Source organism: Dermacentor andersoni, chromosome 1 (genome assembly GCF_023375885.2).
Source record: "Dermacentor andersoni chromosome 1, qqDerAnde1_hic_scaffold, whole genome shotgun sequence".
In the NCBI taxonomy this organism is placed as follows: Eukaryota; Metazoa; Arthropoda; class Arachnida; order Ixodida; family Ixodidae; genus Dermacentor; species Dermacentor andersoni.
The window spans coordinates 129,547,670-129,691,848 of NC_092814.1; the positions used below are offsets into that span (position 1 = coordinate 129,547,670).

The following is a 144,179-nucleotide window of genomic DNA, read 5'->3' on the forward strand; positions in this document are numbered from 1 at the left end:
TAGCTTTCGATTGATGCCTATCTCGACTCTCCACACATGGCGCAACACTGTTCCCAAAAGCGTTTTTTGTAACACTGTCGTGAAAATTCACGTGGTATCTATAAAAACATGAGCGTACCACTGGGCGAAGCCTCGGAAGCCGTGGCCGAGTGGTAGAAGCGCGAGCACCTTTCGTATCCCGTCGCGGTTGCCGTGGTTCGATTCCCGCTTCGCACTTTTTTTTAAGCCGCATAGGGCCTAGTTTTGTAGTCTCTCACTAGATGGCAGAATCGCAAAACCCAAGATTTGCTTTCGGTTTTGGTTTTTCCGCAGCGCATTTTTTTAAAGCCGCACAGGACTTAGTTTTATAATCTCCTATCAAATGGCAGAAACAAAAAATTCAAGATTTGCTTTCGGTTCTGGTTTTCCAGTGGTGCTGTTGAAATATTATGCTTTCTATTTTTCCTTCATAAAACGTAGCAGTATCGTGTTCATTAAGTCCCCGGTTTTATGAAGATTTTATTCATTGGACATCTTAACTACAAGCTTGCGCATGGCTTTGTGTTATGAAAAAAAAAACTTTCGTGCTTTGTAGCGTGGAACGTGGGAGAACAAAATGGCTATTCTTATTGCGTTCTTCTGGAAGGTCCGTTTTCTTCGACTTTCGGCTGTCCTTAATGGCACACACGCCGAGTGAATCACGTCCACCTGTGCCCCAATGCCACCCGGTGGCCCGTGCCAGTCCTATGCAACATTCGTGTGGAACAAAGGGTCTGCTAGGCTGAGTCGCTGCCCGAACGTTAATTATTTCTAAAGATTCATCGAAATAAGAAATTCACCAACTAGGAGAAGATGTGCAGCGTCTGGATTAATAGCTACTGTTAATGTGTTCCCTACAGCCAAGTGGTATCAATCCGTAGGTGTGGCCGTAAAAACCCATTTGAATAAATGTCCCGTGCTGTGTCTGCCCCGCTCTCTCTACAGAGAAGCTAGCTTGGCTAGCCGTCAGCATTTAGGATCAACATATGGTGTCCTTCGTTCGGTGCATTTGCTTTTAATGCGCAGCATTCTTTGGCGAGTACCCCAGCAATTTGGTAGCAAAATCGTGCAAAATCGTGTCTGTAACGCCAAAAGCTTGACGCATTTCCCATATAAATATATATAAAAAAAGGGTTGGGGTGGCCAACTTGAAATTGGAAGTGGCATCAGCATAAATTTGGGCGTGATACAGAGATGGGCCAAGCTGAATTTGGTAGTGATCTGGGAGTGGCCCTACCTAAATTTGAGGTGAAATGTTAGTGAGCCAAGCTGAATTTGAGGCTGATATGGGGGTGGCTCCACCTAAATTTGAGGTGATATAGGGGTGGGTGAGCCTAAGTTTGGGGGAATATTGGTGGTGGGCCAGCCTGGATTTGGGGATGATATGGGAGTGGGAGAACCTAAATTTGGGGGTGATATGGGGGGTGGGCCACCCTAACCATGGGCGTGATATGGGGCTGGACCAAGCTGAATCGGGGGGGGGGGGGGGGGGTAGGGGGGCTAACCTAAATTTGGGAGTGATTTGCGGTGTGCCATCCTAAATTTGAGGTGATAGAGGGGGGGGCCAGGCTAAGTTTGGGGCTGATGTGGGGTTGGGCCAACCTGGATTTGGGGGTGATATGGGGGTGGGCCAACCTAAAGTTGGAGGTAACATGGGGACGGGCTAACCTAACCATGGGGGTGATGTTTGTCTGGGCCAAGCTGAATAGGGGGGGGGGGGGGTGATGGGTGGACTAACCTATATTGGGGGATGATTTGCAGTGGGCCATCCTAAATTTGAGGTGATCGAGGGGTGGGCCAGCGTTAGTTTGGGGCTGATAAGGGGGTGGGTCAACCTCGATTTGCAGGTGGTATTGGAGTGGTCCAATATAAATTTGGTGGTGTTGTGGAGGCGGGCCAATCTGTATTTGGGGGCGATATGGGGGTGGGCCAACCTAAATTTTGGGGTGCGTCGAGTGGAAATTTGGGGGACGATTTATGGAAATTCGTGGGTGGACCAACTTGAAAATTAGGGGTGGCCCAATTGAAATTGGGGAATGGGCCAACTCCAAGTTTAAGGCTGGGAGAAAAGAAAATCGGGCGTGGCCAACTTTAAATTTGGGGGTGGGCCAATTTAAATTTGAGGGTGTGCCAACTTGAAATTTAGGGGCGGGCCTATTTAATGTTTGGGGGTGGGCCAATTGAAATTTGGGGGCCCGTTTACGAATAGTTAGACAACACCAGTAGTGTTTCTGCATCTTTTTCATTATCGCAAAAGTACGTACATTAATAATTGTTACTTAATACTCCTCAAGGTGAGCTACCACTCGAGCCTTCCCAGCCCACTGGGCTAATAATGTCACAGAAGTACTCTCACCGTGACAACTGCGACGTTCAATGTGGAGATCACAAGAACAAATCGCAGACCGAGCTGACCGTTTTCACACCAATGTCATCGCTAACACTACTCGCTCGTGCTAGAGGCAACACAAGCTTACAACGATCATAATTCAACTTTCACTCGCACGCTAGTCGACACGCTCTCAGTGCACAATTTCGCCCATCATTGGATAGAACCTTGCTGGATGTTTTACTGTCATGTTGCGTCGTTTTTCACGTATTCTCCCGAAAAGAGAATACATTTTTGAGATTGACGAGGCAAGCTTGTATATAACTCATACGAAGCGAATGTATAAACGGTTATAGTGATTTTTCAAAAATGAATATAAGTAAATAAGATTTCAGATGGCATTATTTCGACCAGGCATGACAACGAGTTTTTCCCACCTGTCACAGTGATTTGACCGAAAACCTAATCATATTGCTCAAACGTGTTGCCCCAATACTGCATGTGCTAAATGTACAAAAGTGCGGTGCGTGGTCACAGCTTCAAAGCCAGTCTATTTTGTGTAGGGTTGTTGATATTGTAGTAATGTGGAGTTTTCTTCTTTATAAGAGCACAAAAAGAAAAATATAACAGATGGTAGCTAAGCGTAAAGTACATTGGAAGATCTGAAACCAGCAATTATTTTAATTTGTGGGTTGGTCCTCTCCACCGGTAGATCGCTGTCCGATCACTTCAAAGAATTTTGTTTGTGTGCAACTGCAGCAAAAACGAAGATACTGCTATTTCATTGCCAGGACCTTTATGCCCTCCACACACACAAGGAGGACACCAGATAATTGGCAATATCAGTTTACAAACTGACATTGTTTTGCTAATTTCAGTGTAGCGTGGTGCCGGCGGACGGAGTATTTTCTTAGTATCAGTCCAGTGTTAGCAGTGAGAAGCAGTTCGGTCTACCATTCCCATGAGGGCATACTTGCCATTGTAGCGCTTTACTGTAGGACACGTTAAGTGCTAAAAACTTGGTGTGCCTTGTCCTTTCCGCAGATCGTCCATCCATTCTGTTATGGTGACGATCAACGTTGTGTCCGTCAGGCCTCCTCCTCATTTTTAGCTTCACCATCGCGAGAGTGGACAGAGAAAGGAAGCTTTCTTCACAATCAGCCCCAGCGGGATTCCACCACTCGCAACTGCTGCAATTCGCATTCAGTGGCTGGGCATGCTAACCACATCCTTAGTTTCACAATGACTAGAGTACGCAGAAAAAGTAGAGCTTTGGTCGCTATCACTACCACGAACCTATGTGAATGCAGATATAAGTACGTGCAGGGGCTGGGTATGCTAACTTCTCCGCTACCACCTGCTTCCACCACCTTAGATTTTCCAGGCACACCTGCTTCTTGTTTTGATCGCAGACGCATGCAGGATAAACACGGATAACTAAAAAAGCTCAGTGCCCTTCCACCCTGTGAAGAAACATCACCTGCAAAGCTGTGTATGTGGGCCCCTTAATGGCGAATTGCACCTCCACCGTATGTCAGCCCCGCATTGCGCTGTCTTCGGGATCGGCGCACGTATGGGGAGTGCTTAACGCCTGCTTCATCTCCGCCGCGGGTCTCCCCGGCATGGCGTTACATTCGGGATCAGCCTACGTATGGGGAGCGCTGAACGCATGCTTCACCACCGCTGCGGGTCGGGCCGGTATTACGCTATCTTCGGGATTTGGCTCTACACGCGGACGCGATAGTGGGGAAAGTAGCCCTTAAGAGGAAGCTTTAGCTCTCGTGGTCTTATCTAAATCAATGTAAAAGTTGAATTCGTTTTTCTCGACAGCCACTGCATCTAATATGACAAGGTTTGTTGCATTTAAAACAAAAACTTAAAATTTAGTGTCTGTTGGTTTCGAATTCTTGATTTAGGTCATCATTTGTTTATTCAATATTGTCAAAAATCGCAAATTTTAAGATAACCAAACCATCAAGTTTACAACTCTCTTTCGGCAATGAAAACTGATGTCACAATTATGTACATTGTATCTAACAGCACATCTAAAGCAGACAAAATTGATATATTACGCATGAATCTCAAAAAATTTAATGATATGGAAATACAGTTTTTCCACAACCCTTGTTCACAACGTGACGACTTCACGTAAGATATAAATCGGCATATTGGATTTGTCCACTTTGAATTGTATAATGGATGCTGTTTACAGAACCGCGATATCAGTTCTTGATGCGGAGTTAATAATTTGTAAACTTCGTGCTTGTGTACTTTTCGCACTTTCGAATTTTTGAATATCTTTTACAAAAATTCAAGCCCTAAAAAGAAATTCCGCTTCCAATAGTCAGTAGAATTTACCTTTCTGTCCCGAATCCAACAAATTTCATTAAAATCGGTCCAGGGGTTATCTAAGAAAAGCGTTTCGGCGTTTTACATCTATTTGAATAGGCCGAGTCGGAGTAGGGCCCGTGTTAAAGCTTCCTCTTAACGACTTCGCTGTAAAAAAAAGAATAAAAAAAAAAAAAAACCCGCTGCAGCCATCAATATCGCCGCCTCAGATTTCGTCATGATGGCACCGTCACCATCGGCACGGCTCCGTGAGCAGCTACCAAGCTGTTTACTTTCGTTATCTTCCATCCCTTGGCGGCCGCGCATTGTCTTGATGCCAGCGACGCGCTAAATCTGCACCATCATTGCGTCATGCATCGCTTCTGCGACCAAGCAAGCTTTCGGCGGCACACGTACACTGCCGCATTGACACCAAAACTTTAAAATGCTTGCCTTCGAGAAAGCAGCATGAATAAAAATGGAATGCGACTATGTGGCCACGGGGAACATGTTCACGGGGCCATACTATTGATAACAGCATCACAAAAGGCTAGATGTGGTCCGGTTGACTTTACAGGTTTGGAAGCAATGACTAACGGGCTAGTTGCTACATTATCACATAAAGAACAGCGCCTAAAGTTAGCGCAGTTTGTGTGTGTTTCCTCCATTGTGTCCCGTCGTGAACTGCTGTTCTTTCTGTGGCTTTACAGATGTTCTTTTCCTGCGTCAGTTACGCCTTCCAAGAGTGTTTACTTGGAAAAATTTTTTCGCATGGCTCTTACAGAAGCGTTTAGTCGAAAGTTTTTCGCTTGGCTGCATAATCTCGAGGACGGGCTCCAAACTGCTCATTTTCTTTAGCCACATAAGAACCATTACTAAAAATTTAATTAACGTAGCTTTGTTAATTACGCAAACAACTTCTCAACTTACACCGCCCATCTAGAGATTACCAATCTGAATACTCGAATGATAAAATGATGTTAACATTGTTTGTATCGTTTCAGTAGTTTTGTTTCGTGCAGTTAAAAGCAGCCGGCATATTGATGGTGCTGTAGACTTCTCATAAAGTAAGTGTGAAAGCTTGGACAGGTTATCTTGGCACAAATCAACTTCATGAGCTTAAGCACATGGCCCAACCTTGCACGTCTGTCTTTACAACCGATTCTCATACATTATACAAGAAGCACCTCAGCGCTACGGCACATCCCACAAGGTGTGTGAGAACATTGTGCGCGCTCCCGATTAGGTTTCTGAGCGTTGGTGGCATCAGGCTCGGTTTCCTGGCATCATAAGGAATAAAAACAGCTTCCTGGAGGAAAGCATTGGGTGCATTTTCAGTACTTTGTAACGTATGGATAAGCACGGATATGTACGTTAGAACGAAAAGTACTGAAATATTAAGGTGAGGGTTTCGCTGGATGTATTTTAGCTGTCTAATGATAAGATCTAAAGAAAAAAATACTGTGATTTTGTGACAGTTAAGGCTGACATGAAACATGAGCTCCGACACAGTACCCTGGTGGAACTGGCCCCTGGACTACAGGGCTACATTGAACCACGATATGCTGGTTGGATAAATACCAGTAATTGGAAAGTGGTTCGCTCTTGAATTTCCTGTATGTCGGCGTCGCTGTGCAGTGTTGGGGGCCCTTTTTAAACCACAAGCATTATGTTTCAGCTAATATTGAAAGCAACTGTACTCTTTTTTTTCAAGGAAGGGGGGGCTTTTTTTAGCGTCTAACCACACTTCCAAAGTTATCAGTTAGTTCAAGATGCGCCTGCATGTGTTTCTAATATCCAGTATGTTGTCACGGATTCAATAGCGAAAGAGCGTTATCGTATCAGATTGCGCGCGTGAAGCGAATACCGGCGTACATTCTCCATCACATTTGACGACCCGAGATTGCGCTGCAATGTACGAGCCTTCCAATCTGACGAACCGACGCCTTGATCCGTAGATCGGAATCAGAGGAAGCACTTTGCGCGCAGCCATCGTTATGTTTGAGTGTTATTTTCTTTTCCAGCGCAAGCTCATCTTATAATGAGTAACATTCGTGACTGACTCTTTCGGAAGTGTTTTGTTCTTGACATTACTACAACGTGAGAGTATAGAGGTGCTCCATCTTCATTGAGTGAATACTGGGAAACGGACTATAGCCTTTTCTTGCGTCTGCGTTTGCACATTTACCGGACCAATTTATTTTTCATAAGTTACTTTTTTAATTTGGGGGGCTGTAAAGCACAGCAACCTTTTATTAACACGATGTTTTAATAACACAGAAAATTTATAGGCTTATTAGTCGGCTTTCACCTCATGATAACGAATTTATATAAAGACATACTTATGATAATTAAAAGCATATACGTTTGACAACGTTTCATCTGAGTTCCCCTTTGCAAGGTCATACAGACTTGCAGGTGGTTCGTATCGGGGACCCTCGACATATGTCCAACCTCCAAACAAAGGGTTATCCCGAATTTTTCATTTCAGGAAGGCGTGTTACCCTCCTGTCTTTCATTCCCGTTCGCAAACACACATAAGACGAAAGTGCTGCGTGAAGAGCGTCGTTAGTCCAGGCCAACGAGCTACCGTAACTCACCTCGCCTATATCGCTGTCATTTAGGCTTAGATAAGAAATATATATGTTTCAAATCGACGCATCACGAATACAAAAAGAGCTGCCCGCGACCAGCCCAGCTAGGTTTCTTTCATTTCGTACTTCGTCGTAGCAGCTAATAGTAGCTCACGAAGCAGAGCACTGAGTGTGGATATGGCAGAGAAGGTGTTCTATATACTGTCTCGTAACCCGCCTAAAATTGCCCGCCGTGCTACTGCCCATTCCTAGAAAATTGTATATGTGACGCCCAGGCATTTGAAACACAGAAACTGATTTGCGATGGGAGAGTCCTGGTGAGGGACAGGGTGGTTAAGGAGATAAAGACACGCTATTTTCTGCAGTAACTTAGGAATGCATGAATGAATGCCTTCATTTATTGAGAAAAAGGAGGAGCAAGCATCAGTGGAAGCACGTCTTAGCGGATTGGGAAAGAAGCGGGGGACAAGGGGAAAAGCTGACGCCCGGGTTGCAGGCGAAGTAGCAGCTTAGGGGCGAGAGAATATAAGCAAGAGTTGGTGAAACCAGTTGAATTCCAGTGTAAATGTGTGATGTGCCGAGTAAATGATTGGAGTCACCGCCCAGCATCCGTCCTTTGCGGCAGTATAAGCTCCCGCTGTTCTTGGTAACAAACCTTTACTGAAAACCAATCTTCGCAATTACTTATTCATCAGCCATGCCTAGCCACGTATTCCTTAGTGGCAGGGCCTGTGGATTACAACTACGCTGTCCCGACAAGTTACGACTATAACATGACGCTTGCGGTTACGGATGCCATACTCGTGACTCTTACTATACTACTACTATACTGCGCGAATACTGTAAACATGGGTTTACTGCACAAGTTAGTGAACAGACATTTTAGAACCGCGTTTTTCGCCTTACATACGCTCAACGCAAGCACCACTGCAGCAAGTTAGGGTGCGCGTCTCTTCAAGACAGAGACGCGAACGCAAACATAAGAACGCGTTTGAAGACAGGGTCTTGGGCGTCGTGCCAGACATATCCAAGCCAACAATATGTTAACAATCATGCCGTCGTTTCTATGCAAAGAGGTTATCTATTTAAACTTCTGGAGTAACAGTCCAATCCGCCACCTACGGGAGCGCGTGAAGCCGCCGGGGGCCACATTGTTAGAGAAAAAGGAGCGCGGCCACATTACGTGGCTGTGGTATACGCGCGACGCAACCTGCGCTTGCGGTTCTGCGATGGAAAAATAAAATGAAACCCCTTAAGGAAGCATATCAGTGCCCCACTGTGTGTCGCTGTTGTCAAAAATAAAATGCCATGGTGGTGGGTGCCTTGTGTTCTGTGTACAATATGTTGCGAAAACTGAAACACAGTCGTTTCCTGTTTTCTTCATTCAGTAACCTGCCGCGTGCATCGGCACTGTAATGCGCTTTCGTCGATACGTGGTGCGGGCCCGTATTGACACAACGAAATGACCTCGAAATATAGTATCATTGTGTCATTTCTATAAAAAATCACTGTTTGTGTAAATGAGAGTTTTTGGTTTAAACCTAGAAAACAAGAAAAAAATATTCAACGGTAGGTCTCATCTTTGTCCGGCATTTCAGTTCTAGCTGAAAAGAGCCGGTGAAAGCAAATTTACAATAAAGCTAAGGCGACCCACAATCTGCACGCATCCGCAAGCCTACATGCGCTCCAATGAGAATAACCTGTCAAAGTTAAGGTCATGTGTCAGCTGGCGGATCAAGCAATCTTTACTTTTTTTTCGTTCTGCATCCGTTCTGCCTGCGTCTAAGGCAAAAACGTGAAGTGGGAAGGCAGATAAACAGAAATTGGTGGAGGCAGGTGGTAGTGTAATGGTTAGCGTGCCCATCTCCCAAATGCAAGATGGTGCATTTGGGAGATGGGCTCGAATCCTGGTGGTTTGTTTGTGAAGACAGCTTTCTGTGCTCTCTGGTGACTGCGAAGCTCAGAATGAGGCGGCAGCCTGACGACAACGGTCGCTGTCAACGTAACAGAATAAGCGTGCGTGCAAGGTCACACCTAAAGCCGAAAGCACATTCAGAGGAAATACACTATGCTCTCGCCGACAAAAAGAAACGTGACGAGTAACGAGCGGTGTTGATGAGCGAGGCTGTAGACGGATAATGTCACCACAGACAGGACCACGCTCCAATCCCGGTGCTCAGCGGAAATATACATAGACAGCGTGTCAATTAGCGTGTAAGTGATGCTCCATTAAGGTCGCTGCGTGTTTGTGTTGTGTCTAGCAGGAGCGAGTAGTGTAAGAGATGACACTGGGAGAGACGGCGGTGAGCGAAGTCTGCGAAAAGTAATTGAGGATAGCCATATTGAACGTCGACGCCATGTTGAATAAAGCCTGCGACTTCATTTGCTCAGCCGCCAGAAAGGCTTGAGTGGTAGCATACCACTGGGCGTATTTGGTACCCACAGCGATAAACACACACTTTGCGGAAGTAAACAGAGGAAAGGGACGTAGTGACTTGGCCGCCCTTTTCGATCTCTGCCATAGTTTTAAAAATGAATGTGGCGAAGTGTGACGCACAAAATAGTTTATGTCAGCCCAAATGAATCAGCGTGGTCATACTTGCGCGACACGCCATGGTGGCCTCCCACCAGGACATCATGAAGTTGCAGCGATGAGAGTTTTCATTGGGCACTTGAGAATAAAACCGAGCTCATCAGATACATCCGAGGGACATTTCTAGGGTACAAGAGCACATCGCCCCCCCCCCCCCCCCAAAAAAAAAAAAATATAAATCGCGAATATAAGCTTACGAATAGGCACATCATAAGATCGAGCACTACGGCGCTTGTTGATCTTGTTTAGGATGACGTCAGCATTTCATTCAGCGTTTATTTCTGAAAAAATGAGTTGAAGTTCCGTTTATTTGCATCACAATTGCAGGCGTAATCAGGCAAACATTGACAGCATTTCATTAGAGAGTGCCTGTCTAGTCTGTGGAGATTACGTATGACAATGACAACAAACACAGAAAGCTTTCCTTACATCGATTCGCACATACATGGGATCCACACAATTTTTTGACTGTCAATTTAAATGCTTAAGAATGGCGCTCATTAACGCAATATTTCCATTCACAGTGAGCAAAAGCGGCTGTCGTATCCACAGTAGAATTTATTTAAATGGCTTTAATCCCATGCACATTATATCATTGCCAACTTCCGTGGGCTTGGAGGCGTGAAAATGGGATACACTTGACAGGGAAATGGAAATCAGGAGGTTGATGAACGTCAAGAAGTCAGAAGCTTGCACAAGACCTCAGGGATATATAATGACTTTTTGAGCAGCTTGGTCAGGGGGCCATGCAATGGTTTCCACGTCTATTAAGTATCCTCAAAAAATGCGGGCATTTTGGGAAAGGTGAAACCGCTGCATATTTCATCACAGCATTAGCCTAAATATAAAAGATGACTTAAATATAAGAAACCATAACGTTGACAGGGTGGCCAAATTTTGGCACAAATAAATTGGCTGTTGAAGCAGTTCAGCTGAAACGCAATGGTGCGAAATAAGGCGAGAATGTCGGCAAGTGTTGAACAAAGGTCAAGTAGGTCCTGTGGCCGACGCCAGCGCTCGGCAGCTGTCAAGCGACTGCACGTATTAGCGAGATGCCTAGTCGTCAGTATAGTTACAGTATGATTCGAGTCTGAAATATAGGATGCGGACTCCATCACATTGAACACAGTGCATTCTATGGTGTCATTCTTCGACAGATGGTACCGATTCTCGCGCAATGAGGGTGGGAACAAATTGCCTCACGTGCCGGCTGTCACCTTCCTCCTACTGCCAACATTCCTTCCCCTCCGTAGTTGCTTAGCTTTTATTGGGTTCGGCTGCTAATCACGAGATCTCGGGATCAAATCCCAACCACGGCAGCCGTATTTAAATGGGTGTGAAATGCGAAAACCCGCGTACATAGGGTTAGGCGCACGTTAAAAAATCCCAAGTGGTCTAAATTATTCCCGAATCCTCCACTACGGCGTGCCTGCCTCAAAACGAAATCGTGGTTTTGGCAAGTAAAACCTCATAATGTGTTATGTCACATTCGTTAAGGATGTCCTGGACAGACGCACAACTCTTGAATATAATTAAGTGTCAGGAGCTGTGCGCGAGGTCTTTGAGTATGTGGATAGCCTTTATGGCGTTCGATAGCTGCTAGTCTACATTGCGGCTATATAATAAAGGCGGAACGGCAACATGGTAGAGAATGTGAAGAATATACAAATCCCGCATATATTACTGCACAATAACTTTAAATAGCGTTCTTGCTTCACGCACGTGGATAACCGCCATAGGAGACGACTTTGGAAACTAACTGCAAGTACTGTATATGTCGTACCCAAGGGTGTACCTTGCCTGGTGGCCAGTAAATGTGATGTAATATTGCGAGCAGCTTCGGCCATAGCATGCTAACGGACGACGACACAGACTGAAGTGACTAGCGCAAGAGGCAGGGGACACTAAAGACGCTACAAGGACAAGCGCCCAGTTGGAAGTTTGCGCTTATCCTTGTCGCCTCTTTAGTGTCCTGTGTCCACTATTGCGCTAGTCACTTTAGCATGGAATACCAACTAGCCCGGTCTCACACCCTGCCACGACACGGGGACAGTTTGCTCAACTCTTGTGCCGTGACTTTTGTGTCAAGGTAAAAACCAACATATCCATGCATATGTCTTAATACTTAAGCACATCTAGATTTGCAGCTGCGGCGGTAGCCCATGAGTGCGCATTGAAAAGTCGTTAGTGAAATAATTGTGTGCGCCTGAACGAATTCGATAGGGCAAAATCAAAATCCGTCCACCGCGACGTCTCTAGTAGATGCTGTGCGATGTTCGGACGTTAACAATGTGTGCCGACAGAAGAAAGGCTGTCCCGAAGTGCTTCTGACGGTTAGGCTAGCTTCTTTACTCCGTAGAATGAAAAAAAGAAAAAGAAAAGGAAAATAAAAAAAATAAAAAAAAAGAACCGCATCAAAAGCCCAGAATCAACCATTGCTCGTCGCGACTAAACGCTCTTAGGATGACGAGTAATTTCCAGGCGACGAGCGAATACACTTTATCAAGAACACTGATAACACCGGCGGGACAAGCATTGTGGCGAAGTTCAACGCGCAGGGATAGGTTTTTTTTTTTTGTTTGGTTGACGTCATCACGCGTCACCGCGGGAAGTTTGAAAAGTTGAAGGTCAGTACGCCACGTGGTGGCACTCACGCGAACTAAACCCTTGTGTCCAGAAGAGCTGGATACGAACATTGCAGCATTCGCTTTGAACTACTGGAACATTAGATTGGATTAACTGAATGTGTGTCCTTTTAGTACCGTTAATATTGATGCAAAATTTACGGGGATTAGAACGGAGTAGCAAAGAAACCGTTTAATCAAAGAATTCCTTCTTGGCTTTTGAAAGCGCAGTACAGAATTCTCTCTCAAATTTTTGATAGCAAGACCAGTGGTCTATTTCGGCTCTGAATTTTGCGTGTTGAAATATCCGCTTCTTTTTGTTGCGCATGCGCTTTAACGTGTTATTAAACCATGGAGAGCGAGTACTTCATGAAACTTTCCTTTTAAGTACAAAACAATCAATAAGAGACAAGAGTTTGTTTTTATAAAGCAAACCGCTGTTCCTCAACCCATCACGGCTGAAAACCGGCGAAAAACCGATCAGCAAAGACCTGAAATTCCCTATTCATTTCAGTTGCGTCTGCTTTACCGTAGTCTTGGATGAACCTAGTTTTTTTCTTGTTGGAAATCTTTGCCCGTAGAGTGAAGTGAATTATAGAGTGATCGCTAATTCCCGGTGACTTAGTTATGCCGGAAGCTAGGTCTGGTGCAGTGGTAAGTATTAGGTCTAGAATATTAGCGAAAGTGGGAGTCATGCTAGTGGGAAGGTGAACGAGCTGAGTTAAGTTGAAGTCCTGACAAAAAGTTAACAATTCTTTGCTTTCAGCTGACTTGTGTTTTAAGGAAACCGAGTCTCGTTCCCACCTGATGTCAGGAAAATTGACGTTGCCAAGTAAGAAGAGGGGCGATTTTCGGTATCCAACGAACAGCTGATTGACAACATCGTGCAGTTCATTACAGTTCATTAACTACATTCTTTTACTCACACTTATCATATCAGAGGAGTAGCTGAAGTAATGTGCAAGAAATAACATCCCCTTTTAATACAGTAAATACAGAAAAAAAAACGTGTTGGTATGCGCTTGTGTACACACATTTACCCGTGAAAATGTAGTTGCCACTAAGCTTTCACGAGTGAATTTCGTTCTTTCTCACAATCGAGGACCCTCAATTCTCGTTTTTCCTCATTGAGATTTTTTTACAGTGAAGCTGTATGTAGCCACCCCGGCAAATTTTCTGCGTCCGTGCGTGTACACCGTCGCGTCGACAAAGAAAAAATTATGTCTGCTAGTGTGAAAGAGTCTATCTAGTCTTGCAGGTTCATTAGCATAAATGGCAAAACCTATGATAGATGGCCCACTGTTCATCCTAGTGCGCTCGTCGCAAGTGTCAAGTCGAATGATTGATCACCCATTGCTCTAGGCGCGGCGCTCGTTCACCGCCGTTAGGGGACGCGCCGCTTTAGCAACCGTGTCCCTGTAAAGGCCGTAATGAACGTACACGTATGTATCGTCCGATGTGTGTTCGTCTATAGAGTGACGTCAGTGTCGCCTCGCGACCTTATCGGAAGTTGTTCTTGAGCGGTTCCATGGGACGAACGCTTATCGTGCGCACGAAAGAGGAGCAACGTGTCCTTCTAGAACGACGACGCGGGAGCGACAGCGAGAATGGGCGCGCCGGCGGCGGGAAGCCGCTAAGGCCGATCGTGCGTCCATCGATGAGCCTGGCCCGTCTCTTGTGCCGACCGACAAGGACCCGCAGCGCGCCCGCCAAGAACGATGGCGTGAGCAGAACCGGGAATGTCAGCGCCGGCGACAGGCCGCCGCTAAGGCCGCTAAGGCCCGTGGTAGCAATCCCCAACCGGGCGACGATCCTCAGCGTGCCCGTGACGAGCGCGCACGCGAACAGAACCGGGAACGTGGGCGCCGGTGGCGTCAAAGCAGCGCTGGCGAGACGCGGGCTTTGATTGCATATATATAGTCATACATATATATAAAATTCATCGACCCTTCCACTCTGTGAAGGGGGACGACCAGCTTCGTTGGTCGTCCCCCTTCAAAGAGTGGAACGGTCGATGAATCTTTTAGAGATAGAACCATTCGGAAATATATTGAATTAAGTGTGCAAAAACCTATACTCGTCGCTGTCGAGCGTCAGCGGAGGAGGAAAAACGCATGCGCAGAGCGCCGAAGAAGAGAGAGTGGCAGCAGACCGGAGTGCCCGAGGCTATTCGAGTACAAATCAGGATGGTAGACAGACGTGTGCTGACAACGTGGTCGCTAATGGAAGTGCGTGCTGTTATCTGGTATGAATAGGCACGTGGGGACTAGTGTGTCCGTCATCTGTGACGCGTCCACACCGCGTAGGGTGAAAAGGTCATGCATCAGGCCTTGCATCGCTGGGCACCAAGTTTTACCAGAGTGGTTTCTTAAAACTGATTGCATGGGGCTACGAGAAATGTCTCAATGTCGGTGGCGACTATGTGCAAAAATAGTGCAAGGTGTATAGTTCATGATGCCATGGTGTATTTCTTTTTGGAAATAAAGCTTTCGTGCGAAAATAAATGACGAAACGTACTTTCGGAACGCCCCTCGTACTTCTGAATTATTCTGAAGAGCTTGTTAATGTTTCCAAGCATGTTCAGAATTCCTCTCAAACGTGCCAGTGGCATGGAATGAATGCCAATGGGAAAAGCTCAAGATAAACGGTGTGCCAACGAGTAAGCCAGTTCATTGGAGACGCTTGTCGAACTTGCAAAGTCTCTGTGAGTCGAGACGTCTTAGCATGTCTGGCAGATTCCATCCTATACCCAGTTCGTATACAACTTGCATTGTTTATACAGCACTGCCGAAAATAAGATAAAAAAGACAACCGCAGAAGTTAATGCTTGCTGCGCAATGCCAGGCGGTCTATAAATGTCGGAGCAATTTCCGTTCGCCGCCAGTCACACCAGACGAAATTGACTTGCCTGCGCTTGGCGAGTCCCGCTGTTTATAGTAAATAACATTTCCCACCTCTGGTCCGTTCGTCTCCTGCCCCTATTATTTGATGTTTTTTTTTTATGTGTCATCTGTCCAACGCAGTGACATATGCCAGTTAAGCATATATCACTGCATTAGATGCCGCGGGCTATTACTGCGTCTGTGATTAGGCAAGAGGCACAGAAAAATTGCTCCGCAGGGCTGCGGCCCGATCAAAGGGGGATTTGCTTTTAGCGCAGCCAAAGCATAGCACTTCACTCGTGCTTGCCGGTGGGATTCTAAGGTCTTCAAGATTTTTTACACAACTGTTGACATTGTTTTTCTTCCAGTCCCGACAAGAGAGAGACAGCAGAAAGTGGAAAGGCAGGGAGGTTAATCAGAGTGGAAGATCCAAAGTTTTGCCAGACAGCTAGAGCTCCACAAACAAGATATTATTGTGTGCTTTGTTACCGTGTTACCTACACACCTAACGTCTGGACCTGAGGAAATTTCTTCTTGTAAGCTTCGGCAGAGTCGAACTTACGCAAATGTGAGCTCCTCCTTGCGCCTTGCGTACGTTTTACTCGTCCAGCACATGCACAGTTTCTTTTTCTTTTTTCCAAGGTATTGGCAACCTGAATCAGGAAAAACAAGCAGGACCTTCAAGGTGACGGGCTATTCCGTTAAGAGGTCTATGTGCTTTAGAGATACCTGTAATGCTACGTTATACGTGCAGGTTATATATACGTATATATATATACACGCAGGAAAGCGGCGACGAACTTTTTGGAAGTAAGACGTGCTTACCTGACGTTTTCGGCAGGTGGACCAGACTTCGTCAGAGCACGATATACAAGTTGTCCCACATAACTTGTGCCAAAGTTTTAAAAATGAAAGGCACTGCGGACTCAAGTTGAACTGAATGCATAGTGTTGGCACTGGCCTAGCGTTACTCAGGCATTTTTTCATTTTCCTCTTAACTTATGGATTAGTTATGTTTAATCATTTTTTAAGTATTCGTTGCAGACCCCAAGTGTGATACGCAAAGTTCTAGAGCACCTTGAAAAACCTCTGAATAAATTGGTTCCAACACGATATATCTCACGTGGTCCTTTTTTTTGCGCGTTTCAAACAAAAGCCCGCGAAATATGAAAAAAAAAGTACCACGTGACGGAGCACTTGCGCACGGTTATTCTGTCGCTCTCAAGCGAGACTGGCCCGCGACAGGGCGTTATGCCTGGTGTAGGTATCTGGGCATGCGGCTCTTATCGCATGACGGTGCAAATGCATGCTGCTGGCCGAGTGTTGCCGAAGCGATAAAGCGCCAAGGCCACGAAAAAGAAAACATGAAAGCAGCCTTTTGATTCTGCTTGAAAGAAGGAAAGGGCGAAGCGCGTGGGAACGATGAAAGGCGATGACGGCTGCTGCAATTTTGCCTTTGTACACAAACGAGCTTCTAGTAATTTTTGAATTGAACAATGATGCTACAACTTCAAACCTTAGGGCTCGAATAAGATCGCATAAATCACGTGGGGACAAAACTAACTAACTAATGGTAAAAAAAAAAACCTTGGATATATTCAAGGAAGATTACGCATGTCTTCTTGAGATAACGACGTTTTTCTCACTGGCCCCGTCTGCTCTCCTTCTCACACTTACTGTCTACGAGACGTTCTTTTTTGATCTCGCACCCCACGCGTGCGCATCGCTTCGTGGTCGCAGTATCGGGTGGCCGCATCTGGCTTCGCACTTGTGCACCGCGACTGGCGCGACAGTTCCTGAGAAAGTGTGCCCCCAGGTTGTTCCACTTTACCGGATGTAGATTATACCTTACGTACCTGGTTTGAACCAATCCCAGCGAACCCAGCACTATATCCAGTGCTCCTCAGGCGCCCGTATCCCCGCGTGTTCTCCAGAGCAACGCTATTTGGCTGTGACCAACGTTGAGCAGCAGATATGGCTTACTCCAATCCAATCACCATGATGGTGCTCCCGCGCACGGCAGCAGCAAAGCTTGCAAATGGATGCATGAAGTATTCCCGCCGCAGTCGATTGGGCGGCATGGGCCCATTGCTTGGCCGGCACGCTCGCCAGATTTAACTCCCCTCGATTTTTTTTTCTCTGGGGCTACGTCAAGGATCGGATGAATGAAGTATTCCCGCCGCAGTCGATTGGGCGGCATGGGCCCATTGCTTGGCCGGCACGCTCGCCAGATTTAACTCCCCTCGATTTTTGTCTCTGGGGCTACGTCAAGGATCAAGTATACCGGACACCAACCACAACATCAGAAACTAAAATAAAAAAGTCGGCAACTCCATCCCTGATACCATGATCAAGAACGCTTGGAAAATGTGCCTATGAGATGCCAAATGTAAATTGCAACAGATGGGGACCTCTTCGAACACGCATTACAATCAAAGGGCGCTTTTTGGATTGAAGGTCACCGGAAAATCATTGCCCCCCCCCCCCCCCCTATAACGCCGCCTCCCCACCCAACCTCATCACACTCCGTCGGCAGGCAGCCAGCTCTTGTCCATTTCAAGCATAAAAAAATAAAGCTATGTTCTTGTTCTCTTTCGTCTCTTAGACACTTTCTAGCTTCGGCATTTGCGTCGTCATGCGATAAAAGCCGCATGCCCAGATACCTACTGTGGTATCAGTTATCAGTTCCGCACATGCCTATGACGTAGGTCGTCAATGCTATAAAAGCAGAGGCACTCTCGAATAAGGCACATTCGTTCCTGCCCTGGCTTCCTGCGTCGACGTCTTTCCTTGCCAACGACAGAACAACTGGCGACGAAGCTGGGATGACGCTACGATTCTGAACCAATCACCGGCGCAGCTGTTGCAGCGGGGCGAACGGCCGGGCCACCGTTAGAAGGCAAGCGTTTCAAAATGGCAATCTCTGTAGCTTCGCAACGTTTCGGAAGCCTGCCAGAGTTTAACCCAAGAAGAGACGATATGAAGTCTTATTTCGAGAGGTTTGAAAATTTTGTGGCAGTTAACGAGGTTCCGGAGACAAAGGATTTGAGGTTGTTCTTGAACGTAGTAGGCAGCACAGTGTACAGGGAGCTGAAGAACATTTTAGTTCCTGACAGCCCTACTGAGAACAGCTTCTCAGAAATAAGGAAGGTACTAGAACAACACTTCAGCCCGGAGTATTCAGTAATAGTTGAGTATTGCAAGTTCAACAAGCGCACGCAGCAGGAAGGAGAATGCGTCAAAGACTTCATGACGGAGCTTAAACATCTGGCGCGTAATTGCGAGTTCAAGGCGTTTCTGAATGATGCCTGAAGGGATCGACTAGTGGCATGATTACGCGACCAAGATACTCAAAGGATTTTATTCGCAACGGAAGACTTAACCTTTGAAAAGGCGTGCAAGATTGCGCTCGAAAAAAGAGCTTGCTACAAGGGAGCTGCATTGCCAGGCTGAACGCTCGACCGACGTAAATGTGGTTCGAGGGAAAGTGGAAACGACAGCCAGGCCGTCGGGGAATAAAAAAAGAAAAGGGGCACAAGCAGACCGTTTGTTATCGCGGCGGAAAAGGGCACGATTCAGACAGGTGCTGGTACCGCAATGCGAAGTGCCGCTTGTGTGCGAAGACTGGGCACCTACAAACGATGTGCCGAGAGCGAAAAAGCCGTCCAGTGAACTATGCTGAAGCAACGGACGAAGAAGCGAAGGATTCCGAGACATTTCATGTCGTACTATATATGCGCAAGAGATGGAAAGCGAGGCTACGAAGTTTCCGTGCAGATTGAAGGGAAGCCAGTTTCTATGCTTTTGGATACGGGTGCAGCTGTCACGCTGATGTCTGAAAGTGTTTTCAAACAATGGTTTCCTCGGACTGAATACAAGCCAACAAGGTCAGTTTTGAAAACGTATACAGGTGAGCCTGTAATGCTGCGAGGAAAGGTGACCATAACCATTGAGCATAACGGCTGCAGAGCTGAGCTTCCATTGCATATAGTAGAGGACCAGGGTAAGGCTGTGCCTACACTTCTAGGCCGGGAAAGTTTTACGCACAACACCGGGAGTAGTTTGTAACTTCGAAGCCAAAATTGCCATAGAACCAAATTGTACGCCTGAGTGTTGCAAAGCCAGGTCTATGCCTTTCGCTACTAAAGAAGCAGTCGGCGAGTGTGAGTGAGTGAAAAACTTTATCAGCTCTAGATTCGCTGGTCTTCTGCGGCGAAGCAGTCAGCAGTCGGCGAAGAACTTCGGAAGCTGGAAGGTCAGGGCATCTTAAGAAAAGTTACCACCAGCAAGTGGGCATCTCCCATCGTACCGGTTCCAAAGCGAGGTGGCGGTATCGGAATTTGTGGTGACTACAAAGTAACAATCAATCAAGTGCTAAAGACCGATTGTTACCCGCTCCCGCTTCCTGAGGAGTTATACTCGATGCTAGCCGGTGGTAAGGTATTGCTACGGAACAATATGTGCGATCACGAAAAGGCGAGCAGTGCGAAGACGACGACGACGATGAGAAGCTAGCGCGGGCTGTTGCCTTTTGGCCAAGCGCAGGGTATTTTCTTGTAAATATACTTGTACATAGCTTTTCCTCTGCGTCTTCCTACGTGACAGTATATTGTGTGCTGGACTTTTCCTCTTCGTACCAGCAAGTGCCTCTCAGTGAAGCTTCTAAGGTACTGCTCACGATAAATACACATCAAGGCTTGTACGCATTTCAAAGGCTTCCATATGGAATTCCGAGCGCACCAGCTATATTTCAGGTCATGATGGATAAAGTTCTACAAGGAATTCCCAACGTCGGGTGTTTCATAGACGACGTCATCATCATGGTCAACAGTGCAGAAGAATGATACACAACTACCTAGTGTTCCGAAGAGACTTAGCGAGCCCAACATAACACTAAAAGAGGACAAATGCAAGTTTTTTTCGTGATTCAGCAGTCTACCTAGTCCACAAGGTTTCGAAAGAGGGCATCTATCCCACCGCTGAAAAGATAAAAGCGGTACGAGATGCCCCGGAGCCCAGCAACATCACAGAACTGAGGGCTTACTTGGGTCTTCTAAACTTCTATGGCAAGTTTCCGCGGAATTTGGCAACTGTGGTAGCCCCTCTTTATGAGCGTCTTCAAAAGGATCACAAGTGGAAATGGACGCAGCAGTGCAAGAAGGCTTTCGAAACAACAAAGGAAATGATTTTGAACAGTAAAGTATTAGCCTTCTAGATGCATGGCTAACGCAAGTGTCTCCTAATCTTTTGATGTGGAATCCCTCGATTATTTCCCGTGTGGTTTGGCATTTGTGTCTGGAAAGAATTTTTGTGTCTTCAAAGAAAGGTTTACAACCACAATTGAAACAATGTGACGCTAAATGTGATGCATTAGGGTTGTTTAGTTAATGTTTGTGTTCTTTTAGTCTAATATTAATGCACCTGCCGCTCTCTCCAATGTAAGTTTTCCCGCACTGAGTGGAATCTGATAAACTATGCCGGTGTTACAAGGCACTAAAGGGGACACATGTCTAACGCCGCAATCATCCTTTCTTTTTTTGCCGCCCTGTTCAAGTTTCCTATTTATCATAGGGCACATGTTAGACAACTTGCGGGGGGCCGAGACAACTGTATTGACGTCATACCTATTGGCCAAGTTCCGTAAACGCTCGTCCTGTCTGCTCCTTTCTGTGTCCGTGTCCACTTCGCGCTACAATCCAAGATCAAGAAGATGGAAGTCGCTGACGCATTGTCACGGCTACCGCTCTCGACAGCTTCAGGCAACAACGAGCCGGAGTGTTTGGCTGTTTTTTACGCAACCCCGCTAACAGCTAAGGAAGTCACTCGAGAATCGAAGCGAGACCGGGTCTAACTGCACAGCAGAGCAGGAGCCTACCCTTACAGGCAACCAGACATCACCAGTTGTATGGCGACGAAGCACCCGTGTGCGAAACCCTCCCGAGAGATACACTACAGAAGACTGCAGGAAGAAGAGCGAGTGTTAATTAAAATGACTTTTTCTTCACTAAGAAGGGAAGAATGTGGTATCAGTTATCAGTTCAGCACATGCCTATGACGTAGGACCGTCAATGCTACAAAAGCCGGCGCTCTCGCATAAAGCACATTCGTTCCTGCCCTGGCTTCCTGCGTCGTCGTCTTTCCTAGGCTACGACAGAACACCTACGCCCTTTCTCTATGCCTACACCACGCATAACGCCCTGTCGCGGGCCAGTATCACCGCAGCCGACCTTGTTCATTCATCGCACGCTTGAGAGCAGCCCAAAAACAGTGCGCAATCGCCCCGTCACTTGTTTTTCTTTTTTTTTTTTTTTCATATTTCACGGGCTTTCTTTGGAACGCGGAAGAAAGGACCACGTGAGATATATTGTGTTAGAAACTATTTATTGAGAGGTTTCTCAAGGTGCTCTACAACTCTGCGTGTCACACTTGGGGTCTGCAGCCAATACTTAAAAAGTTCATTAATTAAACATAACTAATGCCTTAGTTAAGGGGAAAAGAAAAAAATAGACTAGTACCCCTGTCACACTGGGCGTTTTAATGTCATTCGAATCAAATGGCATTAGCATCGAATGACATTATTCGGCTGCTACACAGCGATATTTAATGTCATTAGCACCGAATGACTTCCGCAATCGAATGAGTTCTACAAACTCATTCGGCTTCGCACTCGGTGTGAATGTGTACTCTCAGTCCCGGAAACAAAGCAAAACAGGACAGAGTGTGTTTGCGAATTGAAAGCCGCACTCGTAAAGAAATAATAACCATTACGTGTTTTAATGGACTTGCTACTTTAGAGAGACGAAATCTGTACGGCCGGCTGTCGTAAAATGTTACTTTCCAGCTCAGCAGCGTCTGGCCGCTTCCCATGCCGCCGCGCCACTGCCACTCCGCTCGTCGGCCATATCGTAAACACTCGGGCGCCTGGTTGCACGTTTTGGTTAATCGGGCATCGGAAAGCACTTTATGTGAATGTATGCACTTATGCAAGCACTTTATACCTACCTTGTTCTACATTAGTCGCCACGTTTTTTCGGAATGATCGCCGTTGACATCGCCACCGAATGACATTAATTTTTCGAGTGTAGCACCTCCGCGGGCGAATGACATTCGTTGCACCGAATGCCATTCGATTTGAATGACATTAAAACGCCCAGTGAGAAAGGGGTATAATTTTAGGCCCGTGCCAACATTATGCATATTGTCCTCAATTTCAAGCGCAAAGACAATCTTTGTCCAACACATTGAGAAAATTAGATGATCGTCCTCTGAGTGAACAGACAATTCTAGAGCACCGTCCCGACCGATCATCAGCTCAGAAGGCAGTGAAGGCACTTTTGTGTTTTCTCAGAACTTCTGGTTTGCGCGAGCGGCTTTAACTCAAGTGCTCTCCGTACACGTATCTACACCTTCTCTCTCCCTTCTCTCTCTTCCCCTTTCCCTTTCCCCAGCGTAGGGTAGCCAACCAGACTATTGACTGGTAAACAGCCTTCCTGTATCTCTCTCTCTCTCTCTCTCTCTCTCTCGGTTCAACTCGCGTCCGCAGTGCCTCTTTCATCTTTAAAACTATGGCTCAAGTTATGTGGGACTAATATATATATATATATATATATATATATATATATACCCACACACTTTCACCTAGAGCGTTCACATACTACACGATACCTGTGGTAGATTGGATGTTGTACATCCACAGCCGTGAGCGGTGGCGCTGGCTAACACTCCGAGGATTAGTTCTAGTACAGTGAACTAGAATACATTATAGTGACATGACCGGAATGGCGCGCCTGCTTTTCCGGCGGCCCGTTAGGCTCCGGAAAGTCGCTAGAGGCGCTGCCGCTCTCTTTCATATTGCGGCGCGGACGGCTGGACTTGCGTGGGGCACGGATAGGCATTCGTCAGCCTGCCTCTCCTGCGTTTGGCAAGACTGTTGAGAGTGGTGTGCATCCGGTTGGCCTTGTGTTTCGTGCGAAAGGCCTTCTCGTGCGGACCGTGTGCCCTGTGCGTCTTCGCCGCGTGCAGCCCGCGGCATGGCGAAGAGGCGGACAGATTCACACTGCTTCGCTCCGGGCTGCCGCGCGGGCTACCCAAGCGGACCCAAAGCGTCGTTGTTCGCGGCACCGAAAGACGACGAACTCCGCAAGAAGTGGGAGCCCAACCTTCACAGGAAGGATAAAGCTCTCACCGTTTCTTCGGCGGTATGCGAGCATCATTTTGAACCACACTTAGTTCTGCGCGACTATGTGCACGTGGTAAACGGCAACGAAGTGCGGATTCCGCGAGGGAAGCCGTCGCTTGTTCCGGACGCGGTACCAACACTGCTTCCAGGCTGCCCAACGTATCTTTCCACTGCAACACCGCGACGAAGGCCAGAAAGGAAGAGGAAAGTTTTACGAACTACTGAAGCGAAGCAGAAAGAACGTGCCAACGAAGCAGGAGCCAGTCCTGCAGCGGCGAGGATGATGCTGGAGCGCCAGAGCATGAATATTCTCTTGCAGCCGACCGTGCTTCATTATCTGTAGACTCTCTCCGGACCATGGAAGCTCCGTCCAAGGATTGGTGCCGAATTGAGTTGGAGAGTCTCGAGGCCGTAATATTTGTAACATCTGTCCAAATAGAGAAAAGTCTACAGATGTGGCATGAAAAAGCTGTGTGTTTTACAACGTCAGGAGGAGAATTTACTGCGAAGATGTACATTCAAGGTGTGCTATGTGCTGAAAAAGTGGTGACTTTTGTCTGATGCAAGCAATATTTTGAAAGATGCACATGCAAGCTATGCTTGCAAAGGAGCCATGAACATTGAGGATTTGTCATATTTCCCACTCTCTGATGACAAAGCTGCGAGCTGCAACAGCCAGCACGGCACATGGTGCCTCCAGCGTACAGTGCCTCGCAATAGTATCCACAGAGGGTATTTCCCTTTTAATACCAGTTGTTTCAGCTAAGGTGAACTAGACTATTTAAAGTTAACTTTTTAAGATACCGAGCTAGCTTCTGCGGCGTTGTAATGGCAGTGTTGGCGGGCATCAGTAAACAGATGAATCGTGGTAACTAGTAAGCTGGTTAACTAATTTCTAATAGTTAACTTTGTGACTGTTCACCTATTTTATTAGTTCACTTTCGCTGAAACAAATGGCTTATGTTTGTGGTATTTGTGTACAGTGGCACCATCTTTGCTGGCATACTTGCTAACTTGTGTGCTTGTCGTTTTCTTAACTTTCAGGACAGATCTGCACCGAATGCAAGACTCTCCGAAAATCCTTGCTGACTAGAAAATCATGTGTAAATGCCGCTGTGCGCCTGTCTACTGGAAGAACCCTTGCTCATCGACTCAAGTTGCTTAAGCGGAAGACAGCACGCCTTAGAAGCAATACCAACTCTCTGAAGACGCAGTTAGATGAAATGATGATAAAAAACAAAGCTATTGCAGAGGAGGAACTGACTGAAAAGATGGCAGCCCTTTCTCCAAAGCAGCGTGAGACAGCTCATCATATCTTTAAAGCCTCATCACGTAAAAACACCAGAGGAATAAAGTTTTCAAATGAGTGGGTGCTTGAATGCCTAATTATGAAGATGAAGAGTGCATGGTTGTATGAACATTTAAGGAAGGAAAAAGTCCTAGTGCTGCCAAGCAAGTCCACATTTCGCAAATACCTGAAGCTGTACAGGACTGTATTCGGATTCAGTGAGAAAATTTTTGAAGTGCTAAGCAATACAGCTTCCCCAATGAATAACTTTTCGCGCCACGGTGGCCTCATAGTGGACGAGATGAAACTCTCAGAACACCTTTCCGTCACAACAGCAGGTCATGTGGATGGATTCGTTGACCTTGGCCCCTTTACTTCAGCAGAAGACAAGCACGCTGTCTGTGACCAAGGCATGGTCATCATTTTTGTACCTTTTGTTGGCAAATGGACCCAAATTCTGGGGGCATTTGCCACACGTGGAAACGTAGAAGGCAGTCTTCTGGCCAAGATCATGATTGAAGCCGTGATTCTAGCAGAAAATGCCGGACTGCGAGTTGACTTCATTACTTCAGATGGAGCAACATGGAATAAAAAAATGTGGACCAAAATGGGCATTGCTGCATCATTGACCGGTGCCAAGTGCAGTGCTGTGCATCCTGTGGACCCTGATCGTCAACTATACTTCATCTCAGATTTCCCACATTTGATCAAATGCCTGCGCAATGGACTGCTCAAGTCTGACTATCAAGTGCCCGAAGGAAAAGTAAGTTTGTGCAGCTAAACGGCACACTGTACTTTTATGCAGGGTTACTTTTCGCCAAATGGCCATATATTCAGTGACTATCACATCGCATTTATTTCAGGTTTCCATGCAGGTGGTTCGGAAGGCTCTCAGAGTGGACAGCACCCGGAGTTGTCACTTTGTAGGCAATGCATGGGATCACAAACAGTCACACAAACCCCAACAGTTTTGAAAGAATGCGTGTTTCGTTAGCATTTCAGCGTTTTGGAAAAAAAGTCATTGATGGGCTGGAGCTCTACAAGACCACGATCGAGGCGCATTGTGGTGACATCACAGCAACAGTGAACATTTTCAAGTAATTTCTGCACATTTGCTCTGTTGTAGTGCCTTTTTGTTTCTGCTTAGTAGCCCTTTCTACTATTACTGCAATATACATGTTGTGTTACTGGCAATAAACAGAGTGTAACCTTCTCTCCTTCCCTTTTGCAGACTCATTCACGACCTCATCGAGATCCTGACATCACGCTTTCCTGCCGAGGCTCTGCGGCCAAACTCTTCTGTTGTACAGAAACTTAATTCATTCTTAAAGTTTCTGAGGAGCTGGGAAAATCACACAAAGAGGCAACAAGGCTCCCTTAGTAAGTCTACAGCAACAGGACTACGAGTGACAGTAGCAAGTGTACTCGCACTTTTGAAGTACCTATGTGACGACCTCGGCTTTAGGTACCTCATGACGTCTAGAGTAAGTCAAGACCCTGTTGAGCGCCTTTTTGGAATCGTACGCCAATCTTCTGGCTGCAACTCTCACCCAACACCCCAGCAATTTATTATCACAATTAACTGTCTGAGTTTCAGCAACCTAGCACACTCAGTATCCAGAGGAAATTGTGAGGCAGGCGTTCTCAGCGCTCTTCTGCCTGCAGACGCTGGTCTCCAAGCAAGTCTAAGCACTAAGCAACAACTTGTTGACAAACTGCTTGACTCGGGAAACTTGAGTGCAGCAGAAGACCTGCTTATGGACAATGGCCCAGACCATTCATCCTGTGTTGTTGCTTCCAGTGACAACAGGCTTATGTTCTATATTGCCGGGTATGTTGCCCAAAAGTGCATCGTGAAATCACGGTGTGAGGCATGCCTCACTCGTCTCTTGATGACTAAAGAGGCTGCAGAATGCTTGAACTTGGCTTCATTCACACGAATGAGAGATAATGGCGGCCTCCTCTACCCGTCAAGTGTGCTTTATACGTTTCTTGTAAATTTGGAGAATGCCTTTACTGAATGCTTTAGCCTTTTGGAATTACATTCTGACAGTGTACTTGATGTTCTGTACCACATCAAGCGAAAGCAGAAGATTCAGCTTGAATGCCAAGATCATTGTGAGCAAGTTGCAGCTGAGGTTACAGCATTTTATATCACAAAACGCCTACATTTTTTCACAAAGAGCCTAAACCAGGCTAGCATCAAAAGGCGTGAAGGTGCAAAGCACCTTAAATTGAGCAGGTGCTAAACATTACTCAGTGCTCTTTGAATAAATCATACTTCAGCCCTGCCTTTATCGCTTTGATTTCTTCAGCAAGCAGCTGCCTGCCACGTGTAGAGCGTTGCGTTTATACTGAACTGCATGCGAAAAAATTACTGGACGATCAAGAATTTATCTGGAATGTGAAGGTGGGCGTAAGTGAGTCGAGGGTGGGCAGCCCCCTAGCTAGGGTCTCCGGACCACCCTTGGAGCAGCTCAACAATCTTAATGAATTTGCGTGTCATTAAGAGTGTTGAGAATCTGCCCATCAAGAATGTTTGCTGCTTTTCGCTACGACGTTGTTACAAGGACGAAGGTGTAAGTTTCGCAAAACCGATTATGCATTGCCCGATCATGTCTGTGGACAGCTTGTACTAGTTCAGCACAGTGTAATTAAGTGTCCAATTCGCACTGATGTGGAAAGGCGATCGAATGAAAATTTTTCTACCCGCAGCCGGCGATTGCCTTGTACTCGGTTGAAAATGCGGAACGCGATGTTCGGGCTTAAATTATTTATCGGCATTTCACTACCTGAAATGTGCAAATAATAAGTAATCTCTCGTGTAAGATGAGTGTGTTTAGGTAACAGCACCGATCATTTCGAAATCTGCAATTATTGCGTGCGGAAAAGCCCCAGAAACCATAGGCCGCCGCGCCAAAGCAGTAGGAAAAGTTGAAGTGGCGCCATGTCATGGCAGCAATGCGAAAACAGGCCACCTGCGCGGAGCCGTTCGTGCCACTAGAACATATTGTAGTTCACTGTAGTTCTAGTAAACAGAAATACCCCACAAAGTGGATGGGAAAACGGCGACGCGGTAGCTCAGTTGGTGAGACGTGGGTTCGCATCCCACCTGCGGCCACTTTCACTTCCATGAAATTATCATTTCTTTATTTCACTTAAGAACTACAAATAATTTCTCCCAGGCTCTGCTTCGTGTCATTGTTAGATTCTTATGATTTAACTAATAAAAATCGGGCCCCTCGGTTTCGTTTCTGCTCGCTGAATACATATACATCACGAAACCCTGGTAGACTAGGCAAAGAAAAGTTCGCTTAAAGAACTCTAGAAAGAAACGAGCGCCATCCCAAGCGTCAGCGTTAAACAAAAAGCAGTCTTTTGGACAAGCTTATAACGCTTGCATCTTCTGCACGTGTTCTGAGACCGCGCTGAGCGGACGATCTTATCGCCGGAGCAAGCGTCACCGCTCTTCCGGCCACCGATGAGTGACGTCTGAAAAGTGAGAACTAGAACCGCGACAGCGGTGCTTTCCTCGCCGGCTGCAGCGACGTTGCACGGCGGATGCGAGGTGTTCCCACCATGTACGCAAACTCCCTTCGGGCGCACAGCGGAAGCCAGGACGCGCTTAAGCGCGGGTCCCGACGCCGAGTTGCATCATCGTCAGAAACTACAGCTGATTGAAAAGCAAGAGTAAAAGATATGCAACCCGCGCGTGGCCCGAGAAACTTAACGGACCCAACTGAGTGAAAGGAGATTAGGAAAACCAGGGAAGGCTAGCTCTAAACGTCCTCCCACGCCCTGTCAACTTCTCGCCGACGTTCCAGATCTTCCACAAAGCGTAGTGCTCTTTGTTGTAAATTTATATCCACACCTTTCATTTTCCCGTGGGTTTTCCGGCCGCGAATGTTGCCGAGAACTTCCAGAATTTATCATAGGCTCTGCACGAAACTCGTGCTGAGGCAATGCCTAAGCACCTATACATAAGCGCGCCAACTCTTGAACGAAATAGGATTCCGCTTCCCTGCCCTTTGCTGTTGCACTGAACGACCTCGATACTTGCCATGGCTCATGCTGATACTTTCGCCCTGCTAGTCACGCCGGCAGATAAGCACTTAACACGTTTGAAAATACCACGAAACTGATTCGTACAATTTGTAGGGAATTTCTTTAATCGTGTCGTTCACGCTTTACTTTTCTCTTATTTCAGCTCTTGTGTTAGCCAACGCTCAAGTAAGTCGTTTCTCAAGATCGGAAAATGCCATTGACTGGAAGAACAGTTTCAGCAGGGAGAGAGGTAAATGTCCGCTATAAGGCGGTGCGAGCATCTACGAAATACATATTACAGCTTAAATATACGCATGATTAAACATCCTATCCTTGCTCGTATACACGCCAAGTACCGCGATATGTTAGTTAACTTGAGCAAATATTAGTCATACTACGTACCAAAACTTGTTACGAGGTCGCGGGATCGAATCCCGGCCACGGCGGCCGCATTTCGATGGGGGCGAAATGCGAAAACACCCGTGTACTTAGATTTAGGTGCACGTTAAAGAACCCCAGGTGGTCGAAATTTCCGGAGTCCTCCACTACGGCGTGCCTCATAATCAGAAAGTGGCTTTGGTACGTAAAACCCCACAATTTAATTTTAAAACTTGTTCGATCATCAAATGGGGTCTTTTCTCTTGAAAAAATAAATTTGGGGGTTTTACGTCTCAAAACGATATGATCATGAGGCACGCCATAGGAGGGGACTCCGCATTTTTACTCCCTGAGGTTCTTTAACGTGCACCCAATGGATGGCACATGGGAGTTTTTGCATTCCCCCTCGGCCGCGACCGCCGCCGCCGGAATTCAATTCCGCGCCTTCTCTTTTAGCCGAGAACAACAGAGCTTACTTGGGATGGGTATAAGGAGTTGGTAGAGCTTCCAATGCTTGCGTTGTAATAATTTTGACAAGCGTCTTCTCCGTTGCTCGCATTTAAATTAAAGGACCTAATTTTTGTTTTATTTCCTCAGTTACAGAGGAGGCCATTCAAAGAGTAATACCCCTGCTATACCCCTGTTACACGGGCAACCTTAACTGTGGTTAACGTAACAGCGGTTATTGCTTAACGTGGTTAGAGCGGTTACACGGCAGGCGAAACTGCGGTTAAGCCACTAACCGTGGTTGGCCGCCAACCTAGCTTGGCAACCTCGGTTTAGTGTAACCAACGTTTCGGAAATGGGCGAAATGGCGGACGGTACTTCTCCCGAGTGCAGCGCTGGCGCTTCCGAGATATCTTCCAAAAAGCGTATCATTTGGCCTGACGCGACAACTGAGGCACTGATAAGCATTTGGGAAGATAATCTAGCCGCTCTGCGCTCAAGTAGTCGAATCGCGCGCCTCTACACAGAGATGACGGCTACGCACAAATTTCAAATTTTGAGAATAGCTAGCGCAAGCAAACTGGACAAGTGATACACACACAAACGCTGTAGGTTTGTGTGCGTCTCACTTTCTTGTCCAATTTGATAGCGCTGCTTTTAAACTGATAACTTCACCCTTTTCAAACTTTTACCCTTTCGTTCAGTGGACTTAATTTTATTTTATATTTACCCATTTGTGACCCTTAATTCTGACTTTTCATATAGTTGTATGCCCACCACGCATGCTCACAACTGAGAGCAGGAGTGTAGAAAATAATTAACTTACACGTGCAAAACGCAGTCTTACACGTTAAAACTAAAATATATGACGATTATTTTGCTGAAAAATAACATATTTACACCACTGTAATCAAATGTCGAAGAAAAATTATTCAATAGGAAGCCTGTACGCAAGAGACCACGTGACGCGTCATCAGACCATTAACCGTGATCGGTATAGCCCGAGTAACTCTGGCGGACTACGAATCGCGTTAACCACGGTTGAGCGAATTAACCAAGATTAAGTTTAACCGCGGTTAAGCTGCCCGTGTAACTGGTGTATAAGGGTCTGAGCCGAGGCTGCACCTCCCACTTGTACAAGATATGCCCTTCCGCGATTCCTTCTGATTTACTCAGCGGTTTCTTTAAAGTAACGGTGACAAAAATGTACGGAGACGTCAGTGTAAAAACGCTGCTTCGGTGTACTTTGCTTATTTCTTTCTTGTCAATAACGTTAATGCTAGTATCAGGACAACACTCTACCTTAAAGAAATATATTTTTCTTTTTTTAGCCACAAAACTAAACTGGCGCGAATACTAGAGATTGGCAGCTTCGTCACTTTACGACAATCATTCGCGATAGAAGGCGCTTTTTTTTTACTTATCTCATTAACCATGGCAAGCTCCTTAGGTTTTCAGCCGGTGAAAAGAGCAAGCTGTGCGCTGGCACCGGAGTAGGTATAACTAGTTTCGTCACAATCCTCTCATATATATATATATATATATATATATATATATATATATATATATATGTGTGTGTGTGTGTGTGTGTGTGTGTGTGTGTGTGTGTGTGGTTTTCTTTAATGATGTCGTAGCTGTGACTACACTTTTACAATATAGCAGTTATGAAAACTAAGAAATTAGGAGAAGGATAAGACGAAAAATAAGAATGGTTAAAATGTACTTAAAATAATTATTCGTATTCTGGGGTTTGGCATCGCTAAGACGAAACGGAAGCGGGACGCTGTATTGGAGGCGCTCTGGAATAATTTTAACCCCCGGTCGTTCTTTAACTTAGACCTAAATCTAACTGCACAAGCGTTTTTGCAATTCGCCGCCATCAAAATGCAGCCACCGCGACCGAGAACCGGACCCGCGACCTCGTGCTCAGCAGCAAGAAAACCTTTCAGTTGCCATTTCATGTGTTCGTTTCGTTTCATTTCATTTCATGTGTTCATTTTGCCACTCACCTTGCTTCGCAGCAAATGATGATAGGCGCTGATGCAGGCCCAGACCAGTGTGCATGCTTATTTGCACTCTTAACCACGGTGCTTAAGAGGAAGCTTTAGCTCGGGTCCAACTCCAACGCGGCCTATTCAAATACATGTAAAACGCAAAAACACGGACGGACGGAAAAAACTTTAATGGAAAAAGGACCTGCGAGGTTGCCAGCCCGGGCTCAGGCCACCCGGGCATTGTGTGCGGTGAGGCATAGCCTTTCCACCGCTGCCCGGGCCCGCTGGATAGCCCATAATTGGTCGTTTAGTTCTGAGCTAGTCAGAGCGCTTAGCCATCGCTCCTCGAGAAGGTCCGGTTCTATGTTGTCCTCTACGTATACTGAACTGATCTGTGTGCACTTCCACAAGATGTGTGCCATGTCTGCGTGTTCGTGTTTGCAGAGCTTGCAGCTAGCGTCTGGATATTGTGTTGAATTTATTCTGTTTAAGTGTACTGGGTTTCGGAACGTTCTGGTTTGCAATCTTCTCCAATCTGTTTTTTGAGACCTGTCGAGTTGTTTGTGGGGTTGTGGGTATGCTTCTCTTTGTTTCGTGTAGTGTGTCAGTATGTCGTGGTACGTGACCAGTCTGTCCCTGTCGTCTTTTATCGCTTCTTCGTCGTCGTCGCCTCCTCCGTCTTCTCCATCGCCTCCGCCGCAGTCCTTCCCCCTTCCCCGGGGGTTGCGGGGTGTTGGGCCGTCACTGGCCGTGCCGCGGTGGGTTAGTTTTCGCGCGACTCGGTGGGCCTTCTCGTTGAGGTTGGGAGGGGCACTCATGGTAACTTCTCCCATATGTGCCGGGATCCATTTGAGGTATTTGGGTGTAATTGTGCCGTTCCTAAAGTCTTCTGCTCTGTGGTTCAGGATTTTGGCCGCCTCGGTGGAGACCCAGCCCTTTGTGAAATTCCTAATAGCCGTCTTGGAGTCGCTGATTATTGTTCTGTATTGTTGCCGACCGCTGATTATAGCCAATGCGATTGCCGTTTCTTCCGCTGCCTCCGACGATCTAGTCCTTACGGAGCCCGCAGTCACGGTCTTTCCTTTCGTGCATACGACCGCCATTGCGAAGAGGGAGTTACCTTTGTCAGCGCCGACACCACCATTGTCGTCCCTGTTTCGGGGGTACCGCGCGGCGTCTACGAAGAGCACCCCCTCCCGCGCGCCGTGGTTTTTGAGAATCGTTTTCGTGCGGCATTTCCTTCTCTCGACATTGTGCACGGGGTGCATGTTCTGCGGGATATTTTCCGTGTTAATTGCGGCTCGGACGTCTGGGTGAATCTACATCTTGGGGCCGTTCATTCCGTGGTAGTTTATGCCGATCTTTTCCATGATTTCTCTGCCCGCCTTGGTTCCGGAGAGTCTTTCGAGTTGCGCTATTCTCTGTGCTTCTGCGATCTCCTCCAGCGTGTTATGCACCCCGAGTTGTAGTAACCTTTCGTTTCTTGTGTATTGGGGGAGACCCAGAGCTGTTCTGTACGCTTTTCTAATGAGCGCGTCGATCCTGTCTTTCTCGGCCTTGTTCCAGTGGACGAATGCCGCCACGTACGCGACGTGGCTGATCGCGAAGGCCTGAACGAGCCGTACGACGTTTCTTTCTTTAATGCCCCTCCTGTTGTTGGAGACTCTCTGTATTAGCCGAATGGCCGCCGTGACTTTCTTTTCCAGGCGTGTTATAGTTTCCGTGTTTGTTCCCCTGGCTTCGATCCAGAGACCCAGGACTCTAATCTTTTGGACCATGGGTATCTCCGTGCCTTTCCTCGTGGTTAATCTGATTCCCCTTTTGTGTAGTTCCGCTACGTCTCTGGGCGGTTTGCCGAACCTCCTGGGGCGGTAGAGCAGCAATTCCGATTTTTCCGGCGAGCATTCAAGTCCGGTGCCCTCTAGATGATTTTCGATTGCCTCCACCGCCCCTTGAAGCCTGTTCTCCATATCGCCCTCACTTGCGTCTTTCGTGGTCCAAATCGTAATGTCGTCTGCATAAACGGTGTGATTAATGCCTTCTATTCGGTCCAATTTTTCCGATAGTCCGATCATGACGAGGTTGAAGAGCATCGGTGACACGACGGACCCTTGCGGCGTGCCAGCGCTGCCCATGTCCACCTGGATACTCTCCTCCTCGTCCAGTCTGATTCTGGCTGTTCTTCCCGTAAGGAAATTTCGGATAAAATTATACGTTCGTTCGCCTAGGCCGAGTTGCACGATTCTGTCGAGTATGGCCGTGTGCTTGACCCTGTCGAAGGCCTTCTTTAGATCAAGTCCAAGTATTGCCCTCAAGCCCCGCCCCGTGGTATCTATGACTTGCTCCTTTAGTTGTATCATGGCGTCTTGTGTAGAGAGCCCTCTTCTGAAGCCAATCGTGTTGCTGTGGTACAGGTCGTTTGACTCCAGGTAGCCGTTAACTCTACTCAGGCAAGCGTGCTCCATCACTTTACCAACGCAGGAAGTGAGAGAGATCGGCCGCATGTTCTGTATTCGCAAAAACAATTTCCTGAAATAACCCCTGGACCGATTTTAATGAAACTTGTTGTATCTGAGAGAGAATGTTAAGTTCTAGTGACTGTTGGAAGCGAAATTTCGATTTAGGCCCTGAAGTTTATTTAAAATAATCGAATGTCTGAAAAAAATAGACGCACGAAGTTTATAAATTAATAGCTCTGCATGAAAAACATATATCCCGGTTCTGTAAACGGCATCCATTAGATCATTCAAAGCGGGGAAATTCGATATGTCAATTTATATATTATTTGAATTTGTTATATTGTGTACAAGGGTTCTGCAAAAGCTGTATTTACATAACACTCAATTTTTTTTAGATTAATCTGTAACATATCAATTTTGACCGCTTCAGATGTACTATCAGATGCAATTCACAGAATTATAATATCATTTTCGCTTGCTCAGATAGAGAGTCGTAAACTTGAGAGTTTCGTTTACTGAACATTTTCGATTTTTGCAAACTTCTAATAAAGAATTAACGATCTAAATGAAAAATTGGAGATCATAAGTCACTAAAGTTTAAGTTTTTGTTTTGAATGCAACAAACCTCGTCAAATTTGGTGCAGTGGTTGCCGAGAAAAACGAATTCTCCTTTTATATGTATTTAGATAGGAGCACCCGAGCTAAAGCTTCCTCTTAAGCATTCGGCTTCTGCTCAGTAATGTACACAAGCCACTTTCGTGTTTCGTATCTGGCCCGTCGGGCTGAATACAGGAAGGTGTCGACGTGCTGCAGTCGTGGGCTTATGACTTTTCAGAATGTACGGCTTGCCTGTCTGCTGATACTAGGTGTGGCGGCCAGTGGACCACGTGGGCTTCAGCGCCTGTTATGCCGCAAAATAAATAAGGTTACCAAACTTGAAATTTTCGATACTGTATGAGAAATTACCAAACAAACAAAGCTACTTCTGCACCAAATCCCTTTGTGAGGTTTGGAGCAGTAGGCGTCTTTCTTTTTTATTTTTGCCATAATATAAAACAATGCACTGTCAACGAAAATCAAAACCTTCAAGATGACGCCTAATTAACCAGAAGGCTACTTCTACACAAGCGGCGAAATTGAAACTGAATGTATGTTATCCTGAAGCAGGGGTGCATGTAGCTGTGCTTCCTATGTGTGTCCAAACGCTACGTTCTAGCACCAAACCACGTCGCCAGAGAGCTGACGCCAACGGTAGCCCGCAGCGCTTCGTTGTGCCGGTCACAATCATTCTGTGAGGGATCATAAGATTTCGAGTGGACCCCATGCCCCAGTTCTCCACACGAGCCAGAAGTGGTTATTCTATAATGAACTATTTGATAGTAGTCAGAGGTCAAATTCACAAGTATGTTTGCTCCCAAGAACCATTTGTTATGGGCCCTCCACCCCCTTCACCATATTATATTTCCTACTTTGGTTTCCTACTTATTTCGTACTTTGGAACGCTATCGTACAAAGCGTTTTTGAGCACGGGTCCATGAATCCCACAGTATTATTCGCTGTGGGAGTACTGTGCGATGTGTTGCATAGAGCAAATAAAGTATTTTTATCAAAATATTTCTTCGCCCACACTCCGTGTTGAAACATTTCCTAATGAAGTCACACAGTTCCATGTGCCTTCTGCATACCATTCGTATCATATCTTCTAGATTTTGTTTCATTTCCGTATAATTTATGCGTAACTATACTACAAAAAGTGCATGAAAGACTGGTACTGCGTGCGGAACGTTTCAATGAAGTTGATAGCCCTTGATTCTGTTGGCGCTTTATTCTCTCTTCTGTGAAGCAGTGTCTCTGTTGGATAAGTCTCGCACTGAAAAAAAAAAAAACGTAAGTACATAGTTTAGCTGCAGCCATATAGTTGAGACTTTGATGGCCAATGTGCACGCAGAGCACGACAGCTATAACAGGACAGCTTAGAAGTATCGGATTCTCGGTTCTGTATCCTGCCGGACTCGAGCTTGTTTTTCAGCGTCTCAAGTCGCTGCTTTCATTTACATGTGGACACCCGTGTACTCCGTTGTCGGGATCGATAATGGCACGCTGCGACAGATGCGAAGGTGGTTCACGGTGGTCACGTCTCCTGATTTCGTCATAGGACCCCGCCGGAGGCTTCGAGTCCTGCTGGCGACGCTGCACCGGCTGTGGGCGAGGCTGTGCTGGCGCTCGTCTCCCGGCTCCAGCGAACGCACGCAGAAGCACAGGAAGCGCCTGAAGTACCGCTTGAACCTGCGAATCATGATGCTTAGATATATAGCGGCCGTTGTTGGGGCCTGAGGGCGTATTACTCCCGCTCTCTGCGCAGCAAGGGGCTCTAAATGCTCGTGTGTTCATAACCGTAAAGTGAATCAAAAACAATTGTCAGGTGTAAACATCAGGCTTAATCAATTTATTACACCTAACGTTTCGAAACACGTTATTTACTTTTTTAATTAACGGAAGCCGGCAGGCGATTCTGGAAAAATGTTTGGATTCCAGTGTTATGTGTACGCTGAGGCAAACTCGGAAATCAGATTTGGGATATACCCAGCGAAGGGTGTCAAAGGTAGAAAATGCAACCCTACGATGTTGGGAGCCCGTATTTGCGTCTAGGTATGTTGTTCCTGGTCCGTAGGTTCGCTAGAGTTCATTACTTCTTAATTTTCATCATGACTCGCACAAGCCACCCGTATTGGTTGAATAATAATGTCAAGCCGTCTACACATTCAAGCTCACATTAATCCTTTCCCTTCCAAAGATCATGCAGTGTGTTTCACTTGAGCCAAACTTTCAAAGCATGCAAATGCCACGGGACTGGACAGAAACAAGATAGTGTTATTTGCCGTCGCTTGGAGAAACTCAGAGTAGCTTTCCATTCCGCTTAATTACAAGATTAGTCTTAGGTAATTAATCAACTTCTCAATTATTAGGATTAGATGAAAACGGCCAATGAGAAAATTGTACAGCAACATGAAAATCTCCCGATACAGCTTTCTGTTGCTCAATACGTGCTGCATAAAAGTGTTTTTCCGAGCGTGAAAGAAGCTCCGAATATATGCGAAATTGCCGCGCGACTGGCCGCTCGGGACACAATTGCCTATATTCGCGGGCTTCTTTCACACTCGGGAAAACATTTATGTAGCACTTATTGAGAAACAGAAAGCTGTATCGGGCGTTTTTCATGCCGCCGTACATTTTTCTCATGGAGACTTTTCATCTAATTATAATATTTAAGAAGGTGATTGTTTAATTAAGACTAATTATCTAATTAGGCCCAATAAAAAAGGTAGTTTGCGTGTTTCCAAGCGAGGGCAAACAACATTACCTTTGTTTTGTCCAGCTAAGTGGAATTTGCATATTTTAAAACTCTGGCTTAAGTTAGCTGGGACACCCTGTAGAGATGGTTAAAAGCCACTTGCTGCATGCAGAATGAATACACTTGCACGTGATCAATTTTGTCACGATATTGTTTCTTCTTAGAAGAGTTGCAAGGGAACCTAACACGAAAGATCTGTAACTTCGCAATGTGGCAGTTTTTTTTTCACACTGTTATAGAAACAATAGTACCGAGCTAAATTTTAGACGCTCAGCAGGCAACTACATGAAATCATATTTTTTAGCCTGCCCTGATGATTGTATATTTATGCAGCAGTGGAAAGTGTTTTATTCTCATGTCCGCGCCATTGCGAGCTTTAGCACCCGCGAAGATATGATCGCACCCCTACCACTGCGACTATCTTTTTCCAAGCAGCTACGGAACGTCAGCATTAATAGCTTGCGACTCAGACACTTGAACTGGGGAGAGGCTCTATCTCCTTTCATGCAGTACTGACCTCTGGTTCATGCAATAGTACACGATGGGGTTGTATGTGGTATGCGCCATGGCAAGCCAGTACATGGCTAGGTAGACGTGCTGGATGCAGTCCGCGTAGGCGGCACTCGGGTGGTGGAACAAGTAGATGAAGTAGGCGTGGTACGGCAGCCATGAGACCGTAAACAAGATGACCACAGTCATCAACATCTTCACCACCTGCGCACGCACGCAACGTTACACGTGTAGGTTCAGCCCTTATAACGGCACATAGAAGCACCTAGCTAAGACAGGACAAACGGTTATATGCAGGTTCACGTGACGTGCGCTCTTCCGTAATTTCGTATGTCCACTCGTTCACTCCTCCATTTACGCTCAAGTGTCCGCATATCAGAGCAGAGAGAGAGAGAGAGAAGTAGAAAAAGAATGGTAGGCAGGTTGAACAGGTTGCTCCTGGTTTGCTTTCCTACACAGGGAGAGGGTAGAAAAGAATAAAAAGGAAAGTTTGAAGAATAACAAGTGATGCGCGTGCACACACAACAGCGTGCACCACGCAAATCAAAGGCACTCGCAGAGTTCACACAACTTTAAAAAGAGAAACAGTGCTCTTGTGGCCCAGTGCGCAGATGACGGTCGAGTTCATGGTATTTTTCCTCTTTTTCGTTTATCCTGTTTTCTTTGTTTTTTCCAAAATACTTTTTTTATCTGTGAACGCTCTGTTCTGAAAGCGGCACGCAATATTTGTCTCTCATTACCAAGAGAATGGCAATAGATGAGTATATGGTCTCGGTAACAGTCACAAGCGCTGCACGAGGCAGTGTCCATCATGAAAATACGGAAAGAGTATAGGCCTTCAGAAAAGCGACACCCATCCACAAGGGAGACAGTGAAGTTGCGTAGCATCGAGATGGACCAGTCAGTAATCGAAGATGCAATAAACACGATTAAAAGCGGTCTTACAAAGTGCATACTGAACTTGAAGGTAGTACAGATCATTGAAGTTACAGTCTGTGCTTCAGCCATTCAAGTCCGAGAATTTCGGGCTTCAACAACAGCGTCTACAGCGAGCTGAAAAGAAGCACGGTTTCTATGGGAATGAGTTGCTTACACAATTACTAATCCCACAAGCAACAAACCGGTGAACAATTATCGAACAAGGGATGTGTCTCTGATGCCAATAGGACTTGTCTTTGTCAGGGCCGGAGGTTCCTGAAAGAAATGGTCTCTACACACAAAGTAGCATGCTAAGCAGAAATGATGGTTCTTATTTTTCCGGCTTACTAATAAATATCGCATCAGTGAGCTCGACAGGTAGGATGCTGATGAAGGCTCTTATCTTTTCCGCGCAGATCCTATCGCCGCCTTGCTTCAAGTGAAGCCTGTTCTCACGCATGCGCTGTGACTCGTCTGCCGGCTGACGGAGCCGACCGCTCTGGAATCGAAGCATTAGCACGAAAGGACCTTTGATCAAGAAAATATTGCTTCCCTCGTTCACAGTTTTGACACATGCGCAAACACTGGTATAACTTCAGCTACGTCGCCCCTCGCCGATCTTTCAAAGGGCTCTAAAGAAGCTGTTGCCATATGCAATGCTTTAAGCAGCACAGCATTCGCAGTATAATGCAGTTCACTTCCCTAATTATTTTTCAAGCGAAGCTTGTTTTGCCTCGCTCGTGTGGGCGTCGGTGTTGGTGTTGCTCTAGGAAAAAACCCAAGCTGCGCGAAAATAAGAATTGCCTGTCGGGCGGCGGATTCGAAGCACCGGCATCCGAGTTGCGAGACCACCACGCTAGCCGATGCAGCCACTGTCGGCTCATAATACGTGACCTCTAAAGCGGGGCTTTATATGCCTGAAAAAGTAGACGCAGCACAAGGCGCCAGCCAATCACAGGCATCCCCTCCCTCCGGAGGAGGAAAACGGTGTGATCGCGTGTTCGCTCGCCTCGCGCCCACCGTATCCCGCCAGTTCAGGCACTGCATTCAGATGGGGAGGTCGCGGTTGGTTCGTCCTGCCGAACAGCAGGCCGCGTTGAAGTAACAGCAGCGGGAGCGGGTCACGCGCCGTGCGTTCGGCCCAATAACAGGCGGCGTTTGATGAACGCCGCCGGGAACTAGCTCGAGAAAGAGCTCGTCGTCGGCGTGCCGTAGTCGACGTGATGGAGCGCGAAGCCGAGGCGGTACAACAACGAAGAGCCGCGGATGCCGAGTTGACCGAGTCAAAGGTACTCGGACCGTGGCCACACCCGTCACTGGCACGAAAAGCGATTCGTGCACTAGTACGATACTTGAAGCGCACCGGCTTAAGAGACCGTATAATGTCCCTGTTTATAGTGTCCCTATGCATAGTGTCCCACCCACACGCACTCAGTGCTTACTCTCTCCCCTTTTCCCTCTTTCCACCCCCAGTGTAGGGTAGCAAACCGGGTGCTCTTCTGGTTGACCTTCCTGCCTTTCCTGTCCTTGCTTTCTCTCTCTACTCCTTCCTTTCCTTTAACTATTATAGATTGTAATAATCCTTCTAATGATGTTGTAATGCAACATTCCCTCTTATTGTCTAAAAAGCAAATAAGTTCATTTTAGAATATTTATTTGTGTTGAACTGCGTGATTCATGTATCGATGAAAATTTATATTCCGCGCATTCTCGGCCCGTTACGATCCTGTATGGATTCAGTATTTACGAATAAATAGGTACAGTACAATGAAAGTATGGCAACTAATGAAAACAGTACGGATATGGACGCATTCCTGGGTAGAAAAGAGCAGTTGCAGAGATGGTATTTAACTTCAAAGACTCAAGGCTTTCAGCTCACTACAACAGCACGTATGGAAACAAGAATTCCTTCTAGACTTCCTGCGCGCGCATGCGTTCTTTACAAAAGGCCCCAGCCAACTAAGCTTGTCTGTGAGCCCTTTTGAAAGGAAAAACAATTTGATTTCTTTGATTCATTGCAAGTGCGAATGGCGTCGTGCGCGCATCAAGAAAAAAGGTGAAAAATGCTTCCTTAGTAAAGTCTTGTTTGTTCCTTTGTTTTCATTGTATTCTGTTATGTTTTCGCACTACAACGCCCCGACTGCCCCATTAGTCTATGCCGCTAACCAGATTTCGCTGATAAAAGATCTCCACAGAGCCGCTGACTGCGTCTAGCGAACCTCCATAACCGTACGCATGCTATATTGCGGTCGTCGGGTGACTGGCATGCACGCAAGCAAAAACAAAATGATTGACGGCACTGAATTCCCAGACGCAAGGAATACGTTACACGGCGGTTATAATACAGTAGCAAACGTGAAAAAAAAAAAACCCGTCGTGGTTTCTCAGTGGCTGTGGTGTTGTGCTGCTGAGCACGAGGTCGCGGGATCGAATCGCGGCCATTACGGCCGCATTTCGATGGGGGCGAAAACACCCGTGTACTTACATTTAGGTGCGCGTTAAAGAACCCCAGCTGGTATAAATTATAATGGAATCTCCCACTACTGTGTGCCTCATAACTAGATCGTGTTTTGGTACGTAAAACCCCATAATTAAATTTAACGTGAAGAAAACTGATTGCGCAGGCTTGACCACATAGAAAATTACATTTTTCTACAGATATCATAAAACCACATCATTATGAAACTATATAGACTTATCGACACAAACAAGGAGAGTACGTCAATGGTGAGAAATAGAATAAACCTGCTATAACTTTACACAGCTGCTTGTTGATACATTTATGCATGGGAAGTATACTTCAGAAGCCCTCTGAAATGGTATGGCGCGAACCACTGTCTGTGGAATCCCATCTCTCATGACCACGCTCATTTCCCGATTTTCTCCACAGAGTGATGTTATGAACGCTTATTACGACGTAGTTCGAATTCCTTCAGTTTGTCTGGTATGAATTCTTGTGGAACCCACAAAACTGTCCGCATCTTTGCACATTGCTGTAACTAGTTTTCGCAGTATCAATATATTCGCTATTGTATGTAAACCAACAAGGCAGCTTTTACAAACATGTTACAATGCTACATAACGGATGTTTTATTTATTACCCAGTACTGCATAACTAGGCAATCTTGCAGCCATGTACTCTTCAGCAAACATTTCCTAAATATTCTCGAGGGGGATGTAATTACCGCAGCAGCGGCGATGGTCGCGCTGCAGGCGTACCATTACCAACGTCTTATTGCGTATTTGCTAACGTAAGTCATTTGCAGATGCATGGAAGCTAAATTAGTCCCTTTTTCGTCCGTAGTCTGTTATGCTGTGTATTGGCAGTATTAGTTCACTATGATAGATTGACATTCGTGTGCTTCATATAGTAGCGCACATACGTGCTGCTGACAGTTCATTGTCTATTTACGACTATATTTACATATTATGCCCTTGTTACACGGTTGGTGGTACGATGCGTTATTTTTTACCTTTCGTTTCAGTCTGTGCTATGTTGTCACCTGCGATTTAATGTTTCTATGTGATCACAACCCACTGTTAATTGATTGTCTATTAAATGTTACGTGAAAATGTGGTTCTCGGTTATTGTTCTTTGCGTTCTTTTTCATAATACAAGCAGCCAAATTAAGGTGATGACAGCCGCACCTATATACCAGACAGGCCCCCCTATATCTATGACCGTAATGTTACTTAATCACAGCGACTCACGGGCAAAAATGGCAATCTTTTGCCTACTTGCACTACGGTGGAAAGATATAGAAGAAAAAAAAAAGCTTGAGCCGTCTTGTTTCATCGAATGATTTGATGCCCGTTCCCGAGTATATGGTGCATGCGGACACGCTTACTTCGGTTTCAGGGTGCCTTTACCCAGCAACTGTTACCGAGCTGCGCGGTTTCCCTAATGCTATCTTTTATATACTATAAGCGCAAGACGTGATTGGCATGGTTCCGTATCTTCCAATGAGCGTCGAATTCCCGTGAACGCAGGCGTTCGCCTAGCTGTGCGGACGACGCGGTTGCGTGAATCGTCGGCCCAAGGCGGGGTTTTGTCATCCGGGCTGCGCACATTGTGGGGCCCTGTACGTTGTGCCGTTGGTTGGCATCCAGCAGAGGGTGGTCGGCGAACACCATTCATGCGCTAGAGACGACACCGCAGCTACAACTTTATTTTTTTTAAATTATCGTCGTTAGAGATACATCACTTGGACTGAATACGCCAATGGACCTGACAGAACTCTACGGAAGGAGCGTGTCCACTATAGCGCTATACATCACATCTGCTCGGACCAGTTGGCATGCGAGGAATAGGCTGACCTCTTGAAACACGACGCTCGTGGCCATAAGTGAAGCAGATCAGCTAAATGCAAACATATTGCTTTCAAAGATTATGTTCGCAAGTAGTTTACGATGCGACTGTTATTATTTTGCTAATACGAATAATCAGTGGCATTGTCGCTAGCGCTATTTGCCATATTGAAGATTATGCATAAATGTATCAATAATATGTATTATGCGGCCTGCTTCATTGTTCTTGGGCACCGCGAAGCGATATTCAGGTTCGGTGATTCGCTCCCTGGACAGGAGCTCCGCTATTCTGCTTTGCACAAGATTGCTGTAGTCTGAAGTTATGTTATAGTCCAGTTTTCTGTAATAGGTGTGGCTGCTCAATTGTTTGGAGGCCTCATTTTTGTGCTTTTCTATAGGCCATATTACGATACTACCGCCTTTGTCTGCTGGTTTTATGACAGTATCATTTCTTTCCGTGAGTGCTTTAAGAATTTTGCGCTGAGCGGGGGACAAATTATTGCGTTTGCGGCAATGCCGCGTTGATTCTAGAATTTCCTTTGAGAATAAATTTATGCATAAATCAAGGTCTGGGCACTGTTCGGCTTCCGGGTTCCACGTGCTAGGTGGTCTAATAGAGCTTCTATCCTGTTTTCCTACGTCTGGCCTATCGAAAAAGAATCCCTTGATGCGCATGCGCCTTGAAAACTCTGTTATGTCTGTGGCGTTCGTACTCATTTACTGCGTTGTTCGTGGGACAAAACGTTAGACCAAGTTTCAGGAGAGCAACTTGATCTAGACTTAAACTGTGCCATATGTCGACTATATTGCTGCAGCGCTCTGGATGCTCGCTCGTAGCACTATCCGTGGAGCTATGTTCAGTAGGGGTCATATTAGTTTTCTTGGGTGGATCTGCAGCTCTAATACCTTTGTGCTGGCATTTATCTAGTAGGTTTACCTCCCTAATTGTAAAAGTTCTCTTTTTTTCGGTTCAGTTAAATTTATCCTGTAGAGCTTATCAGTAATTATCGTAAGTTGTTCCTGGCAGTGTTCTTCCAGAATATCAAGTAAGGAGAGATGTCCCAGAAAATGCATCCCTCTTTTGAACTGATATTCTCTAAGAACATTTCCAGGAACAACTTGCGATAAATATGTTAATATTGCGTATTGTGAACGCTTCTACAAAGTAGACCACTACAACGAATTTGCCTGTACAACGAAGGAATTTAGGCGGCCCCTCAAGCTTGTTTATTGCTTTACAACGAACACCACGTACCTGTGTCATCACTGCTCTCCGCAAACGCCACTGAGCTCAATCTGCCCTAGCGCTAGCAACAGCGCTATAACTCATTTGAAGAGCCTGTCGAAATCGCTCAACTCCTATGCTGCTTGTCGCAACACAGCAGCCTGTTGCGAAGGCTAAAAATTCGTCGCAGTTGTTGACTACGTGATGGTATATCGACGCTGACGAGCGACGTCTTCAAAGCCATCTAGGGAAGAAAAGACGCGAATGTCAACGAACGTGACAGTGATGAATATATTCTAAACGAACCAAGAATTTTGACGGCCAGGAAGGCGATAGCGGGATTTGACGATGTGCAGTTTTACCTGGCATCGTTCCCGCGTTCCACCGGGTCGCATGCCGCGCATCTCGGCGCAGTAAGGTCCGCTGCAGCCGCCCATTACGTCAGGTGAAGTGTGCACAAAGAATTAGCCGGTTATTTCTAGAGGTGAACCAATATCGGCATTTTCAAATATGAATCGAATATGAATAGTAAATATTGAATAGGGAATTGAATATCGAATAGTCAAACGCAGACGCATGTATTTACCGCAGGTATATTTATTTCGGTATACTTAATTACCACGCCTGTGCTTATTGTGCAAGAAAGACAGATAAATATCAGGGGCAATTGATTGATCAGGGGCAACTAACGGTCACTAAACACGCTGCACGGATAGCCTCTCAGCAACTTTACATTCTCATTGTCAACAAGCCTTTCAAGAAAGAATGGCTGATGTCCGACTAGAGGTGCTATAATGTAATGCCATTCCAAACTTTTTTTATTCCATTTCTGCAATCAGCCCTCCACAATTTGTCGAACATTTTTCGGGCTACCCCCATTTCGCCTTTCTGTCACGCGATGTCACGAAACCGGCGCGAACGTGTTCACGCTGAGTATGCATGATTAGACCGAACAAATAAAAAATAAGTATTTTTGATTCCACGCATTTTCGCCATTACCCACCGCTATTCGTCAAAAGTTTTCTGGCTGCACCGACTTCGTTTTTATGCCACTCGACGTCACAAACCACGGAAAATTAACCCCGTCAAAGTGACGTGTACACATTAAGGATGCATCAAGGGCCCTATAACGTAAAACTATTCCAATATGTTTCTATTCCAATCTCCTGACGTCAAATTTGCGTAACCATCAACGCAAGCACAGGGCGGTCACCCGCAGGGTTGTCTGAGCAGACCTATCAAACGCTCTCCTCGTTCATAGGAGGTCACTTGTTTGCTTGAAAAACGAATAACATTGCCTACACTGAGCGGCTGGTCGTATCTAATTGGCTGACAAGAGGCGAAGAGAACGCTCAAGTGGAGAGGGATTCGATGGGGCCGAGCCACTGCACTGAAAGTCGATAACCGGATGAAGAGGGTGGTGCCGGCGTCTACGATTGGTCGGCTTTCCCTTACTTAGCTTGCGGTGGCTGGTCGAAAATCGCGGCTGCATGCAACGGAAGCTCAAGAATGACACTAAAACGGACCCTCAGCAAAGAAGAGTTGGCAGAATGAGGGGGTAAACGTGCCGAAAGTGCTCGAAAACGTTACACGGCCACGCAAGAAGTTTTATTATACGCAAATACACCCATGCTCTCCGGCAGGTGCGAGTAGCCAGCGTCTGAGCGATCGGCGGCAGCCATCTTCTATTCCTTTCGGAACGGGGCAGCCTGCGGCTATTCCGAAGAAAATTCAGTTTTATTCGGCATATTAATGCATCTTTATCGCGTACACGTCACTTTGACGCGGTGAGTTCTTGCGGTTTTGTGACATCGCGTGACAGGCAGGTGAAGTGGGTGCAGCCCGAAAACTTTTTACCAATAGCCGAGGGCTAATGGCGAAAAGGGGTCAAATCAGAAATAACTGTTTTTCTTTTTTCTGTCAAATCATGCATAATCAGTGTGTACACATCATATCAGATGGGGAGGTATCGCGGTTTTCGTGACGTCGCGTGACAGACAGGTGAAGTGGGGGTGGTCGAAAAAAGTTTTTGACCAATCGTGGAGGGCTGATAGGAGAATTGGAATAGAAAAGTTTGGAATAGTTTTACGTTATAGCGCCCCAAGATGCCGAACAAAACTGAACTTTTATCCGAATAGCTGGGGGCTTCCCCGTTCCAAAAGGAATAGAAGACACCTGGGGCGTTATAATGTAAAGCTATTCCAAGCTTTTCTATTCCAATTCTGCAATCAGCCCTCCGCGATTGGTCAAAAACTTTTTTGGACCACCCGCACTTCACGGGTCTGTCACGCGACGTCACGAAAACCGCGATAGCTCCCCATCTCATATGACCTGACACACTGATTATGCATTATTTGACTGAACAAAAGAAAAATAGTTATTTCTGATTCGACGCCTTTTGGCCATTAGCCCTCGGCTATTGGTCAAAAGTTTTCGGGCTGCACCCACTTCACCTGCCTGTCACGCGACGTCACAAAACCGCAAGAACTCATCGTGTCATAGTGACGTGTACACGTTAAAGATCAGAATCAGAATCAGATTCAGTTTTATTTTCCTCAAGGAAAAATGGACCCCAGACAAAAAGCTGCTCATTGAGCAGCTTGACGAGGCCTGAGGCCCTACAGGCAGTGGCAACAGCGGCAAAGCAGCAGTGTATGTCGTACACCCATACTAGAAGAGGGAAAAAAAAAAACACACACACACACAGCAACTCCCGACAAACGAAAAACTAATAATAAAAAAAGAAAGTAAGAAACTGTTCGCACCAAGCTGTGAAGAACGAGAAAAAAGAATATTTACGTATACATACACCAATAACAAAGCAATATTGTACACTGACATGTTATATTCACACGTACACAAGCAAACACCCGTAGAAGTGGCGCGCATACGCCCCTATATATACATATATGTACACCTACATATACATTTGCATATACACGCGTACATGGCATATATACACACAGCATTCAAGTGCAAACATGTATAAAGTTAAATATTTTATGAAGAATGAACTGTCAAAAGCGGAGAGCGAGGAAAGGAAAAGTGAAATTAGACAATGCCTGCAAAATCATTCCACACTAATCCACACAAAAGAGCGCACAACGCCGAATGTAAACTGTATGATATAAATCTGTTGCCGATTAAGCTATACTGTTTAAAAATTATTCAATTAAAGCACGTTTATTTATTGCGGGGCCATCAATTAAGGTTGTATTATTGTTCAGGGTGTAAGGTATTATAGACTTTAACATTTGTTGACCGTAATTCGTTCGAGTTTTGGGAAGACACCACTTTTCTAATTGTCGAGTGTTGGCTGTTGGTACACGTTCCTTGAGCGCTGATATTCTGATAAGGAAGTTAGTACGAAACGTGGTTTTAGTGGTGAATAAAGAAACAATAATGTGTGGTAGCATAACACTGATGGGCAGAATTTTTAACCGAATAAAAAGCGGTTTGGAGTGTGCGCAGTACTTTTCGTCGGCAATGACACGGATCGCTTTCTTTTGCAGGCTCACAATTCTATTCATGTTAGTCGGTGATGCCGTGCCCCAAACAAGATGACAATATGCAATGTGTGATTGAAATAATGAAACATATATCTGTTTTTTAATGTGCACTGGAAGAATTCCACGACACCGGGAAAGTGCTCCAACAGCTTTAGATAAACTTAGGGATACGTAATTAATGTGCTCAGTCCGTCGAAGGTGCTCATCAAATACAACACCTAGTGTTTTATGGTGGCTAACGACCTCAATAATATAATTGCCTAGGTTAATGGTTAAGTTAGTCCCTATGTGACGATTTATTTCGCGGAAAATAACAGCTTTTGACTTAGTTGTGTTTATTTTGCGATTGTTTAATTTAGACCAATTTAAAAGGCTGTTTAGGGCATTGTTTGCTTTTGAAATTATTTCTGTAGCCGAAAGACCAGAGATAAATAGGGAAGCGTCGTCGGCATAAATTACAAAATCAGCTTCTGTCGAAATTGTTATCACGTCGTTTACATAGAAATTGAAAAGAAAAGGTCCTAATATGCTGCCCTGAGGAACGCCACATTGCAGATAACGTTTGGATGAACAAAAACCATCTATGTTCACTATTTGTTCACAGTTTTTAAGATATGAACTAAAAATTTGAAGTGCCCTTCGCCTAACGCCGTACTTGTTTAACTTATCTAAGAGAATATTATGGTCGAGACAATCGAAGGCCTTACTGAAATTCACAAAGATTCCTAGTGATAAGAGTTTGTTTTCAGTATTCTGTAAAATAATTTCCTTTTGGACTAATAAAGCTGATTCTGTAGAAAAACCTTTACGGAAGCCGAATTGAGAGTGTGATATTAACTGATTAGCATCAAAGAAGTTCTGCAAACGTTCGAGCAGAATTTTTTCTAGCACTTTCGAAAAAAGAGGTACAATAGAGATGGGGCGATAATTACTCATGACGTTTTTCGAGCCTGACTTGAAAATGACTGTAACCTTGGCCAGTTTCATTCTTGCAGGGAAAACACATGATTCTAGTGAAAGGTTAATAATATGACACAGAGGTAGTGCAAGAAAGTCAGCAACAAACTTTACTGGTTTAATTGTGAGGCCTTCTACATCAGAGCTGGAATTATTTTTTAAGGACATGAGAACGGTAAATACCTCTGATGGATCTGTTGGGCTAAGAAATATTGAGCTGGTTGTTTTATTTGAAATTACAGAACACGCATCTGCGTTATATTTAGCTGTTGCTTGCTCGGTGAAGAAATTGTTAAAGCAATCGGCTAATAGTATGCCTGATTTTGGTGACCCATCGATAATCAATTCGTCAATGTCATTCGATACATTTCTATGGTTAATTGCCTCATTTATTGTACGCCAAATTAGCTTTGAATTATTCTTACTTCCAGCGAAAATTACCGAGTAATAGTCGCGCTTGGCTTTGCGCAAGTCATTATTTAATTTATTCCTAAACTGCTTAAACACAACGTAATCATTAGGATTTCTGGTTACCAAAAAACTGTGGTACAGGAGATCTTTTTTTTAAATCATATTGAAAAGGCTAGGTGAAACCCATGGTTTCTTAATTTTTTTGGATGATTGTCTCGTTTTTAATGGAAAACTTAAGTCATAAAGCACTTTAAATTTATCAATGAACGCATTATAAGCCTCATCCACTGAACGATAGTTGAGACATTGTGTCCATGGTGTCTCACTTATTAGTCGCCTGAATGATTGTAGTTTGTTATCAGTAATTGCCCGAAAGGTTACCGGTCTGCTTCGAACAGGTGCAGGTTGATGCTTTTCTATTGTTATAAAAATAGGACAATGATCGCTTAGATCACAAGACAGTGTACCCGAAGATTTTACCATGATATCTATACTAACAATAAACAAGTCAATAATGCTTGACGAAGAGACCATGATTCTCGTTGGAGATGTGATGGTGTTGGTGAACCCATTGGATTCAATGGCCGTAAGAAATTCTACTGAATCAGCGTTCACTTCGTTTATATTAATATTAAAGTCGCCGCCGAGCAATAGGGTGTAATTATTTTGTGAACAGTAATTAAGAAGAGCATTCAAAAATTTCAAAAAGGTGTTACGGTTTCCACCAGGGGGCCTGTAAATTACAGAAAGAATGTAAGTGTTGTGTTGTAGCACGAGAGCTTCATAGTCATTGGTTATAACGGTAAATTGTGGAATGATGCTACACTTCAAAGAAGACCTAACATAAATAGCTACTCCTCCTCTGCGGGAAGGCCTATTTAGGAAAAAGGTGGCGTACGATGTTAATGTGAGTAGGTCTGCTTCATGCTCGCACCACGTTTCGGTGAATAACAAACAATCAAACGTCAATGCAAGGTTACCTACAAAACTTTCAATCTGATCGTGCTTATTTTTCATTGAACGAATATTAAAATGCACCGCGGAAAAGGAATTGTTGGCGTTCGCACTGTTGCTGATGTCGCATGGCATAACCCGATCGTAATAATTTACAGCAGCCATGACGAAAAGAACAGACACAGCACTGGGAGTGGCAGAGAAGTAATAATTTGTAGACAAAGGGCAAGGGAACACGCAAGTGCTTCACATGTAAAACTGACATGGATTAACGTGATGGCTTCGTAACTGGGGGTGTATATGGCTTACCAAAATACAAGTACACACTCTCGGTTGCGCAAACAAGAACAGACCAGAGCGGCCGCAGTTAGGTTCACGTCACATAATGATAAGAATGGTAAAAAACAGCCCTCAAGGTACATTATCTTAAGCATGCGCCGACATTCTGGCAAGATCCTCGCTTCGTAGAATCTTAATGCAAGGTGCATTATCAGAGTGCCGGGCAAGATCTTTCCATTGCGCACCCACACATACTTCCAGTTTACTTCGCGCTTACGAGCAGCTGCTTGGCCTAACAGGCGTTTCAAAGATGCACACAAATGCTCATTGATGAAGACCGGAGCTTGTGAATCAAAACCAAGGGCACTGCTTGTAAGTCTAATAGGGCGGGCCTTTTCAAGGAACAGGTCTCGTTTCTTGCGACTGGCGAACTGCACGACAATATTATTTGTAGTGGGATTCTTAGCTGTAGGAACTCGATGAACGACTTCGATATCGACAGGATTTACAGGGTTCTTGAATGACTTCGCCAATTTTAGTGATTACTTCCGTAAGATCTTCTCCCTTACGGAAAGGCACTCCTTTAATCTCAATGTTTGCAAGACGGGAGTATTGCTCAAGCTGAACAAGCCTGTTTTCCTGCTCTTTGGCCTGTTGAGACAGGTCACTGCAGTGTGTTTCAAGCCTGGTGTTAGTCTCTTTCAAGAGCCGATTTTCGGCAATCACCTCCTCATGCGCCTTATAGATACTTGCCAGGCTAGCTTTAATTACTCGCATTTCTTTTCGGAAATCACGATCAAAGCCGTCCCGGAACTCCTTCAGTTCCGCCCTCAGTTCCCGCTTAAGTTCTTCAAAAAGAGCAATCAGCTCCTTAGACATAGTCAAAGCAGTTCAGTGAAAAGCAAAGATAGCACACTGTGGCAGCAGCAGCAGGGGCAACAGTGAAAAGAAATACCAAGAATGAAAAAAAAAACACACACCTGCGTGTGCGAAGAATGCGTCCTGTTAGCGTGCTGCAATCTGGCCGCTGCCGCTGCTGCCAAGATAAATTAATAGGCCGAACAAAACTGAATTTTCTTCTGAATAGCCGCAGACTTCCTCGATCCGAAAGGAATAAAAGATGGCTGCCGCCGATCGCTCAGGATCTGGCTACTCGCACTTGCCGCACAGCATGGGCTTATTTGCGTATAGTAAACCTTTTAGCGTGGCCGTGTAACGTTTTCGAGCACTTTCGGCACGTTTATGACCTCGTACTGCCAACTCTTCTTTGCTGAGGATCCGTTTTAGCGGCATTCTTAACCTTCCGTTGCATGCCGCCGCGATTTTCGACCAGCCACCGCAAGCAAAGCACGGGAAAGCGGACCAACTGCAGACGCCGGCAGCACCCTTTTCACCCGGTTATCGATTTTCAATGCAGTGGCTCGGCCCCATCGAATCCCTCTCCACTTGAGCGTGCTCCTCGCCTCTTGTCAGCCAATTAGATAAGACAAACCGCTCAGTGTAGGCAATGTTATTGGTTTTTCAAGCAAGCAAAAGTGGCCTCCTATGAACGAGGAGAGCGTTTTATTGGTCTATTCAGACAACCCTGCGAGTGACCGCCCGATGCTTGCGTCGGTCGTTACGCAACTTTGACGTCAAGAGATTGGAATAAAAATATAATGGAATAGTTTTACGTTATGGGGCCCCTGCCTACCGATCGCTCTGTCACCGGCTACTCACAGCTGCCTGGTAGAATGGATTTATTTACGTATAAAACTTTTCCCATGGCACTATAACGTTGTCAAGCTCTTTTGACACGTTCTGCCGAGCGACATGTTCGATGCGCCAACTGTTCTTCCCTGAGGATTTGTTTTAGCGGAATTTTTAGCTTTCCGTTGCACACCACCACAATTTTCGGTCAGCCACCGCAACCTAAGCAAGGTGAAGCGGGCCAATCCGAGATGCTGGCACCACACTCCTCATCACCCGCCGTGGTTGCTCAGTGGCTATGGTGTTAGGCTGCTGAGCACGAGGTCGCGGGATCGAATCCCGGCCAGGGCGGCCGCATTTCGATGGGGGCGAAATGCGAAAACACCCGTGTACTTAGATTTAGGTGCACGTTAAAGAACCCCAGGTGGTCAAAATTTCCGGAGTCCCCCACTACGGCGTGCCTCATAATCAAAAAGTCGTTTTGGCACGTAAAACCCTATAATTTAATTTTTAATTTTTTAACACTCCTCATCAGATTATCTGCTTTCACTGCGCTAGCTCGACCCCACCGATACCTTCTCCAGTTATGCGTGCTCTTCGCCTTTTTTCAGCCAATTAAATAAGAAAAATCTGTCAAGGTAGACAATTCTGTTCGCTTTGAAAGCAAACAAAGGTTGCCTCCTATACACGAGGAGAGCGTTTGATTGGGCGGTTCAAACAATTCTGCGGGTCGCCGCCTGATGCTTACGTCGGCGGTTACGTAAGTTTGGCATCCGGAGATTGGAACAGTTTTACGTTATAGAGCCCTAGCTTACCACAAACGCTAAATAAATGGTTGCCAAAGAAGATTAGAAGCTGTGAAAAAATAAAATAAAAAAGCTGCCAAAGAACTTCTGCATCGTTTACGCACGTAAAAGTGCTACATTGCAACGAAAACACATGTTGGGTGAGTAACAGATAAAACTAGTACATAGCTAGACTGCCAAAACACTAAATGATAGACTACAAGCAAAAATCTGAGGTGTTTATGTAGGCTTCCGACGCGGAGCGGAAAGCTGAGCTTGTACTTCCAATCTTGTTTCTGGATTGCTTAAAAAATTGCCTTTGTCTCATTTCTGATAATTTGTGACACTTTCTTTAGGAAGAGGAGAACAGTAACCAGACTTTAGCATTTTGCTGTAACATACGGCTTTAACATTCGGCGAAATATGTGGTTAGCGTTGAATATTCTAAAATACCGAATAGTTCCTTTTCGAATACGAATAGTTACCGTGTAGTATTCGATTCGTATTCGAAACTCTGAATATTCACCTACCCGCACTTATTTCACCCAGTCTCTCTTGAATTCATGTCAAATAAACGTTTGTTTTCTTGTTGAGCGTGCTTTTCTTGCTACATTGTGAGTGGTACGGTGCGCGACCTTTACAACGAAGTGGCCTGCATAACAAAGAAGTTTGGAGGTCCCAAGCACTTCGTTATAAAGGCGTTTGATTGTACATTTATGAATTTTATTTTGTGACAGTGCTATAAAAAATTTAGTGCTCTCCCATTCCACTCTGGGAAGAGGGATAACCAGCGAAGCTGTATTGGGATGACTGTATTGACTACTATATTGATTTATATTGTTATTGCTACATGGATTGAATAAAGAAACATACACGTAACTTCGTGGTTGTTATCGTCTTTATTTCGTCTCATTCGTTAGCACAGTGATCATAGCTTTGTGGTCGCTGTGGTACGCGGTGATCGCCTGTAGTGCTATGCTAGGCGCGTTCTTGCCAAAGGTTAAATCTATGCATGACCGGTGACACGGGGTCGGCACATTGACGTACCTGCAGCACTCAACTTCAAATCGTTCCAACGGGACGGACACAATCCACTTGGCGTCGGCGGGCGCTAGGTCGACGTTAAAGTCGACGATTGGTGGGTACACTATTGCGCTTTATTATACTTCTCGGCCCTTCAATGGGAGCCAGGGAGCGCCGGCACCCCACATTTTATATATGGCCATGAAGCTATATATATATATATATATATATATATATATATATATATATATGTACAGCTTCGCTGTAAGCAATATTGGAACATCCCCGTGTCGTTTCGAATCGCATAGTTTCTCAACGAGTTAAATTGGGTAAAAGCACTGCAGCATCATAATTTTTGCTGCAGCTTCCTTGTAAATCATTTTATTCTCTACAAACAATGCCTTTAAATTTGTAAAATGTTCATGCACAATCTATACTAACAACGTCTATGAGTGTAGCGTGAAACTACAAAGGAAATTTACACGCGTTTATCAGAAAGATAGCTTCGCAGTCTTGGTCCGGGGATCGAACCTGGGGCCGACATATTTTGGGGCGGTCGCTCCAGTATCTGAGCTCACCAGGACGCTTAATAGGAAACGGTAGTGCTAGGAATATCTGTAGCTTTTTTTCCTTCCTTTTCGTGTTGTGAAAGAGAGAAGGAAAAATTGATTTAAAGAATATAATGCCTCCAAAACAAACAAGTAAGCGCATGTTAACAAGTTCTACCAACAACAACAAAATATCCATATAGTGATATATCAGTATCTGGGTGCGTACAGTTTCATGAATGATTAGCTTACGTAAAAACCCGTGTGTCCTTTCTGCCGCTTACCTTTTGTTTGTTGTGTAAAGCGAGCTGCTGGTGTTCGGTGAACTCCCCTATGCAGCGGCTTCCCCACAGAACCCAGCTCATCCGCGAGTAGGTAACAACCATCGTTGCAACTGGGACTGCGTACGTCAACACCAAGAAGACGATGTTGTACCTGCAACAGAACAATAGTACCGCTATAGCTTCACGAGGGGGGCAGGTGAAACCATATTCTTACCTTGAACCCTCTATAACGCGTCTATAACTCAACTAAACTCTATAACGCGATAAATATCAGTCTAGCTGCTAATTGACAATCTGTTTAAACCCAAGCTTCCGTTCCCTCTATACGCCTGAGCTTTGTGTTCGTCGCCATTTCCTCGCCTATAGCAGACACATTGGGCTACATGATATGGGCCATTCGGTATGTGCCACGGGGTACGTGCAGAATAGGCTACTTGGACAACTGCATATCTGCCTATTCTTGGCCAATCCCCCAGAATGGGTATGTGCTACTGTGACAGAATAGGTATAGAAGCCTTAAACGTATGTACGTACCTGTCCTACTTCCCTGTGCATGCACATTTCATCAACATTGTACCCTCGACAGGCATCATAGCTCTCTTTTGTCTTCGTGGCATAGACAGCCAAAAGCTACAGGCGACGAGGCCATGTGCGTGTCATTCACTGTCGCTGCTACCTCGCTAACTCAAACAAGCTTCGAATAACTTAGATTCCAAAACTGCGTTAGACCAGCGGTTCTACTTTCTTCCGTCAATAAAGTTTTGTTTTAATTTTTTATTCAATAAAATACTTTAGCATTTACTGCGACAATAGTTACAATCTCTAAACATTTTCTTTTCTTGTCCGTTCCGTCCGCTATGGTGTACCGTCGTCGTGCCGTCGTCACCCATGCCTCCTTACCTTCACCACATCGCCATTCTTAGCCCCACACTCGCCATATTGGACAAACGGGACGGTGTTTAAATGAAAGGCTAAAAGAACACGCACGCTCACAGGAAAAAGGAACTGGTTCCAATATGGCCATCCATTGCAAAGAGTGCGGGTGCACGCCTCGCCTAAGAGGTACCATTGTTCTGGACAGAAGTCGAGACAGCGTTGCCCGTGAGCTGAAGGAAGCCTTCCACATTAAAAGGAAGGGCCTTGAATGCGTCAGCGAACCATCAAAAATTCTGTATAAAAGTGAAATGTCCTTTTTAGAAGCCCTTAGAACTGAGCATGTTGCTGCGCCGCCTGCGCTCGGTGAAAAATCTTAATCTTTTAGTTTTTAATGGGGTACTCCCTTACGGCGGGGTTTTGTGTATCGCGTAACCATTATATTAATGATCATTTGGCCTTATACACCACATGTCATTGTCCCGAACGTCACCTTTCCAATGGTTTTATCGCCCTTTGCCTGTTAACATGTGATTTTCGACAACGTGTGAGCGGCGTTGCCAGATTTGCGTATATATATTGTGTGTTTCCGCCAATAAAGCATCAGTTGTTAGTAAGCGCTCGTCCGTGTCTTTTCTTGTGTCGTCTGTTTGGCGCTTTAGTACTTCAGTAACATGTCCCCTTTCCGTCCCCCTTTCCCTTTCCCCAGTGTAGGGTAGCCAACCGGGCTCAGTCCTGGTTAACCTCCCTACCTTTCATTTATCATTTTCTCTCTCTCTCTGTACCAACTAGCCCAACAAAAGTTCTGCTGATGCTAAGCCCCATGACTCAATAAATCAACAGACCGAACTTATTTAATTTGCGACTTCGTAACAGTACATAATAACTAATTTAAAAAACGGTTTTTTTATGCAGTGAGAACGTCCCAAGATACTGTGAAATTGATCGTAGCGTCGTCGCTTAAGCATGGGTAGACATTGGCTGCTCTTTTCGTTTGCCGCTATCGCTCTAGCAGCCAAAGGCGCAGTTACGACCACATCAGTCTCTCGATATCGGCCTACATTTAAGCTGCTTTGGCCAAAATAAAGGCCACAAGGATAAGGAAAAATGCAAAAGGCTAAGAAAGACACAAGATCCACGCAATACGCAGGCGAGACGCACTGCGTCCTTGGGAAAATGACATCCTTCTATCACTCGCTCTCCTATCCTTGGAAGGAAAAAAAAGTACACGAGAAAAGTGTGCCTGTCCGTGTACTGGCGCTGGCGCTTCTCTTCGTCATCGGCTGCCCGAAGAACAGTCGTGCTCTCAAGCTCGGCAGATAGGGAAGCGGCGATCTTTCGCTGCGCGCGGGTCATTTGTTTCCCAGAGTCGAGATGGAGCGCGGAGCGTGCCACGACGCTGTTTTTCCCTTCCGGTCTCTACTCCGGCCGCGCGAGCTGCGGCTCACTCAGAAACTTCCCGACTTGCGACGAGAAAATGAATTCACGTCAGTGGGCGCATTGGTACAAAGCACGCCGCTGGTGGCGCGGGTACATCGCCTCGCGTAGACAAATGCCATCATGCGTATCTTCCTCTTCCCTGTATTCACTCTGTGAATTGGCCTTGAGGGTGAATAATTGTCTGACAATCGGAAACGCATATCGTGTTGCCGAGCTTGAAGGTTCGAATGAGAGAGAAGGAGAGGCAGGCATAAAATAACTGGTGGTGGGGGCAAGCAGGAATAAATGAAAAAAAAGGATAAGAAGCGATCCGGCACGCACACATAACATAGTGTACTACAATTAAAGGTGGTCGCAGAGCGCAGTCGTCATTAAACAGTGCAACAGGGCTCTGACGGCTTGCTTACGTGTATGGCTGTCGTGTCCACGGTCTCAGTACCCTAGCTTCAGATTGAATGCTAAAGTGCCGAACATGGGAGCGCCGAGCCGTCAATAAACTCCATGTGTTCAAGACCATCACGCGCAACTGAAATTACTATTGCTGAACGTGAGCAATACTTATTTCAGTTGCGCGTGTGGAAGCGAGTCCGGGCCACAGCAGCTGTAACCCAACAGGGAGCGAAATGTAATATCTCCGTTCCCTTAAACTGAGGCCCGTGTTAAAACCTCACGAGCCAATATTGATCCAGAGTTCTCCTATACGGTGTCTCTCATAGCCAACAGAGCAAGATTGGGTCGTTAAACTCGATAGATAACTATGTATCTCTTGTATTCTGCATGTCCGTGTGCGGCAACCTCACAGAGCGACTTCTCTGCAATGGCACGATGATATCCTTTCTTTCTTCTTTTTTAACTGGCTCCAGCGTTCTGAAAATTTCTGCGATAATTTAAATTCCGGAGTTTTACGTCCCGAAACCATGATATGATTTTGAGGCACGCCATAGTGGGGGACTCCGGATTAATTTTGGCCACCTACGGTACTTAAAAATAATTATGAGGTTTCACGTATCAAAACCACTTTCTGATAATGAGGCTCGCACCTACGGTTCTTTAACGTGCACCCAATGAACGGTACAGGGACGTTTTTGCATTTTGCTCAAATCGAATGAATGGCAACTGACGGACTTGATTATGCGGCCTCGGGCTTACCACTGCAACACCAAAGCCCCTTCGCCACCCCGGCGGGCATTCTTGCGGTCCATCATCTGCACTGGTGCAACATCTCTGCCAGTAAAACACAATTTCCCGCACAAATTTTCATTTCTCTTGCACGCATCGTTTGTTTTGTTTTTCCCACACATTTGTAAATGCAAAGGACAACGTTTGAAAGCTACGAACGTGACGAAACTCCTTTGGTACCTTATACGACACTTAAAAATAAAGGCATCCCGACTAATAACACTTCTTTATTTATAAATTTTTATTGCTTTTCCCTCTTTCGAGCAGTTTTGTTTAACTATCTGTCAAAGATAACGCACTTCCGCCCCCTCATTACGATAACTAGCAAAGGAAGACATTTCGTGCATGATAAAATTCAATGTCCAAGTGCATTCATGTTGCTGCGGAAACGAAGCCAGGTAACAATAAAGTCATATCCATTTAGCTGAACTAGTGAGACTAGCGCCAGTTTCTAGATATCTATTGTAGTTCCAGTTAGCCTCATTCTGCACTGCGGGGAAGCCTTGTTGGAAACTATAAGCTGGAACGCCAATGTTCTTTGTAGCACTTTTCCTCGAAGCACACCTACAAATTCGTATGAGCTTCAGAACCTTTGCTGAGACGATATGTTAGCAATACTGCTCCTCTCTTTCCCTATCCTGCCATGTGCATACATGTTTTTCAAATCAATCAAAGTTCATGAGTCCAAAAAACAAAGATTATGCAGATATGTACAGAACTCGTATATAATACGCATATTTATAACCATACAGCATGTGACATACAGGGACGAATTAAAATGCTAATGAGTTAAAGTATGTCAATTATTTATCTCCTCTGCAAGTAGTGCGCAGGTATTGTCTGCCGCTCCAAGATATTCATCAAATAGAATAGTGATATTCGACACGTGTACTTTATGATATCTATTAGACATAAAAAGGAGACGCGGTGTAGGTGCTCTTCGACAACTCCTAGCAAATTTCCCCATCCACTGCAAAACACACACTTTCGCACTGCACATGGTGCCGAATAGTCATTGGTATAAAGTGTTCAACTGTGAACATATGAAAGCTTGGTCAATGTGCAGTGGTATTTTCTGATCTTGCTCGGTACTTGCGTGCAAAACATCAATGTTGTTATGTATTTGAGATGATAAGAGTGTCGTCCCCTGTACACTGTGGTACACGTGGTACCGTGGACCACGTGGTACACTAATGCCCCCCAAAAAAGACGTTCTTCGATGTCAACCATCGGATAGACTCGCATTTTTATCTCTGAAAACAATGCAGTGGCCGTCTGCATGTCTTTCGGCATTCGATGTGCGCAGAAAATTTCCTTAACACATGATATCGAGTATGTGCACGTGAGCGCTGAATATAAACGGACGTGTTACGCCACTAGGCACAGCTCTGGCACTTTGAAAACTCTACTTAAGCATTGACTTTCAGTGCGCTTGCGTACAGTGTACTCTTGCTCGACGGATCCAAGGATTCGCGAAAAAGACATGACGCTGCTGTGGTGCATGCATAAGTAATCAGGCACAGCACTCACCACAGAAATGTGCGCGCATTTGTCTGCACGACGCTGTTTGAGGGGTGGCTAAAAGTATGATGTCTGCGACTCCGCCGGCACGGCTATATATATATATATATAGACGTTCGTCTTCCAAACAGTTCGTCATCTCTTTTCTGCATATGTTACGTTGGGTCCTTCGTCCTTAACTGGTAAAGTGGTGTACGTGTGTGTGTGTGCGTGCGCGTGTGCGTGTGCGTGTGTGTGTGTGTGTGTGTGTGTGTGTGTGTGTGTGTGTGTGTGTGTGTGTGTGTGTGTGTGTGTGTGTGTGTGTGTGTGTGTTTGTGTGGGTGTGTGCGTGCGTGCGCGCGTGCGTGCTTTCTCATGAAGCTGTGCAACCCCTTTGATGTACGTCCCCCCTTATGTAATACCTTCGGGCCCTTAAGATTGAATAAATGGAATGAAATGGAGATGACATGAAAACTCATTTTTACTACTTTATCAGTAACTGGTTTATTTGCATGTTCACGTCAATTGTATTGCTTGGTCTTCATCCTACGTTTGCTCATATTTGATCATTTGTTACTCAGTATTTGGTCGCTCTCTTTTCCTCTCACTCTCACATTTCCATCTGCACGTTTTATACTTGCAGCATGATACAACTCAGTTTCTTTCCCCTTCCCTCGACCCGCGCCCTTCCCTCGACCCCCCCCCCCCCCCCGAAATTCTTTCGTGCTGTCCATGCGCCGCCGGCCAAAACAACCCCCGGCGCCGGAAATCATTCTCGTTTTTGTCTAGAATGTCCTTTTCACGCTCGAAAAAACATTTTAGCGGGAACATTGCGAAATCGGGCTGGATTTCGCGGCAACGCCCATGCACCGGGAGCCACATATCGTAACGCAAGGAGCTCCATCCGACCGCAAAGATCCAAAGGCGTGGCGGGCGGGCTCGTCGCGGCATCTCGCTGAGGCCGCGGAATCGGGAGCGCTTGGATTTCAATTCTGACACTTCGTGGCTGTAAAGTTCTAATAAACTTTTGATGCGAAAGGTGCATTGATATTTCCAAAGTCGTGCTTTAAATTTTCGATTCCGGAACGTTGTGGGCTTAACGTTGTTATAAACATTTGACGCCAAAGGTGCATTGATTTTCTAAAGTCTTAGATCGGAACATACAACGAGACAAGCCAAATCAACACACTATCAGACAAGTTGACAAAACACGCAGCGAGATACGATGAGACGAAGCGTTGTGGTGGTTCATTTGTGCCGTCATGTCGCATAAAAAAATATCAACATTCTTTTTTCATCTACGCCGAAGCATCCATGTCAAGACACTAAAGCCAGCCAGGATAACTACGTTCATATTTATTTTTTCTACTTTGACTTTTATTCGTGAGGACACATTGAGTCTCTTAATCTTTTTTATTCTCGCTACCCTACCCGCGGGCTGCCAGAGCCAGCCAGAGCGCATGCGTTTTTCTTGTGTTGCCCCGACCACCGCGCGGCGTACTTCGGTGCGCGTGTGGTTTTCTCTGGCCGAGTGAATTTTCGCCTGGCAGAGTTTTGGACGCCTTCTGGCTAGCAGACGAGAAAAAGAAACAATGGTCGCTCACCGCCATCACTGTGAAGACTTGACGGATTACACCGTGCTCGCTTGAGCGCAACCTCTCCGGAAAGTCTTGTCTCATCGGTGTAAAATACCGAGCACTGTGCGTATGGTTCTCGGTGGACCAAACGTCTCACGTTTTTTTCGATATTCATTCGGTAGCCACATTAGGTGCCCAAAGTAGGCATTGGATTGTGGCCAACATACTCTTCTTCGCGTTTTTTTTTTTTTCATTTCGGTGCCCCCGTCCCACGAAAGGAAAAAAAAAGATACATTGTTGCGGCGCAGCGAATTGTCGCATGGTGACAGTTTGTTACTTCTTTTGCGGGAAGTAAACGGCCACGGCACGCTTCTGTTTCCGGATACTATTATTATATTATTGTGATAGCAATTATATGAAGACTCCAGGCGCATTCCTGCTGTCGCCGTCGCCCTCATGTTTCGTATGAAGTCTCATGGCAATAACGTCGTGACCGCGCGCCGCATGCTGTATGTGCGAATGAAAGAACGGGGGAGGTGGGGGTGGAATGGGTGAGCCGACGATGGTGGCTCAGTCTTGCGTGCGCAAAGGAGAAAAGCGGGGAGCAAGCGCGCCGCTTTCCGTCGCGCGCGATACATCGGATGGAGTGGATGGAATGGGGGCGGGATCTAGGATTCTGTGAATATGTGATTGCGCTACATGTTTATTTGCCTTGTTTGACGCATTATATACAGTGACTTTTTCTTAGATACGTAGATTTATTGGATACTTATACCTATATTTAAATATCTTGTTGCGAGGTTTTGTGTATACGTGCAGTGAACTTTCTTTCCAGTGACACTTTTTTTACCCTTTATCGAGCATTTGTATATTCCATTGTATCTTCGCATTTCTAATGAACGAAGGCGAGTTAAATGAAAGTGAGCCTACCCACCCCGCGCAATAATGGCTCGGTTCATTATCTGCGAGGCATGCGCGTAGCACACAGGCACCTTTCAATTACAAAAGTGACACGCAGATGTGAGGGTAAATGTTCTTTAATGCTCTCATCACTGGATTGAACATGGTTCCGTGACCTAATGGACACTTCAGAAGTTGAGCAGCGGGGTGCCGTGAATGTTTTGACAGCTGAAGGTGTTTCCCAAAAGGAAATTATTCGCCGTATGGCTGCCGTGTACGTTGAACATTGTATTTCATTGGCCACTGTAAACATTGGAGCAAACGGTTGAAAAAGGACGTGAAAGTTGCAAAGACGATCCAAGGCCGGGCCAAAGCCATCGTGCAATCACCCCCAACACAAGTGCAAAAGTTGATGAGCTGATGAGACAAGAACGGAGGATAAACATCGATGAACTGGCAGAGCGTGGGAACATGAGTCGCAGTTCGGTTCACACCATAATTCATGAACATCTCGGTCATCGGCTCTTGTGTGCTCAATGGATGCCCAAGATTTTGAACCACCGCCAGAAGAAGGTTCTGCGCTGCCTTGACTCATCTGATCCGGTATCACAATGAGGGTGACGACTTCTTGTCTGCAGCTGTGATCGGGGACGAACCATGGTGCCACTACTGCGAGCCTGAAACACGACGGCAACGCTTACAGTGGAAACATTCGAATTCACCACCCTCAAGAAAGGAACAGCCGTCATTTCTACCGGGAAGGTGTTGTTTACTATTTTTTTTCGATCATCAGGGGCCACAACTGATAGAATTTTCTAAAGCCGGAGAGACTATCAATTGTTGCCGATATTGTGAAACGCCGGATCGGCTGCGTGTCGCAATCAAGAACAAACAACGTGGAAAATTGACGAATGGGGTCATCTAGTTCCCCGACCTGGCTATGGTGTTGGGCTGCTGAGCACGAGGTCGCGGAATCGAATCCTGGCCACGGCGGCCGCATTTCGATGGGGGCGAAATGCGAAAACACCCGTATACTTAGATTTAGGTGCACGTTAAAGAACCCCCGGGGGTCCAAATTTCCGGAGTCCTCCACTACGGCGTGCCTCATAATCAGAAAGTGGTTTTGACACGTAAAACCCCATAATATAATTTTTAATTTTTCCACAATGCCCGTCCCCACGTCGCTGATGTGGTTAATACAAAACTGGCAAAGTTCAAGTGGGAAACGTTGCAACATCCGCCATACAGCTAAGACCTGTCGCCTCGCGACTTCCACATTTTGGGGCAAATGAAAAAACAGCTTAAGGGGAACAGATTCGTGTCGGACGATGACGTGAAAGTGTCAGTTGCAGATTTATTGAAGCAGCAACCTAAGGAGTTTTATGAGACGGGAATCACCTGACTCGTTAGTCAATGGGATAAATGTCTAAATGCTCATGGCAACTACTTTTAAATTAAGTACCCCGTTTGTCATATATTTGCATTGGCTCACTTTCATTTGTCTCGCCCTCATATATTTTGCAGAACGGCTTTCTATATGTGCTCTCTGTTGCGACTATAATTTCGGGGCAATTACTGACGATACACGACCGGTGACAGCTGCTCCTGCGTAAAACATTGGAATAAATGACAGCGTCATTGAGATTTTTCACTGGCCGCTGCATATGTACAAAAATGTAAATAAGGTTGTTGAATAACAAAGTTTCATTAACATATTTGTCCTCAACTTGTTCATTTCATGGCCTTTACATTTTTCATATCAGTGGCATGCATTGCTTTGCTGGTTTCGAACTGATATAGTTCTAGGATCGTGGGATATTTTCTTTACTTATTAAATAGACAAAAACATGGAAGCATTGATATCAGTTATTTTAAGCACAATTTCTGGCACATACGAGTATATCTTTTTATTAAAAAATACATATATTACTTGTTTTGACAGTGGGTTGTTCAAGAATTCGTTTGCAGCATCTTTGGCAATTGCAATGCAGTTATTCATGTATTTGATCTCTTGACAAATTGTTTAAGAGGAAGCTTTAGCTCGGGCCGAACTCCGACGCGGCCTATTCAAATAAATGTAAAACGCAGAAACGCTTTTCTGAGATAACTCCTGGATTACTTTTAATGGAATTTGTTTAATTTGAGAAAGTTAACTTCTAGTATCTGTTGGAAGCGGAAGTTCGATTTATGGCCTGAATTTTGTTAAAAATATTTTGAAAAATTTGAAAGTGCGAAAAAAATAGAAGCACGACGTTTAAAAGCTAAAAGCTCTTCATCAAAAACAGATATCGCGGTTCTTCAAACGGCATCTGTTATAAGAGTCAAAGCGGACAAATTTGGTATGTCAATTTGTATCTTACGTGAATTAGTTACGTGGTGCACAAGGGTTCTGCAAAAGCCGTATTTCGATAATGCTAAATTGTTTGAGATTCATTTGTAACATATCAATTTTGTCCGCTGTAGATGTACTATTAGAATTGTGATAGTATTGTCATTGCTGAGTTACAGAGATATAAACGTGATAGTTTTGTTTTCTGAAAATTTGAGATTTGTGCCAATTTTTAATAAAACATTGACAACCGAAATGAAAAATTCGAAACCAGAAGACAGTAGAATTGAAGTTTTTCTTATAAATGCAACAAACCATCAAATTTTGTGCAGTGGTTGCCGAGAAAAACTAATTCACCTTCGACATGTATTAGATAGGAGCATCCAAGATAAAGCTTCCTCTTACGGAGGAGGCCAAGCTGCAACGTGAGCCCCCCCCCCCCCCCCCCCCCCGAACGAAATTTCTGGCTACGCCACTGATTGTAGCATAATATCGAATATGTAATGCGTGCCTGGGGGAAAGACCGAAGACTTCGTGGAAAGATGCACATCCCCTTCCCCACCTCCTCACAATGACATCTAACCTTGTCTCATCTTTCTTTCTTTTTTCAGCATTTCTACTCCCTTTACCCTTCCCTAAACACTCCCTTTGTCCTCCCTCAGTTACAAAGGCGGGAGGGGGAGAGAAAGAGAGAAGAAGAAAATATAAATGCAGTCAAGAAAAGCAGTTGTTGGCCTGACGAAGGCAATCCTCGTATCGAAACTTTGATTTGAGTGACATCTCTGATCATTTCTAGACAACACTGATTGACCAGTACTGCTCATGGAAAAACCGTTTTGGGTTGCTGTTTAAATTTAAAATTGTAAACTGTAAAAAATTTTCAGTGGCTGATCGTTATTTTATTCATTTTTTGCTTATTGGCTTTTACGCTTTTCTGTTACGCTCCTAGTATGCTCCTAGCCTCTACAGGCCTCAGGGAACGCATTCGCCCAGTCCAATTTCCCTTCGTGGCCAAGATTGGATTTCTGAACTGGAGCCGGGCATTGATCAATGCAAGTTCATTCGTATATGCTTCCTGACAATTGCTACAGTTTTGAGGTACCCAAATCCAGATGTGCCATGAAATACTTTAGTGTTTGGCTTATCACTCTTCCGCAAAGGCATATGAGAGCAAATGTGATGCAACGTCGATATATTTCGCGCCCTATTCGTTAGGCGCATGGCCGGAGAGTTGGCAGGCGATAGAGGCAATGCATGCTTTTTCACTTTTCTTAGGCGACACGAGCCTGAACTCGCGCTTGTGATGGTAGCACTTATGCGATGTGTTGTTTCATCTCGTTTCTCCCATCATCGTCCCCCATTGTGACCTTCTTTCTTCTCCCCTTCCCTTGCGCAGAGTAGCAGGCCAGATACTCCACTTTCCGGCCGACCTTTCTGCCTCTTCCACTCAATAAACTTCTTCGTTTAAACGTACGTCCTGATGCAAATAATTTCAAGAAGCAAGTAGCAATTGGCAACGCAATTCACTAGTTGCCCTAAGGGATTAAATATTAGTGCGTATCCCGCAGGCACCTTGTGACGCCCGTGACGAGTAGTAATCGGTATGGGCTTAGTTTTTTTTTGTTGTTTTATCTTTCTGCCTTTGAGCATTATTTTTCTATTTAGAAACACTTAGGTGTACATGATCAGTTAATCTTCGTTCAAACAACAGTGCCACTATGTATGTATGTATGTATGTATGTATGTATGTATGTATGTATGTATGTATGTATGTATGTATGTATGTATGTATGTATGTATGTATGTATGTATGTATGTTTGTATGTATGTATGTATGTATGACCATAGAATAAAGGACACGGACAGGAGCCTGTCCGTGTTTTTTATTCAGTTGTCTGGGTCTTATTTTTTTGCACCTAAAACCATTTCTAAAAGCCATGTAACAACTAGCCCGACAGCAGATGTTACTATACATACATAAATACATACAAACGAATTTTCTACAGTTCGGCACTTCGTTAACACCTGCTAAAGATGCAGAAGAAAATAGGCTTTACACACAAGGATGATCAACGGAGAGGACTGCATTACGACATGAAGCTGCTGAAGGGGTCAGCACTTTTGAAAATGATGTTATAGAGGAGCGAAACGTTCAAATTGTAGAGGTCCTAAATCGTGGATCTAATTTATTATTCTTATGGTAAAATAGGAAACAGACAATACGTCGTTGGAATGGGCAGGACTCGACATATGTTTATTTTATATCAGGGTAGATTATTAAAAGTTACAGTAGCTATATTCAGTGAACTTTAATGCCTGGCATTATGTTATATATTCGCAGGGTAGCTGACAGGACAATGTGGTGATTCAATGTACAGTGCGAAGGTTAACCCTGTACGAGACATTAGGTGATACGGACAAGGACAAGTGCTGTGGCTGATTTGTACAAGGAAGGGAAAGAGCTATCTCAAAAACAAGTACTAGTGAAGACGGAAGCCAGAAAAATAGACAAATGAGAAGCAAAAAACATTGAACAACGCAAGTAAAAACAAGTGATACACAAAGCGAAGTAAAGTAGAATCACAATCGCCTGCCGTACGTGCGTCTTCCCAAAACGTCGAGCTATTTGTCTGATAGGGCAATGGACGGCTTTCTGACGCATGTGCTTTGTTCTTGCGTCATTTGTGCCGCTTCAGTTATGATGCGCGTCCGATCATCTCGGTGCTTGCAAATAGCTCAGGCCCGTGTCCCGTACATTGGGGACACGTTGAAGATCCCCTGGTGGTCAAAATCCCAGGTCCCCCACTACTGCGTGCCTCATAATCAAATCGTGCTTTTGGCACGTAAGACCACAGAATTCAATTCAATTCAAAGAACTGCAACAGGGAGCCTAAACATCCGAGCGACTTTCTTCCCCCCTTCAATCTGCAGTGTGGGCAAGGGGCTGGCGTACATGGACGTGCGGCCAAGTCACGCAGATTGTTCATTATTTCAAGTGTGTAGAAAGTAATCAGCAAAGAGGACCTTCCGAGAATAGTATCCACGATTGTCCTCTTGGTTATTGATCAAGTGCACGAAGCTGGTATTTCGTAAAGTCAGCCGTGCTTTGTGGTACACTACATCGAGCACGTACATTCGAGGGTCACGTATCTAAAGCGGTACTGACATTCAATATTCCAGTCTCCCTTTATTGCTGCTGACCCAGTAATCATAATATGGAACGTGGCTTCGGCACCATGAGGTTAATAATTAGCTCAAAATGTATTTAGACCAGCGTAAGCTCCGTTCTGCAAGAGCTGCGATCAGCCAGCATGCCACTCCGATAGCAAGTGAACACGGCTGGTATCACGTGAACTAACAAGTCAATTTATTACCAGCGTCGGTGCAGCACGTTCATAAAATATCATTGGACAGTTTTGGAGCCTAGAGCAGTTACCCTTCTTTCTCCTCTAAGCTTAACCACGATTTGTGTCAGAAGTTTGTCCAAACTTGTGAATATGGCAAAGAACGCGGAAGGAGCGAGGTAGCAATAAAATGGTAGGCGAAAGACAAGGATTACGGATGTATCGATTGGGGAGCAAACGAGGGACGCGGTTGAATTCAGGGGGAGGATCTGCAGCTGGGCAGGTAGTGTTTGTGCGTTGACCTGATAGCCGCGGTCTGAAACAGAATGGGTGCCAAAAGAAAAGAAGCGCCATTGAGGCTTGCAAAGAGATCAGTGGTACGATGTACGAGTGGTACGAGTGGTACGAGTGGTACGAATTTTCAGGCATAGAACGGAGTGGGTCGTCGCACGACAGGGTTAATTGGAGATCGCTGGGAGAGCATTTCATCCTGCAGTGGACATAAAATAGGCTGATTACGTTGCAATAACTCCCACGCATGTAACCAGCTATGATACAAAATAATGATTTCATACATCACCGAAAGCCCGCATATATCATTGCAGTACATATCTCCCTATACGTAATGGTTCTCGTGAGGGCAAGATCGTAGTGCACAAGAAAGAGCCGACACTTCCCATTTCCGCGTTCAGCACGATGTGGTATCTGCCTGAAAGATTCCCAGTGCAAAGAGGTCGCATCCGGACTCGGCATAAAGTCGCATGACAGGACTTTAGACACTGGCGCTTATCTCGTCTTAGGATGTAGAGGACTGCATGTTTGCTCTTACTCTAACCTTGACTTGAAAGTTATGACGCTGTTGCGCATTTGTCTGCCTATTTAGAAGCAAAGGCCCTTAGAAAGAGGCGTGGAATTTGTTGCAACGTGCACGTGCGAATTATTCCACGTTGTTTCAAGCAACCCTCCACCCCCACCCCCGTTAAAGTATTAAATAAATGTCGAGCAAAATTTGATATCTCGTACACACAGCCACAAACAGTGATTGCACACAATAGAGCGGTGATTTTCGACATGCTGTAATACAGATCATCATATGTATTATGTGTCTGGATAGGCTATTGTCTACGGTGTACGTGCGTTAAAGAATTGGGGGGAAGGGGGGGGGGAGTTAATGCCCCGAACCTGCACTGTGGGTTATGAGGCATAGCGTGGTGAGGACTCTGGATTAATTTTGACCACCCGGGGTTCTTTAAAGTGCCCCCAAAGCACGGTATACAAGAGGCTTTGCATTCCACCACCATCAGAATGCGGCCGCTGAGGACGGGATCGAACCTGAGACCTCGTACTCGGAGTGCAGTGCCATAGCCACTAAGTTACCGCGGTGGGAAGAGTGGGCGGGTGCGCAGTGCATGCACACGCACGCAAGCACAGCATGCATGCATGTGGCGGGCGTGAGAGAGACAGAGAGAGGGAGAGAGAGAGAGCTAATAGACTCACACGTAATCAGCGAAAGAGCCATGCAGGCGGCCATCGGGCCACACGAGAAGGCAGACGGTGCGCACGCTGTGGTCCCCGTAGCGGTACGACCGAGTGCGAGAATAGAGCAGCGTGGGCAGCGACAGCAGAGCTGACCCCGACCACACTGCGCACAACGTTACCACGGCTCGGCGGCGCCGGGGACGGCCGCACAGGGGTCGCACGATGGCGAAGTACCTGCGCAGCATACAGTGCACACGGCTCGGCACAACACACCTGGCCCCGCCTCTACAGCGTACATGTTTGTCTCAAGGAAAGTGCGTGTTTGTTGACCTGTAAAATGTGTTCGCTGCTAAAGAAACAATATACCATATAGTATCTACACGATACCGCACAACTGCATATTCTTAGAACAGTGAACCCTATCCTAACTAATGAAGCACTCGTTGAAGCGCAGTTAATTTTTTTTCAATAGTAGTTTCGCCCTAAGGCGAAGCGCTCAAAGCAATAGCAGCTGTGTTCGGCAATGCGCTGAAGGCGTCTCACAACGCGGGCGCGATGAGAAGCGCTGCCCTCGCTGCCCTGTTGCGGGCGTCGCACCATGGTATGCTCACAAGAGTACGAAGAGACACCATCGAGGTTTATCAGGGTCCAAAGAAAGGATTTCATACATTTAGGTTGACGTTTAAGTCTCCGTTCCGCTCAGACCAGTGTATGCACCACGGTCGAGTAGGAAAACATCGGCACAGCAGGAGCACAATAGTGCGTGTTTGCGCACAACGCCTCATTTCGCAGTCAACGCCTGCGTCGGTGCCGTGCCTTACTGCAGCAGCTGCGCGACACAAACTGATATTCCCATGTTTGGAATACTGTAGTCGTTTACAGATCTCTTGAATTGCAATATGTTAATTCTCGTATGTCGTGTAAGTGACGGAATGTGGAAAATAATATGGCTCCGAGGTAAGGCAGCCGCCTGTAAAACAACAAGTCAAGTTTGAAATCCGTGTGCCCGTTCTCCGCGCTACTTTCCCCCTATTTTTATGCGGCTCCTGGAGATTTATCTGTACCTACGTGCGTCTAGCTTCGTACGGTATATCTGGAGCCGTAGCTCACATATAACTCACATACGTAGCAGTGTTGGCAGCTATGATCAGCGAGTTAGTAGGATTTTTGCGTCGAAAATCAACCGCTACGTAGCGATCTTGCCTACCTCTTCTGCAAGTAGTATTGGACTAATTACCTTCTTTTTCGTGCGGACGTCCGGCCGAGACCTTATCAAGTTGAAAGGCACCGAGCAGCGGCGTCTGTTTTGGAAATGCTCACTGAAGTGACAGCCTTGTGAACGTACCAGATGAGCGACGTATGGGCCGTAACTTTCAAGAGCTCACGAAGTGTCAAGAAAGCATCGGCATGTAGCAACACGAGCATTAAGGACTACCTATACGTGGCTGCCGATCCGATGATGCAGGACCTGAGTCTAAAGATACGAGATCTGTCCCAAAATTTTGCGTAGTATGTTTAAAAAAATTAATCGAACAAACTTTCGCATAATAAATGTGGTCACCTTTGAAACACTCGACATTAGACACACTGCACGGTTGCTTTTTTTTTAATGAAAATAATAGAAAGAGACGTAGTCACTTTATAATGGTGACGGCTACTCCTTTTCGCATAGCGTAAACAACAATATAAAAAATATATGCGAGAAAATGAAAATAAATTACGTCATAGGGTCAGAAATCCACAGCACACAGTCTTATATACCCATGAACAGTCCTCGTTTTCTATAATTACTGGAAGCACCCTTGGAAATCCTCTTCTGTTAAGCGCTTCAGCGGCGATGGGGTTTCCTTTTGAATCGTCGCCACATCTGCACCCCCTCTCTCCCAGATCACCAGCTTGCATTTGGGCGGGGGGGGGGGGTCGCAGGGGGCATTGTCGCGCAGTGATGTGATTCCGCGCGAAAACCTCACGCACTATCAATGCAGAGTGCACAAAGGCATCGTCGCAGTGCAGCATCTAGCGAAGTTTCGTCACCGGTGACGACTCTTTGCAAGAATTTATAGCTGTCTTCTTAAGCTTTTCAATCAATGCGACATTCTTGTAGGCACAGCTATTGCTCAGAAATCAGCGGTGTCGGCACCATCCTTACGCAAGCCTTTTTCATTTCCAAACTTTCAGTCAAAATCCGATGAACAGATGACTTTCCCACACCAATTACTTCCGCTATCATTTTAACAGTCATTGGGTGGTCACCGAGAAGAAGAGAAGAGGCACAATCGATGCTCACGACACCCCTCCCGCTCGTGGAGGGTCGTCCTGATCTTCCTTCGTGAGCTTCAAGGCCTTCCCGAAAACGCTAAACTTACTATAACACAACTCTTCTTTCCTTTTTTAGGGCATGATTTCCATAGGCCATTTGCAACATTTGATGAACTTCTGCACCATTCTTGGCTAATTTTTCAAGAAATTTGATAATGATGCTTTGTTACGTCTGTTCTTCGGTGTCCATTTCTACAAAAACTGAGAATTTGTTTCACAAGAAAGGGCACACATAAAATTCTGCATACCCGCCGTTGTGTCGCAGTGGCTTTGGTGTTGCGCTGCTAAGCCCACGGGCACGGGATCAATTTCCGGCCACGGCACCCGCATTTTGATGGGAGCGAAATGCAAAAACGCCTGCCTAAAGTGAAGGATACAAAGCGTTCAGAACCCGGGTTCGACGACGCACTTAGTCAACAAGATCCGTGGTGTCATGGTACTGGCCACAGCGTTCTGTGTCCCTCGCAGCTGGTGCCATTGCACCCGCTACTGACAATGGCAAGTGTTGATGTCAAGCGGAGAGTATGAAGTTTCTTCACGTGGGTCATTCCGCTAAGTGGGTGAAGCGGTTCGGTTAGGCGCATATTGTTTCTACGTAAGTTTGGATTTTACTTGCTACAAGCAGTTCGTCTGAAGATTAAGAAAAAACGAGAAAAACTGTTCTACCTAAAAAGAAAACTAGCATTAGAGACACTGTTATGATAAACTTTTATTGTGAGGCATCACATTTCTATTTTCTCCCTCGCATTTTACTTATAGTTACGCTGATCAGCGACGATGCGAGGAAACCACCCACTCAGAGCGACTGAAAAAGGACCGCAACAAAGCCAATCATGTAGCGATTTAGACAGTGCGCGGTAGGCGGTCACGAACAGCAACACGTCTTGCTACTGCATGACAGTGTGGATAGCATCAGATGCATGCCTCGTACAGCTGATGCCGAAGTGGCTTATCGGCTGTGGTGTTGCACAGTTAAGCATGAGGGCGCGGGATTGAATCTCGGCCGTGGCGGTCGCATTTTGATGGGGGCGAAATGCAAAAGATGCCCGTGCATTGGGGGCACGTTAACAATCACAAGGTGGTCGAAATTTCCCGTGTCCTACACTACGGCGTATCTCATAATCATATTGCCATTTTGGCACGTAAAACACCATAATTTAGTAGTTTTTTTTTTCCTTAGCGCGCGCTCATTACAGCGAACCAAAGATCTGTAAGCGCGGTGGTATGCATCCGGCGGTGGCGAATTAAAGATTGCGGAGACTAGAAGCTAATGAGTCACAGCAACTTCATTTCACTTCCTAAGAGAAACGCGGGATTCCTCAAGGATAGCAATATTCGATGCAAATCTCCTCTGGCATGTATTTCAGTGTAACATCAATCGCTGCTAGCGTCGCAGTTGTCGATAAGGCTGGATGCGGTAGGGGATATATTCGTCGTATTTCGGTCGAAGGTAAGAAAAGACAGGTTGATAACCCTTGACTCACTTCATTTCCATAATACAAGTGCCCATTCCAGCATGGGCTTTAAGGCCCCGAAATTGCACAGCGGCTTATGAGCGACGTCGTGTAGTGGAGGGGGGGCACTGGATTAATTATGACCACCTTGGTATCTTTAACGGGCACCCAAAGCAAAGCACACGAGCGTTTTGCATTTTTCCCGCGTGAGAATGCGGACGGAATATAATCCGCTACCTTGTGCTCAACAGCACAACGCCGAGTCACTGGCTTTATTTCGAGAGTAAGAAAATGCGAAAGCATGCGCATAAGCACGGAACGTGTGCGCGTACGAAGCAACCACCACCTGCGACCTGCGACCTTGGCATTGACTCCGTTTTGATTAAAGCGGAGTCTAATGAAAACACTTCCGCGAACCTGCCTTGGCGTATGTGTTAGAAGAAATACATCTTTCCCCATGCATGTTCCACCGCGTCTGACCAGAGCCCACCTCGGGAAATGTTATAACAGCCCTCCTGCTTGATTGCCAGCATGATGACAGTTGAACTACCGTGCTTACTACTACCTGAAAGCTTTGGACTAGGGAGAGTATCACGAATACCCGCCGCGTGGCATATTGCGAGCCCTGATCGTAAGTTTGGTTGTCACACCTTTAACAAAAGCGGTTTTTTTAGCAAACAAATAATCGTGTGGTGACTGCAGATATGGCAAGTACTAGATGTGAGGTCTCTCATATGGTTTTTTTTCCTCTCTCTTTGTTTTTCTTTTTTTTTTCTTCATACGTTGCAATGAATGTTATTGTTGTAACTATGCAACTTTCATACGTGGACTGCTCTACAGCTGCATATGTCCAAGGTCCAGACATTTTTGTCACTTTTATATTGCATCCCATGTATGTATGTATGTATGTATGTATGTATGTATGTATGTATGTATGTATGTATGTATGTATGTATGTATGTATGTATGTATGTATGTATGTATGTATGTATGTATGGCACAATCGTCGCCTGTGCACTGTGGCTGTCGCGACATTCGGAAGAATAGATAACTATTACAATGCGAATTCTTCCACCAAATGGCAGGCAGCCACGTTAGCATATCGCTTCAAACTTTTACACTGACAGGTCATTGTTACACCCCCCCCCCCCCCATCGTATGAAAAATTATATGATTGTTCTGGCATCTGAACTCCTCTTTTTGGTTTCTTTGCTTTTCTGAAGTTACTTTAGATCCTTCCCTAAAACTTAGCACTTAAAGTAGTGAAGGGAAAGAATTGGATCTGACATCGAAAGGTTAAAGCGACAGAAAATGCTGCTGATGCTTACTAGAAGTTTGAAACAAGGGCAAGCGAATTGGTGAAACGTGCGCTGCCATAAACTCCAGTACAAGGGCCGGCACTAAGAAAGTGCGTTCTCGCCCTGCGGCCCCCCTCACTTCAATTTTTCGTCGTAATAGCCAAGTCCGAGAATCTCCTAACTAGATTCCCAAGGACAGGGTCCTTAGTGCTGGTCGTAGCACGTCGCCATTGTTTTTTCGAAAAACAAAGCCGGTTTTGGGGAGCTAAATAAAGGTTTCGCCTTGGAACAACAATGGCGGGCCCTCTGTACGCTCAGAAGCACTGCGCAAAAGAAGGTTCAAAAGACAGCATTCGTTTATTTATCTGAATGTGGGAAAAAAAACGTGGTGAGAAGTCCAGCAACAACAATTTTACTATATATATATATATATATATATATATATATATATATATATATATATATATATATATATAGAGAGAGAGAGAGAGAGAGAGAGAGAGAGATCGTCGATTTGTTTTCATGTCAACCATAGTAAGGGCTTCGCTTCATTCTGTTGAGCGTAATCTCGGCTCCTCTTTCTGGATTTCGCCTCGCAATATTAGCCGGAACAAAGAATCGGAAAAGATCCCTCACCCAGGCAATAGCGGTATATTGTTTCCTTTCTTACGGCTCTTTCTCTCGCGTCGAAAAGCCGTGGTTCGAACATGGCCTGACTTCGACAGTTGAGTGGCAGGAGCGGATTGTGTGTGGGTGTATTAAGAAAACCCCAAATTCAAAGGCCACTGACCCCCTTATACTGTTGGTGTTCGCTGATTGCCCAGCAAAGACTGCGCTCTCTTGCTCAAGCGGGTTTCGTGCGGGCTACAACACGAGACGCCGAAGGGATTACCGACACTGTTCCGTGCATTCGATTAAACCCCACGCCTTTCGTGCGCGAAAGAGGCGCTAAAACGATTGCCATTCGGGATAAAGAGAAAATTCGCTTTTGTCCTGTTGTCTGGCATTTAAGAGTAACTTATTCGGCAGGGAAGTAACACAACCGCGCAGTTATAAGCAACAGTTCTGATTAGATTGAACTAGATATAGTATAGTACTGCTAACTATTGTAGATTTATTGAATAAAATGTTCTGTTCTGTAACAAAATTGTTATGTCCGGACAAACGACGACATCGCGCCTTACTTGCCGCTATTTGGCTGTCGGTATACTACTAAATGAGGACTGTGCTGTCACAAAAATTGATAACCACATTCACTGAACAACATCAGGAACGTGCGCATCAAGTTTCGTCGGCAAGCACGCGGATGAACAAGAGATAGAAAATTAGAGTTCACCACGACCATTCCGTCGGAAACAAACCAGATTCCCGCAGTTTTAACACGGTGTAAGCGAAATGAAGTACACAAAAAATAATTTTGGGCGCAATGACAGACAGGTTTATCCTATGGCCTTTCTCCGAGAAAAGCGTGCAGCGTTATGTAATCCATACCTGGCACCGTCTATATGGAGAGCCGATATTGATATATCTGTTCTTGTGCAAGAACGATTTCTTATTGGTCGGCTCTTTTGAGAGGTTGACTGACTGACCGACCGACCGACCGAACGAACGAACGAACGACTGGCTGGCTGGCTGGCTGACTGATAGATTCATCCAGCCATTCTTTTATTTTAGAATAATGATAATTTTTGGAGTTTTACGTGCCAAAACCCCGATCTGATTAAGTGGCACACAGTGGGGGGGGGGCTCGGATTAATTGCACCCAATGCACAGTACACGGGCGTTATTGCAATTCGCCCCCAGCCCTTTTATTGTTCGTATTTTTGTGTTTCTGTATGGTGTAGCTCTGGCAGCACTCACAACTGTGTCGGCGAGCGCATGGGACGACATTGTAGTTAGGTGCCGTGTGGTCCTAGAAAATATAGCCTGCCTACTTCAATAAGCTACGTTTCTTGTACCGTGACTGCGAGGAATCGCTTTACTTCAACCGTTCTCGCGTGCCGTGTCTGTATCTGCGAATGTATAGCATTCAATGTTGGCTGACAAAGGATGTCAATGAGCGCAACTGCGGTCTTCCCGATAAAACAACACATCACGACATATAACCTATTCCTATAATGTCAGCTCGCAGATACCTCTAAAGCACACATTATATATCAAGCATAATATTCTATGGCTTCTTTGATTTTCTTTAATATTTCTTATATTTGTACTGCGCCCTTCTTGAGCCATTCAGTATGTGTCACTGACTATGGGCCCATTGTAGGCCAATCCTCCACAATGGGAGGAGGGAAAGAGATAAGTAGAAGGCAGGGAGGTTGACCAGAATAATGTCCGGTTGGCTACCCTACATCGGGAAAATGGGAAAGGGGGAAAACAAAGATAACAGGGAGAGAGAGGAGGGAAGGAAAGAAGGAAATTGCGGTGAGTTCACTGACGTGTGTGGTCTTACAGAAATTGCATTAAGTCACACATGGTCGCACAAGCCCGTCGTCCTTAAGAAGCACAAAAGCGCCTTCACCGCTTTATGGGCCGATGGGCGATGGGGGCGGTGTTCCAGCAGCACCTGCAGAGAAAGCGGCCGATTGTCCAGTTTTTGGAAAGCTTTGGCAAGTTCTTGTCTCTCTAGGGCATATCTTGGACAGTGGCACAGCAGGTGATCGATGTTTTCTTCGGTGCCACAGGCCTCGCATGCTGCACTGTCAGTCACTCCAATTAATGTAGAGTATGCCTTTGTGAAGGCAACTCCTAACCAAAGGCGACAGAGGAGCGTAACTTCACGTCGAGGAAGTCCGAGTGGAGGTTGGAGTTGCAAGGACGGGTTTAGTCGATGTAGTCGTGTAAGTCGTAAGTTTGGCGAGTTCCACTCGGTCAACGTGAGACTGCGTGCCAGGTGTCGAAGCTGCCTTGCGGCGTCTGTCCTCGAAAACGGAATTGGAATGCTGTGCTCTTCTTGATCGGCTGTGCGAGCAGCGTTATCGGCGGAATCATTGCCACTGATTCCACAATGGCAAGGTACCCATTGAAAAACGACCTCGTGAGCTTTTTGTTGGACGTGATGGTAAAGTTTCGCGATTTCGTATGTCAATTGGTAATGGCATCCGTGTCGGAGAACTGACTGCGTGCACTGTAATGCCGGTTTTGAATCACAGAACACAGCCCATTTTCTAGGTCTTTCAGAATCAATAAATTCCTGTGCTCGACGCAGGGCCGTTAGTTCTGCCGCCGTTGAGGTCGTGACATGCGAAATCTTGAAGCGCAGTGTCATTCCTCGCGTCGGTATAACCACGGCACCACCAGAACTGCACGACGTAGTCGATCCATCGGTATAGATGTGCACGTGGTTGCTGTACTTTTCATGCAAAAGAAGTAAGCTCAGCTGTTTTAGAGCAGGGGCCGGTAGATCTGTCTTCTTTTGTAGTCCTGGAATCATTATATGTACTTGTGGACAGCTCAAACACAACGGAGGAAACGCTGGCTTGGCCGCAGGTGCGTACCCTGAAGTAAACGACGCATGATGTGCACTGACGATACCGCTAAATGTCGAGCAGGGCCTTGCAGCAGTGAGGTTAGCCAAGTGGTGGGAAGGGGTCCTGGCAGGTGTGTGCAACTGCGGCACAAGGGGCCCATATAAAATAAGTTTTATATGGACCGTACTTTCTCTCCATACACACCTTCCATTCTTTCCTCGACCACTATCATTTATAGCTTACGTCCTCATTACATCACTGCTTCGACGTCTCACACTTTGTAGTCGTCTGAATTGATGATAACTTGTTAACGGTGTAGCGCGTAAACAACATTTTGCAAAATGAAAGTTATGACTAGTGCGCTTCATAAACATTGCATGTGGTTACACGTTTTATTGGATGGAAATAAATAATGTTTCATGCATCGTATAAGGTTGTATAGCGCTTAATTAATCGCTTGGCCAGAGCTCCATTTCGCATAAATTCCAACGTGTGTGTAGGATATGCGTAACTTTTTTTTTTTGCCGCTCTTCTCCACACAGTGGATACAGAGACAGTCACTGACGACCGCGCTAGCTCGCTTCTGCGACGACACATTTTGGAGTGTAATATTATGATGTGGGTCTCGTCAATCCTCGCAGCGGTTCTCGCAATGGTGAAAGCGCTGCTGCACTTCCTGAGGTAAGCCCATGCAAGCGGGTCTGAACCTACCTAGTGCTCTCTTTCAAACGCATGTTTTTATTTTGTACTTCCTTTCGTTCCCCTCCTCTTCATACATTTCTCCGTCCCCTTTATCTCCTGCATGCAGGGAAGGAAGTATAGTTTCCTGTCAGAAAAAAACAACAACATTGCCGTAGATACGGTTGTTATATTGCTGGACGCCTAGAGCCACATCCACAGAACCTGTGTTAGGCGAGAGAGTTTGTTCGCCTGGCGTTATCAGCGGGTCGGCAATACGTTGCAGCCGGATTGACCCCAGCGTACTAAGAATTCGAGTACTCAGCATGAAAAGGCTGACATTTACATATGGTGGAGAACTGGACAGGTCTATTCTAATTCCAGTTTGCTACTCAGTTCCTTCCCTCTTTACTTAGCTCACTCAGGTCACTGTGTGCATGAGCGTACATGTTTCGATTCGCGTAGTGGCCTCAAATGGGCAACCAGGCGGCGCATAAGCGTACAACGCCCCGTTTCTCTAAGCCTCTTCGCATTAAAGAAACAGTCGTGGTCTCTTTATGTCATGCTATATTTTCATCTTATTTTTGTTTCAAGAAGACAACTCAAGCTATGAAAAGCGAGCAGCGAGAGCATATAAACACTAAGAGTCATTTGCCCTGGCATCTCGTTTTTTGAGAAGAAACTGGAGAGGAAATGCTCCCTACTGACGGACGCCGGTGCAGCGATGGTAACGAGGCGGGGCGGATCAAGACTGCGTGAATCAGGCCTCAGGGTACAGCACGGGAGTGCGAGACAGAACAGTGCGAAGCGACACGGGCTTCGATATAGCGAACGCCCCTTTCACCGGCTGGTGGCGTCGCCTACTCCACCGCAACTTCCTAACAAGGGTAAATAAAGAGAACCAAATAAAGAGAACCCTCTCGTTGAGATTCTCGTTATTTTTGCGCGAACTTGCCACGTGCTCAGCGCCCTCCCAATGATAAATGTGCCTCCCAGTTATCACCTTTTGTTCTCTTTCTAGAACTCCATATATATATATATATATATATATATATATATATATATATATATATATATATATATATATATATATATAGGGGTCGGCTAATCGGGGCGCATCCGCGTGATAGCGTTTCACTGTGCACTGCTAATATCAATACCCCTCACCGATATATTGTGGGACGCTAGCGGTAAGGCCGTTACACCATCATGACTTGTATTATCATGAATGGTTGAGAACATGGACAAAATAGATAAAGCCATGTTCGCGTGCCGTGCTAAAATCCTAATGAAGTATACAAAGAAAGACAACATGAATTTAAGTACAGCATGAAATACCATATTGTACAGTTGTGTTGCCTTCCTTTGTACTTTAAGTGTTGTGAAACAGAAGAACAATAAGCGCACGCCACCAAGCATTTATCACAAAGCCTATTGAGAATCGTTGTAAGAACTGAAAGTCGGGCTATAGTGTATGTTGGCTCATTATTAACTGCAGCGCGACGGAAAGACAACGGACAGAAGTGATATGAACACTGCACTGTTTACTCCCAACTGAATTTTATTTGTGCCCTGTGTGTTCCCTTCGTTTCTGTACATTGTCGTCCTGTCCCGCAGCAGTTATTAATGAATTGCCAAAATGAATACATTCAACACAACTGTGACAGTGGCGCACATAGAGGTAGGTGCTCACCCACCTGTCGACGCTCATGGCGGTTACGGTGAAAGACGATGAAGCGAGGGTCAGGTTGGCCAGGAAGTTGCTGAAGACGCAGTAGGGCAGACCGAATGCCCAGTGGCTTTCCAGCATGTACACCAGGTTAAATACGACGTTGAAGGTGGCCGTCATCGCGTCCGCCAGCGACAGGTTCACCAGGAAGCAGTTGGTCGTGGTACGCATGCTACGGTGCGCTAGCACGGCCCACACGACCAGAGCGTTGCCGAGCACCGCTACTGTCACTACGGAGCCGAAGAGCAGCGCGTACAGCAGCTGTGCCCACCACGCCAGCACCCACTGACGCTGGCCGCCAACCTCGACCACGGGAGCCTCCGACAGCCACTGGGACTCGTTCGCCATGCCCAGTGCTCGGCCTCCCTGGCCGCTGGGATTCACGGAGCCTTTCCCACTGCATAGGCGCCATCAGTTGCTTGGAGCTACCGTAACCGACGGGAACGGAACGATTGTGTCAGTGGGGTGATGTTATTGGCCCTACATGGTTTCGGACAGATGCACTAGCGATCGGTTCTTGGTGTTTGAGCGCGCGTCGAAAGTGTGACACTAAGGAGAAAAGCAGGTTCGGCTGCATTAGCAAATTATACCCACCCACGCAACCAGAAAAAAAGAAAACGCCACTCTTACCACGAGGAGAGAAGCCAGAAAGGAAACGAAAGAGGCCCTGACGTTCTCACTTGCCGTGACGTCATGAATGTCAACGGCGTTTGCTATTTAACTTTTTCTTATCGGTAGAGATGGGCCATGATGTATTCTAATTCAGCCAAAGAACGAACTTAGCAAATTTCGAGAACGCTTACTGAGCTGCAGGCGATCCAAGTATGACAAGCTGCGTTGGAATCCGGGACGTCACACTGACGCACCGGTGCTGCTTGGGTTTCGACGCAAAATTCGAATAATGGAAAATCGCGCCTTATTTTATCTGGTAACAAAGGGTCTATTACTGCGACATAAACGGAAATAAATGTTTGAAAGTATAATTTATTAGTCTAAACAGATTTAGTGCTTCTCTTTAGACTCTTTACCGCTGAGTCTTTTCATCATCTCATCAGGGGTCACTCTCTTTCAGATGTCCCAAGACGTGTCGTTCGACCATCTAAGAATTTTCGGTAAAAAATTATGGCCATTTACTAGCTTGCTCAGAGCCATTTATCAGTCTAGTGTCGCTTAAAAAAAATCTCTTATGTGGCGTGTTTCCTAAATTTGCTTAAGCCTCATTCCAAGCTAAGCAGGCCGCAGGTGAGGCTGCTACTTTGTCTCACAAGCTTCTGGAGTGCGGGTCGTTGGGCCCGAAGTTCACCAAGGAATAGTGGGACGCGCTCCTGCGAAGTCCCGTCTTTGAGGACCAAATCCTGGCCATCCAGCGCGCCCGCGATCGGGCCGGCAGACTAGACCTGTCGGTCCCGTCGTGGGATTAGCAGGATCGCGTTTTGCTGGACCCAATAAAAGTTTATTCACACACTCACTCACTTAAGCACGTAGGACATGGTTCTGCTAGAAGATTAGTATCAAAATTACATTTATTTATTTATTTTATTTGTTACCACAAGCAAGGAGGTACTATCGTGAACAATATGAGCAGGAACACGCGAGCGCGTGGGAAATAGCCTCGAAACCGACGTGGGGCGATGCGTTGCGGCCGCTGTAGGAAACAAAGTGGAAAGGGCGCCGCGGTTCCGCCAACTGTCGGCACTCCCGCCTCACTAGCGTTACTGCGTAATGGCAGCTGATTGCGTGTCACCGGGCGCTAGCGATGATAAGGCGGTTATGTCATGCAGAGCGTGGACCGTGCTGTCTGTAGTTGAGCGCAAAATATCTCTAGCTCTCTTTTTATCATACTTGCGGAACGTATCGCAATGATACCGGCGTGATACTGTGGCGCCTGTAATAGCGCTCGCACGCAGGAAAAAGCAGGGTTGTTTTGTTATGCGTGTTTTTCTATGTCTCGGTTATTGTGAACAAAGAAAAGTTGTACGCAGCAGTGAATTTAAAGGTTTTATTAGACGATTGCTTAATGGTAACAAAATTTTCATCCACACAAAAAGTATCCCAATACATCAGTGTTACAGCTTGACCTTTCCTTGCAGGCTTCATGCGTTAATAACGGGTCATGGCTCCGCCTGCTTGAATGACGGCCTTCATTCTTTTTGGCAGAGACACGTAGAGAGCCTCGATGAAGGCTTTGTCATCTTGAAGATGTTTCCACTCGCGCTTTATGGCTTCCCACAGTTCATCACTGGTCGTCGAGTCCAAGGAGAGTCTTGAAAGGTTAGCCTTCATACGTGCCCAAACATGTTCTACGATGTTCATGTCTGCACCCTTCGCACACCACTCCAAGCTCCTTACCCCTAGTTCGCCTAAAAGACGTGCCACGACCTTTGCTGTGTGAACGGGAGACAATGTCCTGTTGGAATAGATAATACCCATCCGGGTGTGGACCATTCAGTGCATAGGGGATCATCTCGTGCTCCAGCAATGTGCAATATGCAGAACTCGTAAATCTCCCAGGGATTCTTACAATGGGACTTAGGCCATCCCGCGAAATAGCCGCCCACACGTTTACTGACGTGCGTCCACTTGCGGCCACCTGCTTGACGTTCTGCGGAGAGAAGCGCGTATTCTCCATGCGCCACACTCTTCTCTGCTGGTCCCAGCGGCTTGAGAACGTAGATTCATCAGAGAAGATGACATATTTCCAATCCTCGACCTTCCAGCTGCGGTGATCGACAGCGAACTTTAGGCGAGCAGTCTTGTTGGCAACTGTGAGAAGGGGCTTCTGAGCAGCGATACGACTACGGAGGGCGGCTTCCCTTAGCCTTCGCCGCACCGTGCTGTCGCTTACATGTTCCAGGGCAAGAGTACTGCGCACCTCCTTCGCATTTAGAAATGGCTTCTCGTTGACTGCAGCAACAATTTGTAGGTCTTGATCCGCCGACGTGGCGCGAGGTCGCCTCTCGTGCGGCGCATCCTTAATGCGTCCTTCATCTCGGTACGCCTGCACTATCCTGTTGACTGTGTTCAACCGGCAGCCCGTCAAGGCAGCAATGTTTCGCTGCGAGTAAGCTTTCTTAGACAACTCAACGACTTCTTCCCGCTTATTCAACGGCACTCGAGACATCGCAGGACGCTGAAACGCACTTCTAACCGCGGGCAGTCGTGGTCTCCCTTATAAGCATTTGCCACGAAAAAGAAATTAAAGATGCGCGTCGGCCGTGACGTAGCGTTTTTACTTCTTTTCTTGTTCATCAAAGATTCGAACGTTTCCATGAAAGGTGCGACTGGCCTTACGATAGACCTTTTAAGAAGTCGGCCAGAAAATATTCCCTGTCGCATGCTTGCAAATATCTAAGAGTCGGGTCTGACCGCTCCACATACGCACACTCAGACAAAGAAAAAAGGAACAAAAAAGGTTAACAGCGGTATTTTGCGCTGAACTACAGACAGCGCGGTCCACGCTCTGCATGCCATAACCGCCTTATCATCGCTAGCGCCCGGTGACATGCAATCCGGTGCCGTTACGCAGCAACGCTAGTGAGGCGGGAGTGCCGACAGTTGGCGGAACCGCGGCGCCCTTTCCACTTTGTTTCCTACAGCGGCCGCAACGCATCGCCCCACGTCGGTTTCGAGGCTATTTCCCACGCGCTCGCGTGTTCCTGCTCATATTGCTCACGATAGTACATGGTTGTGGCGCAAGAACAAGGGGGAAAAAGCTGCAGAGAAAGCAGCTTGACTGGCCCCAGGTTCCGTTTACAATGGCAGCAGCAGGGCAGGGGAAAACGTGTTAAGGAAAAAAAAGGGGAGAGAAAAAGAGAAGAAAAAACAAAAACACCAAGGGCAAAATTCACAAAGTACAACCGTGCACAGTCAAGATCGCAGAAACACTTCACGCAGATTTTTTGCGGAACAAGTGAGCACATCGATATTGCATCTAGTGAGATCATTGAGTAAACTGGGTAGCCAGTGGCATAACATTTGCTGGCCATAATTAGTACGAATTTCAGGAACACACCAATTCTCAGGAGCTCGATTTGTGTCAGGGGTTTCTCGTTTTGTGAGATTAGCGAGAGAGCTGAGGGCGCCAATATATATATATATATTTTTTTTTTTTTTTTTCAGCAGTTGGTCATATCGGTGTGTATAGCTGTACAACTTCCCCTGCTGAACCGAGAAAGGTTCGAATTGAACATTTAGTGGTGTTTATTGGCAATTTCGGCAATAAAAAGTGCTCTAAGAGTCCAAAATATTGACAAAAGTTTGTCAAATTGACCATTTTTATTTGCAAAATTACTATTGATTTGTTAATTGTAATTATTTTTACTTGATCGAATGTCTAAGATTTCTACCTTACAGAGAAAAGTCTCTTGCGCCAATACATAGCACTAACTTTCGGGGGGGGGGAGGAGGAGGGGGGGGAACTGGCAAACAAAACAAAATTCGCTTTTGGTCAACTTTCAGCCTCGATGTTCGCAACGAGGTGCTTCACGTAAAGATATGCATTAGATAGGCCGTTTTGTTGATCTTCCAGTTCATTCACTTCTCTCTCACTGTCTTTTTTACTTAAGCGAAATAGGCCTTTTTGAATTCGGCCCCTGAACAAAGCTCGGAGCAGTTCCGTGCCACCACTTCATCGCAGAGCGCAATGGTTGTCGTGCTGCTGGCCGTCGGCACGCGAAGCGTGTGACTGTAATACGAATTTTCTGAGCACCTCAGGGCTTTATTGCTCATGCACAAGGGACAAGGAAAGAAGCTACGAAACAAGCGATGTGTCGCCGCTTCTCTCCTTGTACCTTGCATGTCGCACTTCCAATGCGTTGCTTAAAACAGCGGGGAGACGATTGCTCGTACATAATAGGTCGATCAAGAAGGCGAACACTTCAACTTAGAGCCTCCGTTTGCTAGAGGCTGCGCAAGAATAGCCGTTGCACCACTAATTCCACAATTATTCATGGTAAATACGTTGCGCTGCCGATGCTTGCGCTGCAGCTGGCGCCACTTACTGGCAGCAACATCCCCTCACAATCGTGTAAATAAGAAAAGCGACTGTGACAACCTTCAGCCCCATTTGATTGCGGTTCTTGCCAGACCAAACAAACCACCATGAAAAAAAATACAACTAAAATTCTCAGCTTACTTCCCCAAGTAATCTATAGAAAGTGTGACTCGGTTTGTCGAAAACCAAAGAATCAACCTTCACAGTGGCTCGTATTGAATAAACTAGGCCCTCGTCGAAGCTCAGGCTGTAATGTGTATCGAAATAGTGCATTGTTCGAGTTTTACCTCGACAAACTTCATTTCCTATTAGCCTGACATGCAAATAACCCATTATAACCCCTTTTATACTGTATCTGAGTAGATTATTTGCCTCTAATCAAACTATTATTCTTTCAAAACCGCGGAATTGCGCTCTCTCAGAGCTGTCTACGCCAATGCGAACTCGAGGCCATACTCATTAGTTTGATCCCAGGTAGTTTAGATTAGGTGAAAGAGTGTCGAACTCAGTGCAATAGAGAACGTTTATTTTATTATACCAAGGGAGATTTCTCGAGCTCCATGAATTATCTGGAAAATGTTTCGCTCGACGTCGACGGACTAAATAGAAACGAACCAAGTGCTCCAGCACAGTTCTGCACAATATCGTGTTTTTTTTCATTGATAGACACTAATAAATCAAATTTCTTTATTTATTTATTTATTTATTTATTTATTTATTTATTTATTTATTTATTTATTTGATGTTCACTACAACAATATGGGCGTTTACTATGTACATATGAGCAGATTATCACGCCCTTATAATGTCCTTCGTCGTCTGCTTCCTCACCTGAGCGATATAAAAGTTCACCCGAGGACTTAATTTCGAAAAAGAAAGAACCTTGTCTCGTTCATATGCAATAATCTGGAAGAGCAAGCTGTCCTGAAGCTTTCGACACATTGTAGAAATCTTTTGTACTTTCGTATGCGTCGGATCCAGTAACGTTGCATTCTATAGCAGAAAGACGATCATAGGCTGAAACAACGGCGGTCTCTGTAGATAGAAGGGCAATATCTACAGATTGCACTGATCTGGCGTAAGTAAATCCGCGTTATGTTTGTAGACAAAAAACAAGCGTCAGATAAGGAGCAAGGCAAGAAGAAAGTGCATGGCGTTTTCACTCGATCAACTGCAAACGAATTCGTAGAACAGGCCGCAGGCATTTTCGCTTACAGAATAAGCATGCTTAACGGTAAGTTCCACGTGGAGTAAACTCGTGTGTTGGGAAAGTGCACCGGTTAAGAAGTGCCTCCCGTGTTCCCCTCCTGCCGCTGCCGCCAGCGTCCAGAAAACTCAACTTTTTCGCGTCCAAAAAAATGCGGTCAGTATAGCCACACTTCACAGCCTGCGTTTGTCAAAGCCTTCAAGTTTTGAAGACAATGAGTGCAGAGAAAGGACCGCAAGATGAACAACTGCCGCAGTTCACTTGCTGAATGCCGTCTGCGTACTTACGGAGTTCAATCGCAGGGGTTTCCCGGAAGAAAATCGCTGCACAACTAGTGGCAAACGGTGTGGCTCGTACCTGTTGTCGCCGCCCCGAGACCGCGAGTCACAGAAGCAGAGAGAAAACCAAATGCTCTTGGCGACCGTCGGCAGCATCAGTAGTGACAGCTAAAGTTGTCGGCGCAAAAGTCCCGGCTCCGAAGCGACCACAGCTGATTCGCGGCCGCATTCCATTCGCAGAGACCGCGTGCGTGAACCGCGTCCCATGCTCGCCGGCGATCGACCGGGCCGGAGCCCCAACCGCGAGCAGATAGCGCCGAAGAAGCCGTGACGTATGGCTGCTTACCGTGACGTAGAATGCTCGGCAGCAAGCTCTCACCCTTCCCCGCAGTCGTTGCGAGGGGGAAGCAAAATTATTGCGCCTTCAAGAAGCTTCGCTCGACGTGGTGGAAGTGGACGCTGTGGACGCCTCGCGGGATGGAACTCGCAAATGCACAGCGCCTGCCACCTCTCCTCTATGGGAGCGGACTTCGAGTCATTTAGGGACGGCGAATAATACAGAAAAGAGCAACCAAACAAGATTCGGCCTCGTCGCACAACGCTTTCAAGATGTTTCTGGAATTCGAAAGTTTTTCCTCCCAGTGTGTCGAGCTCCCGTTTCTCCACGGCTCTCGAACGCGAAGGGTTGGCGAGTCTCCAACGTTTCAGAATGATTACGTGCATACTGTTATTAAATTGCAACCGCGTTTTGTCCCTTCACTGTTGCAATCGAGTTGTTTTCAAATGGGGGGAGGGGGGGGGAGGGGTATACTTTATTACTTTTAGGCGGAGTGGGGCCAAACAAAACACGGGTCAGTGAAGTTGAAAAGTCCCGATGGGGCAAGCAGATTGCGAGCATAAGTCGGTTGTGTTCAGAAAATTGCGAGAAAAGAGAAGTCATTCGCGGAAACTGACTCTTTTGTTGATATGAATATATCATATATAGAATGAAAAATATAAAAATATTATATATATATATATATATATATATATATACGAGAAGAAAGTCGATTAACCGAGGGGCCCGATTTGTATTAATCAGGGTTAGTTCTCATAGTAAAACGTAAATACCCCAAAAGTGGTTGGGAAAACGGCGCCGCGGTAACTCAATTGGTAGAGCATCGCACGCGTAACGCGAAGCCGTGGGATCTTTCCCCGCCTGCGGCAAGTTCTTTTCATTCCCTTTCAATTCCATTAATTTATCATTTCTTTAATTGAAATAGTAAGTACAAGTACTTTCCCCTGTGTTGTCCTTGGTGTCTTTGTGGGTTTCGTATTATATATATACACACACACACACACACACACACACACACACACACACACACACACACACACACACACACACACACACACACACACATATATATATATATATATATATATATATATGTATATATATATATATATATATATATATATATATTATAAAGGAGGTTTATTGGGGTTCGTAGCGACCGCCGGTTCTACGATGCACCGAGCACAGTCCCCGAGCTCGAGCCTATCCTGCGCGCTTGATGCTGCCGATGCTGCTGACTGCGCGCACGTTCCTCATCTTCCTTACAATGGCCCCGCGGAAATAAAGGAGCCATCCTGGCGACTTAGTTTTCTGGAAGGATGGTAGAATTGTGATACGGCTTGAGACGCTGAACGTGAACGACTTCGCGGTTACGACGTCGCATGTCGGACGGCGGCGTTAGCGGCTTAACCAGATAATTAACGGGTGAGGTTCTCTCGAGAACGCGGTATGGACCGTCGTACTTCGGAAGGAGTTTTGAAGCGAGCCCAGGCGTGCGGTGTGGCACTAACAACCAGACGAGAGCGCCCGGGAGAAAAGTGGGAGTCGAGTTCTGGGCATCGTGAACCGCTTTTTGGCGGTTCTGGTCGTCCGAGGTGAATCGGCGGGCAAGCTGGCGACATTCCTCTGCTTGTCTGGCGGCTTCCGAGATCGGCAGGCATTCAGATGGGTCCGGCCGGTAGGGCAGAATGGTGTCGATGGTGTGCGAAGGATGACGGCCGTAAAGAAGGTAAAAGGGTGAGAATCCGGTAGTGGCTTGAGTCGCGGTGTTGTAGGCGTAGGTGACAAACGGAAGAACTAGGTCCCAATTAGAGTGATCAGGTGAGACATACATAGCGAGCATGTCACCAAGAGTTCGATTAAAGTGTTCCGTGGTACCGTTAGTCTGTGGATGATAAGCAGTGCATTTACGATGAACAATAGCGCATTCAGCAAGCAGTTGTTCGATGACTTCAGATAAGAAGGCGCGGCCTCGATGGCTTAAAAGTTCACGTGGACCTCCATGACGAAGGAGAAAACGACGAAGTAGGAAATTGGCGACCTCCTGCGCTTTAGCATTTGGTAGAGCAGCAGTCTCCGAATAACGGGTTAAGTGGTCTACCGCAACGATTATCCACCTGTTGCCGGCAGGAGTCAACGGAAGCGGCCCGTAGAGATCTATGCCCACGCGATCAAAGGGTCGGCATGGGCATTGTAAAGGCTGGAGTTCACCGGCGGTATTGTGCGGTGGCGCTTTCCGGCGTTGGCACTCATGACAAGAGCGGACGAACTTTCGAACGAAATTATACATTCCCCGCCAGTAATAGCGGGGGCGAAGTCTTTCGTAGGTCTTGAAGACTCCCGCATGGCCACACTGAGGGTCGACGTGGAACGAGGAGCAGAGCTCTGCTCGCAAGATTCTCGGAATGACGAGTAACCAGGTGCGTCCCTCTGGGGCATAGTTGCGTCGATACAGTAGCTGGTCGGGAATCGCAAAATGAGGCACTTGGCGCCGAAGCGTACGTGACGCTGGAACTTTCGACGTATCCGAGAGAAGGTCGAGCAGAGATGCAGTCCAGGGATCATTACGCTGTGCAGCAGCGATAGTGTCAACGTCCAGAGAGGATAATGTGCACTCGCAGGGGGAGTCGTGACTGGCCTTCGGGGGAAGCGGTGATCGGGATAGTGCGTCAGCGTCGGAGTGCTTTCGCCCGGAACGGTACACCACGCGGATGTCGTATTCTTGGATTCGCAATGCCCAGCGGGCAAGGCGGCCCGATGGATCTTTGAGCGTCGACAGCCAACATAGTGCGTGGTGGTCGGTCACTACGTCAAAAGATCGGCCGTATAAATATGGGCGAAACTTGCCAAGCGCCCACACAATGGCCAAACACTCCTTTTCTGTAACGCTGTAATTGGTCTCCGCCTTGGTTAACATGCGACTCGCGTATGCGACGACGTATTCTGGGTGGCCAGGTTGACGCTGTGAGAACACAGCGCCAAGGCCTACACCGCTTGCATCGGTATGGATTTCGGTTGGCGCTTGTGGGTCAAAATGGCGAAGAATGGGTGGCGCCGTGAGAAGACGGCGCAAAGTTGTGAAGGCGTCGTCACACTCTGGAGACCATGATTAGAGATCTCTAGCGCCACCAAGGAGCTGCGTGAGAGGCGATATAATTGACGCAAAGTTTCGAACGAATCGCCGGAAGTAAGAGCAGAGGCCGATAAAACTGCGTAGCTCTTTCATAGTAGTAGGTTTTGGGAACGCATTAACAGCACGTAGCTTCTCGGGTTCCGGGCGAATGCCCTCCTTTGACACGACATGGCCTAAAATTGTTAGCTTACGAACAGCAAATCTACACTTCTTCAAGTTAAGTTGCAACCCGGCGTTGGTCAAGCAAGTGAGTACGTGCTGGAGGCGGAGCAGGTGTGTTGGGAAATCACGGGCGAACACCACAATGTCGTCAAGATAGCAAAGACATATTTTCCATTTGAGGCCACGCAGAACATTATCCATCATTCTTTCGAACGTATCAGGTGCGTTGCAAAGTCCGAAAGGCATGACGGTGAATTCATACAAGCCGTCTGGTGTAACAAAGGCAGTTTTCGGGCGATCGGCCTCTGCCATCGGAACCTGCCAGTAGCCTGACCGCAAATCCAGCGAAGAAAAGAACTCGGCTCCCTGCAAACAGTCCAGAGCATCATCGATGCGTGGTAATGGGTAGACGTCCTTCAGCGTGATCTTGTTCAACCACCGAAAGTCAACACAGAAGCGGATGGAACCGTCTTTCTTTGTGACGAGGACCACGGGAGAGGCCCATGGGCTTTGGGAAGGTTGAATGACGCCTCGACGGAGCATGTCATCGACCTGGTCCGCAATGACGCGACGTTCCGTAGCGGACACGCGATATGGTCTTTGTCGCAGGGGTGAGTGAGTGCCAGTGTCGATGTAATGCTTGACTGTCGATGCACGGCCAAGAGAGGTTTGCGCAACGTCGAAAGAAAGGCGGAAGTGCTGAAGGATTGCGACAAGTTGAGATCGCTGCGAAGGCGTCAGATCTTCGGCGATGAATGGGCTGAACACACCAGTCGATGTTGAGTCTGGTACGGAGAGGGCACTCAGTTCATGGGCGGCAGTAGAAGACACTTCGTCGAGGACGGAGACAATTTGTGTTGAATCGACCGACTCGACGTAACCAAGGCATTGTCGGCGGAGCAGTGATAGCGGCGATGAAAGATGATTGTAAATGGGCATCGTGCTCACACTGGCGGCAAGGTCAAGAGCTGCAAAGGGCAAAGGAAGCGCTTTTCGGGTAACAAAGTGATGAGAGGGCATGAAGAAGACCGTCCCATTGGATATGGTACTACAGAAGACTGGTACGAATGCTAACGAGCACGGGGGGATACAGGTGTCTTCTTTCACGACAATTTTAGCGGCAGGATGAGCATCGACCGAGGCCAGGTCACCAAGGTGGAAAAGTTCAATCTCAGCCCGAGCGCAATTGATGATGGCATTGTGGCGTGAGAGAAAATCCCATCCTAGAATAACGGCGTGGGAGCACGATGAAAGAACTATGAATTCAATCGTGTACAAAACGTCCTGTATGATCACACGGGCAGTACAAGCAGCGGTAGGGTGAATGGGTTGAGCAATCGCCGTTCGGAGCGACAATCCAGACAGAGACGTCGTCACTTTACGAAGCGAACGGCAAAACCTGGCATCCATAACTGAAATAGCGGCACCGGTATCGACTAAGGCGACTGTAGAGACATCTTCGATAAGCACATCAATGACATTGGCAGGTAAAGGAGGAGGACTTCGGCATGTCGACACTTGCGCAGTTCTTGCCTCAGGAACTGCGTCGTCTAGTTTCCCTCTTCGTTAGAGACGGGTCGTCGACGCATAGGGGAAAGCGATCGACGACGTGGGGAGGGTGACCGGAGGCGTTCGAAGCGAGGACGGCGATCAGTCTGGGAGCGAGCTGGTGATGGGTCGAAAGGTCCGTAAGGCGCATTTGAATCAGGCGGCACATAGCGCGCTCGGCGATCGTCATCGAGCGCCTGCGAGCGGCGGCGGCAGAACCTTGCGACATGACCGGGACACCTACATGCGAAGCATATAGGGCGATTTTCCGGAGTACGCCACGGGTTAGCGACGGCAGTGGTGGTCCAGGGGACGGGAGGTGGAGGGCGGTGCACAGGCTGCTGGAAGCGACGCACGGGCACAGTGCGAGGGGCCATTGCAGCAACCGTAGCATAAGTGACTGGTGTAGCCACGACATCCTGCTGGTGAACAGCCGGCAGCGTTTCCGCGACCTCTTCATGGATCACGTTACGGATATGAGACGGCAAAGTGCTGGCAGACTCCTGAGTGACGGACACCAGAGATAGCTGTCGTGCGACTTCTTCGCGGACGAAATCCTTGATTTGCGTTATCAGGGAGGCTTGTTCTGGGCCGGTGGTAAGGCTGCAGAGTGATGCCGCATTTGGTGTGGGATGTCGCCTTGTCAGAGCTTGCTGCTTACGCAATTCACCATAGCTCTGGCACAAGCTGATGACGTCGCCAACAGTGCGCGGGTCCTTGGCCGGAAGCATTTGGAACGCGTCATCGTCGATTCCTTTCATGACGTGCTTGATCTTTTCCGCTTCCGTCATGGCAGCGTTCACGCGCCTGCACAAATCGAGAACGTCTTCTATATAGCTGGTGAATGTCTCACCCGTGTCCTGTGCTCGTGTACGCAAACGCTGCTCGGCTCGGAGTTTCCTGACGGCGGGTCGGTCAAATACTTCTGTAATCGACGTCTTGAGCGCCGACCACGATCGGATATCCCTTTCATGATTTCTGAACCAGAGACTGGCCACGCCCGCGAGGTAGAATGACACGTAAGTCAGCTTGTCCGAGTCATTCCATTTGTTGTGAACGCTCACCCGTTCGTAGGACGACAGCCACTCTTCAACGTCGTTGTCGTCGGTTCCGCTGAAGATGGGAGGCTCCCGCTGGCGAACGGTGCCAGCGCAAGGGACGGGTGGCGATGGAAGAGTCTGCTGGTCGGCGTCCGGCATGGCGGAGGGTAGCGTCCGAGAACGGAGTTCCAAAATGGTAGAGTGGAACGTTACCCAGCACCTCCACCACTTATAAAGGAGGTTTATTGGGGTTCGTAGCGACCGCCGGTTCTACGATGCACCGAGCACAGTCCCCGAGCTCGAGCCTCTGCTGCGCTCTTGATGCTGCCGATGCTGCTGACTGCGCGCACGTTCCTCATCTTCCTTACAATATATATATATATATATATATATATATATATATATATATATATATATATATATATATATATATATATATATACAGCCGGCAACATTGATGCCTTCAGGTAGCATATGTGGGTTTATGACCAGTTGCCTTCACCCAAAAAGGTCATGTTCTCGTGACGCCTGCGGCAAAAAGGACGTTCCACGTCCACCGCCAAGGTCTGTAAGTGGTGGCGCTGGCTAACACTCCCAGGGTTCTACTAGGACACATAAATACCCAAGAAAAGTGGATGGGGAAAAGTGCCATGGCAGCTCAATTGGTAGAGCATCGCACGCAAAATGCGAAGGTTGTGGGTTCGGTTCCCACCTGCGGCAAGTTGTTTTTTCATCCACTTTAATTTCCAATAATTTATCGTTTCTTTATTTCATTTATTAAGCACAAGTAATTTCCCCTATGTTGTCCTTTGTGTCAGTGTTTGTTGGCTTCTTATGATATGACTAATAAAAATCGGGCCCCTCGGTTAACACCCCTCTCTTCTCGTTTATTACATAGCGAGGGTCTCGAATCCGGCAACATTGATGCCTTCAGGTTGCATATGTGGGTTTATTGACCAGTTGCCTTCACCCAAAAAGATCATGTTCTCGTGACGCCTGCGGCAAAACGGACGTTCCACGTCCGCCGCCAAGGTCTGTAAGTGGTGGCGCTGGGTAACACTCCCAGGGTTCTACTAGGACACATAAATAGCCAAGAAAAGTGGACGGAAAAACAGCGCCGTGGTAGCTGAATTCGTAGAGCATCGCACGCGAAATGCGAAGGTAGTGTGTTCGGTTCCCACCGGCGGAAACTTGTTTTTTCATCCACTTTAATTTACGTTAATTTATTGCTTCTTTATTGTATTTATTAAGCACAAGTAATTTCCCCTATGTTGTCCTTGGTGTCAGTGTTTGTCGGCTTCTTATGATATGACTAATAAAAATCGGGCCCCTCGGTTAACCCCTTCTCTTCTCGTTTATATATATATATATATATATATATATAGTCATATCATAAGAAATAAGAAGCCAACAAACACTGACAACCAAGGACAACACAGGGGAAATTACTTGTGCTTAATAACCGAAAAAAAGAAACGATAAATTATTGGAAATTAAAGTGGATGAAAAAACAACTTGCCGCAGGTGGGAACCGAACCCACAACCTTCGCATTTCGCGTGCGATGCTCTACCAATTGAGATACCGCGGCGCCGTTTGCCCACCCACTTTCTTGGGTATTTATGTGTCCTAGTAAAACCCTGGGAGTGTTAGCCAGCGCCACCACTCACAGACCTTGGCGGCGGGCGTCGAACGTCCGCCGCCAAGGTCTGTGAGTGGTGGAGATAAGGGAGATAAACGAAGTAGGGAAGGGAGTTAAACCGCAAAGGGAGATAAATGAAGTAGCGGTCTAGGCCCAATTTTACTGTTGCGCAAGAGAATCAAGTCTCGTATACGCGGAGCACTCCGTATGCTAGAGCGGTACGCAGAAACAGGCGCCAGTCAATCGTGAAGGTCAACACATTATTAGTGAAAGCTGCCAACCAATCACAAACTGTCCTTACGAACGAAAACTTGTGAATTTTTAGTTAGCCAGAGTAACGTGCAACAGCAATATCGGGAAATGCAGCCTCCGGAGAATTCATATCATCGTGGGCCGGAAGGCCTTCTCACATAACGCAAGAAACAAGGTGCATAAGAAGGAATCGACACACCTGGATAATTGAAAACAAGAAACACAGGCTATAAGGCAAAGCGAGCAGACAAGGCGACACGTATGGGTTCAACCACAGAGTTATGTTTGCTGTATATGCAGAGTTTAGACAGTATTCCAACTTGGGTGCATAAAGCATGCGTAGAGAAAGCGTAGTCGTCGGTACACTTTGACACGTTATGCATGAGAAGAACCTCACAATCGCGTGTGGGTAAATGCCTTTACGTCGACAACGTTCGCAGAGTCTCGATCATTGAATACAGAGCATATGACTGCTTTTTGTTATTTTTATTATTAACTGTATGCAAGAAGATTTCGGTGCCAGCGGTTCATTTTGCTTTCATGTCAATATGATGGCGTGAAAGCAAGATGAACCTCTTCTACAAAGGGAAAAGCGATAAGGATAAGAGGAGCTCGTACAGCCCCGTCACGGTAACGTTGGTGATATATAGAATGACAATGCGAGCCACAAGATTATAACTGACGAGGTGGGTGGAGAAAAATGATGTACTAGGGGAACCACAAAATGGGTTCAGACCAGGCAAACGCTTAGTGGATAATATGTTTGTACTAGCAAAGTGCATAGTGATTTCAGTAATTCAGAATAGACATTTACGGAAGCGATTCTACGTATTAAGGGAGCCTACGACAACGTAGACAGGAATTGTTAAGGGATATTCTAAAGCACGAAGGCATAGATGACGATTTGGTGGAGCTGCTGAACAGTGGCGTAGCCAGAAATTTCGTTAGGGGGGGGGGGGGGGGAGGGCTGCTCACTTTGCAGCTCAGCCGCCTCCTTATAGAATTTTACGAGGAAACAAATACATGAATAATAATTGCATTGCCATTGCCAAAGATGCTGCAAACAAATTCTTGAACGTTACGCACTGTAATGACAAGTTAAATATGTATTTTTTCATAAAAGAACATACTCGTACGTCCCGAAAATTGTGCCCCAAATTAAATGATATCCATGCTTCCATGTTTTTGTCTATTTAATTAGTAAAGAAAATATCGCATGAACTTCAGAATTATATCAGTTTGAAACCAGCAAAGCAGTGCATCCCGCTTATATGAATAATGTAAAGGCCATGATATGAACAAATTCAGTACAAATATGTTAATGAACCTTTGTCAGTCGAGAACCTTGTTTAGATTTTTGTACATATGCAACGGCCAGGGAAAAATCTCAATCACGCTGTCATTTGTTCGAATGTCTTGCGCAGGAGCAGCTGTCACCGGTCGTGTATTGTAAGTAATTGCACCGAAATTATAGTCGCAACAGAGAGCACATATAGAAAGCACGAGCTCTGCAAAATATACGAGGGCGAGTCAAATGAAAGTGATCCAATGCGAATATATCACAAGTGGGGTACTTTATTTAAAGGTAGTCTCCATGAGAATTTAAACATTTGTTCCATTGGCTAACCAGTCGCGGGATTCCCGTCTCATGAAACTCCTTTGGTTGCTACTTCAAAAAGTCTGTAACTGACTGTTTCACGTCATCGTCCGAGACGAATCTGGTTCCCTTTAGCTGCCTTTTTCAATTGCCCCAAAATGTGGAAGTCGCAAGGCAATAGGTTTGGGCTGTATAGCGGACGTTGCAGCGTTTCCCACTTGAACTTTGCCCGTTTTGTGCCGACCACATCAGCGCCGTGGGGACGGGTATTGTCGTGGAGCAAGATGACCCCATTCGTCAATTTTCCACGTCGTTTGTTCCTGATTGCGACACGCAGCCGATCCGGCATTTCGCAATGTCGGAAACGAATGATAGTCTCTCCAACTTTAGCAAATTCTATCAGTAATGGCCCCTGACGATCGAAAAAAAAAGTCAGCACCTTTCCGGTGGAAATGACGGCCTTTGCTTTCTTTGGGGGTGGGTATATCGAATGTTTCCACTGTAAGCTTTGTCGTCGTGTTGAAGGCTCGTAGTAGAGGCACCATGATTCATCCCCGGTCACAACTGCAGGCAAACAGTCGTCACCCTTATTGTGATGCCGGATCAGATGAGTCAACGCAGCGCCGAAGTTCTCCGTCTTCTGGCGGTTGCTCAAAATCTTGGGCATCCATGGCGCACACAACAGCCGATAACCGAAATGTTCATGAATTATGGCCCGAACCAAACCGGGACTGATGTTCACACGCTCTGCCAGTTCATCGATGCTTATCCTCCTTCCTTGTCTAATCAGCTCACCAACCTTTGCAATTACATTGGGGGTGATTGGACGGTCGCTTTGGCCCGGTCTTGGATTGTCTCTGTAACTTACACGTCCTTCGTCAAACCGTTTTCTCCAACGGTTCGCAGTGGCTAATGAAATGCAATGTTCAACGTACACGGCAGCCACGTGGCAACAAATTTCTTTTTGGGAAACCCCTTCAGCTGTCTAAAACCTCAAGACACTAAGCTGTTCAACTTTTGGAGCGTCCATTATGTCGCACAGCCATGTTCAACCCAGTGTATGAGAGCATTGAAGAATATTTATCTTCACACAAGCGTGTAACGTTTGTAAATGAGAGATGCATGTGTACTACGCGCATGCCTCGTAGATAATAAACAGAGCCATTATTGCATGCGGTTGGTTGGCTCACTTTCATCTGACTCTCCCTCATAAATAGAATTGCGAAGATACAATGGAATATACAAATGCGAAGATACAGCTTCGTAAAGGGCAAGAAAGTGTCAGTGGAGACAAAGTTCACTGCACGTATATACAAAACTTCGCAATAAGATATTCAAATATACGTATAAGTCTTCAATAAATCCACGTATCAAAGAAAAAAGTCATTATATATAATTCGTCAGACAAGGCAAATAAACATGTTGCGCAACCACAGATTCACAGATCACAGAATCCAAAGGCCCGCCCCCTCTCACTCCACTCCCCCCGATGTATCGCGCGCGACGGAAGACGGCACGCTTCCTCCCCGCTTTTCTCCCTTGCGAACTCAAGGCTAAGCCACTATCGTCGGATCACCCATCGTCCGCTTCCGTCACGCTTTCACTTGCATCATACAGCATGCGGCGCGCGGTCACGATGTTATCGCCCTTGGATTTTATACGGAACATGAGGGCGACGGCGACGGCAGGAATGCGCCTGGAGTGTCCATATAATTGTTATAGCAATAATATATTAAGATTATCCGGCAACTGAAGCTTCCCGTGGTCTATTACTTTCCGCAAGAGAAGTAACAAAATCGAGTGAGTGAGTGAAAACTTTTATTGAGTCTTTTAAGAGTTTCGCGGTTACGAGGTCTCCGTCGTCTTCATCTTCTTGGCGCTGGCGACTTGAGACTTTCAGCAAGGGTGGGCCCCTATTCCAAGGCTCCACTGAGTCGTGCTGCATCGCTCGCGTGCTGCACTAGGGCCCTTTGGGCCGTGAGCTCGCTGCTGGTGAGCCGACTCTCCCATTGCTCCGCACTCGGGTGTTCGTGTTTCTGGAATGCTTTGTTGCGTTCGCACTCCCAGCTGATGTGGCAGAGTGTAGGTGTGGCACCGCACCAAGGGCAGGTGGCCCTGTATTGTGTCGGAAACATCTTATTGAGCACGTGTAAGTTGGGGAAGGAGTTTGTTTGTAGTCAGCACCAGCTGGTCGCTTCCTCCTTTGTGAGGGCTTTGTGTGGTGGCGGATATCTAATTCTAGTTCCTCTATATAAGTTCAGGGTCTCTGCGTATCCTCCCTCGCAAGCCTGTAGGTGGGTCTCCGGGGCATTAGACCGTCCTGCTCGGAACGCTTCGCCTCTAGCTAGACTGTCTGCCCTTTCGTTCCCCCCTATGCCTACGTGACCCGGGATCCAGATTAGTTTGTGCCTGGGCTTTTCCTTCTCGGCGGAGGTGGCTCCGCTGAGTATTCTGAGGGCAGTTTTGCTGATTCTGCCCCTCGTGTAGTTCCTGCACGCCTCTTTTGAGTCCGTCAGTATGTTGAGAGGTCGGCCTGTTCTATAGCCTTCCGCTGCCGCCAGCGCTACGGCAATCTCCTCGGCCTCCGCTGTGCCAGCGACCTTTGCCGTGGCATACGTGATCGGGTTTCCTTCCTTGTTAACCACTACCGTCGCGGCCACGCGTTCTCTTCCGTGTGGATATACGGCGGCGTCCGTGTATACTGTATTGTCTAGCTGGGCTAGCGTTCTCTCAACGTATTCGGCCCTAGCGTTTCGCCTGTTTTCGTGTAGGTTGGGATCTATATTTTTTGGCAGTGGTCCCCCATTAATGGTTTTCCTGAGGTGGTCCGGTACGTCCGCGTATCTGTCGGTCAGTCCGCTCGTATCCCGACCCAACCTCCTCAGGAGCGCTCGTCCCGTAGGGGTGCCTCTGAGTCTCGCGGTTTGCGTACCCAGCAGAGCCTCGGCGAGCTCGCTGAAGGTGTTGCTGATGCCCAGCTGGAGCAACTTCTCGTTCGACGTGTTTCTGGGTAGACGCCGAGCCGTCTTGTGCGCCTTCCTGAGGATGGTGTCTGCTTGCTCTCTTTCTGCCTTGGTCGTCACGTGGTACGGCAGGGAGTACCTGACTCGGCTGACAATTAGGCTGTTGACTAGCTTGAGAGTGTCTTCTTTCATCCCGTATCTCTTTTGGGAGACCCTATTGATCATGCGGCCCACCTGTTCCGCCGCCTTGCTCAGCAGGCTAATGGTGTGGCTGCACTTCCGGCTACCTCGTAGCCACATGCCCAGGATCCTAATCATGTTCTTCTCCGGGATGTTGTGTCCCTCGTGGGTCACCTCCAGTGTCGCTTGCGTTGGGTGCTTGCCGACCCTGAGGAGCTCCGACTTCTCTGTGGAGCATCGCAGTCGCCTTTCTCTGGTATAGTTTTCCACGCAGGTCGCCGCTTCCTGCAGTTTTTCTTGCTTCTCTCCGAGGGATCCTTGGGTGACCCAGATCGGGACGTCGTCGGCGTATATCGCGTGCTGGATGCCTCGGATCTCCTTAAGTTTTCTTGCCAGGCCAATCATTGCCACGTTGAAGAGGACGGGAGATATGACGGATCCTTGGGGTGTGCCCTTGCACGGCGTGGGGAAGACGTTGCTTCTCAGCTCGCCCAGCCCCACCATCACCATTCTGTTGCTCAGGAAGTCCCTGACGTAATCGTGCACTCTCTTCCCGCAGTTGGTGTTGTTGGTGCCCTCCATGATGGCCGCGTGGCTCACGTTGTCGAAGGCCCCCTTTATGTCGAGGGCCATGACGACGTTTTCGCCCGTTTTCGGCATCGTGTCGAGCACTTCCTCCTTGAGTTGGAGCAGCACGTCTTGCGTTGAGAGGTTGGCTCTGAACCCGTATATGCTGTCCGGGTACCATCGCTCGTTTTCCAAGTGCGACTGCATTCTCTTCGTGATCACTTTCTCGTACAGCTTGCCCAGGCACGACGTTAGGGATATCGGCCTGAGATTTTCTATTTGGAGTTTCTTCCCTGGCTTCTGAATCATTACGACGACGGCGTGTTTCCCCTCCGCCGGAACTCTTCCTTCTTGCGAGAGCTTGTTGAGGTAGGCCGTCAGTTGGTCGATGGCCTCGTCACCGACATTTCTGATTAGCGAGTTCCGGATTTTGTCCGCCCCCGCCGCCGTGTTCTTGGTGGCCGATCTTATCGCCTCGACGACCTCTTCTCTCATGATGGGTCGATCCGTGGTAGGGTTTTCTTCGCCGCGGTATTCTTCCTTGTAGCTCTGGACCTGGTCTTTGCCGTAGCATTTGACCCGCACTTCCTCAAGGAGTTGTTAGTCCGTGCCTTCGTACTGGTGGACTAGCCCCTGTATCGACTAGCTGCCTTCGGATTTGTTTTTGCTCGGCTCCATGAGGGCCTTGAGGATCTGCCACGTTCTGGCCATACTGAGGGTGCCGTTTAGCGAATTGCTAAATTGCTGCCACCCCTGTCTGGCCAGCTGCGTCGCGTACTCCTCCGTTTTCTTGGTAATGTCCGCAATTTTCTTTTTTAGCTTTCTGTTGAGTTTCTGTCTCTTCCACCTCTTGGTGAGCCCGCGTCTCGCCTCCCATAGCTTGAGGAGCCGCTTGTCCACCTCCGGCGTCTGTTCCGTCCTGTCTACTTCCTTCGTGTATAGGTCTTGAATTCGCCTGAGTTGTTGGCTCCACTCTTCCGCCGAAACGATGCTGCCTTCGAGCTGCTTGCAGTGCGCTCTAAAGGCGTCGCAGTCCGTCAGCCGAGTCGTGCCAATCTTCCTCCGGACGTTGTCCGCCACCGTGCTGATCCTTATTCTGTGATGGTCGCTCCCAAGGTTCTCGAGCAGGTTTTCCCACTCCGCTTGTTTGGCGCCCCTGATAAAGGTTAGGTCGGGACTCGTGTCTGGACTGACGCTATTCCCCTGCCTGGTCGGTTGGTTCTCGTCGGTTAGCAGCTCGCGCCCTACGTTCTCTGCCGCCGTGCAGATGCCGCGCCCCTTTTTGTCCTCGTTAGTATAGACACATCTCGGACTCTTGGCGTTAAAGTCGCCCGCAATGATTAGAGTATTCTGCCCCGCTAACTTTTTCGCCTCCGCAAAGAGCCTAATTAAGTTCCCCTTTGTTTGTCTGGGTGGGCTATATAGATTTACGATGTAGGTGCTCTTGGCTTTTCTTTTCTTTTTGGGAATTATCTCCGTGATTACGTGCTCTATTTGGGTATCCTCTATCTCTTTGTGTGCTATGGCTACTACTTGTTTGCTTATGAGGGTCGCGTTGCGGCCGCTCTCTTGACATGTGTAGCCCCTGAGTGTTGGGGTGTTGTTTGTTTGTTGCAACATGATTACATCTGGTGGCGTTCCTCTGGTGTATTTGCTGTAGGAGGCCCTGCCAGCGCTTGTACCCCCTACAGTTCCATTGCCAGATTTCTAAGTGTTGTTGTTTCCGTTCTGTCATGTCTGATTATTGTTGGTTGCGTTGGGGGTTTCTGCGCCGAACCTACGTTCGTTGTATAGTCTGTCTCTGGCGTTGTTGGTGGTTCTTTGCGTATTCTGATTCTTTACGTTTTTCAGCAACTCTGCTCTTGCAGGGCAAACTTTTGTTGTGTTTGCTGTATTTCGCTTTGCATCTGTTGCATTTGACTTTGCATCTGGCTCTGTAGATTCATTATGAGACTTCTGATGTCGTCAATGGGGTTCCCCTTTTCGTTGTTTTGTTGTGCCAGCTCCATGGTCTGGGGTGGCGGAGAAGGTGTGCTAGTCGGTGTATAACCTGCCCTCATTTCTTGTTTTTCCCTGATTAAGTCGTTTAGCTGTTTCTTTAATTGTCTCGATTCCTCGCGACTTTGCTCGAGTTCGCGCCTGAGACTTTTGATTTCTTCAATTAGTTGTCTGTCTCGTGTTGTTTGTGTGTTGTTCGAGTGCGGTGCAAAAAGCGATTTGGGAGGGCCGTCTCCCCAGCTCACCTTAACTCCTCCGCCGCTGTTCTTTTGCTGCTGTTTCTGCTGCAGCTGCTTCTTGTCGGTGTTGCCCAGGGGTGGGTATGATTCGTCCCGGACGGACCCTCGGCTTCGGCTTCGGCTTCGGCTCTGACAAAATCGAACTTTCACCACGCGACAATTAGCTTCGCCGCAACAATGTCTTCTTCTATTGTGGGGCAGGGGCACCGAAATGAAGAAACGCAAAGGAAAACATGCTGGCCACTATCGAATGCCTACTTTCGGCACCTAATGTGGCTACCGAAGGAATATCGAAGACAACGCGAGACGCTTGGTCCGCAGAGAACCCACATACGCACATTGCCCGGTATCCTACACCGGTGAGACAAGACTTTCCGGAGAGGTTGCACTCAAGCGAACGCGTCGCAATGCGTAGAGTCGCCACAGTGATGGCGGCGGGCGACCATTCTTTCTTTTTGACATCTGCTAGCCAGAAAACGTCCAGAACCATAGCCAGAAATCTGCCGGGCGATAATTCACTCGGCCAGAGAAAAATGAACACGCGCGGTGGTCGGGGCAACACGAGAAAAACGCATGCGCTCTGCTGGCTCTGGCAGACCGCGGGTAATGAGAACAAGAAAATTGGAGAGGCTCAATGTGTCCTCGTGAATAAAAGTCAAAGTAGAAAAATAAATAAGAACGTAGTCACTTTTGCTAGCTTTAGTATATTGAATTGGATGCTTTGGCGCAGGTGAAAAAGATGTTGATATTTTTTTATGTGACATGACGGCCCAAATTAACCACCACAACACTTCGTCTCAACGGACCTCGCTGCGTGCCTTGTCAACTTGTCCGATAGTGCGTTGATTTGGCTTGTCTCCTTGTATGTTCCGATGTACGACTTTAGAGAAGTCAATGCACCTTTGGTGTCAAATGTTAAACAACCACCCCAAAGTTCCCACAAAGTTCCGGAATTGAAAATCCAAAGCACGACTTTGGAAATGTCAATGCACATTTCGCATCAGAAGTTTCTGAGAAGTTTATACCCATAAAGTTTCGTAATTGAAATCCATGCCCTCCATAGATTCCGCGGCCTCCGCGTGTTGCCGCGACGAGCTTGCTCGCCATCAAAGCGCTCTTGAAACTTTGGGCTCGGATGGGGCTCCTTGCGTTATGTGACTCGCGCTGTGGGCGTTACCGCAAAATACAGCCCGAGTTGACAATGTGTGCACTGAAAGGTTCTTTCGAGCGCGAAAAAGACATTCTATACAAACTCCAGAATGATTTCCGGCGCCGGGAGTTGTTTTGGTCGGCGGCGCATGGACAGCACGAAAAAATTTCGGGGGTTGGGGTGCTGAAGCCTCATAAGCCCCCCCCCCCACTTGCTACGCCCCTGCTGTTGATTGACATATGTAGAAACAACGAAGTACAAATTGTATAAGAAGGCCGAAAATGTAATGTAGTGGTGGGAATTCACCAAGAAATTCAACAATGTCCTCTGACTCTATTGTTCTTAACGCTTCATGTTAAGAGCATAGAAGGACGACTGGAAAACAGTGAATTAGCGTTTCATTAATTCTAAATGCGTAATAGGCGAATGGTGCTACAGAAGGTGGCCGGGCTTATGTATGCGGAGGACATAGTGCTACTAGACAGACATTTACAGACACTTGCGATTATGTGTGGCAACGCAGCGACAAATCTGTACCTTAAGTTTAGCACGAAGAAAACGGGAATCACAGTCTTTAATGAAGAGACGAGCGAATGCACCGTGTCAATTCTACATCAAGTCACACCCATAGTCGAGCAATATAAGTACCTCGACAAATACATAAACGAAGGAAAGACTTACTCAAGCACCCACCAAGATATTCGGAAAATAAACGGGAATCGGAATGCAGCAATAATGAATCAAAGATCACTTTCGAGCCAGAATAGATAAGATATGGTGCGGGAAATCTAAAAAGCAGTAATTGTGCAAGCGCTAACGTTCGCAAATGGCACCCTGCGCGTAATAAAACTGATTCGCCATCCGGCCCTGGGAAAGTGGATGTCCAGCAAAGGTGTTGAAAACCACCACTACAACTGTTGAGAGGGGGAATGTAATGCTTTAGTGAGTTAGAGCAATGGTTGTAATGGTAATTTAGAGCCATGATACTAATGTAAATAACGGTAATTTTGACAGCACGCCGCCGCCGGTCGCATTGCCGTTTCTTTTTCCCTTTTCCGCTCCTCATATTCACGCTGCTCCTCGGCAGTCCTAAGTAAGCGTTGCCGACCCATGGCGCTGCTGCAACCATTAAATCAGTTGTTAAGCTGGTTCTTTTATATACGAAAGGCTACTGAAGCCCCTCCCCACGTCGCAAGCTGCCGTCGCAGCGGCAGCTTGCACAACAGTAACCTTTACCGGGAAACGTATGCCGGCAGCGCTACGTGCTTTTGGATTGTTATCCCCTTAATCATCAATTATGTGGTTCGGGTGCTTGTTTTGCCTTGTTCTTTATTAAAACGAATGCTGCTCTGTATGTTTCATGCATGTTTCCAAAGAAGGTATGCACTTTTCGTTCCACTTTGCTGAGTGCTTGAAGCCTGCTTCACCTCCGCCGCGAGTGGGCCCGGTATTGCACGACCTCCGAGATTGGCCCTCATTCTTGCCCACGGAAGCAGACACGAAGAATGCTTACCAATGAGAGGCTAACAGCTTCGCTGTAAAATCTAATATCTTGTCGCAGTTGGAAGTTAATCAAAGACCGCTAGGTCAGTTGTCCTTGGGATCCCATGGTAAGAGAGAGAGAGAGAGAGAGAGAGATGAAGAGGAAAGGCAGGGCGGTTAGCCAGATATTAGTCGCCCGTTTGCTACCCTACACTGCGGTAGGGAGATAGGGGTTAGAAAGAGGACAGAGAGGAAAAGTTTAGAAAAAGAAAAAAATTATCACAAAGTGACACGCATAGGAAGGGCGTTCCAGTTAGAGATGTTTACAAAGCCCGGTAGATCGCAAGAAGCGCATGTAGCGCTTGCACGGCCTTCTTCTGTCACTTTAGGTCCTGTCGATGGTGTAGAATTCCATCTTCCGATAGCAATCGGTCGTCCAGCTGGTTGAGTTCGTGGCGAAGGGATTCCCTCTGTGGACCGTACTGCGGGCAGTCGCACAAAATATGGCCAATCGATTTTTCAAGGCCATAGTGGTCCCAGGTTGCGATGTCGGCCATCCCTATGCGAAACGCATAGGCTTTGGTAAAAGCAACGCCCAACCACAGTCGATACAAAAGCGTGGGATCTCCACGGCGAAGCTTTGATGGGACTCGAAGTTTAATGTGGGATCAGGCAAGTGTAATCGAGAATTCCTGAAATGTGGCTCATTCCATTGCCCCGTGGGGCACTGGCGAGCCAGCAGGCGGTGCTTCCGTGCTGCGTCAGTTCTAGAAAGTGGTGCTGGTACGTGGTGGTCCTCAGTACGGGCTGAACGGGCAGCTTGATCGGCCCGTTCATTGCCGATAATCCCGCAGTGACTTCGAAGCCATTGGAAAATTATTTCATGACCAGCATCACTTATATGGTGCATCGTGTCTGTAATCTGAAATACTAGCTGTTCGTGCGGTCCGCGTCGTAAAGGTGACAGTAGAGACTGCAGTACCGCCTTTGAATCGCAGAAGATCTTCCACTAGTGTGGCGGTTCATCACCAATGTAATCAAGGGCGGTAAGGAGCGCTGCGAGCTCTGCTGCCGTCGATGTTGTCGCGTTAGTCGTCTTAAATTTGGTGGTTGTAACTTTCGCTGGTATCGAGACTGCCGCAGCGGAGCTGTTTGGCAGGACAGATCCATCAGTGTATATATGCGTAGAGTCACGGTAGTTCTGGTACAAAAGTAGTAACCTGAGCTGTTTAAGGGGTGGTGAGGATAGATCAGCTTTTTTCGTGATGCCAGGTATTGTCAGGTTGATTTTTGGCTGAGCGAAGCGCCATTGAGGAATCGAAGGTCTCCCAGCAGGAGCTGGCAGAGAGGATGACTTCATGCGTAACGTTGTCCTACACCCCTTTGACGTCGAGGAACGAAGTGCAGAGACGCTTACGGCATTTCTCATGCTGAACGTAGGTGACCAGGTCGACGACGTTATTAATCGATGACCGACCACGTCGAAAGCCCGCCATGGCATTCAGGTAGGTGTTGTGGTCCTCCAAGTACACTCCAGGCGTCCTAGGATCATCCTCTCCATTACTTTGCCCACACAACTTGCCAAAGTGATCGGGCGTTATGATGAGAGTTTCAACGGTTGCTTGTCAGGCTTCAGCAGTAGAACAAGGCGACTTGTCTTCCAGCTCATGGGTAGCGTGCCATCTCGCCAAGATTCATTGTACAGCTCAAGGAGAACAACACTCGCTCGCTCACCCAGGTGACACAGAGCTCGGCAGAAAATTCCATCAGGTCCTGGAGCTGATGTACGGCCACACAAAGTTCGTTGATTGCGAATGGTAGATCCATGCAGACATCACGTGGTGGCGGACAACTACTCGAAGGTGGTCGAATGTTGGGAGCTGCGAGCTGGCGGGATAATCTGGCACAGAAATTCTCTGCCGCATCAATCTCCGGTCTCTTTTGAGAGAGGACAAGAGCCTTGAATGGGAACCGCTGTACAGGGAGTGTCCGGAGACCGCGCACCATTCTCCATAGTTGCAATAAAGGCTTGCGGGGATCTAGGGACTCACAGAAGGCAGTCCAAGGTTGTGATTCGAGCTTGTCTAACTGGCGCTGGATCTTCTTTTGCGTGCGTCTGGTGGTCCGTAAATCGTTCATTGTCTTCGTACGTCGGTATCTTCGTTCAGCACGTCGTCGGATTGCTCGACGTCGTCCTAGTTCCACATCAAATTCCGTCAGTTTCGAAGAGCATGTGAGAGTGCGCATAGTGTCTTGCTCCGCGCTCTTGATTGCCTCTTCCAAGTCTAAAGATAGATTGGCGTCGCAGTGTTCTTCCATCACAGACTGAAATTTAGACCAGTCCACTCTTTGGATCGTATCTCGTATTTTGGAAGGGGACAATCCTCTGATCTTGACGTACGTGGAGATATGGTCGCTCCCGTGCGTCTATATGTCTGCAAGCCACCCAGCACGTCTGACAAGGCTTCGTGAGACAAAATCCAAGTCAAGACAGCTGCTGTATGTGGAGCCACGTAGAAACGTCGGGCTTCCATCATTCAGCAGCCAAAGTTCATTACTGGAGACACCAGAGCTCTGCCTCTCGCATTATCTTCAAACTTCCCCGAAGTGCATGATGGGCGTTCAAGTCTCCAATAATGACCCACAGATCGGGAGTTGAGGACAGGATGTCTCGTAGTCTTTTGCGGACAAATCGACTTGACGGAGATAGGTAGGTGCCCACAAAAGTAAAGGTAAAATTCTTTTTTCTCTACTGTTGGGCATACATATTGATTATCATCATTAGGTAGCGCAGGCTGATGAATGTAAGTGAGGTCACGGCGAATAAACACCAATACCTTACTGTTTTCACCAACAGTTGACGACATAAACGATTCATATCCAGAAAGCCTGATCGTGTTCGACAAGTTCGGCTGGCAAATGACGATAATGGGAAATGCATTGGCATACACGAAGCGACAGAAATCCGCAATGCGCGCTCTGAGTCCGCGGGCATTCCACTGAATAATAGCTACTTTTCGGACCTCATCCCTGAAAGAAAGTGGCTGTGGGGCCATGATATACTCATGGGTTTCCAGCACCGGACTCGGAGTGTCCAGTACTTGAAGTGCACTTCTGGCATACGGTGTGTGCATGTTGTTTAGCAACACGTGAATAGCATTCATTAAGGGCCTAAGAAGAGCTACCACTTGCTCATATGTTTTTCGCGACTCCTAGGATACAACACCTTGCTGTACATGAGGGTGGCTTCTCCTTTGGCTCTTCTGCCGGTCGTGTACACGTATGGGGCGGTCATTCCTTTGCAGTTTTCTCCCTTCCAAGATCGGTGTTTGGGGTGCTGGAAACTTCCGCTGACGGTGCTCTTGTCGGGTCGACTTTTTTTTAAAAGATTGGAATTTTCCATCGTGAGGACCTTCGACTGTGAAGTCGTCTTCGCCAGACTTTCTGAGCGGCCCCTTTGTCGGTAGACCTGTCTCTCACCACTTGTTTAAGAACGATGAGACATTTCTTGATCTGGCGACGGTCTTTGGAAGAGGCGCAATAATCACCTTGACAGGTAGGACTATTTAACGTGTTTGCGCTGCAGTTGCCTTCTTAATGGGGTTCGGCGCATCGACGGCACACTGCGGAATTTCTGCAAACACCCTTCTAACTCGAATATCCATGGCCAATTTTCTGACAATTGAAGCATTGCATTGGTCTTGGAATAAATGGCCGAACCTTGTGGCGAAAGTGGCCAACCTTCACGTAGGAGGAAAGACAGTCACCTTTGAACGTTATCATCTCATAACGTGTGTTACTGAGGTGACCAACGTGTACAATTACGTTGTGTTCACTTGCTGGTTTTATGAGAACCGGGAAGTGTGCGTTAGGTATTTCATCGTTAATGTTACACATAGCTCCTGTTATTGTGGCACCATTCGGTGGCACGATGGATCTGACCTTGATGTTAACCAGCTGCGTTACATGTTGTAGTGTGTTCAGCGCGCTCGGGTTCATCACATCGATTGCCAGGATGTTTCTCCTAGTGTTTATCCTGACATCCTTGATCTCGTTCAGCACGGTGTTTTCTAAATACATGGAGTGCCCCCGTGTTGAGGACGCGTAGGTTATCAGTAGCGTTCTGTGGCTCAAACAAGACGGAGTGGCACCCGCCGTGGTTGCGCAGTGGCTATGGTGTTGGGCTGCTGAGCACGAGGTCGCGGGATCGAATCCCGGTCACGGCGGCCGCATTTTGATGGGGGCGAAATGCGAAGACACCCGTGGTACTTATATTTAAGCGCATGTTAAAGAACCCCAGCTGATCGAAATTTCTGGAGTCCTCCCTATGGCGTGCCTCATAATCAGAAAGTTGTTTTGGCACCTAAAACCCCATAACTTTTTTTTTTAAAAGGATGGAGTGAGGCCCTCGTTGAGGTGCAGTTTTCACGGTGGTCGAACTGGACGCCGAAGATTCGTTGATAATTCTTTGTTTCGCCTTGCGGTACAGGACATGTCGAAAGTTATCTTCTGAGGACTAGTCACCTGATGCAGAGTACAGCTCTGTGTCCTCGCTATCACTCGATGCGTTGCGTCGCTTCCTCGAAGCGATGACCGCGGGTGAACGGAAACCGGGAGGGGCCTCGGGCCTTGTACATCCATCACAGCGATATAGGGGCGGTAGACCCCACAAGTGCCGTGAGAAGTCCAGAAAAGCACAGAGACGGCCGAGATGTGTTCCACAGAAGAAGCACTTCATCCACACCACGGTAAAACCGCAATGTAATAGCTCAGGGTGACATGGGTTGGGCCTCTTTTGAAGTTAGAGAAGCGCAGAGCAAAATTAGTTTTGAAGAAAGACTCAGAAACACGGATTAAAATAAATGGGTGACTCAAGTTCACGAGTTTCTGTACCTCAAAATTATGGATATAGAATGGAGGAAAGGTCAAGAAAGTTCGCAACCAAGTACAAGGTTACTGAAATTGCAAATAGACAACGACGAGTCATCAAAAAGAAAGTGAGAGAAAGAGAGACAGGGAATTCGATGCAAAGAATGGAAAGAAAAAACACCATGGAGATCTACAAAAATGAGATAAAGAAATTACGATGGTAAATCTGTATGATAAAACAAAGGGCATTGCCTTGCTATGTGAGGCTCGAGCTGGTTGCCTAATAGTCGCAATAAGATGAGGCATATGTCTGCTGAAGCAAAAATCTGGAGACCATGCACTCTGCACATCTTAATGGAATGCGAAGGTATTCACCGTGTGAGACTAGTAGGTAACATATACCTTCCAGAATCGCTTGGATTTCAAGTGAACGGAAGCATCAAGTGCTCATCAGTTGAGATGAGCAAGAGACCTTTGGAGTATTGGCGCAGAAAGAGTAGAGAGGGGATTGGTACAACCGGATCCGTTACAGGTATAAACGTTCTACGAATAGAGAAGTTCTGAGTACGACAAAAAGATTAAGGAAATGTTTTCAAAAATGCTAGAATGAAAAGCTTGTATAGCCTACCTGATTAACTCAAGCAGGCTCGGTGACTATTTGTCGCCATCCTGTTACAAAGGGTATGTCAGTAAATCATCATCATCATCATCATCATCATCTCTTAATTCATAGATTTCCTCGAAAAAAAACTAGAACAAACAAGGGAGAAACTGTAGTGACAACAGTTCTAAAGTTCAACACACAACAGAGATAATTGTCTATGAGAAGTTCACAAGCGTATGAGTGCCCATGTTGACGCACACATGACAGCCCACTTTGGTGGAAAACATAGCGCACACAAACACCCACAGAAAAACCACAGGAATGCGATAATACGAGCGAATACACACACTATATTGCCACATGGTGTGGCGCAGCAAGAGACTGAAGAAGAGGAGAACGAGGTTCGTCTCGGCATCGTGCGTCGCCGCTTGCGTTTTCGTAAAGTGCAACCGCCTGTATCTTGATTCAGCTTGTATACTCCAGCAGGGTATACGTGACAATTCTCCATCGCGGTGGCTTCGCTGAGGAACTCCGCAACAATCTTGGGCGTATTCCGAACAAGACCGCCAAAGAGCTACTCCTTTACGCCTCTCATCAGATGACACACCTTCTTCTCTTCCGACATGCTCGGATCGGCACGCTGAAAGAGACGCGTCATGTCCTCCACGTACATCGTGACGCTCTCGTTGGGCTTTTGAACGCGTGACTGAAGTGCCCACTCCGCTTTTTCTCGGCGATCGAGGCTGGAGTAAGTCTCCAGTAGCTTGCGCTGGAACTCAGGCCAGGATGACAGGGCACTTTTGCGGTTCATAAACCACGTGTGAGCACCATCCTGGAGGCTGAAGTAGACGTTCCTGAGTTTGGCGTTGTTGTCCCACTCGTTAAACGCAGCCACGCGCTCGAACTCCGCCAGCCAGTCTTCCACGTCTTCAAATGTGTCGCCATGAAAAGCCGTCGGCACTTGGGGGTTCAGCAGCGCTAGGTAAGTCGGTGTCACCCGTTCCGTAGAAGTCGCAGTGGTCGCAGTCATCACTTTTTCCTAAAGGTTTCCAAATTCTGGGGCGAGACCTCGGATTCGCCGGCTTGTGTGGTGAACTGGAGTCAACTCCAACTGTGGGGCGAGGTTCTTGCTGCCCAGTGGGGTCTCCTGCATAAGTTGAGCGTACCCAGCACCTCCACCAAATTGTCGCATATACCCTGCTGGAGTATGCAAGCTGAATCAAGATACAGGCGGTTGCACTTTACGAAAACGCAAGCGGCGACGCACGATGCCGAGACGAACCTCGTTCTCATCTTCTTCAGTCTCTTGCTGCACCACACCATGTGGCAATATCAATGTTCTTTATAAGCAAGATTCACTGAACATATGGCGATCAGATGTACACATGAACGTTTTCAGGAAAATCCTTTCATAGCCAGAACGTGCATAGAATCGCTACCATAAAACTACGGCTTTTTGCAGAATGAAGGGCAGTTTTGTCGCCTTATTACTTTCAATAATAATAATAATAATAATAATAATAATAATAATAATAATAATAATAATAATAATAATAATAATAATGAGGAGGAGGAGGAGGAGGAGGAGGAGGATTCCATCCGCTGTTATAACTGTCGAGGCTGTGAGAAATCGACTCGCACTCTTCTCGGTCGTCTGTTTCTCTTGTCTTTTCGTTCTTCCCATTCGGGTGTCTCTTCCCTCATCGACCCCTTCTCCTCCTCTTTGCTCTGGTCTGTTTTATTGGAGTGTTAAAGAACAATGCCAATGAGATACTGACAGAATAATTCCAGCGGCTTTCACTTGAGTACAGTGTACTCTAAAGTAAGTGGATACAAAGATGGAAATAAGGAGCGAAAACAAAAGTTGAAAGAGCAGTGCGCGTGTAAAAATGACGAAACGCGGAACAACTGCAATGGCCTGTGACGGAGCCGCTATGAACATGTAATGCTCATTTTTTCCACGATACACTCTAAGACATACCATAGAAAAATTGTGTCAGCCACTGCGTGCAAGTGAAGCTCACAGCGTCTAGGTTTTCAATGGTGTACACCTCAAGAGGGTCTCGAAACGTACTATAATGCGAGGTAAGAGCAGTTCATTGACCTTGTAGTACGCAATATACGTTGCATAATATAAACTATACTCTATTTTCATTCAGCGCCCTGCGCACAGTTGATCAAGACATTTCCGCTGTGCCATTCATTTGGGAGGCCTTTCTCAGCAGTATTTCTCTTTAATTCGGGTCAATGACGAGAAAATCCACGCAGCGAGATGGGTTGCAAAGATGCCAGCTGTTTCAACAAGGCTCGCAGCTTAGTGGCTGTATGCCTCCGTGTAGGCGAATAGGTACCGATTGAAGACCACGTGATTATATTATGAGCAATGCTTGAAGTAAGGAAGTTCCTACGTGTTAGTCACCAAACACAGCATTTCTTCCCTCTTAATTATGGTGCAAATAGCTAGTGCAACTACCTACACTTGCCTGGATGACTCAGTGAGCATGACGTTGCGTTGCTTAGCTCGAGGTCGCGGTCTCAGTTGCAGGCAGTGGTGGCCGCATTCCGTTGAGGTTGTATGCGAAAACGCTTTTAGACTTATATTCACACGCGCGGCAATGACTCCTAACGGTCAAAATTATTCTGAGACTCTCATAGCACACTAGACAGAGCTGGAATATCACTACATAATTTTCGCATGGGGCAAAAAAAAAAACTACTTTTTTTTTCGTTTTCACTCTGGAGCAGCCACTGCAAACCAACTAATTAAGTATTTGATCTTTTACGCGGCCTGGTCAGATTTTCGGCATTGCAACGCTTAATTACGACTAAAAGTGAAAGGCCCGCACAGACGCTAACGATGACAGTAGCTCGCTACCGAAACGCATAAATCAGAAAGTAAAAGGGAGAAACATTCGTGACTTAATGCGACTGAAAAGGGGGGTAAATATGCTAGATCAGAAAAGGCCAAGAAATACGAAGCTCGAAAAGTGTTCGGCTACAAAAAGGCATGGTCCGTAATGTTTCTTTCGCGGCTAGACGCCGAGGACGTGGTAGGCGCAGTGTACGTGCAAGGCTCTGAAAAGCGAATCGAAAGCCCTTCTTTATCGGTTTCCTTTAACTTACGCACTTTTCGGGCTTTTCCGGTCTGCATCAGAACGCATTACGGTTTCGCCGATGTCCCTCGGGTTTAGAGTAGGGTTATCACAGCATGTTTACAGGAGGTATTCAGAAACCTGGAGTAGGAAGAATTGGGGATAAAAGTTGATGGAGAATACCTTAGCAACTTGCGATTCGCTGATGATATTGCCTTGCTTAGTAACTCAGGAGACCAATTGCAATGCATGCTCACTGACCTGGAGAGGCAAAGCAGAAGGGTGGGTCTGAAAATTAATCTACAGAAAACTAAAGTAATGTTTAACAGTCTCGGAAGAGAACAGCAGTTTACGATAAGTAGCGAGGCACTGGAAGTGGTAAGGGAATACATCTACTTAGGGCAGGTAGTGACCACGGATTCGGATCATGAGACTGAAATAACCAGAAGAATAAGAATGGGCTGGGGTGCGTTTGGCAGGCGTTCTCAAATCATGAACAGCAGGTTGCCACTATCCCTCAAGAGGAAAGTGTATAACCGCTGTGTCTTACCAGTACTCACCTACGGGGCAGAAACCTGGAGGCTTACGAAAAGGGTTCTGCTGAAATTGAGGACGACGCAACGAGCTATGGAAAGAATGATAGGTGTAACGTTAAGGGATAAGAAAAGAGCAGATTGGGTGAGGGAACAAACGCGGGTAAATGACATCTTAGTAGAAATCAAGAAAAAGAAATGGGCATGGGCCGGACATGTAACGAGGAGGGAAGATAACCGATGGTCATTAAGGGTTACGGACTGGATTCCAAGGGAAGGGAAGCGTAGTAGGGGGCGGCAGAAAGTTAGGTGGGCGGATGACATTAAGACGTTTGCAGGGACAACATGACCACAATTAGTACATGACCGGGGTAGTGGGAGAAGTATGGGAGAGGCCTTTGCCCTGCAGTGGGCGTAACTAGGATGATGATGATGATGATGATGATGATGAATAAAGCTCGAGCGCTTGCTTACTTACGAACAAACTGCTAAGGATTTTGACAGGTTCTCCGTAGAAAGGAGAGCCGACAGTTTTATAATACCATTAGTATATGCACAAACCTGTGGGCAGCAATGGTTGCCGGCCAAATGCTACAGCGAACGAAATGACATGGGAGGCACCGGCCATTGACGAATAGTTATTGCGAACAAAAAGCTTAGTCAACCCGGGCCTTAACTTCAACAGTTGCCTGTCTGTTTGTTCAAAGCCACGAAAATATCATACGCATACCAGGGGAAAAAATTCACCGTGCGGGATAGCCGGGCGTCTTCAGGACTGCGTTATTGTCATGAGCGCGTGTGTGGGTGTATGTAATTTACATTCTTCTAAAGGCACTCGCTGAGTATACTGCTCCTATGACGCACTTGGAGCTCTGGTCACGTCTATACAGCAACTCTGTTGTGCTCTTGTGTCCTTTTTTGTTTGTTTGTTTTTTTACTCACTCTGCTCCCGGCCTTCTGCTCGCTCTACCGGCCACTCGTTCTTCTTCAGCTTAGTTGAAACGCCGAGCAGACAAGTAAAACGATAGAGAAGGAAATCGCGGAGCGAGTGGGCCGTCTTCAAAGAGTGCATGCATGCAAATGAGTAATGTTAGAAGCGCCTCTATGATCTTTCCAGGTGCGTTGCATGGATAGATACCGGGGATGGCTCACGCTACCTCTCGCCGGATAATTCTGTCTGTTTGCATCTCCTTTTTCTTTTTCTTCCCTTTTCTGGCGGGAAGTTGGAAGAAGAGGGGGAGGGCTTTTTGGCTTCAAGAGCGGCGCCTCTACACTTCATGGTGTGCACGAGTCGAAGCTTTGCCGCTGTACCATTTGGAGGGAGCGCTACAGCTGCAGTTGCGTCTTCTTCCAGTCTGGCGCACTCTTGGCACTTCGCGCGTTCTTGTCGGTGGCTATGAGCCACTGTGCTCGCGGCAGACCACCTGGATACACGCGTGACTTCGCCGGTCTTTGGTAAAGCAGCAAGGCGCCTCGTCCTCGTAAACATGAAAGGAGCCATACCACGAGACGGCCGTATTTATAAGTGAACGCATATGAACGGTATGTCGTTCGCCCTGCCGGTGCGTTTGCTGTATAACCTCTCGGCAGCCGGCTTCCCTTCCAGTCGTTTTGTTTCGCGACCGGCGCACGCCTCAAGGGGCGCATCATTCGGCGGCAGTAATGTATGCGCGGCATTAGTTCGACGCGAGCGTTGAAAAGAGGGGTGGGGGGAGGGAACGAGAGAATAACAAAAGACTATGGAGTCTTTTGTTACGTCATTGACGACTGCTCGCGGCGCGACGCTTTTCATTAAACTATTTAGCCTGTGAAGTAAGCCAGAAGTTCGTGCCTCTTTGTAAGTTAGCGTGTTAAAGCAACGTGCTCGCAATTTCTTATTAATGCCGCAAAGGAGATGTTGACCAGTGCTTGGTATTTTAAAGTGTTTCTTTCTTTTTTTGTTGCTGTTTTTATTTATTTCAAGAATAGAATCCATCCATGCGCGCTTGGTGCTTCCCGGATAAGCACCATTTGCGTCTGATCTGAGCTTCTATGCTTGATGTCGTCTATATCCTCTTTGGCAAAGTACAATGTGCGTTCTGAAGTTCTGTATCTTTTCGTCGTTGAATTGTACAGCTTCAAAGCCAGTACAACTACAAGTATTGTTCGTGTGCAAGTGTACTTGCACAAAACTTAGAACGTCTGATAAAGCATAGATACAGTCATAAACATTCAGAAAAACTTGGCGTGCTTTTGTATGAGGAGCTGTTGAACAAATGCCGTGGTTCAAAGAAAGATTGAATTTGCAAAGTGAGTGAAATGTCTTTCTTTTTTTCGGCAGTGCAGTCAACCTGCATTTTAACAGTATGTGCACCGAGGTTTCTTCCTTTTCTGTTCTTTTCTTTCTTCAGGGAAGGGTGGGGGGCGCGGGGGTTAATGGGAGAGGGGAATGCGTTCAGCTCGAGGATTGGCTTCGTTTGTTTATTCAACATTGTTATGCTATGACTACTTGGTCAGGGCGCGCATCTTTCTTTCTTTTTTCTGCAAATGTATTAACTTGTATCACATTCCACAAGTGATCGTACTTACATAAGGCTGGAAAGGATTACAGTGGCGAGAAAAAAGACATTAACGCGTTAATCCTCTCGCCAAGCATTTCGTTCAGACGTTATTCTCAAATCTTCTTACTTCTATACCAAAGAGACTGGCAACGTGCATGTTTTTAATTATTGTTTACGTTTCTACTGGCAAATTTTGTTCTATGATTAACTTACAAAAAACTTGTTTCTCGCTCTTCATTAGGCGTTTGGGCGTCGAAAAGGGTTCAGTGAAAATAAATTAACATAGCTTTGTAGATAACTTTGAGCGCACTCTTGTTCGAAAAAGATCGACATGTTAAAGGTTGCGCAGCCGGCTTCCATCGCAAGCGCGTAAGTCATTTCTGTTCTAGCTGCCGGTACACAACCCCTGTTCATCGGCGTCACGCCAATGTCAGTTAAGTAAGGCGTCTTCCAAGCAATCATGGCCCTAAACGCACTCTAAAAGGCAGCGAATCTTACAGCCTGTTCCAGCTACTTTCGATGGATCTTGAAAGAAGATATAAGCGGTGAATACGCATACGGTAAAGCGTGCTCTTCCAATTTGCGCTTCTTCATCTGTTGTGCAATTAACGTTCGGTGCGTCTTTTTTCATGTTCCTGTCCATGTCCTTTTTTACGCGCTAGTGCAATTTCCCCTCATACGAATAACCACCAACTAGCCCAGCTTTCTGACTTAAATGACTTAAGTGCAATTAATATTTTACGTTTAAACTCATCGACAAGTTTCGTACGCAGTAGGTACGAAAAAAATTTGGACATTCGAGAGCTGCAGCGTTTTTTTTTTTTTTTTTTATGCTGTGTAGTTTTTCGGTAAACTAATGCCACGGTGAATATGAGTGCTGGTGTAGAACATAAGTCTTTCTTTCATTTTTTTTTTTCAGCACGAAAAGCTGCAAGCACTCAAAACGAGGCATCCCATTTTGCTTCATTTACTTTTCGTGAGAGTTAAATATTTACTCCTTTTCAGAGAAGCCGTGGATTTCGTGAAAATACCAAAAAGTTGTGACGGCCTGCGGGAAATAGAGAACTGTAGTAGGCCTCTGTACACATACGAAGGCGTTCACTTCCACAGTAAGCTGCTGACTGCATTTATCGGTGAATTCGAGGTGTAGCTTCTGCGTCCATTGATTATGTTTTTTTATTTTTATTTTTTCGTTAGCGCTTGCCGTGCACACTTGATCAGAACGGCCCAACTCCAGGCAAACACATCAGCGGAAGCAAACTAGTTGCGAAGTGTACTTTTCTGTACAATAAACAGCGCAAGTACAACAGAAGTAAAGAAAAGTACGCGCTTGTGGCGGAACAAGATGCGCCATAAATCAAATAAATATTTACCCTCTCCCCCAGTAAACCAGCACCACATATTTTAGTTACACGTTAATGTTTCTGACCTTGCTTATGCTTATGTTACTGTTTAGTGCTTACTATGGGCTGCTAAAGCCAAGCAGCTCGCTGTTTACTGTCGGCTGCTGCGGGTACTGCGGGTGGCTGCGGTGCAACGGGTGGTTTTGATCATTCTACTAGCATGGCTTTGATCATTCTACTAGCATGGATAGTTTGTTTGCTGTATATTTATGCTAATATTTCTCAGAACTTCAGTAACCTTTTGTTACGCGAAGGACAAGTCAGTAAGACGAGCAACTATTTACAGGTTATATTTACAACAGCGGTTGCCGTGCTGGCCGGTTAGATTCACAGCGCGAGCCCAGTTCGTTCTTCCGCCTCTTTTCTCGAGTGATGGCGCACACGCGCCTCGTTCAAACAATCAAATATCACACGCGTGTAGCATAATCCCCCGGCGGCAGAAGCGACGTCCCGGAGCGTCTAAATGTCATCACTCGGAGAGTAATACTGCTTCAGTCGTGTAACGCGCACGGTATCACTGGACTGGGAAGCAGATGGGGCGTCAGGGGTGATTTCGTACGTGACTGGAGTCACGGCACGAAGCACTCGGTATCGGCCTGTGTAACGAGACAGCAGTTTTTCTGATAGGCCGACCTGATGCGACGGAGACCATAGAAGTACCAAAGAACCTGGCGGGAAGTGCGCATCTCGGTGTCGCCGGTCGTACAAACGCCTTTGACTCTCCTGGGATTTCAGAAGGCGGTCACGGGCAATTTCCCTTGCGTGGGCACAGCGGGCGATGGCGTCAAGCGCATATTCACCGGTCGATGCCGCATGAACAGGGAGGGTTGTGTCGAGGGGCAGTGCTGGTTCTCGGCCGAACTGAAGGAAAAATGGGGAATAACCGGCGGTGTCGTGGCGTGAGGAATTATAAGCAAATGTGACAAACGGTAGAGCGAGGTCCCAGTCAGTGTGGTCGGAAGAGACATATTTCGTGAGCATGTCTGTGAGAGTGCGCTTGAGACGCTCCATGAGGCCATTTGTTTGCGGATGGTATGATGTGGATAGCTTGTGCATCGTGGCAAAGGACTGCAGGATGTCCGCGATAACTTTGGATAGGAATGTCCGGCCACGGTCTGTGAGAAGTTGTCGCGGAGCTCCATGTAATAAAATCACGTCACGTGGAAGAAAATCGGCGACATCTGTGGCGCAGCTTATAGGAAGCGCTCGGGTGATGGCGTAGCGCGTGGCGTAATCCGTGGCCACAGCGATCCACCTGTTCCCAGAGGTAGAAAGAGGAAAAGGGCCAAGTAAGTCCAAACCAACCCGAAAGAATGGTTCCGGGGGAATGTCGAGTGGTCGAAGGTACCCAGCAGGGAGCGTCGATGGTGTCTTGCGTCGCTGGCATTTCTCACACGCAGCTACGTATCTTCGAACGGAGCGAGCAAGCCCTCGCCAAAAGAAGCTGCGGCGGATCCGGTCGTAGGTACGTGACGCACCCAGGTTCGTGGAGAACAGCCGAGCAAAGGTGTTTAGGGATCACAAGGAGTAATGCAGGGCCGTCGGGCTGAACGTTGTGGCGGAAGAGTACTCCATCTTGAAGTATGAATAAGCGAAGGGAACTCTCGGTAAGTGACGATCCCAGGCGGTCAATGATGATACGCAAGGACGGGTCCCGGCGCTGCTCGTCGGCGACATGTAGCAGTGGAAAAACAGAACACAGGCGTCGGGTGTCAGTATCAGATATAGAGATCGCGTCTTCGACTGGGTAGCGAGAGAGGCAATCTGCGTCCCGGTGTTGGCGTCCTGACTTGTAAGTCACTGTGTAGGGATATTCTTGTAGCTGGAGGGCCCAACGACCGAGCCGGCCAGTAGGATCCTTGAGCGACGAAAGCCGACAGAGCACATGGTGGTCTGTGATTGCTGAGAAGGGCTTGCCATATAAGTACGGGCGTAACTTTGAAACAGCCCAGACGAGAGCAAGACATTCGCGCTCGGTAATTGAATAGTTGCGCTCTGCAGTTGTCAGGAGCAGGCTAGCGTAGGCTATAGCGCGGTTGTGTCCGTGTTGGCGTTGCGATAAGACGGCGCCGATCCTATAACCACTGGCATCGGTTCGGACCTCTGTAGGTGTGGGCGGGTCAAAGTGCGCCAAGACCGGAGGACTGGTGAGAATCATAATGAGCCGTGAAAATGTGGCAACCTGAGGGGAGTCCCACGTGAAAGGCACGTCTTTCTTCAGAAGTTCAGTGAGTGGTCGAGCGATTGCTGCGAAATCTTTCACGAACCGTCGAAAATAAGAACAGAGCCCCAGAAAACTCCGGACGTCTTTGACAGACTGAGGTACAGGAAAAGCCGTTACTGCTTGAATCTTCTCCGGGTCAGGTTGTACTTCGGAAGCATCGACGAGATGGCCTAGTACGGTAATCTGTCGGCGCCCGAACTGACACTTTGATTATTTTAATTGGAGCCCAGCCTTGCGGAAGACGTCAAGGATAGCTGCGACACGCTTAAGGTGCGTGCGTCTCAAATGTAGGAGAAAACACAAGGACGTCGTCGAGGTAACAAAGGCAAGTTGACCATTTGAATCCTTGAAGCCGAGAGTCGATCATCCGTTCGAATGTGGCGGGGGCATTGCATAAACCGAACGGCAGGACCTTGAATTAGTAGAGGCCATCTGGAGGGAGGAAAGCGGTCTTTTCTTGGTCTTGCTCATCGACGGTAACCTGCCAATAATGAGATCGAAGGTCGATGGACGAAAAGTATTTGGCACCGTGAAGACAATCAAGAGCGTCGTCAATTCGTGGTAAAGGGTAAACGTCCTTTTCAGTAATTCGGTTGAGGTTGCGGTAATCAACGCAGAAACGCCACGAGCCATCTTTCTTTTTGACGAGCACGACCGGCGACGCCCAAGGACTCGACGAGGGCTCAACAATACCTATGGCGAGCATCTTGTTTACTTTCTGCTGAATAACTTGCCGCTCTACCATGGACACGCGAGATGGTCGGCGGTGAATGGGAACTGCATCACTAGTGTTTATCCGATGCTTAACAAGGGACGTCTGACCAAGTGGTCGATTGTCAGTGTCAAATATGTCGCGGTAGGAAAGCAAAAGGCTATATAGGGCGGCTGCTTGATCAGGTGCGAGGTCCGGAGCGACCATGGGACGTAATGGGCCCTCGAGGTTCAAGGCATCCTGCGGGTAATCAAGAGGATCTGGAGACGCGTCGGCTGCAAAAGCAGTGACGTGGTCCTCTGTCACTGACCGGAGCGTGGCCACCGCTATGCCTTCAGGTAACACTTGCTTCGTCAAGCCAAAATTGATATCGGCGAGACACGTGCTATTAGCGGCAAGTGTTACGACGGAGTGTGGCCCAGAGATGTCGCGTGCCAGGAGGACATCACGAATAGGTGCGACGACATAGTCGCCCTCAGGCACGGTTGCCGTTGATGCCAATTCGATGAAGGTTAGGGCTTTTGGAGGTAAGCGAACAAACGCTGTAGTGCAGAGGGTGTTCAGTTATTCGGGGCGAACGTCTGAAAGAAGAGAAAGCTCGAGGCACAGCGTACCGGGTGGAACATTCGATGAGGGCAAAATGCGTCGTCAGAAAGTCGAGCCCGAAGATTAGGTCATGAGGGCAGCGGGTCAGCTCGGTGAACAGGACGCCATAGGCGACGCGTGCGGCTCGAGTGATGGCAGGTGCAAGAACTTTTTTGAGGCGACTACATAGGTTAGTGCTCATTATGGACACTTGGCCTCCAGTATCAATTAATGCCGTCAACGAAACACCAGGTACGTTTACTTCAATTAGGTTCGTGTTGGTGAGGAGCGTCAACGGAGGATTTGGACAGGACGAACGTGATGCAGCACTACCTCCAAGAGCTACATGGCCAGTTTTCCGTCCGGGATGGTCCATAATTGGTCGGCGACGAATAGCGGCGTGGCAGGGGCGACGGGGACCGACGGCGCTGAGGTGACAGCGAGTGAGCAGGACGACTGACATCGACGGATACGTCAGAGGTAGGAGGCATACGGCGAGGTGAGTAAAGGCGCGGGTGGGCATATGGGCGAGGAGACGGGGAAAAGGAGCTCGAATACGGCGACGTCCAGGAGGTGCGGCAGTGGCGAGCGACGTGGCCAATGCGAAGGCAACGGAAACAAATGGGCTTGTCGTCCAGAGTTCTTCACTTGGCAGGGTTGCGGTATCTGGGATGGGAATACAGATCGCCGTGAGGCGGAGCAGTCGGCACCAGTCGGGCGTCAGGTCGGGAGACGGAGCAGGCAGCAGGAAAACATAGGTTTGCAAATTCATGCCGTACAACCGCCTGAATGAGGTATATCGCTGGGGCTGGTTGGTCAATGGTGGGCTCAAGAGGGCGTGAATGGAACGGCGCAGGACTTGTAGCCTCGAGTTAGCGGAGAACAATACGTGTGACGTGCTCATTAAGAGGTGGTGAAGCGGTAAGGTCAACGCAGGACGACGTCGCAGCCGTGTTAGGGAGCCGGGAGAACTGGAATGACGCGGCGGCTTTTGGCGAGCTCAAAGCGGCGGCATTCCTTGACAACGACGTCGATGGTGAACACACTGTTGAAGATCAACAAGTTGAAGGCGTCGTCCGCGATCCCTTTAAGTACGTGACCGACTTTGTCAACCTCGGCCATTTTCTCGTCGACTTTCCGGCAAAGAGCCAGCAGGTCTTGTATGTACGAGACATACGAAGTAGAAGACTGAACTCGGGTAGCAAGCTCTTTTCTAGCAGCCAGCTGCCGACCGGTGGGATGTCCAAAGAGGTCGAGGAGCTTCTTCTTGAAAGCATCCCAGCTAGAGATCTCGTCCTCGTGTGTGCGGAACCAGACACGAGGAGTTCCGCCCAAGTAGAATAGGACATTGGCTAGCATAATGGTAGGGTCCCAGCGGTTGTTTTGGCTAACACGCTCATACAGGTTGAGCCATTCCTCAACGTCGACATTATCTTGGCCGGAGAATATGACAGGATCGCAGGGATTGGTAACCGTAATGTACGTTGTTGTCGGGGTCGTAGGAGTAGAAGGATACGAGGTGTCGTCACCGGGAGCCATGGCGGAAAGCAGGACGGTGCGGCCGATGCGGAGCTCCATGGCGAGGACAGGGAGCGGCACCCTCCACCACAATGTTACGCAAAGGACGAGTCAGTAAGACGAGCAACTATTTACAGGTTATATTTACAACAGCGGTTGCAGCACTGACCGGTTAGATTCACAGCGCGAGCCTAGTTCGTTCTTCCTCCTCTTTTCTCTAGTGATGGCGGCCGCACGCCTCTTTCAAACAATCAAATATCACACTTGTGTAGCAATAGGATCACACCTTAGTGTATGACGCCTGTAAGTATATGAGGTAAAAATCTGCAAAACAAAATTCATGTGATTCCTCGCCTCAGCTTATCCTCAACACAACTGCTGCCATTCGACAGCGCCAGAAGGGGCCATATAGCGGTCTCGGGCAGCCAGGCGTCCTTCATCGGTCAGCTTCTTGATCGCCTCGCCGACACAATGGCAGCCGATTCTTTGGTTGCGCGATCCGCGCAACGGGCACCTTGGCCGCGGCCTCCTCCACGTTCTAACTGCTAGAAATGACAAACTGGCTACAACACTCGCTCTAACTCTTCATTCTCAGTGATTTTATATAAAGCTAGAGCAAATATAGCACAATTTTGTACTGACCTAAATTGTGATACATGTACGCGGCCCTAAATGCGCGACTGCGGAGAAACCAATTGTGTGCAGCATCTGCAGGATCACGTGACACATATTTCATACAGAGCTCAGTCTCACATTCGAACCGCTGTGTCATGGCGGTCACACAGGCACAGTGAACTATTCGTGACACCGAGAATGGAGCCAATTATTCCAATTAATCCTGAAGATGAGGTTTGTTCGATTCATCTTCGCCAATGTGAACCAGTTCACAGCAGGGCATGAGACCTCCAGAAATTGTGCAGCTCGAATTCAGCGGTGGAAACGCAACGCAACACTGGAAACGAATGCCGAGGTGCAGAGGCGGTACAGGCCTTACTGCTTGTCCGCCTAATGTGTGCCGTCTGCACAAGTTTGAGTATTGCTTTGAAAGGCCCAGAACCCCAGGCATATGGCGGCTTTCGAGGTGTGTGGGCTTAAAAAGAGCGGGAAGCAGTAAACACGTACATGATATGTGTTCGGTTAACGGATAGCCGAGTTCTTACGGTACAGAGGATCAGACAACGCGCAAGGTAGAACATATCTAAACTTGACGTGCCTTCGCTGGCTAACATGACAATTTCTTAAAGCGAAGCTTTCTTTGCTCCTTTCTTTGTCTTTCCCGCGGCTGCTGCTGCTGACTGTTGTCTTGCCGAATAGTTCCTTCCGGATACATGGGTCATGCTGAAAGTAATGTCGGGATCACACAGTTGTCGTTGTACAATTGTCCTCCCTGCTGGCTCCTAGTTACAGTCTTGGACGGTTAGCCGGTACCGGACGTAGTTCGAACAAACACCGGATAAAGTGCGATTCGAGACGGCCTGCAGCGGCAGGTGATGCGCATAAGAGCTGACGTGAGCTCCAACACCAACACGCCGTCTCTGTCCCCTATATTGTCACGTGGTAGTGGCGGTGAAAAAGCCAGCAATACTGTGAATGGCGAAACTAATGTTTTATTGGGTGAACCTGTGCCCTCAAAAACAGGCTACACGTGAAGCACAACGACAGCGGCGATACATGAGTCATAAAAGGTTCCAGAGTAATCGCTGGTGCCCGTGTGTTTTTCAGAAAATTCTACACAATTCGCGTCACACATGCAATCAGATTACACAAGCTTGGCTGGCAATAGACAACGCGTAGAAACATCGATAACATTCCAGAAACCTCGGATACATGCGGGCGCGTCCCGTGCTGAGCGATAACATTTCTTAGAAGGTGAAAAGCGGTCTCCCGAAAAAGATAAACAAGTATACGTGTCTATATGTCACGAATGCCTCCGTCATTCCATCGTCATTTCATCGCCTTCATGCCATTGCCATCATTTCTTCATTGTCATATTGGCGCGAGACATAAGTCTGTGGCATTAGGCCGGCATCTATGAAGAAGACGCAGAGGTTGTTCCTCGCCATCTTGGCTGCTGTGACTCCTGTGCTGCTCGCCTTACTTGTAATTATTTGTAAATATACGTTTTTAGTGCAACAATATCATTGTCTTCCTTCCACCATCTTCACTCGGTCGCTGTCAATGCGTGTGATACCGTCGTCGTCTCACCGTCGTCGTCATTGTCGTCATAAGTTTGCCGTCATCATTCCATCGTCGCCATGCCGTTGTCGTCATTGCCTAGTCTTCACAGAAAGAGACAGTCAGAGAGAGAAACGAAAAGGGAAAGGTAGGAAGGTTAACTAAGGACGTACCCGGGTGAGTACCCTACACTTGGGGATAGGAAAGGGGAGGAATAAATAAGAAGGAGAGAGGAGAAAACAAGAAAAAAGTCACAGAGGAATGTCCACTGTCACAAGCGATCGTACAGTCCAGTAGCCTTCAAGAAGTGCAGAAAGGCTTTTGTGGCCTTTCGCATCCAAGAATGCATAGGTCATAGACCCAGGATTTTTTCTTCCGAGAGCAGTCTATTATCTTATAGGCTGAGTTTAGCTTGTATAGTACGTCGTTGAGCGTCAAAGGTTGAGGGTCACGTTTGCACTCTCTCGACCCTAACTTGAGACTTCGCCAGCCATCTGGACTTTCCCGTCGCGAAAGAGTTTCGCTTTGTCGCGTGTGGTCGTATGTGGCATTTACAAAATCCTATTCATCTTTAATGGGAATGGTCAACAGTGTGGCGTGTAATTTGTGCGGGTGGGATGAGACTTAAGAGCACCTTCTGTGTCATTGCCGTCTTCACAGAGTTACCATTATACATACTGAAAATGTTTGTACGGAGACACGAGGACAATGCCGAGAAAAGACAGGGACGAGCGCTAACTCACAATTGAAGTTTATTCCAAACGCACACGCGAATAAACAGAAAAACCGAAACAGAAGAAAACAAGGCTATCATTTTGAACATCACGTGTTACCCCGTGTACCTGATTGAGTTGACCAAGAACCCTTTTACAGTCGTGGTCCCTCCATCGGCATTTTTTCGTAGTGATTCCACTGTCGTCATCAGATTGTCGTCATTACATCGTTGTCACTGCGTGATTGTAATTCAACCTTTGTCGTCCTATTATCGCCATGCTGTAGTCGTCATAGTGTTGTCATCATTGTACCATCGTCATCCTATTGTCGTCACTCGAGTTCCGTCGTTCCCTTCCTCTTATCGTTGTCGTCATGTTATCGTCATTATTACAGCATCGGCCTCACATTGTCTTCACACCGCCGTCGTCATACCATTTTCATCCCGCCAGCGTCCTCATCACATGGTTATCATGCCATCGTCGTCACATCGTAGCCGTCATACCATTCCCATCACTGCATCGTCGTCATGCAGTCGTCGTCGTGCCGTTGTGGTCCTTCCATTGTCGTCGTTTTGTCGTAGTGATTCCCCCTGTCATCCGGCCGTCGTCGTCATGTGAGTGCAATCATTTTAACATCGTCGTACCATTGTCGTCATGCCATCGTCGCCATCTCAGTTCCGTCATTTCCTTCGTCACACCGTCGTCGATCGCCATACCCTCGTCGTCATACTACCGTCATCACTCCAACGTCATCAAATGGTTATCATGCCGCCGTCGTCTCATCGTCGGCGTCATACCATTGTCACCATTTCAGCGTCGTCATGCAGTCATCGTCATGTCGTCATGATCGTTCCATTGTCGTCATCGTTCCATTGACGCAAAGCGCTGACCGTACAATAGAACCCAAAACGAGCAGAAAAGAGTGCGAAGGGCCTACAATGAAGTTCGCACCCCCCCCCCCCCCCCCAACGCTTAGGTGCGGCTTGCGTCCCCTAATCTAAAGCTATCTATTGAGCATGGGCGTACACAGCATCCCTGTCAATCCTGGGTGGTCCGCGAGGACAAATCGGGGGGACCCAGTATCAATGCGCGCGAAGAAATAGTGTGGACGAACTTTACTATAAGAGATGGGGAGGCACTAAGATAGCGTGGGGTGGGCGGGCTTCCTTTGGAACGGAAGTACCAAGTCTGTCTTCACTAAGAACACCAGAGAATGGAACCTTTCAGAACTGACACAGCACCAGCAGCCTCACGACAGTGAAGGCTTTCATCATTAAGATGAAAAGCATTTCATAATTCGGACACAAAGCTTCACGCAGAAACATGAACACTATTATCAAGCTTTACAAATAGGTCATGCAGGGTGAGGACGCAGCTGCAAACAAGAAGCTGAGAGCTTTGCAGACCATGCGCGGCTAGTGCGGACAAATGTTCTGCATTTTATCAAGCAATGAACTTGAACGCAGCGCTGACAAGAACCAAACCAAAAGCCAGCAAAACCAACAACCAAAAACAGTAAAACAAGCGGCGTGCACAACGTAAGAGGAGCACTCATCACGTCAAGTGTGGCGCACATATCATTCGCGAGCACCACTCAGATGAATTGAATGAGGTCCCTGTCTACAATGCAGTGGCCAAGCGCTTGAACCCTTCATTTAACCGAGCTCTCCCAAGTGCCAAAAATCTTGACCATGGATAAAATACATGAATTTCCAACGGCTGCACTACCCAGGCCGTGCATAACCGGCATCAAGGAGATGATGGCTTGGCATTAGAGATGGGCCAAGTTTTACGACCGATTGCGCTGAACACATAGAAAGGTCGGTTAGCCTTAAGGTTTTTCTTCAGTTCCGCTGCCAGAACATGTATGACTGTAGCTCTAAATACGCAGTAGAGAGGAATTTGCATCTGCAGCTAACATGTGAAAATGGTATTTTTCACTGATTCTTGCCAAACGCAATCGCATGGAAGGGCTCAATAAAACAGGAAATCCTGTTTTATCTTACGCATAAGTGGGCGCTTCTGTGCGTAAATTTCTCAAAAGCCGTACGTGAAAATTGGCACCCAGTGGAATTTTACGTAACACCTTCTCAACATCACGCATTCAGAAAACTTAATGATAATTGGGTATGAATAATTGATTAGGAAAATTAGCGCAACAAAAAGACAACGCACACAGTAAAACAAAGCCAGGCCCTTGTATTTGTCTTCCCTTTCTGATAGCGTTTCTTTTTTTTTTTTTGCGCTAATTTTGCTCAACAGAAATGCAAGATCAACTAACGCAACAAATAATTCTTCTAATATAAATAAGATTGTAGGTGCACATTGTTTAAAACAAAAGTAAACCAAGCGAAACGTTCACATCTGTAAGACAGCGTGCGCATATATGACAGCGTTAATCGCTTTGCACTCCGCTGACTCAACTTTTCATCCGCCATCGCTATTAATCGATTACTAAAATTAATAATTACTACTACTTAAAGATTAATGGCAAGCCAACGTGGATTTGCATTAGGTATTTCTGTCCAGAATTTTCACCGCAAGAGTGAGTGAAATGATCAAGAAACCCAAATTTCTAAAAGTTTCACTCTTTTTTTTTTCCAACTCTTATTCCTGTATAAGCGCACGTTGAAAAGACCTGTATACACCCTTTATGCTGCAAAGCAAATGTTTCATTTAGGCTTCCCATTGCACAGACTATTTGCTTTATAAGAATTCGTGTCTACAACGCCCCCAAATTTTAATACTGTGGTGATTTATACTTCTACTCCATTTAGAGATCATTGGCACGTATGCGAAGGCAAGCTAAAGTTTGAGAACCCGGTTCTTACTTTTTCATGTTGATAGTCTGCGGGTCCAGCATTGCATGATCTGTAACCTTGTTCTTTCAAGATTTCATCATTTATACTCCTGTACGTGTCTTTCTTTCTTTTTCTGTCGCTTTTGCGTAGCTTGTGAAGACATGCTAGAGTGAATGGACGCTGCACAATTTTCCTCAGCTTATTTCACAAAGGCCATTTGACACATCGCGGTAGAAAGACACAATGAATGGCTGATATTTATTTATTTATTTATTTATTTATTTATTTATTTATTTATTTACACAACCTTTAAGTTATATCATAGCAGTTTGCAAGTGGGGAAGCGGTGGGAGAGAGGGCCGCGCGACTGGCCGCTCGAGGAACTTTGCGCGCATTCGCGCGCTTCTTTCACACTCGGAAAAACACTTTTTTGTAGCACGTATCGAGCAACGGAAAGCTCTATCGGGAGTTTTTCGTGTCGCTCTACAATTTTCTCATTTACACTTTTCATCTAATTATAATATTTGAGAAGTTGAATGATTAAGGACTAACTATGTAATCAGGTAGAATAAAAAAATCCAAGTATCACCAAGCGACGGCAAACAACATTACCTTGGTTCTGTCCAGCTACGTGGCATTCGCATAATTTAAACTCTGGCTAAAGTTAGTTGGGACGCCCTGTATACATTCAATATTCATTCATTCATTTATTTATTCGTCGTCATCATCAGTACAAAAAACAGGTGTAGTATGATTGCACAGTCGGAGGTTCCGATGTAAAAACTGTCGGGGGGACCTCCTCAACCGGAAAAAAAGGGGGGTTAGTGCAATTGTGGCTACAGTAGCAGGCTACATCATACAAGGGTTGTGTTTGTCAGCAGAGTTTAATACAGCGTTTTAATACTAGGTAGTGGTAGCATGGGGAACAAGCAATGCTGTAAAGTGTTGACAGGGACCGAACAAAAATCAAAGAAATGTAAAAGAAAATTAGTAACAGTACAAATAGAAAGCTTAAGAAATGTACTTGCAAAAGATGTCAATTCTAAGAATACTTGTTAGATCGTAATAAGTAATATAGTACGTCGTAAAAAACGAAGCTTACGTAAAAGTGCTGGAAATGTAAACAATTTTGTTGTGATAACATAAAAAGAGAAATGAAAAAAAATATTCCTAAAAATACAAAATGTTTCTATTTTATTTATCAACAGTGCATGAAAGTTTCAAGATTCTATTACGTAAGGGACGTGAGTTACAAAAAAAATGTTTTCTGTCTAGCGGATACTTCATCTTTCCGCTAGGTACTACAAATATTGGGCAAACCCTCACACTTTGTCAGATTGGCAGCAGAAAATCTCCGACATATGCTGCAGGGACACTGAAAATATGAGATTTAAGACTGCCAACATCTCTGACGTCTTAGTCTCCGCCAACAGGCAGAAATCTAAATTCACTGCAGAATAGCTAACGACGGTCCGAGTGGGTTTTTGGGATCTCCAACGTCCGAGCTAAAATCTCGTGGTCTGACATCGTCCTCACGACTGATTACTATTAGTGCTGTACAAATAATAGTCTTATGATGCTACGAAATCGCAACATCGATGTCGTTCGTGTGAGAGCTCAGCAAACAGACTTTCTGCTATCTTCGCAATCACTTTGTGCTTAATACTCTTGGTTACCTGGGTCTTGACGCTAGAGGTCGAACTAAGAGGTTGAAACCACTTTGGTCATTCGCGAGCCTCGATTGTTCGCTGACAATTCCTCACGTTCGCGCTAAGCGGAGTTCTCCGTTGGCGGCACACCGCCTTCGCTCGTACTGGAACATCTGGAGACTGAATATGCACCTCTTCAAATTTTTACCGATAGCTCTGTGGAAAAGGTCAGAGGATTTAGTGCAGCTGCTTTTCACAATCCCTCTTTGAAGTATGATTGGTCTGTTCGCTTCACTGCAGTCGTATCCTCCACAACGGCCGAAAGCGTTGCCATTGAGGCAGCTCTAAAGAAGCTAAGGTTTTTTAAGCCTCAACCTGTTGTCATTCTTACAGAATCAAAATCTGCCCTTCAAAGATTAGAGCACGGGTTCCCTACTGATGCCTTATGCCTTAGCTCCCTACGCTCGGTGCAGAATCTCCATAGCAAAGGCTTCTCCATACGTTTCCAATCGGTGCCCTCGCACATAGGTATCATAGGCAACGAGATGGCTGACAGCCTCGCCGGTAGAGTGCTGTCTGGGAATCCATTGAGAAAAGGGTCTCAAGAGCACAAGATACTCTTCAGACAAGCGGTGTTGTGCCACTTAATTCTTTGTGGAGCTCACCTCACAAGCCATGTGTGACCAAGGGTCTCAAAAGAAACCAAGCCACTTTACTGCTCCGCATTTGCACGGGCTCTGCTCGTACCCCTGCGTGGATGTATAAGACTGGCCTGGCATTGTCTCCATTAGGTTCAACGTGTGGTGTCGGCGGTGACATAGAACATTACCTTATGTGCTGTACTCTGTATAACGCGGAAAGGAGTGTGTTATTCGGGTCCCTCAAGAAGACAGGAGTTCCTCACAGTTCTCTCCAGGACATTGTTTTTCCGCGCGGGAACCAGTTGTGCAGGAAGGCGGTTTCTCGCCTTCTTTTAAATTACCTGCAGGACACGGATTTGGCCTCCATGTGGTGACCTTAGGAGTGACTTTGTAATTGTGAGGTCTGTGTCTGATTTATGTTATTTATTTATTTTAAGTGTCGCTACGGTGGAGCAATTGGCAGCAGCAACTGCAAGGCTAATCTCACCAGTAGCCTACAACCATTCAACTCAACTCAACTTGTGCTCATCTTTGCGCGCTCGTTCAAAAACGCTTTACCACGGCGCAAACAAAAAAGAGGGAACGAAGTCACTAATAAAACGTACGTTTAATCCTCAGACTGCGTTTTAAATGGCGCAGCAGATCCTTAAGAGCACCGGGAGCCTTGAAATTGGGGGTGGCGCTCGTTGGTCGCCCGCGGCCCGCCTTGAACGACTATGGTAACGAGAAGGTTGAAAAGCCCGAGGAAGTCAAAATTAATTCGGAGCCGTCCACTACAGCCTTGGTGTTGCTTTGGACCGTTAAATCTAACAAATCAATCAACCAACTTAAAGACACAATAGTAACTCTATAGGCCTAACAGACTTGTCTAGATTTCTAGAGAGGTGAGTTCAGAACTGTACTTGCGCCGTCGACCGTGGGCCATTGTTTCCAGGCAATAGCTTGTTAGCCTATGTTTCCAAACGGGCTGGTCGCCTCTACTCGTACCTATTGACATGCATTTGGCTTCCACAGCTTCAATTTATCAACGATACCGCCCTACTCCAAGCGAGCCTCGGCACCAGTTAGGAAACAGAACGATAAGGTGACCTGTCGCTCCCGTATAGCGGCTGGCTTCGCTGCACACCGAGCAGTGCGTCTCACCGTGGCCTACCACTTAGGGGACTGTTTACGGAGAAGGAAATAGCCTCGACATAGCGACCTTGAGTAGAAAATGCAAATGGAGCAAACGCAGGCTGCTGCACTCTGTAGACAAGTGTGCCCGGGTATTTACATTGTGCACACCATAATTGGTTTCATTTAGCACCGACGCCCTCCTGAGGTCGTTTCTTATGGTTCTACAGACAGAGTGCAATACTTGCGGCGTCAACAACATTTATCTAATCTGAAAGTAGATTTGAAATATGTGTTCAATCACATTCGTCGAAGAAGTCTCAAACGATCGTTTCTTTTTCCTCTTATTGCGGCGTTCTTGTTGTATTTCCTACCTTCTTTATCTGACTCACATTAAACTCTACCTAAAGTAACAGCGCCGTAAATATCTCTATACAGTGCATATGCGCGTATGTGCGTGTCTGCATGTGCTGTTAAGCATTTGTCACTGAATATATCCTCATCATCACCCAGTACCATGAGTAGTATGTCAGGCGAACAGCCAGGCTAACATATGCATATTATTAAAGCCTTGTATCTCTCTCTCTCCCGCCACATAAGGTAAAATAATCTTCCCATGCACCTCTTTGCCGGGCTGCTCTGATGCTGCTGGGACGACCCTCTAGCTTTCTCCCTTCTACCCTCTCTTTCTTTTAATCCCATCTCCGCCACCCTGCTGGCGCTGAGCCGTGCTCCCGCATGGGTTGCAGAAGATAGTGCCAGCCGCTCCTCCTTTCCCACAAGAACCACTTCTCTCTCTCTCTCGTGCGACAAGTGATACAAAGATTTGGCAGCAGTGCGTGTTTCTTCGCGTCACTTTAACATCCCCTTATATAGACAGGTAACAACTAACAAAAGATTGTTTCTAGTTAGCATTAGATACCTTTAGGGAACGCCTTCACTGCCTGACTTTTGGAACTCAGTAGCCGAGATATTTGTTGCCTGATCATCGTCTACAGAAAGAAAGAAAGAAAGAAAGAAAGAAAGAAAGAAAGAACAATTTAGAATAGTGTAGAACGTTTCGGCCTTTATTCCCATTTGTTGTTCAGAAATCTTGTTTGCCTGGCGTGACAGACGGCACCGCCGTTTCACGGCCTGGGCAGCGGAACCCTGCTGACGGAGCGGCTGAGGGCCTCGCGGAAGGATGTGTAGAGGATGCCCTGCAGGATGCCGCTGGCCGACTGCTTGACGGCCTTGAGGAACTTCTTCTCGCGCTTGTCGCTCAGGTCGAGCTTCTTGTTGACGTTCACGCGGAACTCGATGCCGGTCACCGTCAGCGTCTTCAACGTAGCTGCCTGGCCTGGTGGAGTCGAGAAGGAGGAACGGAGGTGAGAGAAAACGTCATCGACACAGTCCGAAATAAGTTACTAATGCTTTCTTATTGCGCTGGCTGACCACTCTTCCTTTTCGCTTATCGCGGGTTTAAGGGAAAATATTAACATATGCTTCCTTCATCAACTACAGAGACACAGTTAAGCGGGTAATATAAGCGTCAGAGATCGCGATGCAAGGCTTAGCAAGAGGGAATGAAAAAGAGCGCGCGTTCCGAAGCGCCCGCTTGCTTTTATTTTGTGACAGAATTTTCAGCGTGGCGACGACTAAAACCAACTCTCTAAAATATCACGCGAAAAGAATGATAAGTATGGCTGTCTTGGTTTTTTTTATGGATGGAAAGCCGGGCCCGCAAAGCAGTTCTCACGATTTTAGCCACGCTAGGTATCGACCAGAGATACTGTATCGCCCTTTATGTACAGAAAGCGCTACTCGTATTCGTAGCGGAACTACAAGTTACCACAGCTTGTAAGCTTTCGCTGTTATTCCTTCGAACAGCTTTCCTACAACAAATCTTGAATGACGAGAGGACGTTAGGCATCGCTTGTGTTCTTTCCGCGCCCGTTGCTGTGCATTTCTTCTTGCCTTATTTCGAACCATCACAAGAGTGCAGGCCGTTTGAATCGTAGAGTAAAACAAGGTTAGCGAAGCTTTAGCGATGAAATATGACCTCCTGCCTGAACGGGCGACCACATGGCAACGTAGGAAATCAGATATGTTGGTGCTAGAAAGGAACAAAATCTGTTATAATAACATAACAACAATTTGTTCTGGTAGCCAACCGTCTACGCTCAAGCGAAGGGAAAGTTTGTCCGTTGCATTGAATTTATTTGAAAAGAAACACCACCCGGTCATAGCTTTTTTTCTGTTCAAGGCGGGCCACGTAGCATGGACGTACTTTAGAATGCGCGCAACTCAAGAGGATCTAGAATGAGTACATGCACTTTCCTGTTCGCAAATGTACTGCCAGTGACTTGATTCGTTCCTAAATGAGGAACTTGATGAGTGCAGGAATTGTCGCAATCAAGCCAGCTTCTAGTAAACTGGCCACCCGAACTTGTAGTGTGACTTGGTGCCATTTTATTGTTTTCTAAAGTATTCCTATCTAGGGTAAAGCGGAAGAAATCTTACAGCGAAGCTGTTTATGCCTAGGGTTCCGTGGATATTTCGCGTCCGTCAATAAATCTGCGTGTGCAAAAACTCAGCTCCCAAATTTGATGCAAAATCACTTCATTCTATGTATTCATTACTTGGATATACCAAAAAAAGTAGACTCTCAGGTATATACTTCTTTTTTCCTTGGTTACGCGGGTATCAGCAATTGCTTAAGAGGTTGTGAGTCATTCATTGTCTTACGTGACGGACAAATTTTTCTTTGGGTAGGCGTAAAAATGCTTGCCCATTTAGTAACAGAGATGATAAGGGAATATGCGTGCGTACCTATTGTCACGATGGCCACCGATGAGGACAATAAATGGGTTCGTACCTTTGTTCAAAGTTCAGTGTCCCCTCTGTGTCATGTGCTAAACAGCTTCGCTGGTCATCCACCTTCACAGAGTGGAATTGGTCATGATATTTTTTTTTTTCGCTGACAAGCTACGAACCGGTGCCGCATCTCACTGTGGTGTGAAAATGCTCAAACGTTTTGGTTGCTTCTCCTGCTTGGCGACCAAATTCTGACGGCGTGTGTAGACTTACCAGGGGCCGCAGTAGCCTCGACGAAGGCGTTGGTCTTCTCGACTACCAGGTCGAGGCTGATGTTCTTTTTGCCGCCAAGAAGGCTGTATCCGGTGACGCTGCCGTCGAAAGTGAGTCGCAGCGAGTCGAGGGACACATAGCAACCGGTGGTGACGCTCGAGCCCTGCCAGCCCGGCACGCCGCAGTCGCCGCGCCTGCGCACCACGCTCGACAGGCCGTAAAGCATGCCCGACGGGAACTGCGCCTTCAGGTCCCGGTTGGACAGAGCCGTCGAGTCGACCTTCACGTTGAAGCCCGGCAGGTGCGTGGGGTCCAAGTTGAGCGAACGCACGTTGGCCGGAAGGTGGTCGCGCAGCACCGTGTCAATGTAGTTGTTGGCATCCTGCTTGGTGCCAGCGAGTGCGCCTGCGTCAACGCGGAATACACTCGAACTGCAGCCTCTACACGTATGTGGGCCTGTAGCTCTCTAAGTGCGGTACGCGGACGCTCTAAGAACATTTTGAGACAGGAAGCCGGCAGAACCGCTCCGAACGCACGTCATTAGTGAGAATTGCGTGTGCAGAGAGCAAGATGGAGTCCTGCTGATGCATTTTCAGTCGCGCTTGATGCATGAGCGCGCCGCTGCGATTCCATATAATAGTAAGGATGACCGGTGATATCGGCCAAAAACTAAGTTGAACTTGATATTCGGTTTAGAAACGTCTTCAGCTGAATCCTACATGAGGACCTCAGTTCACTCGTGCAATACCGGCTTTTTGACATTTAGTTCGACCATTCACCGCTGACTGCGAATAAGCAGAAGGCAATGAACTCGAAAACAGTCAATTAAGCAAGTTTCACAAGTAGAAATAAGTCGATGGAAGGGCAATAACATTTGTTTTTACGAACAGAACAGGCTGGAGTGAGTGCGATGCCCCTTCAGTGAATAAAATTCCTCAGAATTTTTGTAAAAGGGCCTAATAATAACGGATGTGTAAAGAGCGCAATGCTTATTTTCCCCATTCCTCAGCACCACAACGTTTCCTTTCAGTTGGGGCAGCGCAGATGCCTTGCCTATCCGTTTCTTCTTCTTTCCGCGGCGCATTTTTCACGATTGGCGCCTGACAACTCATCAAGGTTGGCACCCGCCCGAGAGCGACAAAAGACAAGACGAGAGAGACGCGCTAGCAACCGCCGCTTCCCCATTTGCTAGAACATCGGAAGGATGTGCATTAGTGCGCGAGCTACGGAGTTATGGACTGCTTCAGTATAGAGGGAGCACCGAAAATACAGGAGAGAGCCAACAATCTCACATAAGATATTTCTGTTCTATGTTTCTACGTCTAAACTAAAGAAGAAATCTTTTATGAGAGAGCGTTGGCTCCCTGTTTCACGCAGCAGAATAATACTTGGATCGCATGCTAATGGCCGCGTTGTTTTTACGTTTTCTTACCGTCTTCAAAAAGAGTTGCATTGCCCATGTAATAACTGCATTCTGTCCATATGCTTTCTTTCAGCTAATATTGTATTTATATGACTCAATGTGTAATGTACATATTTGTATAAAGTCGCTTGTTATTTCTTATACACGCGTACGTGCTTACGGCATCGCTCTTTCATTATTACTGCGTAAACTATTTCATAAAGTCAACGGCCCTCGCAATGCTTTGTTTTAATTAGACAGTCTGATTCCCCCGGTCCGTGCCAGTTCTGAGTTGACTGTTTTCTGCCGGCCGAAGCTCACTTTTATACTCTCATTCCCGCTCACAAAATGTTCTACTAGAAGCCCGTGAGGTATGTGTAAAAATAAATGAAGCACGAAAATCAGAACTGAAAGAAATCGCTGCTGGATTGCTGCATCAATTGAAACTTTTCTTTTGTTTTGTGAAGCAGCCGAATGCTCAAGAGCATCACGTTAGCTCCAACTTACCGACGACAAGCAGGCTCAAAGTGATGAGAGGAGTAATGGCCATTTTTGTACAGGAACCTAGAAGATGAACGGAGAAATAGTCATTTATTACGGCATGACACAGGTCCACGTAAAAAGCTTAGTTTTTTCGTCAGGCCGAATGGGTAACTCTCAGTAAGGCCTTCACCCGGGTAGCGCGGTGGCGGCGGTAATCTTTCCATTAAATGCAGATGTTAACAATGTCCCTTTTCTAACCGTCGTTACCTTACCGACGCCCAAAAGGGAGCCAGAAGAATTGCAGTGGAACGTCGACCTGCCTGATAATAGACCAGGCTCTAGACGTTGTTGTCGACCCAGGACGTTTAGGTGTTGATCTTATCACAAGCCTGCCATCACTGTATCTGGTGTATATAACAGCTGCTTTCTGTCTGATATGTAGCTCTAAATATTGCGTCAGTCTCTCTAAATGATTTTTTTATTGAAGTAACATTAAATAATGAAGGTGGCTAGTTATTTTGACGTGGTATTGAGGCTGGGAACCTAGAGCTTCCTAGATCCCTGTGCATCCTTCAATATGAAGTTACAGGACCCTCCATAAATACTTCCTTTAGCGATTTTTCCGCAAGCAAACAGCCTTAGAGGCCCTGTGTCAATTATAGCGTCGTTTGTAGCTGCAGAAACAACGTTACTTTGGATATGTCGGGGACAGTCTGGAATAAGCGTTGCATCCAAAGAAGCACCGGATTGTCCAGGCATTTCTTATTTATCACTCTGTACCACTCACGTAAACTGTGCTAAGTTGCAGCCCTTCGTGATCCTATGCCCTGTGTCTGGCGTCGGACTGTTTAATGTGAAAGTGACATTCGGCTGCTTGTCTGGACCGTTGAGAACAGCAATGTTAAAGGCTGATTGGCGAAAAAGAACAGAAAAAAAAATGGAGTAGCATGGTTGCGCAGTACATGCGTCAACGAGGACGAAATGACAGGGATAGAGCGGGATAGGGAAGTGTGGCACGATCAAGTGGAGGCCGTTGATGCACTAACATACTGATGCGGCGGCATAGTGAAGGGACGGAGCTTTCGACGGGACTTCGCACACAAGCGCTCTGCGTGTGCGCTTTTCCAGTCTGCTTTATCTTCAGCACCGTTTCTTCAATATATTGCTTAAGCATACAAACAAGGGCCGTACTCACAAAGCTTCTCTTCTACAAAACTGTATCCTAATTGGCTCGCATTCGGCCCCGGTCATTCATTACAGCGACCAGTGTGATCACCACACAATAAAAAAAATGTTCACCCTTAAGGCTGCTTGATCTGTCCCATTGCTGACAATTTGCCCTTCTACTTTACTCCTTAAATGCTATATCTTCGTTGCTAGGAAATAATCCTAACATGAATAAGACTAATCGTTGATAGGAAATAATAACGTTTAGTTTCTTGGCGACTTTTTGTGGCAAGTTACAATGACGATAGCTGTGAGGCAACAGAAAAAAATGGTGCTTGTAATGAACTTTAATCTCAATCGCTGTAAATTTCGAGTGCCAGATATGTCGTCGCGCACCAGGGGGTCAGAATAACACACAGCTTTCAACTACGGCTTCTCTCATCACAGGTGTGGTTCGAGCTCACTGTCGTGTACAGTAAAAAAAAAAATCTGCCTTAAAAGTAACGATGTTAGCCGTGGGACAAAGACGCCCAGTTAAGGTTGAATTTTTTTTTTCTGTGCAGAAGAAAGCAACAGTCACGGCGAATCGCTGACTGCACTCAGGCAAAAGAAGTTCTGCGCGTCACAGCTCCAGCTTCGTCGGCGATAGGTACATCAAATCCCCTTTAACGTTAGGCGAAAAGCCAATAGCGTAACTTTTTGTTGCTTTTTCTATATTAGGGCATATATAGAAAAAATAAATACGAGGCTTGTCGACATGCAAACCCAACACTTCCGTGCTAATGAGAATGTCGTTCTCATTAGCGCGTAATTTGCCTAGGCTTGTACGCGCTTGTCTACAAGCGTGTACAAGCCTAGGCAAACTTATATGTCAAGTACGAAATACCTTGACATATAAATTTGGTAGCCCCACAGGTGCTTCAAATCCACTTTAACGTTAGGCGAAAAGACAATAGCACAATTTTGTTGTTGTTGTTGTTGTTGTTGTTGTTTTCTATATTATGGCATATATCGGAATGCATGCAAACCCAACACTTCCGTGCTAATAAGAATGTCGTCCTTATTAGCACGTAATTTACCTAGGCCTGTACACGTTTGTCTCTTAGTAAGTACGAAATACCTCGACATTTAAATTGGTTAGCACCTTCATTTCTATAACTTCATTGACTACTGCCTTGCCGGTATGTTACAAAGGTTCATTCATTACTGTTCAGTGTGAGGGATGAAGAAGTAAATCAAGCACGTTTATCTAACACGGGGAATAATGAAGAGTTCTAGAGCGTGAATTAGAGATGAAGCACTGTTAACTCGCGTTCACTAATCCACATGCAAGGGGTTCAGGTAAATACTGTCGTAGTTGATGTTTCTTTCCCTACCTGACACACACGCAGGCGCGCGAGAGACAAGAGCCAGACTTACCTTCCCCGGTGTCTTCCTCGAGCTCCGTGTGAAGCTCCCTTCTTGGGTGTTTTTATACGCCCAGTTATCAGGAAAAAGGGGGCAGATGTCTCGATGTCTTGTGTTACCTGCACAGTGTGTAAGGCCGATAACTGCGAAGCGACGCGCTTGCACTTATCTGGGAAATGTTCTTTGTTCCTGACTGGCCTACCCCAGGCAATCGCTTGCATTTTCTCTCACTAGCCCGTCAGATGAGAAAAAATCATTATCTGCGGTAAAACTGGTCGGCAATTCGATAAGTAGAGGACGCGTACTGCCGTGAACAGAGATGCATTGTGTAAGTCCTCAGACAAATACGGGAAATGCGTGCATAAGCAGTGGAAAAGGCAGCTCAAGCAGCGCAGCAGCCACTATACCGGCGCCGAGCTCTTGTGCGCTTATCATTTGTCCTGACTTGTGTGACCGGTTTGTCTTTCTCATGACGTGAGAGCAATAGCGCGCTCAAATTTCCGTTAAATGTTAACAAAATCAAGTTCCCTGAAATAGCCAATGACATACATCAACTCAGGACACCTGTAAAAGTCGACCGCAACGCTGGCAATGATTGCAATTTCGCCGGCGGCTATCCGTCATGTTGTCACTGGGGACGTCATAGTGGTGTTGTAAGAGGATAATTTAAGCTTGCTTCCATCTTCGTCATACGCTTTGATCTGTACAATAACATTAAATACGTGCTACAGCGTTGTGGAGTAAAAGTGTAAAGCTATAGTCTTTCTGGGCGTACCAAACAACACAAGCACACTTTTCTATCCTATTATTGTCCCACTTCTTAAGTATGCACGTGCACTTGCGGGCCTGATCATGGCATTAGCACCCGTGCGGCGCTCACAGCGTTCCGCAGCTCGTGTAGGTGGAATGAACAGCTCCACTTTCTTTACGGAGAAGAACCAAATATAGTTGCTACACATCCATGCTTAGGTCCAAAGCACCAGAATAAGATGACAGAGAACAGGCTGACTAACGGCAGCAAATGTTTATTACAGAGAGGTGCGCGTCACGTATCCCCATGTATAACAGCGATAGCAGTCACGCATTCAAAATTTGTAAAAGCGAACAAAACTTGTGGCGTCACGCCCTATCATAATTTGTTTTCTTTCCCTATAACAACATCGCAACTGTTTTACTTTTTTTGTTGTTGTTGTTGTTGTTAGCGTTGAACGGGGTTGACCGTCCTCTTATTCTAACACGTGGGAATATATGACGCTCACGACTCCAGAATAAACATTTCTTCGGAGTAACGCATTGTGTGTTCGTCCCTTTCTGTGCCCTTTTCTTATTTGGTGCGCGCTTCGCAAGTACAACTTGAAGATCAATTACCAATAAACCCAAGCTGCCAGAGTTATTGACTTCAGATGGGGAATCTGCAATGCAACGAAAGTTTCTTGGAAACAGTCAACATATCAGAATGAAAGGAAGTCGATAGGACTCAGAAGAACAACGATCCAGTGAAACTCAGTGGAAGTCACCTCAAGTAATACATTCGCCAAACAGCACAATATCGTTACGGTGGCTTAGTGCCAGCGAGCCGAACTTAGATTACGGCAGCCGAAGGCGCTATATGTTTGACTGTCACTGAGATCATCCGACAAAACTTGATGTTTGGCGCGATATAGCCTCGGAGAGCAATGGCAGAGGTAGTATTTCGTAGGCATGCGAAACATTGGCACTATTCCATTCATGACTTATAATTGGATTTTAGGCGAACCTGCAATGTAGATATAGTAAGCACGCCACAGAAGGGCATGGAATTTATTCCCGACCATCCCAGGTTCTTTAACGCACAATAAAATCTAAGCACACGGCGGTATCCTTTATTCTTATTATTATTATGCCGGCCTTTATAAGCGGACGTTTAGTCCCACAATCTGGTACTCACGCGCCAAACGCCATAACCATAGAGTCTGCGCGACGAGGGCTGAAAGCACTAGCAGTGAAAAAAGAGTTGCAAATGAAAAAGGAGAATAAGCGAAGTATATAGAAAAACTGCCTGACCATGTCGCCCATGTCCCCCACAGAACAGCGTTAAAGGGACACTAAAGGCAAATAAGAAATCAACGTGGACTGTTTAAATACCATTCCAGAAACCTCGCAACGCTTGTTTCGTGCCAAGGAAGTACTTAGTTTACGAGAAAATTGCATCTCAAGGGTCCGAATACGTTTTTCGAAATTCAAATCTCCCACCACCCAACCGTGGGAGTGGTGACGTTGCATATGCCATCACCGCCCTTTGCTGCCATCGGTGAGTAAAACGGCGCCCGACAGGCGGCGGCACCGAGCCAAGACAGAGCGGTGGATTCGCCGCTGCAGCTTCTTTTTGGTCAAGTGCCGTAAACCGTTCGGGCATCCCGCGGCATAACATGGAAGTTGAATTCTCTGCTACTTGCAGTTTGTGCGAGTTTCACGAGCCAGCAAAACCAGCGCAGCACTACGCAATAACGAAACTGCTGAAACGCGAAAGCGTGGGCGGCGCAGAGTCGAGCGAAAACGAAACCTTTCGACCACCCGCGTCGTTGTCGAGAGTAACTTCAATTAATTATTCTTTCTAAAAATGAAATAGAACTGTATAAGTAGCATTTTATTTCGTCTTCTAATACAATACAATGATGTTTTTTTTGCAACGAGTGGTTGAGTACAGTGACAGAATTTAACTGAGGAGTGCTTTCGTGATCGGGCAAATGCTTGAATTCACCGGCGAAGTCTCTAATCATGTCCTGCATTCACCTCAGCTTCTCCATTATTAAGGCCCTGTTCGCGATAATATTGACGCCTTACAGATTCTGAAGCACTAATCTATCACTTTATCTTGACTTAATATCTGCCTTTTTTGTCCCTTTAAACAATGGAGGGGACGACCTACCGCGTCCAAGCGCGTCGATGCCTTCGGTGGCCATAGTGACAGCATGAAAACGATGCCCTGAGCCGCCAGGAACGACCCGTGTAATAACCATGCAACAGCTTTTCACTCCGGCTCCTCCTCACATTCTGCGATGGCAACTCGCCGGACATTTCTACTGTCATGCAGGTTCAGGCGTAGAATGATGGTGGAATGATGTCATGGCAGAAAAATGATGGAATGATGTCATTCTCACCAGCATACGCTGGTGAGAATGACATGCAGAAAAGAGCTTTGTGCTTTCTTGCCATCGGCCATGTCATACTGATTGTGCCAGTTCTCTTCAGATCGCAGAAACATTTGGTTTGGTGTGTAGTTGTGAGGCCGACCAACTAGCAACACCGAGTACCGATCGACTGCATGCGGCCAGGGAGTATGCTATAAACACACACACACACGCACACACACACACACACACACACACACACACACATATATATATATATATATATATATATATATATATATATATATATATATATGTGTGTGTGTGTGTGTGTGTGTGTATGTATGTATGTATGTATGTATGTATGTATGTATGTATGTTGCGCGTGGACGTTGTGAAAAAGAAGGTCTGAACGAAGACGACGAAGAGCCGGGGGTTCGGAGTAAAGGTAGCTGACACCAAGATTAGCCCAACTATGTCTTATTACAAATTGGCGCAGCCGCACACTTTCTGTATGGACATTCATGTCAAGATGTAGATGGACTTCATCATCGGAACAAATCAACGCTGTGGCATCCGACTCTTGGCTGCAACCCATCAAGATGAAGAGGAAGGAAAATTTTCTCACCTCTTTTGGCCAGAACAAGTTATTCTAATGGCACAAAGCTATCGCATTCAAGTACAGATCTGGATCTGCACTCAGCTATTTTTAATAGGAAAGGAGGTTACTCCAGTTGGCTGACTCAGCCTTGCCTGAGGTGCCGCTTATCATTCATGGTTTAAGTCCATACCTTCAGGAGCAAATACAAATGAGAGGGCCCAAAAGTGCTGAAAATCTTCTGCAGGTAATGCGGAACCTCTACCAGGTAACACTCAGGACCCCAGCGGCAACCCTCGATGCCTGGTGCAAGGCGTCCAACTGCCACACGAGCTGATGAAAGACGCCCGCTTGCAAGCTGTAAATCTACCGCTACTCCTGTACCCTCTCTAACTGACCAAGGAGGCTCAAGTGAATGTGAAGAGTCAGATGATGTGACTAAAAAATGTAAATAAATATTGCTTCGGTTTCCACGTTACGATACCAAGAGCAGCTGTTTATTTGTCGCATGCCAGCCCCTTGTACAT

The 144,179-nt window shown here is 46.7% G+C and overlaps 3 protein-coding genes and 1 non-coding gene across 4 annotated transcripts; 1 reads left to right on the plus strand and 3 right to left on the minus strand.

The window, feature by feature from the left end:
- Positions 1 to 35,967: 35,967 nt before the first annotated feature.
- On the minus strand, positions 35,968 to 87,228 carry LOC126544161 (tachykinin-like peptides receptor 86C). The gene is made up of 6 exons (XM_050191402.3): positions 86,966 to 87,228; positions 80,447 to 80,875; positions 69,549 to 69,764; positions 54,910 to 55,060; positions 38,027 to 38,223; positions 35,968 to 36,443 (listed from the first exon to the last, which is right to left on the minus strand). The coding sequence occupies exons 2-6, from the start codon at positions 80,824 to 80,826 to the stop codon at positions 36,209 to 36,211; spliced, it is 1,179 nt and encodes a 392-aa protein (XP_050047359.1). The 5' UTR covers positions 80,827 to 80,875; positions 86,966 to 87,228; the 3' UTR covers positions 35,968 to 36,208.
- On the minus strand, positions 82,579 to 83,599 carry LOC140217354 (uncharacterized). The gene is made up of 2 exons (XM_072287887.1): positions 83,049 to 83,599; positions 82,579 to 82,717 (listed from the first exon to the last, which is right to left on the minus strand). The coding sequence occupies exons 1-2, from the start codon at positions 83,597 to 83,599 to the stop codon at positions 82,579 to 82,581; spliced, it is 690 nt and encodes a 229-aa protein (XP_072143988.1).
- A 6,595-nt stretch (positions 87,229 to 93,823) lies between the features above and the next one.
- Positions 93,824 to 93,896, plus strand: TRNAL-CAA (transfer RNA leucine (anticodon CAA)). The gene has a single exon. It is a non-coding gene; the product is annotated as a tRNA-Leu (tRNA).
- A 39,566-nt stretch (positions 93,897 to 133,462) lies between these two features.
- Positions 133,463 to 140,007, minus strand: LOC126544157 (salivary anticoagulant protein P23-like). The gene is made up of 4 exons (XM_050191398.3): positions 139,957 to 140,007; positions 137,395 to 137,451; positions 135,486 to 135,890; positions 133,463 to 133,755 (listed from the first exon to the last, which is right to left on the minus strand). Exons 2-4 carry the CDS (start codon positions 137,435 to 137,437, stop codon positions 133,544 to 133,546), a joined length of 660 nt encoding a protein of 219 aa, XP_050047355.1. The 5' UTR covers positions 137,438 to 137,451; positions 139,957 to 140,007; the 3' UTR covers positions 133,463 to 133,543.
- Positions 140,008 to 144,179: the final 4,172 nt, after the last annotated feature.

Bases quoted from the DNA above. Each gene is read 5' to 3' on its own strand.
- LOC126544161 (XM_050191402.3), bottom strand. From the start codon at position 80,826: ATGGCGAACGAGTCCCAGTGGCTGTCGGAGGCTCCCGTGGTCGAGGTT. The intron at 55,061-69,548 runs GTGAGTCTATTA...GTTCTGTTGCAG, and splicing joins GGCTCTTTCGCTGATTACGT to GTACAACATCGTCTTCTTGG. The intron at 36,444-38,026 runs GTCAGTACTGCA...CATGATTCGCAG, and splicing joins TACTATTGCATGAACCAGAG to GTTCAAGCGGTACTTCAGGC.
- LOC140217354 (XM_072287887.1), bottom strand. From the start codon at position 83,599: ATGTCTCGAGTGCCGTTGAATAAGCGGGAAGAAGTCGTTGAGTTGTCT. The intron at 82,718-83,048 runs GTCAGTAAACGT...CTCGACGACCAG, and splicing joins GTGGCCGCAAGTGGACGCAC to TGATGAACTGTGGGAAGCCA.
- LOC126544157 (XM_050191398.3), bottom strand. From the start codon at position 137,437: ATGGCCATTACTCCTCTCATCACTTTGAGCCTGCTTGTCGTCG. The intron at 135,891-137,394 runs GTAAGTTGGAGC...GCGTTGACGCAG, and splicing joins TTTGAGCCTGCTTGTCGTCG to GCGCACTCGCTGGCACCAAG. The intron at 133,756-135,485 runs GTAAGTCTACAC...CGACTCCACCAG, and splicing joins CGAGGCTACTGCGGCCCCTG to GCCAGGCAGCTACGTTGAAG.